This window comes from Canis lupus, chromosome 1, assembly GCF_011100685.1.
Source record: "Canis lupus familiaris isolate Mischka breed German Shepherd chromosome 1, alternate assembly UU_Cfam_GSD_1.0, whole genome shotgun sequence".
NCBI lineage: Eukaryota > Metazoa > Chordata > Mammalia > Carnivora > Canidae > Canis > Canis lupus.
Genome location: NC_049222.1, coordinates 96,590,013 through 96,733,754, shown reverse-complemented (window position 1 = coordinate 96,733,754; position 143,742 = coordinate 96,590,013). Strand labels below are relative to the sequence as shown.

The 143,742-nt window shown below is 49.4% G+C and overlaps 1 protein-coding gene across 4 annotated transcripts; it reads left to right on the top strand.

The window, feature by feature from the left end:
- Positions 1 to 35,044: 35,044 nt before the first annotated feature.
- On the top strand, positions 35,045 to 118,491 carry SYK (spleen associated tyrosine kinase). 4 transcript variants are annotated; one of them, XM_038527306.1, is made up of 14 exons: positions 35,045 to 35,166; positions 66,410 to 66,869; positions 68,825 to 68,985; positions 81,791 to 81,929; positions 85,467 to 85,548; positions 85,876 to 85,925; positions 87,646 to 87,714; positions 93,507 to 93,588; positions 94,897 to 95,074; positions 97,795 to 98,004; positions 98,986 to 99,175; positions 109,839 to 109,979; positions 110,643 to 110,755; positions 116,290 to 118,491. In XM_038527306.1, the coding sequence occupies exons 2-14, from the start codon at positions 66,456 to 66,458 to the stop codon at positions 116,360 to 116,362; spliced, it is 1,902 nt and encodes a 633-aa protein (XP_038383234.1). In that variant the 5' UTR covers positions 35,045 to 35,166; positions 66,410 to 66,455; the 3' UTR covers positions 116,363 to 118,491. The 4 variants fall into 4 exon arrangements, with proteins under 4 accessions (XP_038383234.1, XP_038383235.1, XP_038383233.1 ...); XM_038527305.1 differs by lacking the exon at positions 35,045 to 35,166 and adding an exon at positions 35,203 to 35,366 and having other exon boundaries at positions 116,290 to 116,551; XM_038527304.1 differs by lacking the exon at positions 35,045 to 35,166 and adding an exon at positions 35,520 to 35,727 and having other exon boundaries at positions 116,290 to 116,551.
- The last annotated feature ends 25,251 nt before the right edge of the window (positions 118,492 to 143,742 follow it).

Genomic DNA, 143,742 nt, shown 5'->3' with positions numbered 1-143,742 from the left:
CTGCTTATTTGCTTCTGTACTTACTTATCTGCTTAACTGGTTTTTTCAAAAGTCCTTAATGTTAAAAAGTTAAGGGAATTTCCTCAACCTGGTAAAGAACATTTACAAAATACTTACAGCAAATGTCATACTTAGTACTTAAAAGTTTTCCCCCTAAGATCAGGTGCCAGGCAAGGATGTTCTCTCTCATCACCCCTTTTCAACACTCTGCTAACAGTTCTAGCTAATGCAATATGACAAGAAAAGGAAATAAAAGGCATATTGATCTGGAAGGTAGGAATAAAATTGTCTTTGTTCACAGGTGACATGAGCGTCTATGTAGAAAATCTTTTAAAAACTCCCAGAACTAATAAGCAATTATCGAACGTTTACAGAATATAAGGTTAAGGTACAAATGTTAATTGCTTTCTTTTATATCATCAATGAACAATAGGAATTAGAAATTTAAAACACAGCACCTGGAAAGAAGAGCAAAACTGGAGGCACCAAGCTCCCTAATATTGAATTATATTACAAAGCCATAATAAGCAAACCAATATGTACTGACATAAAAAACAGACACACATGTCAATGGAACAGAATCGAGAGCCATCCACAGATAATACATGCATATAAGATCAATTAATTTATTAAAAGAAGCCAAGAGTATACAATGGAGAAACGAAATTCTCATCAATAAAAGGTGCAGAGAAAATTGGGCAGCTATATGCAAAAGAATGAAATTGTACCCTTGTCTTACACCATGCACGAAATGGATTAAAGACTTGAATGTAAGACCTCAAACTAGAAAACTTGGAAGAAAATATAGGGGGTAAGCTCCTTGACATCGGTCTTGGTGACAAATTTGTGATTTGACACCAAAAGTAAGGGCAACAAGAGCAAAAGTAAATAAGTGGACTGCATAAAACTAGAAGCTGTCTGCTCAGCAAAGGAAATAAATAATCAACAAAATGAAAAGAGAAAATATTTGCCAATCATGTAACTAATGAGGGGTTTATATCCAAATATATAAAGAACTCCTACAATTCAGTAGCAAAAAAAAAAAAAATCCATTGAAAATATGGGTAGATGATCTGAATAGACATTATTCCAGAGAAGACATCCAGGTGGCCAACAGGTACATGAAAAGGTGCTCAACATCACTCATCGTCAGGGACATGCAAATCACATCTGTCAGAATGGCTATTATCAAAAAGACAAGAAATAACACGTGTTGGCAAGAATGTCGGAGAAAAGGGAACCCTCGTGTACTGTTGGTGAGAATGTAACTGGGGCAGCCACTATGGAAAAATATATGGAGCCTCCTCAAAAATGTAAAAATAGAACTACTGTATAATCTAGCAATTTTACTGCTGGATATTTACTCAAAGAAAATGAAAATACTAACTCAAGAGATACATGTACTCCATGTTTTTTGCAGCGTTATTTGCAACAGCCAAGATGTGGAAAAAACTTAAGTGTTCAAAAAAAAAAAACTTAAGTGTTCAACACTGCATAAATAGATAAAGAAAAGGTGGTATATATGTATATATATACACAATGGAATATTATTCAACCACAAGAATGAGATCTTGCCATTTACGATAACGTGGATGGACCTCAGAGGGTATTGTGTGAAGTGAAATAAGTCAGACAGAGAAAGACAAATTTTGTGTGGTACTTTCCCCTGATGGCCCCAGTGGTCTCTCACAGAACACCTAAGCTTCTACAGCACTTGACAGCCATGAATTCATGACAATCTTCTCATTCTCCAGGGACAAATCTCCATCCCAAAGTCACCAAGAAGCTATGCCTCAGAGCTCTGACTTCACTGCAGCCGGCCAGCAGCTAGCTCAGCTTGTCTTTGTGGAGTTGGGTCTTTCAGACTTCTTGTGTTTGAGAGGTCATAGGATTTCCTGAGGGAAATTTCAAGCAGGATCTGGGGGTACAGAAGAGGTGCTCAGGAGAGAGGTTAGGGCTGAAGGCCACACTTAGAAGTCAAAACTGACATGCCCCAGTTGAAGTCATGGGGTGAACGAGCTCTGCTGAGGAGAGGGAGCATCGACTGAGGTCTGGATTCTGAATCACCCTCGCCTTTAGCATTATAATAGTGGCAATAGGAGAAAGGTCATGATCCACAAGAATCATGGAAACCAAGAATGAATTCTTTTCGCAGAAAATGCTCAATGATATCCAAAGGGTATTAGCGGTAAGTAGCTGAACTAATCTAATTCTTGGGATCTGATCTAAGCTGCCTTTGGTGTGATAACAGGTTTCTTGGAGATGGGTATCATACCCGTGCACAACTGGTATGGTCCACTTCACAAGCTTGGGTACAAATAGAAACATTTCTCAGTGATGTTTTCAATCACGTGTGTAGCATCCAGACTTTGCTATTAGCGAGGAATTTAGTAGTTCCCTTTTGGGCCTCCGTCCCTGCACCTTCTCCCTTTGTCCAAAATCCCAAGGTGAGATTGGGTTTGCACATTCTCAGTCCAAAGGGCAGAGGAGTCCACCTCCAATTCCAAGTCTGAGGGGAAGAACTAAACGTGCACCCCACCCACCGTCTCCACAGCTTCTGTCCCTGCAAATGGCTGGCTGTGTACAGACCTGCCACACTTGCTCATTGCTGTGGGGTCCTTGTGGCTTCCCATGCTTAGACCTCAAGGTTATGCTAAAAAGAAAAGCACAGGGACATCAGGGTGGTTGAGCCTCTGCCTCTGGCCCAAGATCCCCAGGGTCTTGGGATCGAGTCCCGCATCGGGCTCCCCGCAGGAAGCCTACTTCCCCCTCTGCCTGTGTCTCTGACTCTCTCTCTGTGTCTTTCATGAATAAGTAAATAAAAACTTTTAAAAAAAGAAAAGAAAACCACAGACTCAAAATCGAGTCATTCGTGTTAGTCCCAGGTCAGTAAACCGAGAGTTGATGTTTGACCAGCCTGCAGTTTGGAGCCTCCAGAACTGTGACTTTCAACCAGCCCAAGTGGAGTGGCCTGGTCAGCACAAAGGGCAATCCCTTCTGTTCTCCCTTGGAGGGTTCACCTCCCACTAAAACAATGTGTTCCTTGCTGGTAATCTCTCTCCCTCTGTGCCTTTCAAAACCTCTCCTTTTCTGCAGCCCCACAGAGCTCCCCTCTGCTTGCTGGATGGCATACTGCCTGATTCATGAATTGTGTCATAGACCTAATTAGATCTTCTAATTTGCTTGATTGAATTTAGGATGGGAAGCAAACTGCTGAGAGCATTCGGGGCCAGGAGAAATGCAGGCGTGGTGCTCCATGCACCCTTGGAGTCGGCTGTGGTTCTCACCACTTCCAGAGCTGGTGTTGTTCTCCCAATCTAGGGTTGCTGGGACAGTCTGGACTGACAGGAGCTCTGGGTTCGGTCCTCAGTTGGACCGTCAGATGTTGGAATCCCTCTTCTATTCCCAGTCTGTGCTCACCCCAGCAATGGGGTCTGCTGATTTTGTGCACAGAATTGCTGGGACCACCACTGGTACACACAGGGCCTGTTAGGCACCAGCCCAAGTTGACTTCTGAACCCCAGGCCTGGGTCTGTGTCAAACCCCACGGGGGGACTCTTGCTCTCCATCTATTTGGAATTGGTCCACAGTCCCTCCTCTGTGGGGTCCGCTGGTTCAGGTCTATCCTGGTCGCTGCTGCTATCCACAGTTTACTTCCTGCGTTACTGTGAGTTTCTGCTGGTGAGCATGAGGGGTAGAGCCTGATGGCTAATGGAGATCTCAGAGGCCAAAAGGCTGCAGAAATTGATGGGCAAGAGTCAAGCCTTCAAGAGCTGTCAAAGCGCTCCACACCCAGCTCAGAGACTCCTGTGTTGGCCATGGAATGGTTTGAATTGGCACTAGGTTACCCACCAACCTTCAGGAAACTTCTGTGTGGCAAGGTACCCTGTGAAACACCACCCAATCCCATGCCTGGGGCACGTCCTTCTTAGGGGATTCATCTGGCTTCAAGAAACTCAAAGGCTTAGCTAAAAGAAAAATAATAAATAAATGATTGGATAGAGGAATTAACGAATGAATAAAGAAATACATAAGTAAGATCCTTAAAACACAAAGAGTGAGGCATGCCTCCTTCTGGCACAGCTGCTTATTTTACATCTCAGAACTCTGGTTCTGGAAGCAATGTGTGAATATCTGCAAAAAATGGCACAATCTTACTAAATTTGTGTTTTGTCCTAAATAACTTGGCCTGGTAACTGTCAGGTTTGGGGCCCCCAAAGCTGAGGCCAGACAGTCTGAGCTGCACCCCATTTGCCGCTAGGTGTGTCTGGACAGATATATGGGTTTATTCCATTTGTGATCGCCACTTCTCAGGGGAATGACAATGCAGAATTCCGATGGCCATTATAAGGAGCATTCTGGATGAGCTAAGATTCTTTAAGAAGTGTACCGGAAAGCAAAATTTTCAAAATTCCAAAAACAGCTTCATGGAAAGTTTCTCTTCCAAAAGCTGGTTTAAAAAAAAAAAAATTAAAGAGGCACAACAGATCCCTGATAGGGAAGAAAGTAAAACCAATGTCTTTGTCAATGCTTCCCCATCCTCTACATTTTTTTTAAGCTTTTATTTATTTAATCAGGAGAGACAAGCAGAGGAAGAAGCAGGCACCCTGTGGGGATCCCAATGTACGACTCGATCTCAGGACCCCAGGATCACGACCTGAGCTGAAGGCAGACGCTCAACCGCTGAGCCACTCAGGCATCCCCCATCCTCTACATTTGAACACTCGTGTACTTACCTCTGTCTAAACTACCTTTAACAAACATAAACAACGGTCCAATGAGTTAATGACCTTGCTCACCCCCCCCCCCCAAGTCTACCTTTAAAGGAGGCTCCCATGAACCCCACCTGGAGTGGATGGGACTCCGGAAGATTCTCTAGTAAACTTCTATTTATTCCCTTAGACAGCCAAGACAAACCTAAAATTAAAATATATTTATATATTCCAACACAGTTGGTGGGTCATATCAGTCCTTTAATGTTTAGACCAGAAGCTAATTCTTGGAGGAACTGAAAACTTAGTGTCTTACGAATCATTATAAGACTAGATGCAGCCAGAAAGGCCCCTGGGAGTCCATTACCCCCGAAACCTCCCCCATTTAACTCAGAACACTTGTAAATTATGGGCCTTAGGAAACCAAAGTCCTTCTCTAAGGAGCTTGCGTTCTTTCCCTGTGACTTTGAGATAAAAATATGAAAAGTACGAACCCCAGGGAGGTAATCCTTATCAGAAGTAGAACAAAAGGAGGAAAGGTTATTTGAAATTTAGACAAACGAAAGACCCCATGGCTTCTCCGCAAATATTAATAGAAAAAATTTAGCCACCTCAGCAGGTGACCTTCACTTACTCCACTTGCCAGAAAACTAGCTGGGATCCAACTGTTCTTTTATAAACTGGAGAGTTTTGCATCGTCACAGTCTTCTTAATGCTAACATTTTTAAAACAATCAGTCTATGGTTTTTTGTGTGTTTATTGTAATGTGTGACATTTTCTACCTCCAGATGGTTATTACCAAAATTAATGTGTAAAAGAGCTCTATTTCACAGGCTTAAAGAAAATCCTGTGCTTATACAAGTTTGGTTTTCATAAAAATCCTCAAAAATAAAATAGGAATTTAATCCCAATGAATTTCAGGTTCATATGATCTAAGAAATATTTGGTATTAAAGCTAAGTTATGGTCCCTGGTTTCATTAAAATAGGCATCGAGAGTCATCAGTTTTGGATCTAATGCAGACACACCCCTTTTTGGTCTACCTGGTTTATTAGCCAAATGGGCTTATGTTATCTGTGTTGCAAAATTTGTCAGCCAAAAATTACCTTGGAGTGATGGCTGATTTTGTCTGATGTCTTCTGAAATTTTCATGAGTAATTCAAACATAATTTTTGGAAGCAAAAAAATCTACGTGGATGTAATGAGTTTTTAAGTGAACTTTTTTAGCAGTAATTATGTTTTGTGGCATGTGTACTTGAAGATAGTCTCTGGGATCTTTTCCGTAATCTGAAACTGTACAGCTTTGCTAAGTTAAATGATGGGAATTCATTGAGTGACTAGATCATTTCCAAGTAGAATAAAATAATGAAATGTCAATTCCTTGAGCTAGGATTCTCTACTTTGGGGTTCCTTATTATACAGAACCTAAAAATAAACTCAGGTCTATTAGTAAACATTTTTCATGCTTTATTGAAGGATTGTGCTATAAACAAGTATATGTTTCTAGAAATTATGAAGTGTATTTATACAGTTCCCAATCTAAAGAATTCTGGGTGCAGACATTTCACAATGGCTTACTACTTCATTTTCACTAGAATTCATTTCTGAGGATTAAGAATTCTAATTTCTTTATGTGGCTATAGCTACTAGAAATAATAAAGGAAACAACTCTGTATATAAGGAAAGTAGGATAGGTTTTGGGTAATAAGAGATATGAGAATTTTTATTAAAAAAGAAAATAATTTTGTCCTAAAGCACTGCTGGTTATTTAAAGAGAGAAGATATGGGAGAAAATTGAATGCAAAAAATAATAATAATAAGTTGTAGAAGGTTTGTGCAAAAGGAATCTTTGAAAGGACATCTTAATGTGTGATCAAGCTAGCTAAGATTAACATAAATCTATTTTTAATGAATTTATTTAAAAATTAATTTTAATATCAAAAGAATATTGGTACAAAATTAGAATTTGGTTTTCTCTGTTAAAAGAATAAAGTTCTCTTAGATTACTTGTTAGGTCTTGGTAAGAAATTGTAAACAAAAGTTTTTCTTTACCTAACTTAATCCACCTTGAAAAACAAAGATTCCTTTTTATGGCTATTTAACTTTCTGCCTTTGTCTGAAAAGTCTTTAATGGTCACCTTTGGTTAGATGGGTAACCAAGTAACGTGTCACAGTGACCTATGACCCTACGTGACCAAGTGTTTTAAAACCTTATTGATATTTTTGACAAACTTTCAAAAAACCAAATTCTGAATAAAGTCTTTTTTGACCTTTAGCTTTGAGTTTTTCTAGGGATTTCCTGCAACATCTCAAAGATTTGTTTTGGCTCCTTAGAAAAAGGAAGCTATTCAATGAGATCCGCTTACTTGATAGGCTAAATTACATGGAAAGCAGAGTCAAATAAGAAGAAATACTAAGCCTTCTTTATACTGTGCCTGTATAAATGTTCCAGGAACCATGCAAAATTTCTGGAAATCTGTTATGTTCTAATATAATAATAGCTTGTAATTCTAGTTAGTATCTTAAAATGTGCGTCCCCCCCAAAATAGCCGAATTTCCTCATCATTGGCCTCACAATGAACCTCAACAGATCTTGAACCATGGCCGTCTTGACATCTTTAGTCATTTGCATTGCTGTCCTCTGAAGCTTTCTCAGAAGCTCCCTGCAAATGTGTCTAATCTTCAGAGAAATTCATGGGAGGAAATCTGGCACATAGTCTAGAATACAGATATCTGACAACCGTCCAGCCAAATAACTGAGCTTGGAGGAGCCAAAACTGCTCTGAGGGTCCTTGAAGGGACTGTACCAGGTCCTCTGCACCCCACTCACCAGACAGCTGCTGGAATTCAGGGACTTCGGCCTTGAATCTGACAGCACTGGGACAAGGCTCCACCTGCTTCTACAAATGCCAGAGGTCCTCAAGGCAAATTGACAAGGAAGAGGAGTAGCAACATGGAGGTAGATGGCTTCCTCCCACGACACTAGGTCACAATGACAGGTTTTCCTCTTCTCTTTCCTCCCTTTACTCAGATGATGCCATTGTCTGCCTCCCCCCAACTTCACCTTTCAGACTACCGGAGGTGTCTAGAACCCCTCTGTCCCTAGGGGATGTGGTCTGTGGGGTCTGTCTGTCTGCAGGTGGCCATCCTCTCTTGCACATTCCACTGTCTACACGGCTGGCACATGGCCAGGCAATGCCTCTTGCACTGTCAAGCGGTGCCCCCAACTGCACAAGTGCAGCGTGACATCTCACTGGTCCATTCCCCTGGGTTTGCAGCACCGAGTTAGAAAAAAACCTACCAGAAGGCATGCATGACTCAGGATTCACTTCCTTTGGCCCTACTCCGCTGGTTAGAAATAAGACTGTGACCAGAAACCTCTCAAACAGATTGTAAGATGCATAGTCCAGATTGGCAGGACTACATGCCCAATAAAGACCCTCTGACCCTGGCCAGAACTGTCCTCGATAATAAAACAGCTCCTGGTTATCTTTCCACCAGCAAGGAGGTATCTGTGCTGTAGCCAACACTGCCTGCTGTGCCTGGATTAACACTCCTGGGAAAGCTGAATCTCGGTTATGTAAGATCACTGAGCAAGCCACCGAGCAAGCCACTGGACTTTAGAAAGTAGCTCCTTCAGCAAGGTCTTTCTTTGATGTGATTGTGATCAGTCTGGGTCTTGGGGACCAGGGCTCCAAAGCAACCCCAGACGTTGAGAATGTTCCTACTTGTAATAATCACAATAATCTCCCTGGTGCCTTATAGTCTCTCAAAAGCTTTAAGTGCATGTTCAGGACTTCTAGCCACCAAGCACATGATCCCCCCTACCCCCCGAGACGGCAACATCGGGAAAAGAACAGAGAGGACAACCGACCCAACAGTAGTGAACCTGAAGTCCAGAGCTGGGATTATCACAGAGAAGGAACAAAACATTGCATCCTGTGAACACCCCGCATGCCAGGAGCAGCAGAAGTGGCAAGGACTGCGGAGCAAAGCGGACAGTGGCGCTGATGCCTTCACATTGGTCACATCTCGGGTTAGCTGACAGTCTGATTCAAAGGGGGGATTCGTAAAAAGCCAACCCTGAGACCAGAATAGAGTCACTCATGGGGGCACCTGGGGGACTCAGTGGGTGAAACATCCGCCTTCTGCTCAGGTCATGATCTCACAGTCCTGGGATGGAGTCCTGCATCGGGCTCCCTGCTCAGCGGGGAGGCTGCTTCTCCCTCTGCTGTTCCCCTCTGCTCATTCTCTCTCTTTCAAATAAATAAATAAAATTTATATATATATATATATATATATATATATAGTCGCTCATGCCAGGGTCAGTTTAACCTCCCCCCCCAGCAATGTGACCTTTAGCCAGCCAATCTGGAATTACCTGGACAGCACTGGGAGGTGACCCACTGATAGATCCCTTCTAGTCCCCTTGGCAGGACCAGTTCGGGGGGAACCTTGCCCAAAACAATCTGTTCTGTACTAATTATTTCCTTCTTCCTGCCCCCTCTCTGCCTTTACAAACTTCATTCCTGCGCAGCCTGCTGGAGCTCCCCTCCCTGCCGAGACGGGTGCTGCCCGAATCATTCAAGCCACTTGGATGCTCAGGTTTACTTGGATGAATTCTGTGTGTCAGCGGTTATAACTCTCCTGGGCCACGTCTATGTGGTGGGCGTCCCACTAACGCACGACAGGGCATTCGTGGCCAGTGTTAGTCATCCACACAGTGCGGGCAGGTGCACGCCCCTCGGGGTCCGGTGCCTGGGACCCCGACAATCACTGCACATGCGTCTGTCTCCAGAGGTCCACTCGGGGTGCTCTCTCCACTCACGGCCCTGAGCGCGTCACCAGGTCCATGAAGCCACGTGAGGAGGGTGCGACCAGCCACTGCGGCTCTTAGGGAGGAGGGCAGTGGTCACAAGCCCACAGGCAACTTCTAGAATGAAACAGATTCTCCCCTGGACACTCCGGAAAGTAATGCCTCTTGCCCACACTTTGGTTTTAGCTTAGTGAGACCTATGTGGGATCCCTTAAACCTCAGAACTGTGCTCCTGTGAGCCACTAGGTTTGTGGGAATTTGCTGCAGCAGCTGGAGGAGATGAATAGCTCTCATCTTCACATGATCAAGAGGCCACGGAGGGGCTGTTTGCAGAGTGGAGGATGCTCTGAAGTCAAGTGACCATCGTCATCAGCGCCCACGGCTTCTGGTTTCCAACACGCGCACCCATGCTTACATTGAGGTGTTTGCAGTATCTTTTCTTTTTTTTTTTTTTAACTAAGTCTTGAAAACAATAGAATGGGTTTAGAGGTGAGGTCCCAAGATCACAGGTTTCAACTTCTTATCAAAAGCCAGAACTGGTATTTGCTTCAAGGGCTCCTGCGCTCCTGCTGGATCTGGCCCCACCACCCATCATGACGGCTGAGCCCCCAGGGAGGGCTACCACCTTGTTCTGAGAATATCTCGGGGAGAAGTCTTCAGCCAATCTGCTCCCTTCCTCCGCCCTCGTCTTTGTTATTCACATATTCCAGTGGACACAGAAGAAGCGTTTGCTCAGCTGAAATGGGGAAGTGCTGCATCCTAGGGGGTGGCAGGCAGCCTTGCTATTGCCATGACAATGTGGATGGTTCTACAAATACCAGTGGGGTGGTGGAGTAAGCGGTGCCCTCAGTCTGAAAGGGCTGCTTTCTACACTCACTTAATGTGGAAACTCCTCAGACTTTGGGGAGGCAGGAAATCAAGATGCAGCCTCTTACAAGAAGCATAGTTTGATGTGGGAAGCAAAGGCAGGAGAGGGATTATTAGAATCCCTTCCTCCCTACCGCCACTGACTGCCCTGGACACAGGCAGGTGGACCCTCCTCCAGGGACTCAGCTGCCTCAATGTGGACACTCTGCTGAGGGCGAAGGGAACCTTAGCCTGACCCCCAGGACCCTGTGAGTCTGCTCTAACACAAAAATTCCTTTAGAAATTCCCTTTATCTCTAAACCCCCCAAGATACATGTTGGCGATCATCCCCCAAGCACAGGACCCACCGATGTACACCTGAAGGGTCTCCTGACTCGGGTTTTATTAGATGGAACAAATGACTTTTCCCAACAATAGCTGGTCCTCTCAGGGTCCTGGAGACCTTGCTTCCAAATTCCTTAGAGACTCACACTCTCCCTTAACCCCCCTCCCAACTTGACCACTCCTCGTGACCCCAGGGCAGCCCTCTCTGCTCACGGGTCCTGTCCCCCTGCTTTAATAAAACCACCTTTTCACACCAAAAACCCCTCAAGGATTCTTTCTTGGCTGTCAGCTTCAAACCCTAACTTACATCCTACATCAGTTTACCTGAGAAATTAAGGGGCTTTTTTCCAATGTTTTGAATATAGAAGCACAATGGACAGCAATGAGCCCCTACCTGAGTTTAGAGCAAAATGTGGGGGAATATAAGGGAAAAATTGGTGGCGGGGGGGCATCCCTAGATGTTCTCGGGGGGGATTGTCATTGTTTTATTGGGATATTTAGGCTGAGCAGAGGGTGATCCATGAGGGGTGTAGGAGTGCTGCTCCATCGGTACAGGTAGAGCCCAGCCATTTCAGGGGATGACCCAGAGGGAGGAAAAGTCAGGAAGAAAGGGTATCTCAGTCAGAGAGAAATGTTTGGAGGGCTGAGAGTCCAGATACATAGTCAGGAGATGAAGGCAAATATTGAATCAGAGCAAAACAAGAAGAAAGACAAAGGGAGAGAGGATGAGATGCAGAAGGAGGAAGAAAACAAGAAACTGTCCCCCACGTCGAGTGCTGGCCCTCTCCCAGCAGGACGGACCAGAGAAGGGCAGTCTGATGGCACTAGGAGGGGCCTCACATGTGGGGTTAGGGCACAGCCAGGGTCTGGGAGGTCCTGGTTGCCCAGAACCAGTAAAGCAGCAGAGAGAGGAGACCTTACACCGGCACTCCTGCAGCCTCTGAGAGCGTGGCCTGCATGCCCAGTGCTCAGCTCACCCGTGTGTGGAGAAGCCAGGGTGACCCCAGCTGATCCCTGTCTCCTCAGCACTTGTGTGCATCAGAGGGACAAGCCTGGGGTCACCTCAAGGGACGGGGTGGTCACAGAGCACCCACAAACAGCATCCTTCCCTTGGAGACTTGGGAATTTTTTTTTCTACTCTCCCAAATTCCCTTCTTATGGGGGCCATTATTCTGTAAACCCGACAGCATCTCCCATTGGGAGCAGTGGACAAACAGCATTGGGACTTGGCCCCCAATCGGCCATGGGTGAGCTCTGGACCCACTTGTCATTTGTGGGACATTTACCGAGGAAGTAAAAGCTTGCTTTCATGGTTTTCCCCTATAGAATGGGAGTCATGGTGATTTAGAGGTGGTCTAAATGAGGGACACACTTAACCCCCCCTCCAGGACATAATAATGTGTGACCTGTAGACCAAGCTCCAAGAGGCTTAGCTATGGCACCATAATGAGTTTCCTATAGTTGCTGCAACAGACTGTCACATATCTAGTGACTTAAAACCACATGAAATGTCTCATCTTATAGTTCTGGAGGTTAGAAGTCAGACATGGGTCTCCCTAGTCAAAATCAAGGTATTGGCAGGGCTGTGCCCTTCTGAGGCCCGAAGGGGGAACCTGTTTCCAAGCCTTTCTGGATTCTGCAGGCTGCCTGCGTCCTGGCTCCTGGTCCCACATCAGGGACCTCTGCTCCTGCCTCTTCCTTCCCTTAAGAGGACCTTCCTCAGCCTCTGGGCTGATTCTGGGCCTGTCATAATCCCACACTGCTTCCAAGAATTCATGGGGACATTGTCGGGGCCATTATTCTGTCTTCAACGGGTATGCAAACAAAGTGCAAGCATCCTGAGGCTTGAGACAGCAGAAGCACAGGCCTGGGTGGGAAGAACTGACATGGGGTGGAAGGGGCAAGCCTCTGGTCCTACATGGGGGGCAGTGGGGGGCCCATGGGGGCATCTGGGGTGACATCAAAATGGACCAAACAAGAAATATGGTCTGAAACAGTGACTGGAAAACCAGTAGAGAAACAAGAATTTCTGCCAAATGTGGAAGGAAATGAAGCAAGCAAGTAGCAGATGAAAGAGAAAGAGGAAAGAAAGAAAGAAAGAAAGAAAGAAAGAAAGAAGAAGAAAGAGAGGAGAAGATAAGAAAGACAGAAAAGAAAGAAAAGAAAAGACAAAGAAAAGAGACAAGAAAGGAAGGAAAGAAAGGAAAGGAAAGGAAGGAAAGACTCCATCCGATAAGAAAAAACCCCCCTCCCCTCCCCCCCCCTCCCTCCCCTCCCAAACCTCCCCCGAAAGAAAAGAAAGAAAAAAAGAAAAGAAAAGAAAAGAAAGAAAAGAAAGAGGAGCTAAGACAGCTCAGGACTGGGGTTGAGTGGATGTATGAAGTGGGAAGGAACAGGATGGAGAGCCCAGGACACGGGGCAGACCTGCGGAAATAACCGCCCCCCCACCCACCCCCCACCCCGGGGTGGAATTAATGATTCTCTCTCTTCTCATGAAATCCCCTCCCCGCCTCCCTTGCCCTGGTGGTGTCTGTCTGTCTGCTGGTTTGCGCTTTCCTTTCGAGAAGCACCTTTTGGGCCACCCCTCCATCCACCCCCCACCCCACCCTGTTCCTTGCAAATCCCCCTTCTTTGGCCAGCAGGAAGCAAGGCTGCATCTCTTGGAAATCCAGGAGCCCTAGTGGGCGGGCCCAGGACGCCCTTGGGGGTGGGGGGTGTGGTCCCTGCACGACAGGTGGTCCAGGTGGGGGCTACCTGGCCGGGAAGGTGCACATGCTCCGACCATCGTCCGGGACCCGGAGATGGGGGGCGTCCGGTGCACTTTCCTGAAATCGGAGGCGCGAGCCCCGGGGGGCAGCTGGTGCTGGCACCTGCGCGCCTCCTGCTCTGGGGTGGCCCGGAGCACCGGCTCGGGAAGCAGCCCCGGAGGCCGTCCTTCAAAAACATTCTCTTTAGCATCGTCTGCATTGATTTGCTCTTTTAAAACCAGTGAGGTGCAGGTGTCTTCCCAGAGAAGGACATATAGGGGAACGCTGCCCGGGGTGCTCCTGGAAAGGGTGGAGCGTGAACAAGGGGAGCTCAGGAAGCTCTTCCGCCTTCCGGGGTGTTCACGTCACCGGACATGGTGGGGGGGGGCAGGTGCCGCGGGGGCCCTGGCACAGCAGCCCGTGTGCGCAGCCGGGCGGCCCCGCTCACCAACCTCAGTGATGCACATCGCAGACCCCGACCCTTATTATCAGGGGGACCACGGTTCAGAACCGACCTGTTAACTACCATCACCATCAACCACGTGCCCAGCCCAGGGCCGAAGAGTGGGCATAAGAGGGAACAGGCTTGTCAGCTCTGAATCCAAGCAGGAGAGACTCTTCCCTCCAGATACACCTGTGATGTGTGCCCCGCCCGGAAGGTGGGCCGCCCAGCCGAGAATGGGGAGCAGGTGCGGCAGCCGGGCCGCAGCAGCCAGGCCCTGCGCTACAAGCACACAAAAGTGCTTCCTGGATCCACCGTCTGACACTAACCACAGGGTCCTTGGGGCGGGATGGGGAGGGAGGGGTCCTGAGTGAAGTGACTTGGACCCCACACCCTAACCACTCAGCAGGGGGAAAACACTGGCTTCCAGCAGGGAGATCCAGAGATCTTGTTTCTCTTCCTTGGATTGTGATTTTTATTAGTGTTTCTTTAACTGACGGTAGCTCTCCTCCCAGACTGTAAGTCAGTGCCCATAAATCTTCTAACATCTTCAGAAAGGTCCCAGACACCTGTTGGATGTGGAGACCCACTGCTTGCCACCCTCCTTCCCAGGGCAGGTGGTTTCTGGCAGGTACAGGGCACCCAGCAGGGGTGTAACAGGGAAGGGAAGAGACCGGAAGGCAGCAGGTGAAGGGCATGACCAGGTTGGCATCATGTAGGTCCCTGGAGCTCCGCCCGACCCACATATGGAGCCCCCACCTCAGCCCGGCCGGGGACACGGGCATTTGTTCACCAACTGGCAGCGGGTCAGCTGGGAGGCACTGCCAGGCTGTGAATTTAGTACCAGACCACATGGATGTGGACAGAGGCCTTCTGAGGCTCAGGAGGGGATGCTGGGCAAAGAGGAAATGCAGGTAGAATTGGGACGAAGCTCACAGGCCAGACTCTGTGTTGGTGAGTCACCAAAAGCTTCTGCATGATCCCCGGGTCGTGGGATCGAGTCCTGCATCGGGCTCCTTGCGGGGGGTCTGTTCTCCCTCTGCCTATGTCTCTGCCTCTCCCTCTGTGTCTCTCATTAATAAATAAATAAAATCTTAAAAAAAAAAAAGGTTTTACACAACAGCCTATGATGTGCATAAATTCTTTAAATTGGATTTCGAGACATTAGCCATATCTAATGCTTGGCAATAGGGTGCCAGTGTGCTCTGTCATCCGACTACCGTCCACTCCAGTGAAGGCGACACTGCTTCAATCACAGGCATGTTAATAAGATCTATAAATAGCAGTGAGGGAAAGCACAAAACCTTCATCACTTCTTTTCATGCATGAAATAGAACAAGAGGTCTCTCTCTTTTTTTTTAAGTATTTTTCTAAGGCCTTCCAAGGAACGATGTTCAAACTGTGTCTCCTAATAAGACAAGATCTCATCCGAGTCTGCTAGCTGAGCCCTCTTGCAAATCCTCTCCAGATTCAGCCTTTTTCAGTGGAGACTGGTTTTTGCTGGAAGCGGCTAGATTTTGGCAGTTCCACCCAGGGAAGGCAGAGTGCAGGTATGAGCCTGCCCTGCCCTCTGCTGGACGCTCGGGCCAAGGTCAGGCAGGGAAAGTCATTGTCCCTGTTGATGAAAATCATTCAGGAACTTTGGGTGGAGAGTAGAGGGAGGCTGTTACAGTTGCACAGTCTCTCACCTTGAGAGGCAAACAGAGGAGCTCAGCGGTGCATTTGGAGCTGGAGGGACCATAAGACTTTCAAGGACAGCTCGGTTTCAGCTGGGCCTGTCCTAGTGGTGCCATCTTGGGCATGTTGGTCGACTGCTCTAAGCTTCAGCCTCCTAATCTTAGAAATGGGATAATCCATAAGAACATCCCAGGATTACAGAGGAAAATGTGTGCAAAGTGGTTTATTAGAGTGTTTAATAAGCGTTGGTTATCATTACTCCAACCTCCTTAAAAAGGCAGAAACTTGGAGCACTTGGCCAAGGGTCCCAAGATCATCTATCTGCTTAGGGACAGAGAAGGGGAAAGTCCAGGCCAGAACCTTCCACCCTCCCCCAATCTCCCGTCTTGGGCTCCAGTGAGCTCCCTGGGCTCTCTATTGCTGCCTCCACAGACACTTGGCCTTGACCGTCTGCCTGAGCAGCCGTGTCGCCCCAGCAAGGAGATGTTACCTCTCCTGGGCAGGGCAGTGGGCCAGTGGGTGCCACAGGCTCTGTTCTACAGCGACCCATGTGAAGCTAGCCCAATTCTTAGGGTGGGGAGACATTCCCATGCACCCTGCACAGTTGGTTTGGAGCAGAGGGGTCCAAGAGCAGGGACTATCAGCTGATGGAACTTACTGAACCATACAAATGTTCACTCGTTTACTTTATATTCATTTATTCACAATATTTATTAACAGCACTTGCCAAGCAAATCTTCTTGGCGCTCATGTTGATGGGGCTCCAGATGGCTTCTGCTACGCCCTCGCACACCTGCTGGGTGGACTGGTTCCCCTTTCATGTGGTTTGTCACAGCCTCAGGACTGTCTGAAACCCCCCAAGGCCTGACCAGAAGATCTGTAAAGTGAACGGTCCCTCTGTAAACAAGTGAAGCAGCTGAGAGTTCGTGTTGACTTAAACCATATGCCACCCAAGCCACATACGTGCTAGCATGGACCATCCAGGCAGGGTTGTGCTTTCAATAGATCCCATAGGCACAGTGAGCCCAGCGCCTCAAGCCCCCCCCCCCCCCCCGGCACCTGGGCATTGCACAAGGATGGATCTAAATCATCACTACTCGTGGTTTGGTTTGGAATTCCAGAAATAATCCCAGGTGGGCCACCTTCAGCCAAGTTTAATTTTTCTTGTCTCCAACTTCTCATCAGGCCATGAGAATGATAATTTTTACCTTGCAAAATAGTGGTAAGAAATAGAGACCATGAGTGTCAAGCCCCTGGTTGCCCACCTAGAATGGGCACTAAATAAGTGGTAGCCACCTGCTATCATTTCTCACCCACACAAAATAGACACATGGAGTGTGTAGCATAAGCTCATACACATATACACTGGTGCAGATAAAAACATCCATGAGAATTTCTAATTTTTTTTTAATAAAAGTTTTACTGACACTGGAGAAGAGGAGAGAATATGCACTCTTGAGATTTTAAAGGGTAAATATGTTTACTTAACCAAATGAAAAATTGAAAAGACACTGCTGTTGGGGCATGAAGACAGTGGCTTTCTCATCTCTTGAGGCAAGGGAAATATATTTTATGGAAAGGTGTAGGGATAACCACTATGTAAAAATGAGATTTAAACTTGTTTTAAGGAATAAAATCAATGTTTCCCCTCATTTGTCTTCTTTGGTATCCTGAGGAAATAAAAGAGAGATCTCATCTATGGGGATATATTTTAGGTTGGCTGACTTACATTGTTTGCAGCGTAGGACCTTATAAGCGCGCTGTAGAAATCCATTGCTCCTGACACACTTAGAAGTCATTGCCTCACCACCCCCAAAAGAAGGTGTTGTGCAGAAGCACCTGCTACTTTCGGATGGACAAGTGAAGGCAGAAGGGAGTTATGATGACTGCAACCTCATGCATGAGGTCACAGGGGCAGCCAGCCTATGATTTCAGGGGCCAGACTGTATGGTTCTAGCACTTCTCAGCTGTCTGACCTTGGGCAAGTTCCCCCATCAACCTCAGATGATGGTGCCTCAGTTTCCTCTACTGTAAAATGGAGATGATAACACCCCAACCTTATTTCAAGATTAAATCAGTTAAGACCTAGCACATCATTGCCATGGTTTTTGAAATAATGCTCTTGATTTTACTGATATTTTAAAGCCCCTTCAACTCAAAGTAGATGCCAATGCCTCGTGGAGAAGTTATTCTTGACAATACAATAACTCTCTCAATCAAGAACACAGAAAACATGTAGCTGACATCATGCTTAATGCTGACATAAGGAATGCTTTCCCCTAACTCTGGGAAGGAGATAAGAATGTTCATACTCACCAATTCTACACACTGTTGTATTAGAGGTTGTAAGTATTGCAATGAGAAAGAAAAAAAGGGAATAAAACATATTTCTAAAAAGCATAAAGATAGGAAAGGAAAAAATATAACTGCCTCTGCTTGCATGTGATGTAATTGTTTACGCCAAAAATCTTAAGGAATCTACAAAGCAATTACCATAACACACAGGTGAATTTACTAAGGTTTCAGGACACAGAGTAAATGTACAACTTGCAATTGTATACCTATATACCATTAACAAAAATTGGGCAATAAAACTCACAAGAACCTATATATTTTTATACTACTACTAAATGTTTTGAAATACATAAAGCTGTTCAGGACCCATTCACTGAAAACTATAAAACACTGCTGAAATTAAAGAGGCCTCAACTAATAGAGAGATATATACTATGTTCATGAATTGGGAGATTCAATATTGTTAAATTGTCATTTCTTCCCACATTGATCCATAGAGTCAATTCATTACCAATCAAAATCCATAGAGGAAAAAGTAAGCTAAATGTTTATATTCATTTGTTTTAAAGATTTTATTTATTTGTGTATTTATGCATTTATATATTTGCCAGAGAATGAGAGAGAGAGAGAGCACAAGCAGGCAGAGTAGCAGGCAGAGGAAGAGAGAGAAGCCGGATCCCAGATGAGAAGGGAGCCCAATGTGGGACTTGATCTCAGGACCCTGGCATCATGATCTGAGCCAAAGGCAGATGTTTAACCAACTGAGCCACCCAGGTGCCCCAAATGTTTACATTTATATGGAAATGAAAATGACCTAGAATAACTCAGACAATCTCAGAAAAAGAAGAAAATCAAAATGAAGAAGTTGCAGTCTATGCTTTCTCTTACTATTGTACAGTAAACATGTAGTATAGTATTTAAGGATAAATAGATCATTAAAATCAAATAAAAAGTCTAGATATATATGGTTAAGGGATTTTTGGCAAAGATATCAAAGCAATTGAAAGGGGAAAAAGAAAGCCCTTTCAAGAACTGATGCTGAAACAACTGGATCTTTGTATAGGAAAAAAAAAAAAAAAACCCACCTGAACTTCTATCTTACAGCATACACAAGAAGTATTTCCAGATGGATCAGAATTTGATTAAACCTAAAGCTATAAAGTTTCAAAAAAATCTAGGAGAATATCTCATGAGGTTACAGATTTCTTAGACCAAAGCCAGCACCAATCTTAGAATAAAAAACTGATTAATTTGACTTAACATTAACAAAGTCTGCTCTTTTAAAAGACAACAATAAGAAAAGAAAAAGAAAAAGAAAAAAAATTTGTCACATGTATGTCTGACAAAGGACTTCAATCCAGAATATATTTTAAAAAGTCTCACAAATCAATCATCTAAAGATGAGTGTGTTAATATTTTTAATGGGCTAAACATTGGACAAGCACCTTATAAAAAAATAAAAGAAAGGTTATAAAGCACCTAAAAGTATGTTCAATAATCATTGGTAATCAAAGTGACTAAAATCACAGCAAGATTCCATTACACCCCCACAGGAATGGTTTAAAGAAAGTCAGGTAATATCAACTGTTGGCAAGGATGGGAAGCAATTGGAACTCTGCATAAATCTTATACATGAAATGAAACAACTTTGAAACTTCATTGGAAGTTTCCTTTAAAGTTCAACAGACGCTATGATTTGGCAGTTTCCTCTAGATCCTAGAAAATTTACTCAAAATAAATATAAATGGAAGTCCACAAAAAAGACTGATACAAGAATGTTTGTAGCACCTTTATTCAGAATAGCCAAAAATTGGACACACAACTCAAATATCCATCAATAAAAAATTGGACAAATAAATATATATTTAATTTTAAAAAATGGAAAGCCAACATGGGTGAATTTTAGAACTTGACATTGGAGAAATGAGGCCAGATATACATGAGTATATAAATGTATGATTTTATTTAAATAAAGCTCAAGAACAAGGATAACTATTTGAGGTGACAGAAATCAGAATCATAATTGACTCTGGGCGAGGAAAGACTTGCTGCAATGTGGCAATTTCTTGGTGACGGAAATTCTCTATATCCTCACTGTGGTGGTGGTTGTCTATGTACATTTATATGTGTTTGTCAAAACGAATCAAAACAGGCACATGTGGTTTGTGTATTTATTATATGTGAATGATCCCTTGATTTTTAAAAATTTTTATTATTGAAATAAATATTACTAAAATAAATAAAAATTGACATAGAATGTTATATTCATCTCAGGTGCACAGTATAGGGATTTGATAATTCTACACATTACTCAAGGCTCACCACAGTAAGTGTAGTCATCATTTATCACCATACATTATTATGATATTGATTATAGTCTCTATGCTGTACTTATCTCTGTGACTTATTTATTTTATAACAGAGTTTATACCTCTTCATTACCTTCACCTACTTGGGGTCTTTCATGATTCCATACAAATTTTAGTATGATTTTTTTTTCTACTACTGTAAAAAATGCTATTGGTAGTTTGGTAGGGATTGCATGGAATCTGTAGATTTGTTTAGGTAGTATGTCCGTTTTTAATAAAGCTAATTCTTCCAATCCATGACAATGGGATATCTTTCAATTTGTTTGTGTAATCTTCAATTTTTTTTCATCAATGTCTTATGCTTTTCAAAGTATAGATCTTCACCTCCTTGGCTAAACTTTTTCCTAGGTATTTTATTCTTTCTTGGTGCAGTTGTGAATGGGATTTTCTTTTTCTTAACATCTCATTCTGCTACTTAGTGTATAGAAATGCAAAAGATTTCTGTATATTAATTTTGCATCGTACAGCTTTATTAAATTCATCTTTAGTTCTAATACTTTTTGGTGGAGTCTTTAGGGTTTTCTATATAGAGCATCACATCATCTGCAGATAATGACAATTTTACTTCTTCCTTACCAATTTGTATGTCTTTTCTTTTTCTTGTCTAATTGCTATGACTAGGACTTCTAGTACTATGTTGAATAAGAATGGAGAGAGTGGACATCCTTTTGTTCCTCATCTTAAAAAAGCTCTTAGTTTTTCAACTTTGAATATGATGTTAGCTGTTTGGCTTTTCATATACGGCCTTTATCATCTTAAGATATGCTCCCTCTAACTCAAATTTGTTGAGTTTTTTACATGAATAGATGTCATATTTGTCAAGTGCTTTTTCTGCATCTATTGAGATGATCATATGATTTTATCCTTTCTCTTGTTAATGTTGATATATCACATTGATTGATTTGTGAATACTGAACCATCCTTAACATTTCTCTAATAAATCTGACTTGATTGTGATGAAAAATCTTTTTAATTTTCAATTCAGTTTGCTAATATTTTGTTGAGGATTTTTGCATCAATAGTCATCATGGAGAGTGGCCTGTACTTTTTTGTTTGTTTAGTTTGGTTTTTGTTTTCTTTGCAGTTCTATGCCTGTTTTTAGTATCAGGGTAATGCTGCCTTTGCAGAATGAAGCAGAGGTTTTCCTTCTACCACTATTTTTTGGAATAGTTTGAGAAGGATAAATATTAATTCTTCTTTAACTATTTGGCAGAATTTACTTGTGAAGCCATCTGGTCCTGGACTTTTGTGTGTTGGGAATTTGTTGATTACCAATTTAATTTTGTTACTAATAATCCATCTGTTCAGATTTTTACTTTTACCTCATTCCATTTTATTTTTTATTTTTTTCTCACTCAGTTTTAGAACACTGTATGTTTCTAGGAATTTATCCATTTCTTCTATGTTGTCCAACTTGTTGGCATATAGTTTTTCCTAGTATTCTCATATAATCCTTCATATTTCCATGGTGCTCATTGTTATTTGTTCTCTTTCATTTTTTAAATTTTATTTATTTGGATTCTCTTTCTTTCTTGGTGAGTCTAGATGAAGGCTCATCAATTTTTTTTTTAAAGAACTAACTCTTGGCTTCATTGATGTGTTCCATTGGCTTTTTTAGTCTCTATTTCATTTATTTCTGCTCTAATCTTTATGATTTCCTTTCTCCTTCTAGTTTTGGGCTTTTTTCATATTTTCCTAACTCCTTTAGGTATAAGGTTAGGTTATGTATTGGACATTTTTCTTCGTCCTTGAGGCAGGCCTGTATCACTATGAACTTTTGTCTTAGAACCGCCTTTGCTGATTCCTCAAAATAGCTCTTTTTTTTCTGTGATTTTTGTCTTTTTCTCTCATTGAGGACATATTTTTCTGTCTCTTCATTTTGTCTCACTCTCTGTGTTTGTTTCTATGTATTAGATATATGTCAGTTACATCTCCCGATCCTAAAAGTAATGGTCTTGTGGAGCAGGGATCCTGTGGTTCCCAGTAGTGCGCACACACACGGTCACCAGAACTTACCCCATGGGAAATGCATGCACCCTCAGGCTATCATTGATGTGAGCATGCTGCTGGGTAAGGCTGGCCTTCAGCTGGCCTGGTTTCAATGAACTGATTCACTTGCTTGGGTGCACTGGGCAGGATTTGCCACCTCCACTGTTGAAAGGCCTGGTTGCAGCCATCATGGGCTCACTGATGGGTGAGCTCAACCTAGCTGCCTGCATCAGCTAGCCTGTGTGACCCCTGCAGGCACACTGAAGGGCAGGGCTTGCTCCTTGTGCATCCATCTAAAAGGCCTGGCTACAGAGGCACAGGTACTGGTGTGTGGGGCACACCCTCACTCCCCAGGGCAAGACTCCCTTTGGAAACACAGTGGTCCAGGCTGGAGCTGCCTGATGGGTGTGGTGGGGCAGGAGATGCTTTGGAGGAAGTCTGAGAACCAGGCAGGTTGGATGGGAGATCATGGGGGACTGCAGGGGAACCCGGGGTGGGCACATCATACTGGTGAGGTAGATGGAGAGTGTCAGTGCTGGCTCCTGCAAGTGTCCAGCTCTCCAGGCTGGGGGAGGGCAGGAAACATGCCGCCCACCAGCGCTTTTGTCCTGGAGAAATCTGCAGACCCTTGCCCCTCCAGCACACATGCGGAGATCGGTCAAGGAACCTGCTTCACATGTTCCCCGGGTGCTTTTCAGACTGTTGCTCTTGTGCTGTGTCTCAGGCCCAGGTATGTAGCGTGCCCACTTTCCAAGGGCAGGGACTCAGTTTCCCATCACTCTCTGGCTCTCCTCAAAGCTAAGCCCAGCTGGTTTTTACAGCTCCCAGAGTTAAACTTCATGGGTTTTCAAATCCAGACATTCTGAGGATTGTTCTTCCCAGTGCAGGTCCCCAGGGCTGGGGGTGCCTGGTAGGGGGCAGGACCCTTCTGTTATTCCGTGTTCATGATGTTCCCCGCTTGGGATTCATCTTGGGCTGGGGTTTTGGTTCCTGGCCAGGTCTCTGCCCTCCCACCCTTCGGGTGAGGCGTCCTCTCTAGCCCTAGCTACGGAAGCTCAGATCTGCCAGACTTCAGACTGTGTGTCCGTGGGACAGGTGAGCTCACAGTCCTCCTGCCCTGTCCTCTTGCCTCTCCTTCTAAGACACTGATTTCATAAACAGGTCAAGGCCAACCCAGTGAGATTAGAATTTTATAAGGCCTCAGTTTCCCGGGTCCAATAGTTTAAAAAATAATCAGATGAAGCTCCCCCTCCTTGTCAAAACCTTCCTATGGTTTGTCCTTGACTTTAAGACAAAACCAAAGCATTTGCTGTGATTTACACGATGGGCCTGATCTGGCATCTGGCCTGTGCACACTCATCTCCAGCCACTCACCCTCATGCCCACGCTATCCCAGACACCCTGGCTCAATGTCCCTGCACATCACCCCCCTCCACTCAGCACACGCTTGCCCCACGCTGTCCCTATTACTTGGTGAATTAATTCATACTGATGAGGCTTTGTTTTGAGCTGTAAAAATATATTACAGATGTTCTGAAAGCATCGTCTGCTTATTTCTGAAAACTGTTCTCTGGGTTGCCATGGACACACTTTCTGGTCCCCAGGACATCGAATAACAAAAGTGAGAGCAGGGCTCTAGTTGCAGAGAGACCTGAGTTTGAATCCTGGTTCTGCGACCTCCTGCCTGCATGACCTTGGGCATGACTCCTCTTCCTCCTCAGTGTCCTCATCTATGAAGCAGATATGCTCACTTCACAGGCCAGGCTGAAGGAAACAGTGCGTAGTACCTGTAAAGACTCCAGCAAAGCACCCAGACCTTTTATAAATGTCAGTTTAGTGTCTCTTAAAAGCTGAGGGCTGTGGTAGGTGCTCTAAGTTGAATGAAAAGGGAGAAATGCCCTGTCTCAAGTCAAAGAAGCTGCAGAAGTCGGTACATCTGTCAGAGAATAAGAAACTGAAGTCTAGAGGGGTGTGAATGAAACAAACTCAGTGTTCATTGATGTCAGGGAGCCTTACCCACGTTGTCTCATTCAGCTTCCACAACAGCAAAATGTAGCAGTATATTGTTCAGGACACTTTCAATTTTGATAGATAATAACCGTAACTCAAAATGGCTTAAGATGAAAAGAAGAAGAAGAGCAGGGTACACAGAAAGTGAGGGAGGGAGCAGGGGGGAGGGAAGGTGAGATAGAGGGGGAGAGGGAGAGGGAAGGGGGAGGGGGAGGGAGGGAGGAAGAAGGACCGTGGCTTCCACAGCTGGAACAGCAGGTAGGTAGGCTCTGACACAGCTGTCAGCCCCCCAGGTTAGATACCCTGAGAGATACCCCTTAGATACCCCTTCCTCGCCGGTTCTCCCAGCTGTGTTCTCCCTCCCTCCCATCTGCCAGCCCCCTTCCCCCCTACTTCAGGCACACTATCTCTGTGAGCCAGGATGAGGGGGTGGGGGGGGTGGCTGCATCCTTGAGGGCACAGCCCCACAGGAGGAGAGGAGAGGCCCTCGCTGTGGAGGAGGCATCTGGGCGGGACCTGAGCTACAGGCCTCCATGTGCCCGTCCCAGTGGAGGTCCTGATGAGCCCTGGACAAAGAACAAGCAAAGCCCAAAGTTAGCAGAGAACAGATACACGGAACAGCAGGGCAGACAGCATGGAAAGTGGGGGAAATCAGAGCCAGTGATCAACCTCTAGCTGGACTAAGAACAAAAGACAGAAAACAAGTAAATAAGGTCTTTCATTTGAAAGAGGAGATGTGACAACTGATGTCAAAGGAATGAAAAGGTTGGAAGAGGGTGACAGCAGTCTCCACACTGTGGCATCGTGACAGTGGAGGGTTAAGTCTGAGCCCCAGGAGGACACTACGGACAGAAGTCTCAGGAAGTGGAAGTGTCAATCAGCACAGGAAGGAACTCTGCAAAAATTGGAGTTCCCCCCAAAAGTGGCACAGAAACCCTAGGGCTTCTTGGGTTCTAGGCACAGCCCCTTGGAAGGAAAGTGTTAGATGCACCTGTGCCCCCTGCAGGGAGCAAACCCCTGGGGCAGAGTCAGGAAGGGGTGTCCCCAGCTAAGCCCAGGCCCGCCCCCCTCCCCCGGGGTAGGGGGAGCATTCTGAAGGCAGAGACAGGGCTCCAGGCGCCCCCTCCAGGCCTGGCACACTGGCGATTCGGTGATGGGCTGTGAATGCATCCCTGCTGGCTGTCCCCAAGGTCACGGACAGAGTGGCAGCTGCCCGGAATCTGCTTTCTTCAAGCCCAGTTTCCTGCACTGATAGAAAAACGGGAAACAATTTCAAATATAAGAGCACGTGCTCGCCCTGAAGGCTCAGCGGGCACAAGGAAGCTGGTGTGTGGTGTAACGGCCGCCGTTTCTAAGAAGTCTTTTTGGGGGGGATTTTCAGCATGTGTTTAGGTTGCAGACGTCTGGCTTCCATTTCCAGGCATCCGCAACCAAACAAGCTGGGCTGCTTCTGTCACTGCCTGAGGCTGACCTGAGGCAGGGACACCACCAGCTGCAGGGCCTCGCCCCTACTCTCAGGGCGAGAAGAACCCCGCGAGCCCGCGCCTGTCTGCCTCCTGCCACAGCCTGGGGACCACCTGCTTGTGGTCCTCGCTCTCCCCTCCGATGGCCACCAAGCGTGCCACCAGGTCCCCGATCCTCAGGAAGGGTCATACAAAACCTGTGATCCATCTTTTAAAATACTTTATTTAAATTTGATTTTCCAACATCTTGGGTATCAGCCAGGGTTCATCCTCCCACGACACACTTTTAAGTATTGTAAAGATAAACTCTGTGCTGTTGCTGCTCCATTAGATGCCCGCAGAAGGGATTTCATTTGGAATTCAGGAAGAACTCTCGAGTTACAGGGCTTTGGCGTCTCTAAGAGAGACAAGGAAGGGTTTCCTTCTATCATAATGAGCAGGACGCCTGTGCAAGGATCCCGGGTTGCTTAATCGCGCTTAAACGTAAGCAGGGCAACGTTTCATCTCTTTCTCTCATGTGGTTTTTCTGTATTAGAATCAAAGAAAATCAGATCCGGAAGAGAGCTTCCAACACAGGAGGTCAGCCTTCCTGCTTCAAAACCCGAGTACGAAGGCGATAGTGTCGGTGGTGAACACGGAGGGACGCCGAGTGGGCATGGGGCCCTGCTCGGGCGACGAGACAGGAGAAGGTGTGTGGAAAAGCCAGTGACATCCAGCCAAGCTCGCGGGGCAGGTCCCGGCGCCGGGCTGGTGACAGCCTTCAAGGACCATGAAGGTGGGTGAATGTTGATGAAGGATCGTGAGATGCTGGCGAAGGTCAAGGAACCTGCGGAGGGAGGCCTGACCATGGTCTGAGCCACATCTGTGCGACTTCTCTATGAATGAAATTATTCCAAAAGTTGGGACGCCTGGGTGGCTCAGCCTTCAGCTCTGCCTTCAGCTCAGGGCAAGATCCTGGGGTCCTGGAATCGAGTCCTGCATCGGGCCCCCCCGCAGGGAGCCTGCTTCTCCCTCTGCCTGTGTCTCTGCCTCTCTCTCTCTGTGTGTCTCTCATGAATAAATAAATAAAATCTTTAAAAGAAAAAAGAAATTATTCCCAAACTAAACATTTACTAAAAACAAAGGACAGATGGGTCACCTATCTGGCTGGCTCAATCCGTAGAACATGCGACTCTTGATCTTGGGGTTGTGGGTTCAAGCCCCACATTGGTGTAGAGATGACTTAAAAAGAAAACCTTAAAAAAAATAAAGGACAGATTGCCATGTATTTATAGATTTCTGAGTCAAATTTGTTGTCTGTACTGAGTAATAACACATTTTTCATCCTTGAGTGTATATGTAAATCCGTATCCTCAGTCAAGATTTCCAAAGGTTAAACAAACAAATGTCTTTCTCATTGTTGTCCGTGAGAAAAAAAAAAAAAAAAGGTTCGAAACATTTAAAAATCTTAATATACCTCAGAGGTCAGCACCCCAGCTCTGCAGGCAACCAGACAATAAAAATATGAGGTTTTGAGGGCCGCTTAGAATCTCTGGTCCACGGTCTCCTTCATTCAGGCTTTGTGTGTATTTTTAACAACAATTTAAAAATGTAAAAACCATTCTTGCCATGGGGAGAGCTGTTCTTGCCACAGGAGGCCACTGGCCAGACTCGGCCCGTAGCTGTGGATTGCCAATTCCCTGATGGCTACCGACAACATCTTTCATTTTTACGATTTATAAAAATATCTCAAAGGAAAAACAAAATGACAAGACCTTGTTAAAAAAAAAAAAAAAAAAACCACCTTTCAGTGAGCTGACAAAAGATCCCTAGATCTACAGGAATCTCCTTTCTTGGGGCAGGGCTTCTTCTGACCCTGGGCCTCTGAGTTTCAGGGCAGGAAGGCTGTGAGCTTGTGGGGTTTGTGCAGACAGCAAGAGGCTCACACCACCACTGGTCAAGGACCTTCATCCAGGCCTAGAGGGACCGGGGGCTCGCCAGGCTTTGAGGTTGGAGGGCCTGCCATCTCCCATCACACGTGGTGCTATGATTCTGAAGGTATTCACCTGCTGGCACTCACCTGAGCCTAGTAGCCAGCCGCCTCCCTGCCTGCCCTCCCCTGCTCTCCCCTGTCCTCCCCATGCCCTCTCTGACCCGTTCTGAACCTAGCACACTAGGAAAGACCTTCAGAGCTCTTGTTGTTGCTTCTCCACAGAGAAGCTCCTGAACATGGGGGATGCTGAGACCAGGTTGACAGCAGGGGACCATCCCCTCCCAACAGAACCATCATCCCTTGTCCCTGATCACTGATGGTGAGTTATTCCAAAGCTCAGGGTGCTTGGGATGAGTAGGAAGAGGGCAGGGTGAGGGCTGTGTTTGGGATGTCCCAACCCACACCTTACAGGGCACCAAAGCTGATGCCCTCCCCAGGAATGGGGCAAAGATGCAGGACAGGGACGCACCCCCTGCCTCCTGCTGCTCCAAGCTGCCCGTCTTCTGACTGTGACTTCAGGCACTATCCCTTCTAAGTCCTCAAGGGTCTAACTTCACTCCAAAATGCACTTTCTCTAACCCAGAAGCTAAGAGTAGATCTCGTGTTTACATGTCACCTTGCAGGCTGTGGTCCTCTTGACTGAAGAAGATCCACAGCAGTGAACTTTCAGTGCTTGGGTTCTATGTGGCAGGTACGTTTGTTTTATTTAACAGAAAGGTTGCTTTGGTCTCACTTCCTATCAAAGAGTCTCTATCATGTCAAACACTGAGAGGGGGAAAGTTAGTTAAATAAGTTACTTGAAGGGACGCCTGGGTGACTCAGTGGTTGAGCTTCTGCCTTCAGCTCAGGGTGTGATCCTGGGGTCCTGGGATTGAGTCCTGCATCTGGCTCCCCACAGGGAGCCTGCTTCTCCCTCTGCCTGTGTCTCTGCCTCTCTCTGTGTGTCTCTCATGAATAAATAAATAATACAAAATCTTAAAAAAAAAATAAGTTAGTCAAAAAGACAACCATTGGCCTCTGGATAACAAAGTCAACTAACATAAACACATTCTCTATCACAAATTATAGTGTAACAAACTTATAATAAATATACACGTGTCCAGCTGGATCTGTACAAAGACAACAGGGTATAGAGTGGTCTCTGCTTGTTTTTTTAGCTGCTCATCCTAAACAGAAACATTGGGAAGATTTAATGCTCAAAGTAGATCACCAGTAGAGAATTGTGATGTGTCTCCAGACTACCTGAAAGCCACGAACTGGACAACAATGCCCCTTCATCTCCCTCCTCTATCTCCTCAGATTCCAACAGAATTGGAGAATCTGTGCTTGGAGAATCCACACACATGTGTGTTTGCTCAGAATCTACTGCTAATAAGAGTGAAAATCCCATCATCTTGAGGGAGGCCTGCGGCTACTGAAGAAGAGTTTTTCAAATCCTGAGGACGCATTATGTATCATGAAGCAAAATTACAGAGCTAATCAATTAAAGCAGTACTGTCCTAGCATATTAGACAGATGATGGAAACAGAACAGAAAGGCTAGAAATAGACCCAAGTGTTTATGCAATTTGGAATTTGATAAATATGGTATTTGTCTTTCTCCATCTGAGGTGCATCCATGTTGTCACAAATGGCAAGATTTTGTGACTTTTTTATGGCTTAATAATGCTCCATTGTATATAGATCTCACGTGTTCTTTATCCAATCATTCATCGAAGCACACATAGGTTGTATCTCTATCTTGTGTACAGTAAATAATGCTGCAAAAAACACAGTGGTCCATAAATCTTTTCAGGTTAGCGTTTCCATGTTCTTTGGATAAATACCCAAAAGGGCAATTGCAAACTCCCAGGGCAGCTCTATTTTTAACTTTTTGAGGAACCTCCATACTGTTTCCCACAGGGTACATTCCCACCAGCAGTGCATGAGGGTTCCTTTTTCTCCATATCCTCACCAACACTTGTTGTTCCTCGTCCGTTTGATGATGGCCTTTCTAACAGGAATGAAGTGACATCTCATTGTGGTTTTGGTTTGCAATTCCCTCACGATGATGATGTGGGGCATCTTTTCACGTACATGTCAACCAACTGTACGAATGAAAACAATGAAGATTTTTCATTCTTAACTGAGTTTCAAGGTGGCAACCTCAACCTTGGATCAAACCTGAACATTAAAATCAACCAAGTTGCAAGCATTATCGATAGAGTAGTTGCATGGACAAGTGGGAAATGTCCATTCGTGGAAATGAAACATATTGTGAATCAGAAAACATCATTTCTGTTCTTTGTCTCTAAGCATATTTTTTCTGGGTACACTTAAAACAGATTATGACTCACAGGGTAGCACTATTTAATAGGACTACACACCAATTCACTTAATGTTTTACATTGGGAGACTACCCTAAAACAGCGATATATTGAGGAATCAGCATATCAAGTTCATTGCTTTATCAATATATCAAGTTCATTGCTTTATATTTAAGTACACTTAATTGCAGTTGAATTCCAATTAAGTAATTATATTTTTGAAGAGTAATCTTTTAGGCAAATACATGGTCACCTGTCGGGATAGTTGATCCTTGTTGATCTCCAGTGCTTAGATCATGCCTAGCAAGAATAGACACACAGCAACTGTTTGCTGATTTGAATTTCACTGAAAACAAGAAATTAGAGGCACACAGAGGAGCCACACACATCTAGGGAAATATCAGGACAGGAGCCCCTGCTTTCTTGCCCTGGCCAGTGTCATCAGCACTAGGTTTAAACCCATGTGATCTGTGTTCAAGTGCTATCCTTAGTCATTAAGTGACTTTTTATCTTTTTCTTTTTTTTTCTCAAAACCTCACTGACAGCAGAAAATGAAGGAAGCCCACCATTTGCAGCTCAAAGGTCACTTTTAAATCCCAATTGAATTGGTGAAGGAGATCCAGAGGAATGATGTTTCTCCTGCCATGTTCTGTAAAAGCGGTTCTGCTGATGGGTAGATATGACCCTTGGTGGGAAATTGCTGAGATTCAGCAGCGTTGACTTCTCAAAATTAACTTACTTCATAAGACAAGATAGTGAATTATTTCATTTTAAAAAGGTATCCTTCCTCCTTGAAACAGTTAAAATGGTGAAATGCTGTGTTGTGTATTTTTCTTTTAATTTAAAATAATCTGTATTAAAGTTCACCCATCCACCTAATACTATCCTAACTCTGGAGTTTACTCTTTTGTGAGCCAATAAAATTTTATGATTTCAAGAGCTAGAGCTGAAGAGTCTTTTATTTGCAACCTAAACCATCTTAACAGATCACACGCAACTTGCGTTTCTGAATTTGAAAGAGATGAAAAAATGTGGACCTTGCATTCTAAATATGAAAATGTATGATGTATACCCTGCACATTCTATACATCTATGGTTTAAAAATGTGGGTCAGGGCACCTGGGGGGCTCAGTCGGTTACATGTCTGCCTTCGGCTCAGGTCATGATCTCAGGGTCCTGGGATTGAGTCCCACATTGGGATCCCTGCTCAACAGGGAGTCTACTTCTCCCTCTCAAGCTCCCCCTGCTTATACTCCTTCTCTGTCAAATAAAGAAATACAATCTTTAAAAACTATGTGTGTGTCATTAAATTCTGGATAAAGGCACTGAAATCTTCACTGCCCAACTACCTAGAAAAAAGAAAAAAGAACCCTCCCTCCCCCTCCCATGGCTCCCCAAGAAAAAAGGGAGGGGTAGAACACAAAAGTGTAAAAGTTACCAAGAGTCACCAAACAAGAAAAGGAGAACCACTCTGTGAGACGAACTAGGCTCATATGAAAAACGGAAGTTGGAGAGTATCATGGTGAGGTCACACTCCCACCTCTCTGAAACCACATCTCATCAGTCTACAAAATCCTGACAGCTCTCACTCAAATCTTGATAGGATTGAAAGGAGTCATTACATATTCTTAGTTTTTGGAGTTGTTGACTACGGGGTAGCGAAAATGGCCGTGGTGCGGATGAGGTGAGAAAGAGAAGTGTTAGCACTCCAGCCCAGCTTTGTCACAAGTGTGAAGATGCCACGGCCCACAGAATTGGGGAACTGACCTGATGCCCAATGGTGCCTCCAAAGGACTAGGCTCTTCTTCCCTTTCCTTCTGCCAGCGAGAAGCAGACTTTCTGCATCCAACCCAGTGTCCTGTGGGTGGGGGTAGGGAGGTAGGGGGACCTCTCACTGATGCACCTCACCTTCAGCTAAGCCCATCCCCCTATGCTCAAAAGTTACAGAAAATTAGGCATGAAAGGAATATGAAACCTTCAAACTGTGGTCCTGAAAGAGAAAGGATCTGCCGTGAGGATCAAGGAACCATCACCCTCAGAGGAGGAGAACAAAAAGAAGTTCTGGAAAAACTGCCAAGCCAGGGAGGTGAAAGGAGCGAAGCAGTCACTATGCTCACAAGGATGAAGAATCAGAATGAAAAGACAAAGAATCAGAATGGTTTGGATTTCTTGACATCAACACTTAAAGCAAGAAACCCAGAGAATCTTGACTTAAAAATTGTAAAGAGAAATGGTTTCTGAGCTAGAATTCTTTACCATCCAAACCATTGAACTTGAGGGTAGAACCTTCTGGATAGATATGAAACTTTTCAAAGTTTCAGGAAAAGGGAGAGCGTGTTCCTCCAAAGTGTTGCAGTGAACTCCCAAGGAAGAGGAAGACACGGAACACAAGAAACACAGACTCCAAGATACAAGGAAAATGAGACGAAGCACAGAGAGGGAATGGAAGAGATGAATCCTTGAAAGACTGCAACCATGCAACCACAAGTTGACCAAAATTGTGCCCAAATTTCCAGCCCAAATTCCTATCACCTAGGTGATCCAAAGAAACCATAAGCTGAGAATTTACTTTTAATTGTCCAAACATTAGTTTTACCCTAGGCTTCTGACCAAAGCAAAGGCAAATTGTCTCCGAAAGAAAACGTCTCTTCCTAGACCTCAATGAAGGTCCATGAATGGTTTTTCCGAAGTGGCGAGAGGCTCACAGTGAGTGCAGCCAAGTTTACAAGGAAGTTTGACACCATGAGCCAGAACCAGTAGAAATAAACAAGGCCAACAGACAGGAGGTTTCAGATGTCAATGAACACAGCAACCCCAGGAAATAGAGTTACTGTTCTTTTTTTTTTTTTTTTAAGATTTTCTTTATTTATTCATGAGAGACACAGGGAGAGAGGCAGAGACACAGGCAGGGGGATAAGCAGGCTCCCTGTGGGGAGCCCGATGTGGGACTTGATCCTGGGACTCCAAGATCACACCGTGGGCCGAAGGCAGACGCTTCACCACTGAGGCACCCAGGCACCCCTAGAGTTACTATTCTTAAAGAAAAAAAAAAAAAGAATCTGCAAGGAACAGGAGACTTTAAAAAGTAGCAGTGTGGGGAGTCCCAGAGACCATCAGAGTACAGGGTTTCATGGGGGGGGGGGGGCTCCAGGACTCAGACAATAATGACAGCTAAGATTTACTGAGTGAAGGGTGAACAGCAAAGCCATTGGAGGGAGAAGACCATTGGGAGAAGGAAGAAACGCTGGCAGAAATGTATTGACTTTTTTTTTTTTTAATTTTTATTTTGAAGTTGTCTTTTTGAAAGTTTTTTTTTTCTAGGTATTTGTGTAATGACTTTAACATTATGTTTTTTTTTCCAAAATCATCATAAGCATGCTCAGTCACTTAAATGCCCCAAAGGTGAGAGGGACCACACAGCAGTGCAGGAAGGCATTGTGTAGGGACTGATCTAGAACCTCATCGCCATTGGCTGCCCCTAGGGAAACACGTCATCTTCATCATCTTCATTAACACCAGGTTTGCTCTTCTCATGCAGATTCAAAACAAATCCCATTTGTCCATTTCCAATGATATTACCCACTCTGGAAACCTCCTGTGTACATGTTTTGCAGCTTCTGTTTAGAGAATGCTGGCTATTTCATTGGCTGTTTGAAGCAAAATTTAAGTCCAATGCTTATCAAATAGAGCCATAATAAAAATCCCTCACTTGACTTAAAAATGAATAGAAGAGAATGTCCAGGTGGGAAAGACTGAGGGGCCGCGATGAGTGTCCATACTCCCTATCACCTCGTATTTCTCCATGGCAATTATAATCTAACACGCTATATATTTCACTTTGAATTTTGGGGCTCAGGGCACAGCCTTTTAAAACACTTACTGCTACCTGTTACCAAGAATCTGAGGATCTGGGCACTGTTTTATGGGAAAATTTTAAAGAGGGCTCCCTGATAGAAAAACGAGGAGAGGGGATAGGGCATTTTAGAAATATTTTTTAGAACTACAATAAATTTAAAAAAAAACTACAGTAAATATATTTTTTAAAGATGTTATTTATTTATTCATGAGAGAGGCAGAGACACAGGCAAAGAGAGGGAGAAGCAGGCTCCCCGGGGGACATGATCCCAGGAATACGGGATCAGGACCTGAGCCAAAGGCAGACATTCCACACTGAGCCACCCAGGTGCCCCAATACTACGGTAAATATTAAACTTAATTTATTTAGGTCCAGGCATAAGAACCGGTTGTGGGCTGAAGGGAGCAAGTTGAGCTCACTGTCAAGAACCTTGAAATCACCAGAGCCCTCAGAAAACACGGCGTGGGACAAGCCGGGCCCTTCCAGCAGAGCGCAGTGAAGTCCGATGTGCACCTAGAGCCTAACTCTAAAGGCAGGGTGCAGAGGGCCTTGGGGTCACAGGTCAGCAGGAGCGGCTTGGGTTGGTGACCAGGAGGGAGTCCGCCCCCCAGTGAGCAAGAGTCTCTTCCCACGCCAGGGCCCTGCGCGATGGGCGCGCCCTTTTAGCGCTGCCAGTGGTTCAAAGGACCAGGTGGCAGGTTGGCAAGGCGGCCAGAGGTTCCTGTTGCTGTCAGGGCCCCTTGTGTGTGGATGAAGACCCCTGGGGTGGGCCTTCTGGGCCTGGGAGGCAGGGCGCAGGGGGCTAGGGGCGCTCGGAGCCTGTCCTGGGCGCACGGGCAGCAGGCACGGCGTGGGGTCCCTGCAGGCACTCCGGGTGGGCCCGGGGCGCTGGGAGCACAGGGGCACGGGGGCGCACCGCAGGCTGGCGGGCGGGTGGGTGGGCCCCGGGCGCGGGGGCGCTGGGGGCACTCGGGCGGGCGCGGGGTCACTGGGGCGCACCGGCGGGCGGGGTAGGCGGGTCCGGGGCGCGGGGGCGCTGGGGGCACTGGGGCGGGCGCGGGGTCGCTGGGGCGCACGGGCGGGCGGGGAGAGGCGGGGGGGGGCGGGCCCCCGGCGCTGGGGCGCGGCGGCCGGGAGGAAGTGCGGGGCCTGCCCGGCGCGTTAAGGAAGTTGCCCAAAATGAGGAAGCGCCTCGCGCTGGCCGGCTGAGAAGACTCCAGCGGCGGGAGGAGCGAGGAGCAGCGGGCGGTCCCGTGCTGCGCCCCGAGCCGTCCGCGCCCGCGCCCCGCGCCCCGCGCCCCGCCCTCGGCTCACCTGGCACAGGTAGGTGTGGCGCGCGCCCTGGGCCGGGCAGCCGGGACGCGGAGCCCCGGGCAGCCGGGAGCAGGGGAAGGCGGGCGGGGCGACGCGCCTGTCGCCCCCCTGCCCGCCCCGAGTCCGGGTCTGTGCGGGGCCCTCGGCGGGGCAGGTGCGCTCAGGGCCTCGGGAGGGACAGGCTGATCGAGTCTCTGGAATCAGGACGGGTAGGTCCTCCACCGAGCACTCCCGGGGTCGGTGGGGTCGGGCCTGCCGGGCACGCGGGGCGGGGCGCCAGTGGGGCGGGCGGGGGGGGGGTGCGGAAGCCGCAGGTGCCGGCGGCGGGCGCGGATCCGGGGCGCAGGAGGCTCACCTTGTCCTTTGGCCATTTTATCGCTGCCCTGGGAAATTCCACCTTGTTGATGTGGGTGACTCCAGGTGCCAGTGCTCCTGGGCCTGCGGAGGGTTCAGCGCTTGCACGCCTTTTCCTACAGAAAGAGCAGTTGTGTAGAAACAAGAAACTTCCCGGGCCACCCCTAAAATGGAGCAGGATCGCTCGTTGAGACACGTTTTCACGGTACAGTGACAGTAAGTGCCGCCGAGAGCCCAGTGTGGTGCGATGCCGATGCCGGGTCAGTTGGAGTTGGGCAGCATAGCTCCCAAAGCATCAGCCCGCCTACCTAGCTGTACAGAGGCGATTCAGCTTTGGGTTTATTCGAATGTTCCAGAACTAGGAAGACCTAGTCTGGAGAAGTCACGGTTTGAGGCTTTTGATGTTGGAGACAGTGTTGCAGGTTATTTTCATCCGTTTGACTGAATGACCAAAGATTCCGTTGATCCCTAGCAACCCTTGAGCAGCAGGTGTTCTTTCCTTAAGCCCTGGAAGCGCTGTCAGTGGGTAGTTTAAAGGTTGGAGATGCCCCACATCGGAATTTTCTAGTTAAAAAAGAGTTCATCTTGTGATGACTTGGAATTCTTGGAAGGAATGGAAATGATTCTAGCATCTGAAGCCTTTTTTTTTTTTTTTTTTCAGTAAGAAGAAATTCATTGCCACTAGGAAGGCAGCATTTTAATTTCACGGAACTAAATTCATTGATCTGCTCTCTCCCCCCCCCCCCGCCCCCCCAAAAAAAAGTCCCTATTGTGCATGAATATATTTATCCTTGAGCTAACACCTTTAGAAAGGTGTAGAGTACTAGGGGTTTTAAACGAGAAATCTTCTCCATTAAAATTTTTTATCAAGTCATTTTGTTCCATCTCCATTATACTTTTGTTTTGTTACGTTTAGAGGAGATTTTGTAGTAAAATAGAAATGGATTTCTAGTCTCTGTATGTGGAGCGCTTTCATAGGTAGGATTTTATAAATAGGCTTAGTAACTAGAATGTTTTTAATGTTTTAAGCTAGGATAAAAAAATGAGGCGTATACTTTAGGTCTTAACCTCTGCTAAGGGAAGAACTTGACAAATAATCTTATTGTTAGATCTGTATTTAAGAAATAACTCACTTTCACCTTCTTTAGGCTCATATTTAATTTAATATCCTAAGCGCAAGTCTGACCTCTCAGTTTTATTTATTTTCCTTTTTAAAAAAATTTCTCTGCTTTTAAACCAAAGACTCCCTAGTACAGTATCTACTTTATGCAGCACATAGCACGTCCACAATTATTTTCCAAAACCCATGTGCTAAGATATGTTTTGGAATCCTGGATTTTTCACAATTTAGAGTTCAAATTGGGAAGCTAAATTTCAGCATTGAGAAAAACATTTCTCAGAATTTAGAGAGGTACGTGTCCACACTGTCGCCGTGTATTAGAGACTCTGGTACATGCTGGGCGGCCTCCCATACTCCCACCCGTTCATATGTCTGCACGGACACTGTGACTTGTCGCATTTAGTGGAATAAACACACTATAAATAGCTGTGTGTCCGTTTAGGGCAGATGTCACTGAGTGAGTTCCCTAAAACTTACCTCAAAACCTTATTTCTCAGGGGTTTTACGCATCAGGACGTTTGGAACCATATGAGACTCCTAGGGCCTTTTGTTTACTTTTGGAAATAAATCGCATTTCTCCTGTCCAGTAACTATACCTTCTGTGATTAAATGGGCAAATTGCCCCTTTTCAGGGAGCAAGACCTCATTGAAATTTCAATGATAACCATCACAATACAGATCCAAGTGAGAATAAATGATGTTATTTTTTAAGATTTTATTTATTTATTCACCAGAGACAGAGAGAGGGGCATGTGGGACTCCATCCCAGGACCCCAGGGTCATGCCCTGGGCCAAAGGCAGACGCTCCACCCCTGAGCCACCAGGGGCCCCAAGATGGATGATTTTAGAGCAAGAATGCAGGGAGGTTACTGCCATCCTTTGTGCCCACAGTATGTTTTTGGAAGAAGTAGTATTTCCTGTTCCCCCCACGGCAGGCTCGCCGTCTCTGTGTTATCTGTTCCTGAGGAATGGAAGAGCACTTTTTTACAATCCGAGCTAATTCTTCCTTTATCCTCACCCTGCCCCCTTGCTCCCCATTTGCAAAGTTTTAACATCTTCCATTGCTGGATCATTTTGGGTGCAAATGAGTAGAGAAAAAATTAGCCCTTGGGAGAGGACTTTTTTTAATGTTCATGCACTGAACTTTTTTTTTTTTTTTTTCTTTTAAAGCAACTGAAATCAAAAGGCAAAGTCCTTAGAAGAGCCTGGAATTAAATTGTCTGAATTAACTGTGTCTCATCTCTTGCTCTTCCACCTTGCGTTTCAATAAGTTGGTTCTTTTTCACTTGGAAAAAAAACAGGTTTTTGTTTTGCTTTTGACTAGGCAAAGATGAGTACACAAGGAGACAGAGCGGATTTGAAAGGAGAAGTTCATTCATTCATTCTGGTGTTCCATTAGCAGGCACGTTTCCTATGAGCTTATAGTTTCATCTGACAAAAAAACAAATTAGCTTGCATTCTTTGAAACCTGTTTGTCTTTATAAATGAATTATGTTAAGTTTTGCCCTTTGGATCTTGAAAAGTTGAATTAGCATCGTAAGTGCAGTCACATCTAGTTGAGGCCAACAAGACCAGTCCAGGGAAGAGTATTAGGGCTAACGAATCAGAAGTGGCTCGCTCTGCATCTGTCCATTTCTGGAAACCACCAGAAATGTTTTTTGGAGGCTGCCAGAGGCTGATGGTAGGAGGAGGAAGTGAGTATTGAGGGAGTATCAGTTAACACCCTGATTACTCAGGAGAGGGGGCCCTGACAGCTTTTATGATGGCTGGTATCTGGTGAGTAGTATCCCCTGTCCCGGGGTGCCTCCCTCTGACACAGGGGGTGCTTGGACCCTGGAGCTGAGGGGCCCTGGAAGGGTCACCACCTCCCAAGGCTGTGCTGGAGCACTGTAGGGGGCCCAGGGCCAGAGGGTTCTGGGCTTCTCCCCGATTGGCCCACGGTATGGGAGGCGTTGATCCCAGTGCAGGCTGAGCTGGCAGGAGGGTCACAAGGCCAGCGGCAGGGTAATGGAGGCGCAGGCCCAGGGACGGTGAGGACGATGAGTCGGGGGGAGTGAGGAAGGATGGCTGAGGGCCCAGTTTTGGGAAAAGCCACAACTTAGATATGGCCTGTTTATCTATGCTCTGTGTGGCTACAGAAAGCTTTGGAATTTCCAGCATGTGACCATCTGCTTTCCCACTACAGTTGTTTGCCTTAATTGATAAATCATCATTCCAATTTGGTCAGTCTGATAATTTCTTAGGGTGGGCTGTTTCTGGGATGCCTGGGTGGCTCAGTGGTTGAGCACCCACCTTCAGCTCAGGTCATGATCCCAAGGTCCTGGGATCGAGTCCCACATCGGGCTCCCCGCATGGAGCCTGCTTCTCCCTCTGCCTGTGTCTCCACCTCTCTCTCTGTGTATGTCTCATGAATAAAGAAATAAAATCTTAAAAAGAAAAAGACTGTTTCTGCTGACTTGTCATGGGGATGTTTTGCTGTGGCCAGAGTTAAATTTTACTTTTGCGAAATTCTAATTTATGCCAATACCTTCCCACCCTCTACAGCTGTTCCCCAAAGTGATCTTTTGACCCTTATAGCTATTTCTTCTAGAATTCTCCACCTTATTTCCTGATGATAGGCTCATTTGTTCTTGTTTTTGATGTATCGGTTTTAGACAGTGTCTGTCAACTTCCTGCTGTGAGAAGGGAGCCGGTGGCAGTGCCAGGCCACCGCCTCCACCCACCACAGTCCTGCTGTAACCCCCGGGGATGAGAAGCCCATTTGGTGTTTATGGTGATCGTAGTCACTGCGAAGGCAACGTGTGCAATATAGTTTCAGTGCGTTTCCTGGAGCCCTCTGTCACTTTTCCCGGGTAAACTCTTACTTTTGTGTCTTCTTGGTGACTCTCTGCCTGCGACAATGGTCTCCCCAGCTCTGCGACACAAAACTAACCTCCCCACTGGAGTCTGATCACTGCTCTGGTCTTCACTACACACACGTTCATGAGGGAAACCTGTCCTGTCCCGGGGAGACGGCTGACTGTCCACATTGTTTGCAAAGTGCCTGTCAGACCTCTGCTCCACCCTGTGGCGTCTTCACATACCGCTCACCAACCGCATTCACGTGCAGTTGAGCCATTAGAAATCCGCAGTAATAATTGTCGAAAATATTTCCTCAAAACTTTATATTTCTAGGATGTGTATGTACGGATGATCTGTATGTTCTAGATCATACATAGGAATTCCAGCGTGGGAATTTTAAATCAATCTCAGCCCCGCTTCTGTATTTGCTCTGACATGGGTGTTTTCTTATCCAATCGATGGGAATGTATAATTTCCCCGGGCACGGGGAGGGAGCCCGCAGTGCTTTTTTTTTCAGATGCTCTGGCCTGGATCCCTTGGTCCTGGAGCAGGTGCTGTTTGATTTTAAATGCTATCCCCAGAGAAGCTTTCCTTGCCCCAGTCACAAAATGCTGGACCAGATGAGGTTTCATGAGCAGATAGTGGCTGTGGGTGTGGAGGTGCAGGGAGTCCCTTGCAGGTGACTTGCAGGGGAGAGCACCTGTCAGCACACTCACACCTCCATGGCCATGGGTTGCATTGTCCTTGGGGCATCTGGGGGACCGGGGCTTCTGGAGTCCACTCTAGTGAAGTGGTTGGCAGCCTCCTGCTGCCTCTGTACAAGAGCCTCGGGTGAAGCCTGGGTGGAGGCACAATGCTGTGGTTATTTTCATCTTGATGCTAAGAATATTTGAATCGGTTGATTGCAATATGTCTTACTGAGTATCTTTATCAATGGTGTTTGAGAGTAAGGGCCTGAAGTTCCTTTGGGTTCAAGTCCTGTTCTGTTTTAAGCTTTGGTCTCTGTGAATGCACCAGTACAGGTAAGAATTCATTCATTCATTCATTCATTTTAAAAGATTTTATTTATTTATTCATGAGAGACACAGAGGGAGAGGCAAAGACACAGGCAGAGGGAGAAGCAGGCTCCATGCAGGGAGTCCAATGCAGGGCTGGATCCCAGGACCCCGGGGTCACAACCTGAGCTGAAGGCAGGTGCTCAACCACTGAGCCACCCAGGCGTCCCCACTGGGGAAGAATTCAGATGTGATGAACACCACTAACACTCTCCTTGACCGCTCTCTCTGCCCCAGCCCACCCTCTGGGTAGGGGGAGGGGAGGTGTCTTTTATTCTAGCCTTTGCTGCTGTGCGTGAGCATGTGTGTGTGTGTGTGTGTGTTTGCATGTTCTTAACACCAATATTGTTTTGCAACTTTCTTTTTCTAATCAACCACATCTCTGGGGCTGAGGAGGTCTTCCTATCACTGATCGTTGTGTTTTATTCCACAGACTAGAAAATACAATCATTTACCGACAGACATTTAGGGTCGCCCTCACCAAATTTTTGATATTAATACCACGCCTCTAACCAAGCAAGCTGACTGGCTACCTAATTTTTATAAAGAAAGTTGCAGTGAATGCACTTTTTCTTTCACTTTTTTCCCTCTTTTTGCCCTTTACATCGTTTCACAAGACCAGCATGTTACTCCTCATCTCCAGAAAGATCTTAGCCCTGTCCATCCTGTTACCAAGTCCATCTACAAGGGCTGTTATATTCCAGCAAGCAGGGGCTTCATTTACAGGGAATGTAGTTAATCCTTTATTTTTTTTAGTGATACCTTGGGCTTTTGTGGTTTTTCTTACTGGTCCCAGTGGGGGGACCATGACCCCCACTTGCTCCATGGCCTCTGTCTTCCCTTGGCATCAGCTCATCTGGTTGCCTTTCCTTTATGGGGTGAGCTTTCATGCTATGCTTGGTGTTTCTAGGGTGAATCCTGGTCTTTTTATTTTCAAGCAGCCCTAGGAGTTCATTTCCTGAGTCTGCATTTGTTCTGTGGCTCTCTCCTAAGCTGTCCCCCATGAGCTCGGAGGGGTGGGGTGTGCACGGGCAGGGGGAGCCAGGATCCAGGAATCAGGTGGCTGGCACAGAGGCTGTCTGCCCTTTGCAGACGTGGCCATGCCCTGCCTCTCCAGACACATGTCCTTCCTGCACAGGGCCTGCCGAGGAGCTGGGGAGCTGTGGGCTGCCCAGCTGCTCTGCTACCCTTCCCAGGGCGCTGGCACCCCCAGGGCACCGCACCTAAGGGCCCGCTTCCACCTCGCAGCCCACCCCTGCCACCTGCCTGCACATGGACCGTGATTTCCCTCTTCACGCTGAGCCCACCTTGCTTCATCCCCTGGCGTGGGCAGTAGTGTGCAGTCCCCTGGCACCCTGCCTTCTTCACTTCCCATCATGCTCATGGACTCTTAGCCTGCATTCCTGTTTTCACGCTCTTTCCTTCCTCTGTGTTTATGGCTGCTGCCCAGGCTGGGAGAGGAACTCCACCACTTCCTTCTCTGAGTAACCCCAATCAGCTGATGGTCATAGCTGCGTGAGGATGTGACAGCGGACGGTGGGAGGGGGTGGGTGGAGCTCGCGAGAACTGGCTGGGTGGCAGGCTGGGGGTGGCTTTGGCGTCCCCTGTTGCCCTGGGCACTGTGCCAGCCACCCTGGCACTTGAGCAGCAAGTGTGTCCACAGAGAGGGCCGCGGGATCCTGTCCACGCGGATGGTTAGGGCGGGGCGGACCCGAAGCAGGACTTGCTCAGAGGCACCTCTCAGGATGCCCAGGGTGTTAGGGTGGAAGGGACCTTGCAGAGCATCTAATTCACCTGTTGAGAAAGTGAAGTGACTTTTCCAAATGCTAAGGGGTGTTGCTGGGTTTCAGAGCCTCAGACTTGTGTGCCGCTCCTCCAGAGCAGTGATTCCTACCTACTGCCCTGATAAGGAGTGTAGATGGATCTGCCGTCGTGCCGTGTGGAAGGTGGCGCGTCCTGCAAGGGGACACAAGGAAGCCCAAGAAGGCAGAGCGAGGACAGGAGCTCTTTGTGCCGTGTCCTTACTATTGTCATAGCTTTGTGTTGGGACATTAAGTTCATTCAATAGGAACTGGGCAAAAAGTCTTGAATCGGTGAGAGGCTAGTAGGAGAACATCAGATGCTTTTATACATTTTATGTCCTTTCCACACACGTTAAGCCTACTTCCCAGGTCTCCATCAGAGTGAACTGGAGCTCCGGGGAAGCAGGCTCGGAAGGATGCACCGAGCTGCCGTCTGCATGTCCACAGGGCAGGCTGCCCCGTCAGGGGTAAGTCCTGTTCCCCACACGTGTTAGTGTCGCTGGGGCTGGGAGGGGCTGCTCGTGGAATAGAGCAGGGGAGAAGGAAAATATTCCAACTCAGTCGTGTTGTGTCCCATTGTGGAAACATTTGTGATGCAGGCGGGACTCTGGGATTCAGCCAGAGGAAGGCAGGTTGAGAGCTGGCAGGAAAGGATGCGCTCTAGAAGGAAGACAGAAAGCTATGGCCAAGGAACCACCGGTGTCTGCAAAGACGCATTAGCTGAAAAGCCAGCGCATCCTTCCAGCTTGTCTCTACTGAGAGAACTCTGGAAACCGTGTGGGTACCTGTTGATAGAGGAATGGTATTAGTTTGCTAGGGTTGCTGGACAAAGGACCAAGACCAAGGGGTTTAAATAACAGTTTTGGAGGCAGAAGGTCTGAGATCAGGTGTCAGCGGGGTTGGTTTTCTCGAGGCCTTTCTCTTTGGCTTGTGGATGACGTCTCCTCCCTGTGTCCTCACACCTTGCCTCTGTGTGTTAACTCCCCCCATTTTATGCAGACAGCAGTCCTATTAGATTAGGGCCTACGGTAATGGCCTCATGTGAACTTAATCACCTCTGTAAAAACTCTGCTTTCAAACATAATTGCATTCTGAGGTCCTGGCGGCTTAGGACTTCAGCACACGAATCTGTGGGACGTGATGGGTCGGCCATCACAGGTGGTGACATGAAGCCTGGCCCCTCCTCACGGTGGCCTTGCTCTGCTGCCATTAGGAGCACAAGGGAACTCTCCAGGCCTCACCATGAGAAGACCAAGGGACACAATGAAACAAAGGGTGGGTAAGGAGAAACAGGATCCCCAGGGTCTTAAGACATAGGTGTAGTGGATTATGGAGAATCAAGGTGGAATGTTAGTGCAAGGCAGGCAGGGCAGGCAGGGCACCTGCCATTAGTCAGGAAAGGGAGTATGGGGCGTTAATTAGGGGTCTTGGAAAAGCTTTACTTCTTATACCAGAATACGTTTCAGGCTGAGCAAAAAATAAAAATTAAAATATAACAGCAAGAGCCTAAAAGGGCTATAAGAAAAACTGGGGCAGGTTTTTAAACAATTATGGTGTGAAGAAGGCCTTTCTAAATATGATAGAAAATGTGAAACCAAGAAAAGGATTGATGAGTATTATTTCCTAAAATTTTTAGCAAATCTCTATACAGATGGAAAAAAAAAAATTCGTACACAAGTGGCAAAAACCGTATGAAAGGTATTTGTTTTCAGTGCCAGTGCTGAAAGACCAGTAGCTTTGACATGTAGTGAGTTCTTTCAAATCAATGAGAAAAATGAGCACAGCCCAATAGAAACCTCCGCCAAGGATACACACAAGCCGTTAAAAAGGACAAATGAGCCCAAAGTGCATGGATGTGCCCTTCCCCTCCAAAATGAGCGTTGATTTAAGGGTCTGCTCTGCGACAAGGTGTGGGGAAGAGAGACACTCACATAGGCACTGGCAGGGCCGTCAGGCATCGTCTTCTGAAATTTAAAACCCACATGTCCTTTGACTATGCAGTTTACTTTTTGGAACTTCTTACACATATAAATTCACGAAAATGAAGCAATATATATGCGTACAGTAATTCGTTGCAACAGTTCATTTTGTAATAGCAAAAAAAAAAAAAAAAAGAACAGGAAAGGAAAGGAAAGGCAAAAAGCAATACGTATCAGAAGGGGACTGTCTGAATAAACTGGTCTGTCCGTGCTTTGTGATCCCGTGTGGTGGTCTTCTTGAAAATGTGCAATCTTCATAGACCGACACATAAAGATGTCCAAGTCACCTCTTTACTCTGCAGACTCTTTACTCTTTGCTATTTAGGGTGATCATGATAAAAGAAGGTCTGAGTGGGATGAGGCTGGAGGAGAGCTAGAGCAAAACAGAGCATCAGCTGTGACTGGACATGGGTCTCCCCACGATGTAAGTGAGCCTCCAGGGGTTGGCCGGCTTCGGGAGGTGCTACCCAGGCTCGGCCTGCCCGCGGCTGCTCAGGCTGCCCACCCTGCACATTCGAACATGGTCAGGCAGGTGGCCTGCCTTCGGACATTCATGAGGGCTCCTGCCCCTTCCCCTGCCAGGTGCAGCAGCCTAGGTTGAGACCAGGTTAGCAGGACTTTAGAGCACACAGGCACCTCTTAAAGCCTAACAGAATTGCCGTCGAGTTTGAATTTAGGGGTGTGCTGGGTATAACAGCAGCCGTGTGCGCCTAGGACAGCAAAGACCCTGGTCCACCCCTGCGTGTGCGTGTGCATGTGCGTGAAGAAGAGAAAGAGCTCACCCATCTTCACACCGTGGACACTTCCTTCCTTTGCACTTGTATCACAAGGCCTGGATGTCGGGACCTGGGGAAGAAGGGATGTGAGCCCCGTCAGTGCGATCTCTGCATAAGCCATCAGACTTGTAGGAGGTACAAGCGGACAGAACGATTCCCTGAGAAAGAATGTGCGCCCTGGGCTGACAGAGAAACTGGCCTGTAGCATTTTCTACACCAGGGCATGGAACGATTTCCATCTCCAAGATGACTCCTTAGCATGACTCCAGGTCCCCTTACTTACTTGAGATGCTTTGTTCTCACGAGGACAGAAGCAGTTTCACTCCGGGGGAGCTGGGGCCATGGTTTCTTGGTGTCTGTGGCTTGGCTTTAGGGCCTCACCGTCTGCAGCGGATGATGACAAGGGGACTGCTATCGCAGTGGGCCATCTGGGGACAGTCTGTGACCGTGGCCTACCTGGTCCTGACTCTGCCCATCCACGTACCCCTGTGAGGCACAGCACTAGACTCCCGCCGGGAGCCCCCAGGCCTCATCCCACATGTCCAAGTTTATGCTTTGTAATACAACTTTCACCCATAAATGCCCAGTTCCCACAAGTGGTCCTAAAGCCCCTCTCTGGGGGCGGCACACTTGGTAGAGGCAGACCAGGCACATGGGGCTGGATGCCATCATCCACTGAAACTTCTTCTTCAGCTCTTGGCAGCTCATCTCCACAGCAAAGCTGGAAACGCCTGCTCTGGCTGCAGAATTTTGGGACTTGCAGATGCACCGTGCAGAGCACCTGCGGTCTGGCTTGCAAAGAAGCTGCCTGCAGAATGGTGGTGGCTCGGTGTAACGGGAAATGCAGGAGCTACATAGCCTCTGTTCACCTGGGGAGTAAAAGAAAAGGGGGGTCTTTTAGGGGCAAAATGATTTTTGAAGACAGTGGGAGGGTCACAGAAACAGGGTGGCCTTTACCCAACAGTTTCACTTTGACTCTGAAGCAATCCAGCTGTTCTCTGGGGATGCATTTGGAAAGCCTGCTGGGTTTTACCAGGCGGCATGTAGGGAATGTCAGTGGACAGGGACCCCCCCCTCTTCACCAGCTCATGGCCTCCCTCCTCCCCTGAAGCACTAAAGCACTTTGTGACATTATTTTGGTCCTTGTCATGCACTTTTAAAGCGTCCATTTGGAGACTGTAGACAGACATTTTTGTGTGTTCTGTGCTCCCAGCATGGCCGGCACCTGGCGCTCTCACTGCCCCCCTTATATTTCAGTGTATCACGTATGATTTTGATCCAGTGAATATTTGATATTTGGAGTAGGTATTTGATCTAAAATGTGTCTCTCCTTCATAAAAAGAAACCTAGAGCCCACGTTTGGCTTCAGAAGGAGAAGAGATGTCTGGAGGGGAGAGGTGTCTGGGCCACACAGCCCATTCCTCCAGGTATGAAATTGTAAGATGATCCCAACAGTCCCATCACACTGGTCCCAGGGGTGTGCGCACTGTTCCGCTGCTGACACCTGACCCGGTGGGGACAGAGGCCTTTCTCCAGTGTCCCCACCAAGGATCTAGAATCCTGTAATTCTGTACATCGTCACCAGCCACGTGCGGTCGTTTACATTTCAAGTACTTAAAGGGAAATAAATTTTTATTTTTATTTATATGTTTTTAAATATTTTATTTATTCATGAGAGACCTAGAGAGAGGGGCAGAGACACAGGCAGAGGGAGAAGCAGGCTCCCTGTTGGGGAGCCCGATGTGGGACTGGATCCCAGGACCCCGGGGTCATGCCCTGAGCTGAAGGCAGACTCTCAACCACTGAGCCAGCCAGGTGCCTGGAAATAAAATTTTAAAATCAGTCTTTGCCACACTTCAGGCCATACATTCAAGGGCAGTAGCCACACGTGACTCATCACTCCATGCAGAACAGAGTAGAACAGTCTTTCCATCATGACAGCACGGTCAAGCCCCACACTGTTCCTTCCCCAGGTCAGGGACACATGTTCGACCTCCAGCCCCCCCCAGGGCTGCCTGCGGAGAGTGGATTGTAACTCTTGCCACTTGTTCACATTTGGACCTGGACGCCTCCCATTTCCTTAAAGGGCTCTGACCACAAGGCGCCCACATCCTTCACATGAGACCCCGAGTCTCGTCCACAGGATCTGGCCTGGCCCTTTCATCTGCCGTAGTGACATTTCCTACTCAATATTACCCGACACACACATGCACACACACATCACACACATGTATAGTGCACACACCGTATGTGTGCACATTACCATGCATGCACACATCACACAGGGGCATACACACATACACACATCACACAAGCAGAACACATGCACGTGTGCATACACACACATCTACATACACACAGCACATCTGTCACACATGCAGGCGCACACTCAGACACATACACCCATTTAGTCTAGCTTAGCGACGGGTCAGTAATGAGTCACACAGAGACTGGTTTCCAGTGGTTGCCCTGGAGCCATCCAGTGGGAACACAGCCTTGGAGGACAGTTCTAGCCAACACGTCCTTGGGTTAAACACACTTGGTTCAGTGTAGTTTCTGGAAAAATAACCTAGTTTCTTATTCAAGAGGATTTTGAGGTAATGGAGAAAACCTTAGTACTTGTTCATTTCTCTAAAAAAAAAAAATCCAACTTAATTTTCTCAAAATATTTGGGATCCAAGGGATGCTTGTCTGGAGAGGGAACATGTACTGAGGCAGGATGAAGGAAATGCGTGTAGATCTCATGACACGTTGTACCCTGCCATGCAAGAAAGCTGGGTCTTTGTCTCCGGGAGTGTGGACAGTGTGCTCACGTGTGAGCTGAGAGGCGGGCGTCCTGGGGGACGGGGCCTGCAGGAGCCCATGAGGGCACAGGTGACCGTCCACCAGGTGCATGACCCTCCGCCAGGTGCTCCCGACCCTCTGGGCCAGTTTGTCCCTGTCCCCTGTGCCCCCGCCTCCCTCCGGGCAGCTTGCCTGTTTCTGGATTTCCTGTGCTGCTCATTGGGAAGGGAGATAAAGCAGCAGAGGAACAGCAGCTCTGAAGAGCTTGGGAATTCTAGAACTTTCTTTCATGCGTCAGCCTGTTGTCAGGATGCGGAGCACACGCACCCCGCCTCCTGTGCACCTGCCCGGGCCACCGCTTCTGAGGCCTGCAGGGCCAGGTGCCCTCACCTGAGGGCCTGCACTCGCTGGGCTACTGTGGCTGAGGACGTGGGCGAGGATCGATTGCGTGGGCAGAGGGTCCCTTAAAGCTGCCTGCACATCATCGCCACTGCTTCCCCAGCCTGGTTACTGCTCACCCCCCAGGGCAGTTCTGTCTGGGTTGGCCGGGAGCCCCAGAACCTTCCACCTAGAGCAGCAGTGCCCCCACCTGGCCAGGTAGGTCACCTGGAGAGCTTCCAGAACCCCCTTCTCCCTTCCGCACCCCCCCCCCAAGCTCTGAGCAATTTGGGGCTGAAGCTCCATCACCAGGCACCTTACACAGTGACTCACCCCGCTATCCTGAGCTGTAGTCAGGGTGGAGAAGCAGTGTTGCCATCTAGAACTTTCTTGGTTTTGTTAGGAGCTCAGGAAAGTAGACCTCTTTGGATTTCTGGATGAGGAATCCTGGGACGTCTACACCGCTGACATGCATCTGGAATGGGTCTGAAGCCCGTGTCTTCGGTGGGGGGGGACAGCCCTGCTCCAGCCTTCCGACCCTCGGTAGGCCATCGGAGCCTCCCCACCTTCCACAGCACTGTCATCCTGATGCTGGAATCACCCCCAGCCCCCCAGCCCCGAGGCCCCTGGACCATCTGGAACAGGCTCCCATCCTCCTCCGGCCTCGGGGGTGGCCAGGGAGAAGTTGAGTTTGCTCAACTAACAGGCTCCCTAACAGGCTCCTCCCCAACTACAGAGTCCAGGGGGAAAGTCCTCTGGTTTCTGAAAAGTAACTTTATTCCTTTTAAAGATTTTATGTATTTATTCATGAGAGACACAGAGAAAGAGGCAGAGACACAGGCAGAGAGAGAGAGAGAGAAGCAGGCTCCCTGTGGGGAGCCCCATGTGGGACTCGATTCCAGGACCCCGGGGTCATGCCCTGAGCTGAAGGCAGACGCTCAACCACTGAGCCACCCAGGTGTCCCTGAAGTGGCTTTAATTAAAGCTCTAGACATCTGTTCCACTCCTTCATGGAACTTCTCTGCCTCAGGAATGTTGATGTTGCATATTTGGCGTCTTCTCTGTCCCTCTAGTACTTCTGTGCGGAGCTCCGTGTGGATTTCCTTTCCATCCTTCGCAGCCTACGCCACCCTATTCCCCTTGCTCTCTGTGACTGCGCACCTGTCCCCCCTCCACTGTTTGAAATTGTCGCCTTTCCCGCCTGCCCCGACCTCTGACTTCTCTGACTCTTGCCTCCTCCCCGCCCCACCACCACCACTCACTTTTGTGTCTCCGGTTTGAGCTACTGTTTTAACCAAGCGATGATCCCAGTAGGCCCTTGGCTTCCATGGCTGTATGTGCGGCCATGACTTTATGGGCCTCCCACGTGTCTCTCCTATGGCTTCTCTCCTTTGATTCTGTCCGTGTCACTATGTCGACCAGGGGTAGGTTCCTCCTCTTGGAAAAATGAGTCATGTTTGGAAGTGGCCCAGGATGTGTGCCAGGCCCACAGAGTGTTTTCCTCATTCTCAGTAATGCTGAGAGAGAGAGAGAGGGAGGGAGGGAAAGAGAGAGAGAGGAGGAGGAGGAAAGGGGGAAGGGGGAGGAGGAGGAGGAGGGAGACAATTGGCTTCACATTTACTTCTTCCCAAGGAGGCTGCCAGCCATTCAGAATCTCCTCTCCACCCTCAAAAACTGGTTGGTACCCCACCGCTCCGTGGGCTTTGCCTGAGGTCTGCCCTGAGCCGTACTCATCTTCCCTGAGGGTCTTCATGCTCCCAGGGTGAGCCTCGGCTGCAGTGGGTCCTGCTCCCTGCACACTGTTGTTTGGGGTTAGAGGAGTCCACTAATTTTCTGGCATTTCTCTCTCCTGTTCTTGTTGTGAGTTTGTTTCAGAGAGGAGGCAGCCATGGCCTCTCTACTCTGCAACGGCAAAGTTATCTGATGTTTTGGTCTTTGTGTTACAGAGCACCTTAAAGCATTTGTCATTTTCATTGAACAACTAAGTTTCTGCAGGAACAGGGAAGAATGAATAGAAGACATGATCAAAATGACCACAGACGTTCATGTGGCACCCTCTGCCTCTGTCAGCCTCTCTGCTCTGAGTGGCCAGCCAGGGCTATTTCCTTGCCTGGCTGTGTGATCCATTCAGCACGTTGATTTATTGGTCACCTCCTGCCAGCCAGGAATAGTGCTAGGTGCTGGGACCATGGCAGTAGCCAAGATCCTTCCCTGTGCTCTCATCCTGTTTCTGGTCAGACTGAAAGAAAGAGCAGGAGCCCAGCCCCAGGCCTTGAGCAGACATGACCTCATTTGTTCCTCATGGCAACCATCTTTTGGGGGAAATTTTAAAAGTACAGAAAAGTGCAACCACACTCACAGTAAACAAATATTGACATTTCCCCCCCCCCTTTTTTTTGCCCTTATTTCTCCTAAAAGAACATTACAAATAAAGTGAAGGCTACTTCCTTTTTATGGTGAGTAATTTGCCCGAGGCCAGAGAGCTGGTGAGCAGCAGGACTGATGTTTCAAGCTCAGGTCCTCCCCGGGGGCAAAGGCTGTGCATTCTCTTGTTTACTTTAACAGGTGTCCTTTTAAATACACATTGGTGATGCCCTGTTCACTGTGTGGCTCGCCTGCAGCAAATATCAACACCTGTAACAGAGGACCAGACAGACGTGCTTCATGACTATTTTTTGGTATATGCATATAAAAGCTCTGTTTTTGAGGATGCCAGGAAATTGTGTAGAGCCAACAAATACAGTGGGATGGGGTTGTCAAGAGCTAACACTAATAAGATAGAAGTTTCGCACATAATAGCATCTATTTACCATCATATGAATTTTACAATAACTATACTTTCACATCTCTTTTGTGTACAAGTGACCATGGATGCTCTTGTGAACATTCTAGAAATCACTCAAAATGGGTGAAGGATGAGTCTAACACATTTAGCATCTGATATAAGGTAGTGTATACTCGATCCTCATTATCCGCAGGTACCGTTTGCAAATTCACCTACTTGCTGAAATGGTCTTGCGACTGCGTAGCCAGAGCTCTGGGCACTTCCGCGGCCCTTTGTGGAAACGCACAGAGCGTCAGAGCGTTGATTCGCCCCTGAGGTAGATGAGGCGCACTCTGCCTATGTGTCATTTTTGTGTCCATCGCGTCCCACGTTTTTAAAACTTTTCTGCTTTTTGCTGGTGACTTTGCAGTTTAAAACCACCCGTAACCATAGTGCTAATGTGCTGTGTGGTGCATAGGGCTTCGATATGCCTTCTGGAGAAAATACATGTGAGATGGGCTTCCTCTGGGCAGGCGTTGCGGTGTTGCTGGTCATGGGTTCAGTGTTAGTTAAGCAACGATAGATGTTAAATCACGTGTCTTTGAACAGAAACACACTTAGAACAAACCCGTGCATTGATTGGCTGATGGCAATATGTGACCACAGACTCCCAGGAACAAGCCTGTGTTTCCCCTAGAAGCAGTGGTTCCTTATTCACTAACTCAGTGTTCAGGGAAACGTTTTAGGACATAATTAGCACACGTAATGAGAATTGACTGTATTTTATTTTATTTTTTATATACAGCAGGGAAATGATTTTAATTTTTATATATTTTTTAAAGATTTTATTAATTTATTCATGAGACACACAGGGAGAGGCAGAGACACAGGCAGAGGGAGAAGTAGGCTCCCTGCAGCGCCCCCAATGTGGGACTAGACCCCTGGACCCTGGGATCACGCCCTGAGCCAAAGGCAGATATTCAACCACTGAGCTACCCAGGTGCCCCGGGAAATAATTTTCAAAACCAAGCTGGATTAGATGGGTTTTATAAGAGACATGATTTTGAAACAAATGAACTGTTTTACAAATACAGTGAAAATCCCTTAGTCATGCATTTCTTGTTCATTAATTGACAGATTTCTCCTGAGCTCCCACAACATGCCTGGCACCAGGCTCGTACCTGGGATATCAGTGAACAGGTGCAGAGGTCAGATCACAAACATCAGGATTAAAAGCAGTGTAGACAACTTGGTATTTCTGTTTAAATTTGTAACAAGCCCAATGAGTTCCCCAAACAAGAATATTCAAATTCTCACACAAATGTTTTTCTTATGAAAGAATAGTTTTTCATAGCCAGGATTTTTTAAAAGGATTTTACTTATTTATTTGAGAGACAGAGTACAAACAGGATAGGGAGGAGTGAAGGGAGAACGAGAAGCAGGCTCCCCACTGAGCAGAGGAGCCCCTGACGATTCAAGGACCCTGAGATCATGGCCTGAGCAGAAGGCAAATGCTTAACAGACTGAGCCACCCAGGCGCCCTCATAGCCAGTATTTCCAAGTAAATATTTTTCTAATAACCGGGGAGTGATTTTATGGCTGGTTTACTTCCAACTCCACAAGCTGGCAACTGGCGATGATATAGTAAATTGCACCTGTGGTGGGGCTGGGGGTGGGGAGGGGCTGTGGCTCATATTGTTCAGACCTGCAGGTCATCGGAGGTTATGTTTGTCACAGGCTAACTCAGGTGCGAGGCAGAAATCTTGGGGGCACATAAGGACAGCAGTGGGCTTTTTCCTTCAGTGCCTCTGTCCTGCCTCATACAGCTCAGGTGCGAGGAAACACGTCCATACCTAGAGCGTGCCCAGGTCCCCACCACCCACGACCCAGAGCTCCTTTTGAGTTCCTCCAGTGCACGCGCAATTTATAAACTAGGGGATAGGACAGGAGCTCGTAAATGGCCATTTTGGTGACTTTCTGGAGGCTGAACGTGGACTAATTTGAGAGAGAGAAACTCCTCCGGGTTGCAGCCTTAGGAAGGCCTCCGCTTGCTTGGTTTTTATCTCTAAAAGTCTCATTTTAAAGATACCTGGAAAATGTTTTACACGGGTATGGTAAGACACACCGACACGATTGGAGGAGGACGTTTTTATGCTCACAGATCCGTAGAAACAGGAGGTACCGTGTGCATGGCCACATAGGGAAATATCAGGGTTGTAGGGAGGCAGAGGGAAAGGGAGAAGGTGGGCAAGAGCCCTTGTTGTGGTTTCTGCAGGAAAGGTGAGGTGAGGCAAGCAGGCTTGAAACAGGCTCCTCTGAACAATTTCATTGGGTTCTCAAGTGTGAGGGCTGTCCACTGTGGCCTGGCACCTGGCCCTAGGGTGTGAGGACCCAGTCAAGCAGGGGATGGGGGATGGGTTGGCTCCTCATTTGTAGGAGAGGCCACTACTGTGTGCAGAAATTGTCCAACCATGCAAGGGCAGTCTCTCTCTGAGATCAGCAAGACCATCAAAACATCAGAAATACAGAAAATAACAAAAAGAATAAGAAAACGAGAAGAAAATGATATATACACGCCTCATGAGGTCATGAGGTTGTCATGGTGACAACGGAGAAAGCACCCCTCGTGACTGGTAGGGGGAGGAGAAGAATCATTGTGAAATGCACCCAGAGCCTTCTCCACAAGAGGCTCCTCTCCAAGGAGAAGATCTTGTCACCACTGTGTTCAGCTGAAGCAAAGGGATTCCTTGTACTCCACCTTGTATCACCTGAAGGACAAAACCCCACACACCTATAATTAATGAGGGTAAGGCTTTAGGTAAATTGATTGGAACATAGCGGGCAGGAAAGGGAGTAGGGGGTTTGGAGGAGGAGCAGCTACACCACCGGAGAAACACTTGGACAGGTCACAGCCTCCTGGCCTGGCTCACTGAGAGCCTGAGAGTTAATGGCAGGGTCCTGCAGGCCTCACCTCCCCACCAGTAGGGCATGGCATAACACTGGATGGAGCATACACTCCTCTGAGAAGGAGTAGTTGGGGAAACCCAAAGACAAGTGAAGACACAAAAATAAGACCGAAGAATGTGAAGTCTCACAAATGCAACATGAGAAAACATGAAATCCTAGTGGATCGTAAGGTAAATCCTCACATGAAGGACCTGTTCACCACTTCCTATTATCTGATTCAACACTGCCAGGGCTTCAACAGCAACAACAACAACAAAAAGCCAAACACGTCCAGGTTTCAAAAAACATTACAAGGCATGCTAAAAGGGAAGTGAAAATACAGTCATCACAAGGATCCAGAAAACTCACAGAAAGAAGAGAAAATCTTGAAAAAATCCAGAGAGGGATGGAGACCCTATGCACAGTGGAACAAGGATCAGAGTTATTTATGGAAGACTTCTCATTTTAAACTGTGGAAACCAGAACTGGTGCTGTGAAATATTTTAAGTGTTGAGGGAGAAGAAAACACAAGCACCAACCTAGAATCTTATATCTAGCTCAAGTATCCTTCAAATGTGAAAGAGAAATCAAGACTTTCTTGAACAAACACACACTTAGAAGATTCCCCACTAGTTGACTGGTCCTACGAAAAATATTACAAGAAGTTTTTCAGATAGAAGGGAGAGGATATAGATCCAAAATTTAGGTCTGCCTGAAGACAGGAGGAGCATCAAAGGAGGAAAAAGTCAATTAAAATATTTTACTTTTCTTATTTGAAACTGACCTAAAAGTCAGACCATTCATTTAAAGCAATAAAACCAACAGTATACTAGTGATTCACACAGGTGAATAAGTGGAAGGAGTGGAAGCATTGTCACAGTTGTTGGGAGGGAAGAATGGGAATGCTTTTATTTTCATTTTTTTAAAGTTTTTATCTATTTATTCATGAGAGACAGGCAGAGACACAGGCAGAGGGAGAAGCAGGCTCCTTGTGGGGAGCCCAATATGGGACTCAATCCCAGGACCACGGGATCACGACCTGAGCTGAAGGCACATGTTCAACCACTGAGCCACCCAGGCATCCTGAATGGGAGGTAACTGTACCATATATGAAGTGGATAGTGTTATTTGAAAGTTAGGTTTAAAAGTCAGATTTTAAATGTAAACTTTTAACTCCAGGGCAACCACTAAAAATTTTTAAAATTTATGCTGGGAAGATCTGCAGTGGAATCTCCTAAAATGATTAACATAAGAGAAAAGAGAAAAAGAGGAGAACAAAGAGACAACAAATGCAATGGATAAAAAAGTTACAAATGTGTTAGATATCAATCCAACTAAATCAACAATCACTTTCAACACAGATGGTCTAACTACGCCAGTTTAAAGTACAGAGTTTATAGGAGCGAACCAAAAACATGACCCAGGGCAGCCTGGGTGGCTCAGTGGTTTAGCACCATCTTCAGCTCACTGTGATCCTGGGGTCCCAGGATCAAGTCCCACGTTGGGCTCCCTGCATGGAGGCTGCTTCTCCTTCTGCCTGTGTCTCTGCCTCTCTCTCTCTCTCTCTCTCTCGCTCTCTCCCTCTGTCTCTCATGAATTAATAAATAAAAACTTAAAAAAAAAAAACATGACCCAACCATATGTTGTCTGCAAAAAAAAAACTATCTTAAATGTGAAGACACATATGGATTAGTGCTAAAGAAAGATAGTCCCTGCTAACACCAGTCAAAATAAAGATAGAATAGCTGTATTAATTTTAGCTAAAACAGACTTAAGAAAATGGAGGGCTATCAGGGATAAAGAGGAGTGTTACATAACCATAAAGGGATCAGTTATCCAAGAAGATATAGCAATCTTCAACATGTATGCACATAACAAAGAATATCAAAATGCAGAAGGCAAACACTGAAAAAACTCAAAGGAAAATGGGCCAATCTACTATTGTAATTGAAGATCTCCATCCCCTTCTATCAATAATTGATAGACTAAGTAGATAATCAACAGGGTACAGATGACCTGAGTAGCACCTTTAATCCCATTGACATTGACTTGACACTCATAAAGTATTCAATCCAACAGCAGAAAAATACACATTCTTCTCAAACTGACATGGAACATTTATCAACACAGAGCATGTGCTTGGAAAACATATGTAAACATTCTTAAATGAATAAAAAATAATATAAATTATGTTCTCAGAATATGGTGGAATTAGCCTAGAAATCAGTAATAGAAAGATAGCTGTAAAATCTCCAAATATTTTTAAATTATACAACAGACTTTTAATTACTTTGTGGGTCAAAGAAGAAGTGTGATGAGAAATGTGGAAGCATTTTTGAACAGAATAAAAATAAAAATTCAACCTAAAATTTGTGAAATTTAGCAAAAATAGTGCTTAGAAGGAAATTTACGAAGTGCAAAAATTAGATAAAGAGGAATATATATAACCCACAACCTATACTTCTATCTTAGAAAACTGTGAAACAAAAGTGCAAATAAAGACTAAAAGTAAGGAAAAAAAAGCAATAATTAAAATGAGAGCAGAAATCCTTAAAATTAAAGATGGTAAACAAAAGAGAAGAGACAGATTCACTAGTATCAGAAATAGGAGATATCACTACAGATTGATTACATGGACATCAAAAAGAAATAATGACCCACTAGTGTGGAAGAGTCTGTCCTCATCAATGTAATGACACACGTGACTAATTCCTGAATGACAGAAACTACCAGGACTCATAGAAGGGAAAATAGCCTGAAGAGTCCTGACTTTTCAGTTTAAGTCAATAATTTAATAACCTCCTCCCTGCCTGAAAAAAAAAAAAAAAACTGTGTTCATATGATTTCCTTGATGAATTATACCATACATTGAAGGAGGAAATTATACCAATTTTCAACAATTTTCTCTTCCAGAAAATAGAAGCAGAGGGACAGAGACCTCGATATGACTTGATGTTTAGGTTGATACAGATCCAGATGGAGAAAGAGAGAGAGAAATTCTTCAGATAGTGCACATGGACGGCTTAAGTGTATTTGTATGTTGACTTTCTTTCTCTGTCATCTGAGAACGTCTGGAGGCAATGACATCCCAGAGCAGTGAGCACACCTTGTGCCCAGATCTTGGTCTCTGATACCACTGTCAATCACAAGGGACAGAGAAATGAGAGAGTGTAGAAGTGGAGTAAGAAACATACTTGAGACACTTGCTGTATCTTTAGTGCCAGAAATAATGAAGTGCCCCCCAAAACCAAACCAAAACAAAAACCACAGTGATAGAGCCATTTTAAAAAAGGGCCCAGGAACCAGCTAGGAGGGTTCCTAGTGGGCGTACTGGGACAGTCAGCGCAACAGAATAAAGTAGTATTGGCTTAAAACCTAAAGTATAAAATAAATACCCTTGAGTCCACACCTACATAAATAAATGATTGAATAAATAAAACAGGAAGGGAAGAATAGATACATCTACTCTGCAGAAGAATCCTGAACAATTTATGTAGATACTCAAGAAGGTGGAACATACCTTCCCTGCATGTGGAGAACCTCTGCTGTGAGGTGACAGAAAAGGGACTCTATGTTTGGCCAGAAGGCCTCGCGGAGGTCCTGCTCGCACTCCCCTGAGGGCCTCGGAAGGCTGAGGCTAAGGAAGGGCTGGCCTCAAGCGCTGGCTCCACCACGACTCCTATGGTCCTGTTACCTGTGAGGTAACAGGCCTCCTGAGCCTGATGCCAGGCCCGATGAACCCGGGCACCACCGCCTTTAGGGATGCAGCCAAGCCAGCTGGTGCCCTGTGACCCAGTGCTGGTGAGCTTCCTGTTGCCATCCTGCCATCTGGGTCATCATCCACTGTCACTCTCACGGCTCTCACCGGCCAAGCCAGCACTAAAGGTGCATACCTGGCCTTTCGGTGGCTCGAGTTTGTCGTCTGTAAGATGGCAATGCTTCTTGTGTAGAGCTGTGGCTTCCGTAGGCCTGGGGTGCAGGTTGGCTTCTGTTACTTTTCCAAGCACATCCTTGTGCGTCTCTTGGCCGCACCAAAGTAAACCCCCACCAGGGGGGGTCTCTCAGTGTTGCACCTCTGGTGATGCTTCGGAGTGGAGTCCGGCCTCCCCCAGCTCTCGTTCCAAGTGTGGGAGATGGCACAGCCTGGAGTGTGACATTTAAAGCCATGCTCTTTGCACGGAGCATGTGTGTACAGATGTTTGGAAAGTACCTCCCATCTCAAACGGCGACCCTTGTAAAGTTGTGTCTCCCACTGGTACTGTGAGCGGCTGCCCCCAGGGGATCTGCGACGGGGCCTGAGAGAGCTCTGACTCCACACATGGGCTCTCCTGACTCGAAGACCACATCTGCTCAGCCTCGCCGGCCCCCTGCCGGGAATGGGCATCCTGATGAGATTTCTCTAGGATTCTTCTCCTATTTGATCCCGCCTTACAGGGGAATTGGATACTTATAATGTCTTTGGGCTTTTTCAAAAACATTTAAAGTACCCACGAAAATTTTGGTGTACCCTGCTTGGCACTTAGGTTCCTATAGTAACACAGGGGTCGTTGAGTAAGAACTCCCGGGGCGCTGCTTGTCCCCAGGCACGCAGTGCAACAGGCCCAGCAGTGTCCACTGGCACCCTCAGAGGTGAGTCTGTTCCAGTGGGACCCGGGTCCTGGGGGTTGGCTGCATCTGAATGCACTGTTAAAGGAAGCCTGTGGCATGGGGGATCTGCACTTCTGTTTTCCGGTTGGTTTTGTGTCGAGGCTGGAGGTGGAGGCCCACTTCCCTAATTACAGACACTGTGCAGCAGTGGTGTGAAGGCCTCTGGCTTGTAAGAGGCCGTGTCTTCTGCTCTGTCTCGTTTCCGCTCTTTTCCCTTTGAATGCTCCTCTCCATTTTTGTGGGTTCCCCCTGCCACACACCCTCCCACACACATACACTCCCCACTGGCCTGGACATCTGATTCCAGACCTGCGTTTGAATCCAGCAAAGGAATGTAGGTGGCACATGTGGGAGTCAAGCACACCCAGAGCCCCAGCCTCCCACCCTCCTGGGGTGTCTGCAGGAAGGGGGCCACTCGCAGGTTTCAGCAGGTCCACAGCTGCACCTGAGTTGCTCCCCGAGGCAGCCTGAGCTCTCCCACCGAGTGCATGCCTGTGCCATTCCAGTCCTTTCCCGCAGTTGTCAGGTGGCCAAACCATGCTTCTTCCCATCACATAACCTTTGCCACCTACTCAAGCACAGGGTATACTTAAGGTGTCACGGGTTTATGACATCCAAGAGCACCGGCCAAGGCTGCTGTGATGTGGGGCAAGCATGAGTCCCCCACAAATATCCTTCCACAGACTAGAAAAAGGTGATAGTGACTTCTAATATATATCAAGTGACTCTTTCTGTGGAGGTGTTAACCCAGTTTAGTGCATCCTTGCGTGTTTACATCGGGTGATTGGGTTTCTCCCGCTGCCTCAGGGTCCCTGTGTTTATGTGAACGAGGTGCAGGGATGGGAACCCCAAAAGTAGTGTCCAGAAGCTGAAAACCTCAGCCAGGGACCTCTGGATGGGACAGGAGAAGCTAAGTCTCTGTGGGATGACCGGGGCTTCCCCAGAGGGTCACCAGGAGGGTCACATGGAGCAGAACCAAGGAGAGTGTGGCTGTTTCACTGTCTGTCTGGCTTCCCTGTGTGGTTTGCCACGTGAAGAGGCCGCTGACAGCTGTCAGTCGTGATCAGTGTGCTCTCCTGCCTATTATTTCATTGTTTTTATTTTTCCTGCTTTCGGGACACAGTGGCTGGGTGTCCGGAGACCTGCTGGCTGCAACCCCACCCTCTCCGTGCTAAGCCTGCTGGGCCTGAGCCGGGGCGAGACCCCCACTTCCAGGGTTGAGTCTGGGCCAGGCCTCAGGACCACATATGGCCAGTTCAGGGTGTAGGTGAGTAGGAGCTCCCACTGAGAAGCTGAACCTGCAGCGACTTCCAGTAACACCAGAAGGCAGGAGAGGTATAGAGGTTCTCACAGTCTTGGGGTTAACGCTGGGCCCCTGGAGCAGACTCCTGCTCCCCGGAGCCACTTCTGGGGTGCAAAGAGTCTCTCTTTCCCACATGGCACCCAGAAAAAAAATCACTTGCACATAGTAGATGCTCAACAAACATAAAGAGTGAATAAATGATTTATATTTTAACGTTAAATTCACTTAGGGTGGGCTGGTCTCTTGCATGCAACCAAACATGTTGAGAGTTAACATTTATGTTGACGTCAGCACATAGTATCTGTGATTTGTGCTACTGGGTCGGGGAGGAAGCATCGCTTCGGCTTGGAAGCAAGGTTCTCTGTGGAGCCTGAAAATCTAGGTGTTGACTAAGATGCGTCAATCTTTCCTCCATGCGTCATTAGGAACTGAAGTTTGGAAGCATCAAAAAAGAACGCAGGTTGGAAGGTTTGGGCGGTATTTTCAGGTGTTGAAACTTCTCCCTCTCTTTTTAAATTTAGTAAAACACACATACACACACACACACAAACAAAAACAAAAAAAGCACTTTCTCCAGCCTTAGATTTACCTTTTGTTTCTGAAATGTGTGTCTTTGTACTCTGGGAAGCCGTGCTTTCCCACCAATGCAGAAGTGGGGCGCGGGGCGGAGACGGCATTGCAGGGCTCGGCCTGGGAGGCGGCGTCTGCAGCAGCGGCCAGCGGGCAGACCTCGGGACGCTGGGGCGCGGCCCCCCGGAGGGAGGGCGAGCCCCTATCGCTCAGGAAGCCGGTGGACACGGGACTGACTCAGGCGGGGCGCCGTGGGTTCTGTTTCTCCATGTGTGGCCACAGCGTCTGTGTCCACGTGTTATCTCCCCCGCCCCCCGCCCCCCGGAGATCCTGCTGCAGGAGGCAGCGCCCACCGCCCGCCCTCTGCGGACCGGCCCAGGGTGGTCCTCCTCTGGGGCCTCCTGGGGCGGGGGGGGGGGGGGGGGTTCCACACTGCACCTGCCGGGCCTGCTCGGGCCTGCTCACAAGTCCAGTAATCAGCCAGCCCCTGCCCCGCCCGCTCGGCAGCCCTATTGCCCCTGCAGGCTGGGCTCTTTCCTCTTTTTTATGTAAATGAATCAAACCCTCAGATGAGGGTATTTTTATATGCGTCCCACACTTAATTTTCTCAGCTGCAAGCAGTGGAGGGAATTCCCAGGCAAATTTTTATCGGGGTTGCTTTGCATTGAGGAGGGCAGGCTGTGTGGCTCTGAGTGTCCTAAGCCGAGGTACCTCGTCGCCCCTTCCTGATTCTGTTCCCCCGCCTGCCCGGCAGGACTCTGGCAGAAATTGTCTCCAGATATTTCCCCAGACTGCCATTCGCTTCTGCCACGGTCACCTCTGCGCATTATAGGAGGCTGTGGGGCTGGGGGATGTGGATCGGCCACGTTAGCATGCTGAGCGCCGTGGGAAACGTTCTCTGCAGGAAGTAAAAGGAGCCGCGCCTGTGTGGTAGAGAGCACAGCTTGGGCAGGAGCCACGCTTCAGTGGGTCTTAAGAAGCCCTGGTCTGGGCCCCCTGAAAACCCGGATGGATAGGGCTGAAGAGGAATGAAAGCACGGAGACCCGTGCGAAGGTTCACGGCCTGAAACAAACACGGATTCGGGGAACGGGTGTAGGACCGTGGTCTCGGCCCAGGCAGCGAGCGCATCTCCCTCCGCAGCGATGGGTCCTTGCAGGGGCAAGCGAGCAAACTCGGGCAGTCAGGCCTCATTATTTTCTTTTTAATTATTTTTTCATTGGAGTTTGATTTGCCAACATATAGTGTAACACCCAGTGCTCATCCCGTCAAGTGCCCCCCTCAGTGCCCGTCACCCAGTCACCCCAACGCCCCCGCCCACCTCCCCTTCCACTACCCTTCATTATTCACAGATTCCACAGTTAGGACTTCGCCTTCTCGCTGAGCTGTTTTCACAACTTCCAGCCAGTACTCCCCTCGTCTGCGTGGTTTGTGGACACGAGCCGAGCAGCGGAATGCAAGCCTCGTGACACACCGGCTCCCAGCTGAGGTCCGGCGAGGCAAGCCCCTGCCTCCTTGTTCGGGCTCAGGCTGTACACAAGTGTCCTCCTCGTGGTCGATTTACTACCATGATTGGTTGATTGATTGATGGATTGATTTTTCTTTCTTTCTTTTTTTTTTTTTTTTTTTTTGCACTTCTTGGCGCTTTCGGTTGGTGATTTTGTTGAGGATGGCTCCAGGCTTCGTGCCGTGCGCCATGCCGTGTTCCTAAGTGACCCAAGGGTCAGTTTCATTCTGGGTGAGTCAAGTAAGCCATGACATTGAGCAGTCAAGTGGTCAAGAGTAAAGATAATGGAACCAGAGTGTCTGGATTCAAAATTCAAACCCTGCTTTTGCCACCTGGCCTGGAGACCTGATGCAGTTAAGAAACCAGTGCTTTGTTTTCTGTTAATTAAATGGACATGATACCACCTGCATCTTCAGGTTTCAGATGGGGACCAGGACCTGCTACATAATAAATTCTCAAAAATGTTACTACTGTGAGGAGGAGGAGGAGGAAGAGGATTACTGAAGGATTACTCCAGATTTCTCTTCTGGCACCTTGACCGCCATGGGACTCTGCTCTTCCCGGTCCTTCCCTGTCCTTCGTTCACAGTGATGATGGCAGTGAATTACACCAGGGGACATTGGAACCTCCAATTCACCGCTGAGGATGCTAATGCAGTGGAAGGGACGTGTCAGGCCAAAACCGAGAGCACAGTGGTTTCCAATCAGGGCGCATGGTGGAGGAGGGCATTGCCCCAGGGAACATTTGGAGACATCTGGAGACAGTTTGAGGTTGTCACTGTGGGGGACTCGGGGGAGTGCTACTGGCATTAATCAGTGGAGGCCAGGCTGTCAGGACAAGACAGCTCCCACATCAGAATGACCTAGACGGAACATCGGGAAACCCTGGGCCAAGGTCATGTCGGGTGACGGATGCAAGGAACCAACAGAAGGAGTGTGGGGACATGCTTTGGCTGCTGTGCAAGGGCATCATGCATTAGCTAGAAGCCCAGCGGGAATTCTGGGGTGCCGAGGCCACCCACGGTCACGACTGTGGACGCCAGGAGCAGACCCAGGGGTGGCCTGCGCCCCTGCTTGTTGAGGTCTCCGCAGTGGTGGCATCAACTCTGGCTGCACTTTGAAGAGGGTCTCAGAAGAGTGACATGGAACTGTGTGGGCGAAGTGCCCAGAATGGTGAACGCTCTGGAAGCAACATCGGGGGGCAGGGGGAGGACACTGGAGTGCCAGCAGAGGGAAGATCATCTGGGGAGGCAGAAGGACCTGCATGTCCTGTCAGCAGATGGGGGGCTGGGCAGGAGGAAGAGAGGCCGGAGGTCGGGCACACAGGTCCCCCCCACGCGGGAGCAGTGATCCAGGAGGAGGCTGGCCTGTCCTCTGGGTTCTCTGGCCCTGGCTCGGTGCTGTCTGCCTGGTTAAGTGGCTGCATGGTGGGGGTCATGCGTTCACTGCAGAAACTCTAAAAGAAAGAGAGATGGGCATGCTTCCCTCTAACAGGCATTCTGAGAGCACCTAGGAAGCCCCGGAGTGCTGGGGGACCTGGGGAGCTCCCGTCTTAGAGTGGGAAGAGCTGGCTCCTGGGGAGGGCGATGATGGAAATAAACTGTTTTATGAGATAAAGATGAATGGGGGCATGTCGTCAGCTTACACCTCTCTGGGAGGTGGCCTGAGCGGAGACCACAGGCCTGAGGAGGGATGAGCAGTGGCCGGCAACAGGGAAGGTCTCTCCCCGTGAGGACAGGAAGGAAGGGTGGATGGCCAACACGGGCAAGGTGAGAAGCAGCTCGGGCCGAACCAAATAGGGTTTGGGATGGCACAGGGAGGTGACCTGCCCACATTCCCCCACCTGCTGTGTAGGGAGCAGACCATTTGGAGGGCAGGTGGCAGGAGGAACTGGTAAGACCCTGCAACATGTGCTACCAGGGTGATGATGGGAGATGCTGAGAAGCCGTGGCTGTGGGACGTATTTAGAGGAGAACTGAGGAGAGATCCCCGGAGGTCCCTGGTCCAGCCTCCAGCACAGAGCTCACTGCTTCCTAAAGAAATGGACACCCCGGGGAGTGAGCAGGCTGGCCCCCGCCTCCGTGGAGCTGTGCGCTGTTACAGGGAGGGCTCTGGAGACTCCAGGGTCTTGTTCTCAGCTACTATTTAAGGTCGGCTGTCATTTCCCCGGTTAGGGCCGGCCGAGGGACAGATGGGCCTGAGCAACCAAAGCCCCCTCAGGGGCCCTTGAAAGCTGAGTTGTGTGTTGGACGTGCAGGTGGAAATATCAGGGGCGTGGTGTTCAGGTCAGGAGCTCAGTGGGCGCAGGTGAGTGTGCAAGTGCTGGGCCTGCCAGTAGCAGGGGTGGTGGTGGGGGGCATGTGCAGGGGGAAGATGAGGCCGGAGACCCAGCCCCAGCACCCAATGGGTGCAGAGTAAGTGAAGGAAGGAGCCACGGAAGGGGGGGTCTGCAAAGGAGAGAGACGGTACCAGGGAAGCGCAGGGGCTGGGCTCCTTCCAGAGCTTCCGGAGGTCGAGCCAGGTGAGGCGAGTCAACAGGCAGCGCGGGGGGTCTTGGATGCAGGTCCAGCAAGGGGCATGGCAGCCACTTTGTTGATCCCTTGTTGGGGGCCACATTCTGATAGCACAATGCATTCTGCGTTTTGACCGAGCCCACATGACGTGCAGCACGGGTCGGGTCTGCAGGCAGATAAGCTGGATGTGCATGCGGGGAGTGGGGCCCTGAGAGCTCCACGGCATGGGCGGAGCCAAGTGCAGGGATGGTGTGCCCAGGGGCCTCTCTGACAGGGGGCAGTGGCCCAAGAGGGGAGACCAGTGCCATAGATGGGGGTGCCTCGAGCGAAAAAACACTGGAAGAGAAATACTGCTCCTTCCCAGAGAGGTCTTGTTGTTAATGGCACCCTCGGACGTACATGCGAGTGTAGACTGTGTAGACAGGATATAGCAAAGCAAACCTGGCTGAGACAGGAACTACTAGAACCCTGACGAGAAAAAACTTATGATTTTAGTCAAATGGAAAGAAAGAAAGAAAGAAAGAAAGAAAGAAAGAAAGAAAGAAAGAAAGAAAGAAAGGAAGAAAGGAAGGAAGGAAACCAGAAAATTGTTTATATCATTACATTATAATAAACCTGATTTTTTTTGGGTGGGGCTCACTCAGGAGAACGGATTTGCAGTATTGGCTGGAGAAAGTCATTACCTGTGTCTGGCAGGTATTCTCGTGTTTGATCACTGCTTGTCGGGAAATCTGTGTTGTGGAGACGCTGTTTCCACATGGCTGTGTGCATGTCTGTGGTGTGTGTTCTGTGCACGTCCAAGTGTAACACAGAGGGGTGTGCGCTTTCCTCCCTAGGTGTACAGACGGGGTTACCCAGGTAATATTCCATTGGTGACCAGCCCCTTTCGGTTAAAATGTAGGCTTCTTTGGATATTTTTTGGATAATGGCATATTCCGTTCTCATCTACAAGCACAACTGAGGGAACATGCCCTCCCGGTTACAGATGCAGCCGCTTCCTCCATGCCACTCTTCTGAAGAGCACACGTCCTTGTCGTGCGAGGAGCAGCTTCTCTGGGACAGGTGTCCTCATGAGATGCAGAACCCGCACTGGTTCTATAATATCAGCTACACACATGGTGCATGGTGGGTGCCAGGAAGTGGTCTGCAGAAGGACAGGGAAGGGACAGCCGGTCGCCCAAGGCCAGAGGCACCTGCGGAGAGGCTGTGCCTCTTCATCCTCGGGGTGTGGGCCTTGCAGTCCTGCCCCTGAAACCCCCCACCCCCCAACCCGCCCAGACGGACATGCATGGGCTGCGCTGCCAGCCATCCCAGTCTTACACAGTATGTGAACACAGCTAGTGCCTGGGCTGTCTGGCGAGGGCCTACCAGACGAGACCCACTCGAAGGCCAGCGTCCAGGTACAACAGTTGGGGAACATCTTCGCTGCCCATGACCAGCCATGCGTGTCTGTGATGGCTGTCTCCATCTCCCAAGGCCGCTGGGCCAGGCTCTCCTGGGGTCTGCGCTACGCACCTGCCGGCCAGCGGGCCAGTGCGCAGGCCGTCTTCCCATGGGACTTCCCTTTGTGATATGTCTCTTAGAATTCTCTGTCCCTACCAAGAAAAAAAAAGAGGTTAACCTGGTCACATTTGTCTACTGCTCTGTATTGGGGCTTGATACTAAGAGGGCGTGTTTGGAAATTGATTCTGTGCAAAAGATGGAAGGATGGGAAGGACCTGGTTCCACCGCCAGGTCCCAAGAGAGAAGAGCTTCCTGTCGGGAGGACCTGGCCTGGGTCAGCAGTTGAGCAACCTGACCTTGCTGCTCAGGTCCTGACCAATGTCCCATCTTCTCTTCTCTTCCTCTTCCTCTTCCTCTTCCTTTCTTTTTTCTTTTCTTTTCTTTTCTCTCTTTTTTTTTTTTTTTTTTGCCAGGAAGACCTCCACGTGTGCCCTCGGCCCCTGACGGGGAGGTGCAGGCATGGCGGGAAGCACGGCCGACAGCGCCAACCACCTGCCGTTCTTCTTCGGCAACATCACCCGGGAGGAAGCGGAGGACTACCTGGTCCAGGGCGGCATGAGCGACGGGCTGTACCTGCTGCGCCAGAGCCGCAACTACCTGGGCGGCTTCGCGCTGTCGGTGGCGCACGGGAGGAAGGCGCACCACTACACCATCGAGCGCGAGATGAACGGCACCTACGCCATCGCGGGCGGCAGGACGCACGGCAGCCCGGCCGAGCTGTGCCACTACCACTCCCAGGAGTCCGACGGCCTCGTCTGCCTCCTCAAGCAGCCCTTCCACCGGCCGCCCGGGGTGCAGCCCAAGACCGGCCCGTTCGAGGATCTGAAGGAGAGCCTCATCAGGGAGTACGTGAAGCAGACCTGGAACCTGCAGGTGCGCCTGGGGCTGCGAGAGACGGTCCCCCCTCCGGGGGGGTCACTTCAGAGAGGGCAGCCTGGCCGGTGGTGATGCGGGTCACCCAGTCACCCAGCTCACACGGGGGGACCTCCTGACAGGCATCCCAGGTGTCGGCTGCTTTTATGTACCTGAAGGGGGGCGCACAGTACGTGCTGATGGGCTCCTGATTCTGTAGCTTCTTCCTACCACATCTCCGTTAGAACATTCTGGGTGAGCGTGCACGTGGCTGCAGCAGCCTGTGGCTGGCTGACCGCCTGGTGTTCCCTCCCACGCCCTGGAGCGCACCTCCCTGGCACCCAGTGACTGGCACTTAGTGCCTCCAGGAACTTCCCTCAGCCCGTCATTTGCAGCCCCCGGGCACGATGACCCTCAGCACGGCGGCCAGCCCCAGGGAAGGCACAGGTATTGAATTAGCACAGACTGACAAGTCGTCCCCTGGAAGGGCCCCGGATGGTGAGGCAGCTCGGCTCACCGCTTGGACCTGTGTGTGCACATATTTCTCTCGCGCTTCCCTGTGTTGGTGGTGCTAATGCACGCGGGTGTGAGATGAGATAGGTGCTTGGAGGGTTCTACACAGTGACTGCTTTCCCTCCGTGAGTGGGGTCGACACGAATTCATGCTTGCAGGCAGGTTAGCAGGACTCTGGTCAGGAGTTGTCATTAGCATTTATTAGATATGCCTGAGACCATCTTTTTTACGTTTTTCGAAGTCAGACAGATCTGATTTATGGAGTTGTAACCTATGCACAGTGATGTTAAGCTTTTAGGGGTACAGTTCTATGATTTTTGACCAACACAGAGCCCCATGTAGGTCCCACCGCAATCAAGATGAGCTGCTCCCAGCCCAGCTCCCAGCAGCCTCCCTTTGATCCCACAGTGATTGTCTTTTCCAGAACGTTCTATAGGAAGGGACTCACAGGCCTGTAGCATTTTGGGCTGCCTTCTTCCCCTCCGAACGATGATGCATTTGCGACTCAGAGCCAAGTAGCATCCTGCTCCTTTCCCTTTGACTGGCTTTGTTCTGGCTGCTGCTCTGGGTCACACCTGTCACGATTTCTGTGTCTCGAGCCACCTGTAGCAGGACAGATTTTCCATCTCCAGCTCCTTCCTGTCCTCCCTCCTCCCTTCCCGCCCCTAGATTGGGTTCATTATAATGTTTACCTCCTCTTGTCCTCATCGTAACTTCCAATGATCCAACGTGAGGTCTTCATTCACAGCTGCGGGGGGTACCTCACTCTCTCCACTCCCTAAGCACGGTTGGGAAGGGAGGTCACCCAGCTGTCAGCCCCCTCCCCATGTGTTTTCCACATCATCCATGTCCTGTGGCGACATCTCCTGCAGTGTGAGGGCTTGGAGGAGGCCTTGGCGGGCAGCCAGGAAAGCCATGTGTCCTTTGTGGCACATGTCCTGGGGCTTCTGAGTGGTCAGAGGGGTGGGGCTCTGATGCAGAGCCATCAATTCATGCAGGACTGACATCCCTCTGGACCTCGGGGATGGTGTCAGATGGTTTCTAAAACCCTGTTTGGCTTAAAAAGGCCAACCTCCAGGGATGCCTGGGTGGCTCAGCGGTTTAGCGCCTGCCTTTGGCCCAGGGCGTGATCCTGGAGTCCCGGGATTGAGTCCCGCTTCGGGCTCCCTGCATGGAGCCTGCTTGTCCCTCTGCCTGTGTCTCTGCCTCTGTGTGTGTGTGTGTGTCTCATGAATGAATAATAAAATCTTAAAAAAAAAAAAAAAAACAGGGCCAACCTCCCAAAATCTACATTGTGACTTATACACTCGAAGGTACTTAAATCACATCTAAGAATCTTACTGGTTTTATTCAGAAAATGAATGAATTACCACTGTCAGGACTTGGGACAGATTTGAAATGATTTCTGTGTCTTTCTTTTTTTCATTTTTACCTAGTACCACTCTGCTTCCTTCTCGTGGCAGGGTCAGGCTCTGGAGCAGGCCATTATCAGCCAGAAACCTCAGCTGGAGAAGCTGATCGCCACCACGGCCCACGAAAAAATGCCCTGGTTCCACGGGAAGATCTCACGAGTTGAATCTGAGCAAATTGTCATGATAGGCTCCAAGACAAATGGAAAATTTTTGTAAGTATGGTGTGTTTTCCATTCAGCTCCTGTGGCCGGGCCCGCTCGGACAGCTGGGGCATCTCAGCTTCCCCATTGCTGGAGCCTGGGGAAGACGCGGGCCCACTGAAAAGACATTCCCAAAGCCATCCCTTATAACTTGGCATCCGTTTTGCCCAATCCTACCCCAAAGGAAACACTCTTCTTGGGTCCTGAGGGACAAAACATGGAAAGAAATGTTACTCCGCCACATATTTTGCTTTTCGTGGCAAATAGAGGATGTGTAATGATATCTGTGGCTGTCCCTCTGAAGTAAAAGCACTGTGGTGGCTCGTTCACTCACAGACCCCCACCCCGAGATCTCAGACCTGACTTCTCTGGTGTCACTTGAACTAAATGCCAGTCAGGTGGATACCAAAGAAAATTTGCTGAGGGTTTGAGTGGTTTCCTGTGATGGCTTTGATCACAGGCAGGTTTGTGGACTTCGGCCTTACAAATTCAGAAATGAGGTGTGCATCCCTAGCTGTGTTCGTTATTACCCTAGTGACTGATGGACCTCGGTGCTCGAGGTCCTGGGGACACAGGCCACCTCGGGGCGGGGCCAGCAGTGGAGGACGGTTTGCGACTGTCTTAGGCAGGTGCGGTGGTAAGCCAGCACGGGGGTACGGCTGGCAGGGGCACATTCACCTGGTGAATTCCACAGGTGCTAGCTGGGTGCCCCAGGGGATGGTCATCACATTCTTGTCTTGGACACTTATAAACAACACTTAGCTCCATGGTCAGGCATGTGGAGTCACACCAAGTAGACTGTAAACTCTTCTAAAAACAGGAGTGTTTTTTGCTGAGTACCATCCACAAAAAGAATGTCTATCAGGCTCTACTGTAATATCTTTTATTCGAAAAAAATTATCTTAAACACAATACTCTTCTTTTAAGAGTAAAACAAGAACAGAGTGGCCTGGGTTGGCACACAGTGGGAGCGGGGATGGCGATTTAGTGGGTGCAGTGGCAGGCTCCAGCAGAAATCCTGCAGGGGAGGCTTTTTTCCTTGTGTGGCACCTGTTCGCTTATTTTCCCCTGAGGTTCGGACTTTTACCATCTTCTAAGGAATAATTTCCAGCACAAATGTCATGAAACTGTCCACTTAGCATCCCGATGTGTGACGTCAGCCCCAAGCGGTGTAATCCAAAAAGTGAGCTGGTTCAGACACCTGCTCCCAGGCTTGCTGGGGAACTGCTGTGCTCAGAGACGCCTGCCCGCTCCCCACTCACACGGGGGGCCCTAGGACAGCCGAGGGCTCAGCCAGCTGCTGGTTCCTTCCCCGGCAGTGTTCTCACGCCTCATCCATGCTTCCCTGCAGAAGGTCTTTCCTGCCTACTTTCCAGTCATTGGAGCTGGCTTCCCCGTCTGTGACCCAGCATCCTCTAGAATCCACATTGCGGTGACTGCCAGCACCGTTCTGCATGTTAGAGATGGAGCCACACAACCGTCCACCTCCTGAGCCCAGCATCTTGGGAGAAATGGACACTGAACAATTGAACAGAAACCGTATAGTAGGTTAGAGCACAGAAGTAGAGGGATAGAGCGCTCTGGGATGGGCATATAGGGTTCTGTTTTATGCTGAGACAAGGGGCCTTGCTTCGAGCAGAGACCTGAAGGCAGTGGGGAGCTGCCGTCAAGGAAGCAGCATGTGCCCTGGGCGGGGCCGGGCCTCAGAGGGCCGGTGGGCACTAGAAGCATCAGTCGGTGCATCTTTGGGAAAGAGTTAGGGCAGTCAGCTGAACCCGTCTGGCTGGCCAGTGGGACCTGTCTGGCTGGCCAGTGCAGACGTGCAGGAGTAAGCACGCCTAGAGGCCACATGGTGCATGTTCATGCTTGAACCCAAGTGCGATGTGAGTTTTTCTGCAGATTTCAGGGCCTCTCTGCCTCCTCATATCTGAGCACAGGCACTGTGTGTAGGGCTTGTTGGAAGACAGTGGTGCTGTGGCTGCGAGGCCCTGCTTCATGGCTCTGCACTGTGCTCTGTGCACCTGGCTGTGGTCAGGGCCAGAGCTCTTCCCTGTAGACGTGCCCTTGGTGTGAGCACGGCTCCCCTGTGTCCTCTGGTGTTCCTGGCATGAGTTTCAATGAGAAGGAAGGCAAGATTTCAGGTGGGGATGGCCATGTGGGATGCTGTACTTGATGAACGGGCCTCGCGTCTACCCTGTTTCCCCATGTTTACCGTTCCTTTTTTGACCTCGTCTTGTGGCTTGATTTTCCCCACATGAGGCTGACCTCACTCTGCATTGTTGGTTTCCTACACTGGTCTATTCCCAGCCCTTCTAGGGCATAGTCTGGCTGCAGTTGGAGGCCTGCTGCATGCTCCCCACTGCCTCGCTCAGGGCACTTGTTTCCAGCATGACCCTGTCTGAGACTTGCCACAGCCAGCCTGCCCTCCCTGGGGCCTCCCAGAGCACCTGGCAAAATGAGAAGAACCAAGGAGGCTCTCAGATCCAGAAACAAAATCTAATTTTTGTGACTCTTAATACTGGACATCCACAAACTTGATTTAATGCATGTCAGCGTGTGGTGTATCATGTCTAGCTCTTTGCAGAATGCTAATAAATGCAGATCTTCCTCAACATATGTTGGGGTTATGTCCCGATAAACCCTTTGTAGGTGGAAAATATCATAAGTCCAAAATGCATTTAATACTCCTACCCTACTGAACAAACACCACAGCTGAGCCGAGCCTGCCGTAAATGTGCTCAGAACCCTTCACAGGAGCATGGAGTTGGGCTAAATCATCATACAAAGCAAATCTGATAGTCAAGTGTGGACTGTCTCATGCAATTTATGAAATGCTGTGTGGAAAATGATGCACAGAATGGTTATCAGTGTGTTGGTTGTTGCCTGGCAGCTATGGCTATCCATCCCAAGGTCACACAGAGGACCGTACCGCATACCACCAGCCCAGGAAAAGATCCACGTTCAAAATCCGAAGTATGGTTTCTCCTGAATTCCTATCACTTTCTCTCCATCGCCATAAAGCTGAAGAATCACAAATCGAACCGTCTTGATTTGGGGACTGTGTTTACAGGCTGGTTTGGGGTCTTGAACGAACACAGACTGTTGAGGCCAAAGGACACCCTTGGGCAACACTGAATGTTTGCAGTTTCCACTTAGATAACAACATGGACAGTCAAATGAGGGAGTGCAAGAGTTCGTCCTAGAACCTCTATTTTACATTATGGTTCAATGTGACAAGACCCCTCTCTTGGGAAAACACGCACACCTGTGACCCATAGAAGACACGGATGAAAAGTTAGCATGTTTTAAAAAGTGTGAGGCCTGCATGAGGCAGTGAATCTTCATAGGAACAGCTCAAGACACAGGATATAAATCCCAGAAACTCCTCACCTCCAGGTTGGGGCATATCTGGGGGATGCTGGCCACCTCAGGACCAGTCTTTTCTCCTCATGAATTGGTGCAATGGCAGAAGACTTGAGTCGGAAGGCACCTTACTGCTCATGGGTATAAGTCCTTGATTTTCTGAAGAGGAGCTTAGACACAAGGGAGTTTGCCTAGGGTTGTCAGGGAAGTAGGAGATGAGGGCCCAACCAAGGGCTCTGACAGATGGGTCTGGACTGAGACAAATGCCCAAACTACCAGCAGCTCCCTCCCCACCCCCAGTCCCCATGAAAAGCATGGCACCAGGGCATGTCTACAGGAAATGTCAACTTTCCTGTGTCCTGTCTCCTGTCCACACAACCTGCTGGGACCACTCAGGGGTTACTTTGGGAAAATAGGTGTTGGGGTCTTTGCACCATACTCGAAGAATAAAAGGTGTAGGCTTGAAGGCTCTTTACTGTAGAGATGGGCCATATGGGTCTACTGACCCTCTCGTGAAGTCATCTGTGGTGTTTCTAGAGATGATTATGCATCACTTGCTGCTATAGGCTGAACATTCTCCCCAAATTCAAATGGTAAACCCGAGCCAGTGTAGCAGCGCTTGGAGGTGGGCTTTTGAAGGTGGGTGGGGTTAGAGGAGGTCATGAGGTGGCCCATGAAGGGTTAGTGTCCTCTTAGGAAGAGGAGGATAGAGGGCCTGATGCGTACACATGCCAGGGCATGGCCCTATGAGTGCACAGCCAGACAGTAGCACCAACCAGCCAGGGAGCACGCTCTCACCAGACACTGAATCGACCACACCTTGACCTTAGACTTCTGGCCTCCAGAGCTGTGAGATGCCAGTGCTTAAGCTGGTGTTCTGACTAAGACACCTGTGCGTGTCTGGGGTCTGCCTGGCCAGACGTGCGGACAGAGATGCCCCACATTCCCCATCATGGGCCTGCAGATAGGGGTCAGGGCTCTGCCTTCCTGGTGACACCAGGGACCAGGAGGCTGCAGGCCCTCGGCTCTCTGAAACCCCCCACAACAACATGGTTTGCCGCTTTGAGAAATTAGTCACAGCTCGAGTATGACTGAAAAATGAATTTGTGAAAAAATGTAAACAACTTACTTTCCAAAAATGACGTATCCCCCACTCCCAAAGGAAGGACCCAGGATTGGTGGGGTCCAAAGCATACACAGTTTGGAGACCTGCTTTAAAAAAAAAATAAGAAAGAAAATTAGGTACAAAGTATATTTTTTAGAATTAGAAAAAATGCAATAAATGACAATCTTTTTAAGCTGGGAAATATAGCAAACATACAGAATTTAGAAAACACTAATGTAATTTTTGATCTAACCACCCAACACGTCTCCGTAGTACCTTTTATTTTCTACATTTTTCGACAGCGTAACATTTGACTGCCTCTTCCATGGACAAAAATGCAATAATGTTATTTCCTACATATGCAGAAAACATAGTCCTTCCTCTGAGTGGACAACTCATTAGTAGCAATGCAGGCACATCTGCAAGATCATTGTCAACCTCAGGGTAGGAAGTCGAAATGGAGGAAAGAGTGGTCTTCTCTGGTTGTGATTAAGTGTCTTTTACAAATCATAAGGAACCCAAGGCTGCGTGGTCACAGTGCTGAGCCCCTCCTGGGTGGGACGGGCGTGCAGAGGTGCTTCTCAGCACATGGTGCAGGCTGGGCAGTGTCAGCCCACGTGCATGTGCCCTTCCTTCATCATGTAAAGTGTCTGAGGATGCAAACAATCCCAAAGTTCCATATTCTGGAAAAGAAAAAAAGGTAGAACCGTCACTTCCTCAGGTTTGGTCCCCAGGTAAGTATTTGATTGTTTGTGGCTTAGAGTCCTTGCGGTTCTTAACAGAGTCAAGAGCCACTTCAGATGACCTTTACGGTACGCAGAAGGTGGCTCCCTGAATTAATGTTACAAAGAAAAGATAGTATTTCAGATTTGTCAAAGGACTTGTCACACCAGTCAGTCTCCAACACCACGTTCACCATGGCATCTCTTTCCTGATTTTAGATGTGCGCTATTGAAAGAGAGAAGCTGTGAAGGTTGTCATTCATTCATTCAACAAAATGATCGTGCATTCCGCCAGATAGGTGCCAGGCTCTGTAGAGGGGCAGTGGAGACCGCGAGAGACAGGACGGACGCCGGCCCCCAGCTCACCATGCTTGCAGGCGGGGGGCTGATGTCCGACTCGGAAAGATACACAGACTGCTGAGTGTGTGGTGCTCCATCCACCACGGTCACCCCGTGTAACCTACGCACACTGTTGACACTCAGTACGTTCTTGTGTTTCTGTGCACGTGTCCATTGTTCTTCAGCCCCCACTTCCTCTGAATGCCACTAGTGCAGGGATGGTGGCTGCTATTTCCACGGGTGGAACCCGAGTGCTCACTGCAGGGCCTCCCCGGAAGCCCTCGTTCTGAGGAAAGGGACATTTACGTGTGCCCTGAGCAGTGAGGAGAAGAGAGCTGGTGCAGGAGGGAAAAAAGTGCAGAGGGGGGCAGCAGGAGGTGTCCGTGCAGAGTCAGGGCCCAACAGCATGACCCGAGTGTGGCAGCCACACGGGACAGGAAGCCCCTCCTCATCTGAAGGGCGGCCTCTGAGCAAGTGCCAAGTAGGAGTGCAGCTTGCTCTCCGGACCTCGTTTCCAGCCCTCCTGGAACAGCAGCTTCCCCCCACGTGGCATGCTTTTACGTGCCTTGCATCTGAATTCCAGGTGCCCCCTGATGTTCCTCCCCTGTCCCTTCCAAGGAGAAACACTTTAATCAGAATCATCCCCACCTCTTTAGCCATTTCCAGGTAGAGCGTGATGCTTCCATTATGTCTCCCTTTCTCTTATCCCTTCCCTCCCCTCCCATGCCCTTCTCCATCATACTACACCCTTCCCAGCCTCCCTCTCCCTTACACATATGTGCACACATGCACATTCATGTCTCTCCCATTCATGGCTCCATGGGAGGTGCTGCAAGTGAAGCAGTGAACAACATGCATGGAGGGCCCTGTGAAGGTGCACAGCATTCTGGGGACTAGAAGTTTCAGTGACTGCGGCTGTCTAGAGCAAAGAGCTGCATCCAGCCAGAACGCAGGGTGTGCAGATCAGAGCCCTGTGGCCTTTGTCTCGTCCAGACCCAGCTTGGGGATACCAGACGGCGCACCTGTCACCCTTGAATATTAGTACCTTTCACCAGTGCTCTGCCCCCCTCCCACCTCCCCTGCCTCCACCCTGCATGGCAGGTGGTGGAGACCTCACCTTGCAAGTAGGTATTAATAATGTTTTTCAACGCAAGGACAACTTTTTGCCACTTGAGAAACAAGTATTCACAGTATGGTACATTTGTCAGACACCGGGATAGCGTGTAAGGGTACACGTTCGTGTGTCCTGAGAACAAGGAACAAATGTGACTCAGACTATTCAATTTACCTCCCTGAGCTGAGATCACTCAATAATAGGATGGAGAAGGAAGTTGACGTTTTACCTGAGTTGTTATGGAGACAGAGCAGATAACATGCGTCAAGCTAAGCCAGTGGCACTCGTGTCTGTGCTCCCTTCGACTGTGATTATTTTCTTTTGTCAGTTCTGGAAAATATTCAGCCATTTTTCCTCAAACATTAATCTCTTTCTTCCATTCATTCCTTTAGAGGCTCCTATTAAACACGTAGTAGACCTTAATTCATCCTATATATATTCAACCCATATATAGTCCCTTATTCTCTGCCGTCTTTTCTCCGCGTGCTGGACTGTGTGATAGCTTGGATTTGTCTTCTAGTTCACTAAATGTCACTCCATCTGTATCTCATCTGCTTTTCAACTCAACCACCATTTTTCCCCCACCAATGGCATTTTCTTTTTAATTTCTAGCCATTCAGTCTGTGGTGGTGGTGGTTTCTCAGATATTCCTGGGCACATTAGAGTATCTTCATGCCTGCTTGATGCCATTTTCTGTTTCCTTGAACATTTCCTACATCATCAGCTGATATTCCAGCGATTGATGATTACCCTACAAAAAGTCCTTGGGGGCATAAACCTGTCTCCTCCGCTCTTCCCTCCCTCCCCTCGTTTTCATAACTCATGCTTCCTTAGGTCTTCATGATCTTTGTGAGCTCATGTTTGATTGATATGCACCTGTGGGAATCCTGAGTGTCCTGTGTTGGGAAGGAGTCTTCCAGAGTCGAAGAGGGCTGCAGCAGTGGCAGCAGTGGCTGCTTCTCCTCCTCCTCCTCCTACTTCTTCTTCTTCCTCTTCTTCTTCCTGTTCTTTTCTCCCTCCCTCCGCCTTCTCTCCCCTCCCCCCTTCCTCCTCCTCTCTCCCCCCTTCCTTCTTCTCTTCTTCTTCTTCCTTCTTCGTCTTTTCTCTTCTTTTCTTCGGGAGCTTCTTTCTGTTTTCCCGTCTCCTTCTCCTGCTCCCCGGCTGCGTTCTTCGCTTCTCGCTGCTCGGCGCGGCGCTCTCTTCTCGTCCATCTACTTTGCTTCTTCGGACTTCGGCGGCGTCTCTTCCCTTCTCCGTATCCTCCCCTGCCCCTCCTCTCCTCCTCCTCCTCCTCCTCCTCCTCCTCCTCCTCCCCCCCCTCCCCTCCCCTTCTCCTTCTCCTTCTCCTTCTCCTCAGGGACTCAAGTTCTAAGGCCCACCTGCTGGCCCCATCCACCACAGCACAGATGCTGCTGTTTGCCCTTATGCCAAACTCACATTTTTATTGTTGTTCTTATTTACCACTCACTTTCTCCTGCTCAAGTCTCACCTTCCTTTTTGTGATATACTTAAATTCCAAAAGCAAAGTGTGGGTTGAGAAAAGCCCTAACCTTCGTTTGTTGATGAGTGAGGCTGTGTGTGGCTGGCCCAAGCCCCACGTGCCACAATGAACACCCAGGACTGTCTACACTCTCCAGTGCCCCCATCACTGGTCAGAAGGCAGCGGGCTGTTTGGCATGTGTGGTTCCGTGGGTCTAGGTCAGCGTCGAGACAATGCCTGTCTGCAGTAAAAGTTCAGGGGGGTTGTGCATTGACGGCAGTAGCAGCTCGTTGATCTGACCGAGGTCCCCGTGTAGCTGAACTAGGGGAGTGTGACCTAGTTGTGCCTCATGAACTAGAGTAGAAAGAGAGACAAGGGCCTCAGGTGGGGACCCATGTTCTGTGCCAATCCTGCTTTGCATGGAACATACACGTGCCTCCTCTTGCTATGGTGCAAGGCTGCGGTGCCCAGAAGGTGTGTATTCTTTGGTCTTTTGTGCATCAGTAGGGCTCCTGTGTTGGGCTCAGAAGGCCACTCATAGAACTCCCTCCCTGCTCTCCTGCTCTGCTCTCTAGAAGCCACTGTTCCCTGGATGGTTGGCTGAGAACTGGCCCGAGGCCCCACCCAGGACAGCGTCCACCCTGGACAGGAGCACAGGCCTTGTGGGAACCCTCCTGGTCTATCCATACAGCCCACCCCAGCCACAGTGGTTGTCATGAGTCATCCCAGCCCTCCTTCCCCTCCAGCCAGCCATGCTCTGTGCCACATGCTAACAACACACAGGAGATTGAGACTGATGGGTTGGCTGGGCTGTGCCCTGCTGTTGGGTTCTCTCCGCAGCAGACACAGCACAGTGGCCCAGGACCTGGGAAGTGGGGGAGGGGCTTGAGAGTCCTCACCTCCCTGCCAGGGCCTGGGCATCACCAGTACACGTTCTCTGACCTAGGAGACCATAGGAGGGTGGACAAGGGGTTCTGCTCCTCCAGGCTGTGGATAGCACGACTAACGCTGCTCCCCACACCACACCTGTGCTTTGCCATCTGTGAGGTGCACGGTGGTTCATCACAGAGCCTAAGACATCCACCCTAGAAAGCAGGGTGTCCGCCCCACCTGACTGAGGACAGTCACCAAGCCATGCAACATCGAGACAGCCTTAAGACCAGTTAGGACAACTTCGAAGCATAGCTATGGTTCAAAGCACTGAAACCCCACATTCTGTGATAGCAAAACATAAATGCATTGTGAGCTTGCTTCTTCCAAGAAACTCCCTGGGAGGAAACACACTAGGGCCTCCGTGAGCCTTCCTGAAGTTAGCTGACCCCAAGGGCAGGAGGAAGAAGAGAGGAGCTGGAAAATTATTAGCCTTTGCCCTTCCCTCTGTGGGGGTCTGTGTGACAAACCTGGTGGGCATGCTGGGCCAGAGGGAGCTTTCCAAGGAGCAGGAGGCGGCCAGCAGGAGGGGCCACTTCAGCTTCCAAAGCAGAGTATTCCAAGTGTGTTAGATGAAAATAGCCCAGCCCAGGAGCTGCCCGAAGCCAGCAGCCTCTTTACAGTTCCTGGCAGTTACTGTCACCAGGACTCTGGTCCTTGCCGCCTATAGAGGTAGGGCCTATGGGTTTCCCTTCTCTGCGACTGTTTCCTGTCAGCTGCCTCGGGGCTGCCAGGCAGCAGGTCTGCTGTCCCTGGAGTGCGCTCACCGGGTAGCTGTCGCTGCTGGCAACACGGGAGCTGACACGGCTGCCTGGCTGGAGCTCCCGGAGAGACGGACTCCCCTCCAGGACCTCTGCCCTGGGGGGCCGTGAAAGAGGCCTTTGCCAACACCACTTGTCCAGAAGCAGGACACGCTGTCTTTCTGCCTTGCTGCAGATCTGTTTTTATACCGTTTTTATCATGAAATCTAAAACACACGAAGGGAGCACTTGGGAAGCTCAGTTGGTTGGGAGTCTGCTTTCGGCTCAGGTCCCTGATCCCAGGGTCCTAGGATTGAGTCCCGCATTGGCTCTCTGCTCAGTGGGGAGCCTGCTTCTCCTTCTCCCTCTGCCGCTCCCTCTGCTTGTTCTATTTCTCTCCCAAATAAATAAATAAAATCTTCTAAAAAATAAAAAAAAAAAAAAACCACGAAGGAGTGCATCAGTCCTTGGTGCAGGCTCATGAATACTTACAAAGCAAATACCCGCAGAGAAGAGATATAAAGCACCAAATATCACAGGACACCCTCCCCACTCACACCTCCAGGGCACCACCACTTCCTGGATTCTCGTGCCCGGCGTACCCTTCCTTTTTCAATGCTTCTTTTTTGGTTTTATCACCTAGGACTTAGGTGTACATCTCTAGACAGACCATTTGCTCTTGCCTGTTTGGGAACTTGTGCATATAGAATCGTGGCCTGTGTTTTGTGTGCATGGGAGTCACCTGGGTTTTGTGTCACAGCTATTTGTTCTTACTGTTCTGTGACATTCCATCACATGAACACCCCAGGATTGACACACTCATTCTGCAGTCGGTGGACATTTAGGATGTGTGCAGTTTTTTGTTTTGTTTTTGGCAATCACAGTTAGAGCTGCTGGTAAACACACCAGCCTACTTTCTGGGCATGGGGGGCATAAATTTTTATATATTTAACAGATATGGAAAAGGGTGTAGATATAGAGGGGATTTCTGCCTCACGAGGATCGACAGGCATGATGTTGTTCATGGAGAATCCCAAACTGTCTCCCGAAATGGTCAGATTCACACTCCCACGGCAGCACAGAGGGCACTCATTGCCCTGCTCTCCGGCAACACTCAGTATTAGCATCCTTTTTAATTATTGCCAGGGTGAAGGGTGTGCCCAGGTATTTTCCATTGTGGTCTTCCTTGGCCTTTTTTTTTTTTCCAGATTTCTGATGAGGTCATTGCACGATCTCACCTGACAACCTGCCATCCTCTGTCTCAGTTCTTGATTGAAAAGATCAATCAAGGCATAAGGCAAGGTGTAATGGTGGAAATTGGGCACGAATTCAGAAAACCAGAGTTTGGATTCCTTTCCTTTTCTTGTTTCCAGGACCCTGAGGTCAAAGATGGGAAAGTCTGTAAATCAAGGAGAATGTTATCTTCGTGAGCATCATCTTCCCGCCGTCACCTGACGTACACGTTGGCTGAAATTCTTAATGCTTAGTGTTTGTTTTGTGTAGTTCCTCCAAACTGTCCTCTGCATTGGGCACTAACGCTTATGAAATGCACAAACTATGAACCGTCATCCCCCCTTCCCAGTATAAAATAGCTTCCTACAGAATAGCCTTAGCTCTCCTCCCATATGAAAACAGGTCTTACGTTTTCTATGTGGTGGCTTTTTATTTTGACAGCAAGCAGCCTCACCAACTGTGGGACTCGTGAAGACAGGTTCACACCTGGGGTGCTGGTGGCCTGGTTGGGTTGGGAGGAAAGGAGCATTTCTCAAGGTGCAGAAGGTTTCAGAGGTGGCCTCACGGAGGACACGGAGAGTCTGGGCAGCATCCCTCCACCTGCTCCAGCTGCCCGAGCAGTGAGCTGGGGACAGAACTGTCCCCTGGTGCACAGCCACGCATGACTCTATGAGACCGTTATTCTTAAAACAGCTCCAGCCCCACAGTGCCTGGCTCAGCCCTCTGGCTCAGGTGACCTTTGGAGATGAATCCATGGGCGAGGACGGTCCAAACACGTCTGTTTCCAAAGCCCGCCTTGGGGCTGTGACCTCTTGCAGCCCAGATGAGTTGAACCCTTCCTAAAAATGCAGTGCATTGGAGCATCTGCTACACATTTTGGGGTCTCCATGTTCTCAGGGCCAGAAAGGCTTTCTGGAAGCGTCCTGACTCACACTCTCTCAGAGCTGATGATTCTTGGGGGGCTCGAGATGCTGCAGGGAGTGGGGGGAGAGGAGACCAAGAAGCTGAACTGGGGGAGGGGCTGATGGCCAAGTCCTGCCTTTGTAGCCCCCACCTGGATCTGGCCCCCCAAACTCTCAGGCCTCCTCCTGGGCCATCTCCTCCCTGTGGGCGTGGAGGTCCCCTCCATGCACCGCAGCGGGCGAGCATGGGATCCTGGTCGGGCTGGCGGGTCTGTTCCCAGGGAAGGGGGTGGCACCCCAGAGAGCCTGCGGGGACCTGAGAGCAGAGCCTCGGGGTCACCAAAGCCCTGACTCGGCTCGCTCGTCCCCACCCACGGTGTATGGCACCTTCTCCCTGTGACATCATGTGGCAGCATCCTGTGGGACAATGTTCTAATTCCAACCCCACCCCACCCTGCGTGCAGTGGGACAATGGGAGGGAATGAAGGGCCTTGGGGTGGGGGGCCCACACCCCCTCCATCCATGGTCTGGAAGCTTCACGGTGCAGGGCTGACCAAGCACCCACACGCCACCCCTGGGCCAGCAGTGGGGAGCTGCGGCTTCTGGGAACGTGGCCGTCAGGGAAGGGAGGTGAATGCACAGACAGTCGGTGTCCTGTGGGTCTCCTGTGCTGGTGGCTCCAGGGGAACTGAGATTCACCTGCCAAGCCCAGGTTCCCCTGCTGCCCACCCATGGGTGAAGGCCATCCACCTCCACAGCACCTCTTGGTTGAGAGCCGCCCAGACAAGCGATGACCCACCCGTCGGGAGAGCCCCTGAGCACAGGTGGGAAGGGGGGCTGCGGCTGGCGGGGCAGGTCCAGCTGTGATGCACGGTCTCCTGTCTTCCAGGATCAGGGACAGAAATGACAATGGGTCTTATGCCCTGTGCCTGCTGCACGAGGGAAAGGTGTTGCACTACCGCATCGATAAGGACAAAACGGGGAAGCTGTCCATCCCTGATGGGAAGAAGTTCGACACACTCTGGCAGGTAGGAGCCACCCTCACAAAGGAGAAAGCCCACCGGGGAGGTGGGGGTCCCAGGCAGGGACCCAGCCAGGCTGAGCTCCTCTCAACCCGCAGGTGCCTAGAGGCCTCGGGCCAGGGGACGGGGGTGTCAGGGGGACGAGGCTATGGGAGGTCCAGGGCCACTGAGCCCTGGAGGAGCCCATGGAGGGCCATGCTCCCAGGTGAGCCAGGGGTCCTGGCTCGGGGGCTGGGAGCATCTCTCTCTGTCCAGGAGCCTCACCCACCTGCAGAGGGAACCTCTGCGAAATTAATGCAACTTAGAAAGTGGCTCAGCACTTTCTGCTCTTTTTTTTTTTTTAATTTTATTTATTCATGAGAAACACAGAGAGAGAGGCAGAGACACCGGCAGAGGGAGAAGCAGGCTCCATGGAGGGAGCCCGATGTGGGACTCAATCCCGGGTCTCCAGGATCACCCCTGGGCTGCAGGCAGATGCTTAACTGTTAAGCTGCCCAGGCGTCCCCACTTTCTGCTCTTGTTGAGAGATTTTTCAGCTCCGGTCTGAAAAGGGTTTGTTCTTGAACCAACTATTAACAAACTCCAAAACAGCTCCTAATAGGGGGAGGCACAGAGGGACAGAGGAGTGGAAGACTGACACTGTCCCACTTTCCCGTGGGCCAAGGCAAGCACATGCAGCTCATCTTCACTTACATCACAGCCATTATTGACGGTGGCCGTGGCCATGGCCATGGTGGTGGCTGGCCGTGGCTGTGCTGTGTGCACCATCTCAGCCACACTCCCTATAAATAGCTGGCCTGAGCGACAGCTACACAGAGCTTCTGCAGGTGAGGAACGTGATCGGGCTTGTGTATATAGGTTCACACCCAGCACCTCACATGTGCTCATGGTAGAAAAGGGCCCCACTCAAAATCCATCTGTTTAAGCATCGAGAGCAGGGATTCTCATTCGCTTGAAACACAGTGACCACCACCTGCTGCATTTTGGTTCTTGATGCTATAGTCAGAAAAAAAAAAATACCTCTTTTCTGCACACTGGGTATTATAACACTTGTTCATGTTAGTCATAACCCTGGCATTGACTTGTGCTGTGTGGCCCGTTAGCGTGTGGCTCGTTACTGACCGCAGGCCATGCTTTACCTTAGTGGCATCAATTTGAGCGAGTATGCGACCTGTCGGTACGAGTGCTCCGTGCAGGTCAGAGACGAGGAGGGGACGTTGCATGGTATGAATGTCCTCCCGAAGTCTGTCAGGTTCAAGAGTCATGGATGGTGTGTGCGCACGGGCCCTGGTCCACCTGCCACACGTGTGCTTACAAGCTCCGGCGCAGCAACCAGGACAGCCACTGGGCGTCTCCTGAATGACCCTGTCTTGGTGTGAATTCACACGCGGTGCCAACGTCTGCACGCTCCCTGCGGCGTTACCTGTCTCTCATTGTTGGAAACTTCCTGCCCAAGCCTCTCCCAGACTTACTGATTCCTCTGGCCTGTCATGATTGTCCAGCCATAAAACTAAATCCTTCCTGTTGTACATGTTCCAGCCCCAGGGTTTAAGGAAGAGCTTCCAGATGCCAGCACTACCTTCTGTTTTTATAAGCGTGACTTCCTTGTTTTGTTTTTTCTAGAGAGCACCATGAGGCAGCTTGTCCCTGGCCCTGCCCCAGGGGCCCGGGGCTATTCCCCTGCGAGTGGCTCCTGGCTGCCCTTGGTGGAATTCCTTACTTTGGAGAAGGAGTCAGCAAACCAGGAACTCAGTCTGGCTGCCTGGCCTGTTTTGGTGTAATTCCTGAAGAAGTGGTTTTTTTTTTTTTTTTTTTTTTTTTTTAATTTCAAACCATGGGTTTTTTAAAAATAAATAAGTAAAGGACTGTGCGACCAGGTATGAGGCCTGGAGAAACCCAAAATAGCGGCATTCGGCCCCTTCCACTGATGTCTGCCCGAGCAGGGAATCCTCACATGTATGCCCACCTCCCAGGCACCCCCATTCAGCACATTGTCAGAAAACAGAAGATACTTTTTAAATATTTTATTTCTTTATTCCTGAGAGACACACAGAGAGGCAGAGACACAGGCAGAGGGAGAAGCAGGCTCCCTGTGGGGAGTCCGATGTGGGACTTAATCCCAGGACCCCAGGATCATGACCTGAGCCACAGGCAAACACTCAACCGTGGAGCCACCCAGGTGCCCAAAAACAGAAGATATTAGAATGACACTGGAGAGCCAGGTGGGGCACCTCACAGCTCTAGGGACCTTGATACCTCCAGCCTGAGAACACGCGATTACACTCATCAGAGCAGGCAAGGCTTCCATGTCTTCTTCAGAAGCGTGTTAGGGCCAGTCACACTGCAGTGGCTGTTTAGACAGTAGATCCTACCACATTAAAAGACAACTTTAAAAAAAGACAATGCTTCCTGGAAGGATGAGATAGATTCATTCAGGGGAACCTGGCTGGCTCAGTCGACAGAGCATCTGACTCTTGGTCTTGGGGTCATGAGTTCAAGCCCACCTTGGGCATGGGACCTCCTTAAAAAAAAAGATACATACTTTTCTTTTCATTCAACAAAGATTCACCCAAGCACATAAGTTTTAAGAGGAGAAAAGATTCAGGGGCAGGATCCTTAACTGAAAAAGGAACCAATAAGCAGATAAGGAAGAGATACCAGATATGAAGCTTCCAGGTTGTCTGAAGAGGAAATGTCTAAGAAAATGGGAAATACCCAGACTGTGTTTTTATTGTGTAAGTTTGAAGAGGTATAAATACCTACTTGCCAGTCATTCATTTTTTAATGAACCAGTTGGACATCATGTGTCAATTTTCTGGGAGCCTTCAGCCAAGAACAGCCACGTTCTGCCCCTGGGTCCCAGCTCTGCTGTCTTCTCCCTCAGAGTGCCTCAGGAGTGGGCAATGTGTCTCATTCACCTTCCTTTGCCTTCGGTCCTGTCTGGAGGCTTAGAATGTTTGTTGAATGTCTATGTAAAGGAGTAAGTGTTAGCATGCAGAATTTGTTTTGATAACATCGCACAGATATAAGAGAAATAAACAAATAAATGGAACTTGCTACCAAAAAAGAAAAGAGGGAGGGATGAAGACATGGATGGAGGGATGGAGAGATAGATGGAGAGATGGATGGAGACATGGGTGGAGGGATGGGTGGAGGGATGGATAGAGAGATGGATGGATGGATGAATGGAGGAATGAATGGAAGGATGGATGGAGACATGGATTGAGGGATGGATGGAGACATAGATGGAGAGATGAATGGATGGATGGAGGGATGGATGGAGAGATGAGTGGATGAAAGAGGGATGTAGGGAGAGTGGGGCAAAGTCCAAAGGGGAGGTGGTATGAGGACTCCGGTCCAGGATGTGAGTCCAGGGAGGGAGAAGCATGAGGAGGGACCAGGACCACCTCCCAAGGAAGCATGTTGTATTGTTCAGGGTGTCCTTGAGTCACATTTAAGATCTTCAAGGAGAGTTGGCTACTCCAAGTAGGATTTCCCCACTTCTGCCTCTGCTGCTCATGGCTCTTCTCTCTTCTGTTTCAGCTAGTGGAGCATTACTCTTATAAACCAGATGGGCTTCTAAGAGTTCTCACAGTTCCATGCCAGAAAATTGGCGGGCAGCCAGGTGAGTCCCTGACCTTGGTGCCTCAATCGCTGGGGTCTTGACAGTAACCAGCCTAGCTTTACATTCAGCCTGTCCCAGATCCAGGTGGGATGAGACCTGGTTTTTATTGGTTGATAAAAGATGATGTTGGATCACTCCAGTTAATCAAGCTGGAGCTGATCGCACTTAGTTCCATGGTGCAGGTGAGGACGTGGAGTGAAGGAGGATGAGGAGCAATGGCTTCTTGGGCGAGGCTAGCTGATGGTCAGGCTAGGTGATCTGCAGCCGGGGAGGGAGCTGCTGGGTTTTGGGGCTTCAGCCATAACTGTCCACGTTCTTTCCACCCAGGAAACATCAACTTCGGAGCCCGTGCGCCCCTCCCTGGTGCCCATCCTGCGGTGAGTGTCACTAGAGCTGGCCCCGCAGTGCAGCTGTATGCTAGCTCAAGGAAAAGCACGGTTTAGGGCACAGGGTAGCTGTGACCGTTATTTCTGCCACACTTGATAAACTGGGACTGAGGAGCGTCAGCTAGAATCAACTTACTCTCAATTCCAGTCTAGCCAAGTTCATTTCTTCGTAGGTTAGACCCAACTACCCAGTATTATGCCTCCTGGCGGGTCTGGGAAATGATGTGCACGATCCAAGAGACCGTGCACCTGGTTGCTGGAGTGAGTCTGCTGTGCCAGATGTCCCACTGAGCTTGTCCGCCCGGCTCTCTTGGCTAAATCATTGTCAGCAGGAGACTTGATCTTTTGGGTGGCACGGGTTTGATGGTAGTTTAGGGTAAGAAGTGTGGGGTGGGGTTGGGATGCTGAGCAGCATCAGATGAGAGAAGCCTCTGGAGAAGGCTGAAACTCACCTCTCCCTCCGTGTCAGTAGGAGGCCAGAATGTGACCTATCCCAACACAGGCCCCCAGGGAGAGAATTCTGCTTCCACAAGCTGACACACAGATTTATACTCGGAGGAGGAATTGGGTCCTGCTCCTTCCTGGGGACCTCAGTGTAGACGGTTGGTGTCCCTGAATGCCATCTATAAAGCATGAAAATCCCCGCCGTGAGCTGTGTGCTCCACATCTCCCTAATTGCCAACTAACCCTTAAAAAACAAAATCTGCAGAAGCGGGATATATATTCTGCCCTCAGGAAGGACGATTGACAGCGCACAAGCTGCACCCACATGGAAGCAGAGAGGATCTCCGGGGGACAGCACCCATGCCCAGATGGGGGGAATTGGAATTTGCTAAAATACCAGTGAACTTTGGCACCAGCATCTAAACTATAGCACCTGTGTGGAGTCATCATTTTATTTTACCCTTTATGGGGCTTCTGGGCTGGGCAAGTCTACTGGCACATATAAGCTCCATGAGACAGATTTATTTTCCTCCAAGGTGGTTGAAGGCCTAGGGCCGGGACCTCTTTTTTTTTTTTTAAGATTTTATTTATTTATTCATGAGAGATACAGAGAAAGGCAGAGAGAGAGGCATAGGGAGGAGAAGCAGGCTCCATACAAGGAGCCCTATGTGAGACTCGATCCTGGAACTCCAGAATCACGCCTTAAGCCAAAGGCAGACGCTCAATCACTGAGCCACCCAGGCGTCTCAGGGTCGAGAACTCTTACCAGAGTATCAAGCCCAATATGCAGCCATGCATCACCCAGTAGCTTCAAGAAGTTAGATGTTTTGGAAAATCTTGTTATTGACTGTATATCAATACATATGGAAAAAAAGGCGCATGCGCTGTGTGTCCAAATCAATGAATTTCCCCAGATGCCATTGAACCAGGACCCATAAGGAGTCACAACATCAGACACAAAATGATGTTCAGGCTTGAGTTTGTGACTTAGTCATCTATACGAAACAGGCTGTCCAATGTGACAGCCCTAATTTTATAGCTTTCTATGGAAAACATAAACCAAATTATGTGTCCAGATCCTTCTCCTCAGGTGGTAGGCTTCTCCTGCCTGAAGCTTCCCTAAGGATCAAGTGTGGCCGGCAGTGAATCTCCCCAACAGAGTGTAGAGGGGGGTTGGCCATGTGATCATAAAGCGAGATGAAGTAGCGTATCACCTGTTTGCTTTTCTGAAACACTTACTCTTCCTCTTTGCCGTTATGGTTTCTAGACATGGTCGGCGGGTGGAATAATCTCAAGGATCAAATCCTACACCTTCCCAAAGCCTGGCCACAGAAAGGTGCTAAAGCATCCCCTGTTTGCTGTCCCTGATTGAGTGGTAGGACTGACCCATGCACGGCGCCTGCGCCCCAACCTGGCTGCCCTCCCGGCTGCCCTCCATGTGCGCTGCGCTGACCGTGTGTCCTGCTGCTACGCTCCCGCATCTGCCATGTGTGGCCCCTCCAGGCAGCCTGGCCCAGGCACTCGCTGTGCTTTCCATGTGGGTCCTTGTCCCTGCCGCCCATCCGCCGCCGCCGCCTGTGTGCTCTCTCTGCTAACTGTGCACGTGCAAGTCACTTGGGTTTGCATGGGAGGTGGGAGCTTCATGTGGGAGATCCTCCCCAGAGCAGGCCAAGTGACTTTCGCTGCCAGCATCGCAAGTTGCGGTGCACAATATAGCTGGTTACATAAACTACATACAATGGGAGGGGTGCTGGGGTTTTGTGGATGCTGCACAGGGGGGCACTGCAGGCTGTTTATTTTATTTTGTGGGTACCAGGGGCCACGACACCTGTGTTGTGCCTGTAGATTTAGAACATGGAGCTTTCTGTAGAACATGTATAAAGACAAATGTGGAATTCGAGGATTGGAAGCACCTCGTTTCTTAACGAGGCAGTTAGGTTAATCTGTGATGCATTTTTGTGTTTGGCCAGGTGATTGAACAGTAAGGGGAAAATGAAGGCTTTTTTTTTCAATTATTTTTATTTATAATGAATTATCTCCACATATATGAGTGTATATATAGATAATATGCATGGATTGCCTTTCTTTCCTGTTGTGCTTTTATCATTGGTGGTAGAAAGTCGATTCTCTTATTAATAATTCTTTGCATGTTCATACCAATTGGCATTTTTTCCAAACATATCCATTGCACAATTGGCATCAACTCAGTTGCCTAAAGTACTTGCTGAGAATAACATCCCTGAGATTTTATTTAGGAAGAGTTTTCCACGTGGCGAAACTCAAGGTCCTCCCAGTTTGACCACAGAGCAGACAAGAGGGTTTACCCTGACAGTGGAGGGCAAGGTCTCTGATAAGCCAGAGCGGAACAGTTGTCTAGTTGAACATCACGTGGCCAGGTGATGTGGACAGCTTTCAGGGAGCGTCAGCTAGGATGTGGCAGGGCTTTGGGGGAATTATTTCCAAAATCCAGTGCTAATTACAACAGATATGTGCTGATATAACATGAAATATTCTGCAAGAAATACAGAAACACACGGTAACGGTAGTTGCTGTGAGAGCACAAAACGGGGGTGTCAGGGAGACTCACATTCCTGTAAACCCCACTGTGCCTTTCTAAATTTGTACCTCTAGAATTTAATCAATTTTTTTTAAAAAAAGAATGAAATATTAGAGAGTAATAATCTGGTTAATACCACAAAAATACTTTTCTGGCCAAAAAAAAGGTTGTTGCCTATTTTTAAATTTATAACAACTTTGAAATATACATTGAATTTTCATAGATGCTGAGAATATCGGTCGAAGAAGGATTGCATGATGGATTTAATGTATTTTAATTGTCAATCAGAAATATTTTAGGGGAGCTGGTGTTTATGTTTTCGCAAATTAATTAAGCAGTCGCGAGAAAGGACTTGCAGGAATTGTGTCCGAGAGCCCATCTGTTCAGATAAGGTGCAAATGACTCTCTTGAGTGTGTTAATTTGATCACTATACATAGTTGTTTTTAATAATTCAGGCCCAAAAAGGACCCACCAGGACTTGAATTAATTCTAGTGTGTGGGTAGCTACTGAAAAGTATGTTTTGACTTGAAGAGGATTGTTAATTAGATATTAGAGACTTCATGATAAAAACTTAAGGGCAGGTCTATTTTAAAGTTTTCCTTAGATATTAGGAACACTTTGGTCCTTAAAAAAATATAAATGCAGTTAACTAAGGAATGTAAGTATGATTCACCCGCTCCCCTTCCCTGCAAACACTCACTAAAGACTGGACGTCCTTAGCTGCGTGAAGGCCTTCCCGATACTAGGATGGGAGCGTCCTTTCTTGCTTCGTGAAGGAAATTGGCCGAGTGTGAATAACAGCATCTTTATGGACCACACATCAACCTCCTATTTCGAAGGCGAGCTCCCTGTGATGCAACACAGCACTCACCTATAGCTCAGTGGTGGAAATGTGTTCCAGAATTTCAAATTAAAGCCCATTTTCATGCTCTAGTCCAACACCTACATGGATGATTGGGTTGTTTTAAGGCTTGTATTTAAATGCACAGTTCACTGGGTTCGAGTTGGAAGAGCAAAAGGAGGAAAACCGAGTTGCGAAGTCAACACCCAAGCAGTAGGGAAGACCCTGGAGAAAAATGTGTCGCCAGGTCATTATCATTCGCTTAATTAATTTGCGAATATATAACCTGCTGCCCTCTGCTCCTCCGGTTAGGAGATTGATGGTGGAGGTCGGGTGGTGGTTTTTGTGGTCCTGAAGCAAACTCGGTATCATTCTGTGCCCTTGGCCGAGGAGGGTCTGCACTGGACTGTGGGGCCTCGTCCCCATCCCCCATCCCCTGCCTTGGGACCACGGCCACTCCAGCAGAGACCAGAGTGGTGTATGGCACGACAACCCGTGTTCTGAGCCCACGGGCTCTCCGTCGCTACAGCTATGAGTCGGATGTGTCATCTTTGCTGCTACTCTGATTGCAAAAGGTCTGTCAAAAAGCCCAAGAGCGAAGGTCTAGAGATGGATATTAGGACACACCACGATGCTCCAAGATCTGGAAGCTGAGTTACCTGTTGGCTCCAGGGGAACATCTGGTTCACTTCTGAAGCCCCACTTAAAACATAGGCACCTGGGAAGGGTGGAGAAAAAAACAAAACAAAACATAGCCACCCAAAGGATATTTGTTGAACACATTTCCATTTGCAGTTAAGCCTGGCCAGGAAGAGGTCAGAGATCATAATTGTGGACCTAACTTGGTCCTTTTATTATTATTATTACTCTGTAATAACTTATTTTACCCCAATTTATAAAACTTGAGAAAAATCATAAATTGTTCTTTGGGAGGGAGAACACGAAGGTAGCCAGTGCCATCTAGTGGTGGCCTGTGGGTTTGACCATCAGCAAACATGGGAAAATGCACCTGCTCCCATCACATTCACACCTTATTCTCTCCACGGAAAAGGTCATGGTATCGACCGGGGCATAATAAATCATCAACTATAAAGCAGAAAGAATAACGACAAAGGATATAATAGACCAGCAACGTGTTTTTCATTAAACGAGAATTTCATTAAATGTTAACGCTCATCAGTACGCTTATAATTCAGCATCATTCTTTGCAAGTCTTTGAATTCTTTTCAACGGGGCACTCGATCCCAGAGGCTGTTTGGTGTCGTCCGACCACGCGGCACATCCATCCAACACGTTATGGCAGACGGAACTTGTGTTTTGCACCTTTACCTTCATCTTAACGTCACCGCCACCCTGTAATTAGGCACAACAGAAAATCTTCCATGTCTTGCAAAGAACATTCTCCTGAGAGTGCTGCCCAGGGAGGGGATCCAGGGGGCCCGAGGCAGAGAGTGGATGTGGTTAGTGAGGGACTTGTAGGACTCAGCCAGGCTGCGGGGGCTCGTAATGGCACAGGGTCTGCGTGGGCACCTTGGCTGGCAACGGGCTTGCCTGACCTTCCAAGGGAGACCTCACCCAGTTTCCTGATCCAGAGCCAAGGGTGAAGAGGGGTGAGCGCCACGCTGCCCATTGGCGTGTGCTTGACCCTGTCTAGGGCTCCAGGTTCAGTGTGTCTACTACTACCAGTTCTCACACACTCTTAATGCCCTGGTATCCTTGTCACTCTTTTGCACACTCCCACCTCTGTGCTGAGGTCCTTCCCCACAGGTTTCCCATGTCAGGTCATTGCATTCTGGCTTGATCTGTGCAGTCCTGCTGCTCTGGAGAACACTCACGCAGGGCAGGGCAGCAGCAGCCCCCAGATACCCTGTCCTGGGTGGGCAGGGGGCGGACCTCAAGGCCAGGAGGAGGGGTGCTGGTGGCCTCTCCTTGTCTATGACAGCCGGTCCTGGGGTCCTGAAGTCTCGTCTTTGGATCTCAGAGTTTCCTCCCTACAGAGATCAGAGACCTTGAAATGATTGTATATGTGAACCTAACAGAGGCTATTTAAAAAAAAAAAAAATGAATACTGTTTCCACCTTCTTGGAGTTTGATTGCAGCTGAGCAGAGGGTTGATGGGAAGCCTTGGGATCTCCATTCTCCCCGAGGACGGTCCTGTCGAGACGGGGTAATGATCTTATAAATGTAAAGTAGACTCACAGGACATACAGTTGCCCTATAATCACAGGCCAGTTTTTTAAAAGAGGCAGATCATCATTTGGGATCATTCACGCCTGTTTCCCTCCGGGAGGATGGAGACTGAAGGGATGACTCATTTTTTAAAATCATGCTGACGTATAATCCACATCTCCCAGTTTTAAGACATTATACCCATTCATTCATTCACATTCATTCATTCATTGAATGGAGGTGGGTGTTTGGAACACTTTTATGGAGCTCCAACGGCAGACAAGGCAAAGCTCAAGTGCGTGACCGTGCCCCTGGGATTTACACTGTTTTCGCTCCTAAGAGGGTGGAAGGAGCAAGGTGGGAACACCGAGAGAGGCAGAAAATGGGGAAGCGCCAACGTCCCTTAACTCAGGATAGCAGATGCCTGTAGGCCGGGCCCCTGGGCCTTAGTTCCATACACAGCGGCTCTGCGGCGCTCGGCCGATGGCCTGAAGAAGGGGGGCCAGGGTTTCGGAGACAGGTGGTGGCAGTGGCGCCCCATGACTCCGTCACTGTACTTCTGGTTCCTGGGCCTGTGATGTCAGGAAGGCAGACGAGGACTCCAAGTGTGCCTCGAGATGAGTGGAAGTGTGAGATCAAGCTTGATGTCTCTGTTTCTTTAAATTTCTCCAAAACCTGGTGGTATCTCATTTCTTCATGGCCAGTGTTTGGGCCCAGATAAGGTAATCGGGTTTGTGGAACTTCTACTCAATTATACCAAAAAAAAAAAAAAACAAAAAAAAACACCTTTTTTTTTGAGTTATGATTTTTTTTTCCACAAATCAAATTTAGCAGCACTACCCTTGTTTTATGTTGAGGTGGTAAAAGGTCACCCAAGAAGACTCAAGATAGAGACTTTCAAAGGGCAACGTTTATAGGGATGTAAGGAGTAGACTAACGGGGGCAGGGCGAGCATAACGGGAAGATACAGGCACAGGGAAGCAAAACAAACTTTCTCCCCCTTCACGGGGTCTGTGATTAGGATCATGAGCAGCAGCAGCAGGAGCAGCGCTGGGCTTGGGCTGGTGGCAGCCACTTCCGTGGGGGTCCCCTAGCTCACAGCAGGTGCCACCCTCCGGCATCCTCCCCACATAGCTGGGTCTCTGTGGGACGTAAAGTTCAGGCTGAAACCAGGACTGTATAGATGCTTTGGAGGCAGCAAGTGGACGGGGGAAGCAGCCGGTAGATATTCAGTGTTTTCTCCTTATGTAACTTCATAGGACAAAAAATTGAACACAAAGAGTTGATGGAAGAAAACGAATCCCAGGGAATCATTCGTAGGTAGGGACCTCTGAGCACGGACACTCTGAGACCTGGTAGCCCCTCGAACAATAGGGGCTCGTATAACCCCCGTGGAGTCCAGGCAGTGGCCTGAAGAATGAGATAAGCCATGGTCATTATTTTCTGTCTTTTTTCCTGATTCTTTCCTTTGTCTTCTGCACCTAAGTTGAAATGTGGTTATTTGAAAATGAGAGTAATCGTGCAGATGAATTACTGTGATGTGTCGTTGTGTGCTACAGGCTGCCTCGTCTACAGGGAGCCGGCCAGAAAGCTCCTTCAATCCTTACGAGCCGGACCGGGGGCCCTGGGCCACGGACAGAGGTGAGAAATGCACGGTCAGTGAGTCCCTGGCCACTAGCTACCCAGCGGTCCCAGGAGCCACAACGTGGGTGGCCACCTCACCCTGGCCCCATGACTTATCGGTGCTGCACTGGGGTGACGCAGCCCCAAGGTGATGCTGCTGTGTGGCAGCAGGGAGTGGAGGCCCCCCGTCTGTGCACAGCGGCCTGCTGGTGCCCAACATGCTCTCCAGAGCCTCACTCTTGGAGAACCGGCCTCCCTGGAAGGGAGCTTCATGCTGCTGCTTCACAGTAGCTCATCTCATCCCGCCGATGGTGTCCGGAGGCACAGCGCTAAGATTGTGTCCTTGCAGAGGGGGAGTGTGTTCACTACATGCCAGCAAAATGGGCAGGTGTGCATGGCTGGTCAGAACTGGAGCAGTGTCTGGGTGGCTGGGGGAATTTCAGCAACTCTAGGGCCAGGGATGGTGCATTTCAGGGAGAGCCACCCTCCATGAACCCTGTCGCCCTCTATAGAGCTTGCCATCAGAAGAGGCCGACTTGCCTCTGCAGGACCTCCTTGGGTTCTCTGAGTGACTCTGGGTGACTCCGGGTTACATTTTTTTGGTGATCTTGGTCTGTCTATTGATACAAAAATGACCTCCAAATGCAGTAGCTTAAAATGACAGCAGCCATTCAGTGGTCTCTGTAGGTCAGGACTTTGGGCCAGGCTGGGCGGTCGAGGAGGCTATGGTGAGGCCGGAGCACAGGGCCAGCCACATTCCCGACTCCACTTCGATAGGGTGTCTCCATCAGTCTCCCTGGAGGGGAGTGTTGGGGCAGCTGGACACCTTGCATGGTGTCTGAAGCTCAAGAGCCAGCTTTCCAGCTGACAGTGGGGAGGGGCGTGATCCTTTATAACCTGGCCTGAGTATGTCAAGAGTGTCACTTCCGATGTATTCTATTGGTTGATGCAGTTACAAAAGCCCCTGGGTGTGGGTGGGGATGGAGACGTAGGCTTCGTCCCCAATAGAAAGAATGTCGGAATGTTCAGACCGTTGAAAGCCGTCCATTAGGGAGGCTTCCTCCCTCTTGGCCCCTGGCATGAAAGACCCTTTCTCTATGCACATTCGTGCAAAAACGGGGTCTTATCCAGTGGGGACGGGGATTCTTGCTGCCCCCCTAACAACTGGGAGGGACCGTGCCTGAGTGCTCACTGACCACAGAACCATCCGGGCCGACCAAGGTCTGCAAAGGTGAGGTGTAGCCTGCAGGAGGCAGGAGCAGGAGACGGTGGGATTTTCAGTAGGGACCCAGCCCTAGGGTCGTGTGTTTCTTGACCGCACTGCAGACGCCCAGAGAGAGGCCTTGCCCATGGACACAGAAGTGTATGAAAGCCCGTATGCCGACCCTGAGGAGATCAGGCCCAAGGAGGTCTACCTGGACCGCAAACTGCTGACCCTGGAGGACAACGAACTGGGCTCTGGGAACTTCGGGACTGTGAAGAAGGGCTATTACCAGATGAAAAAGTAAGTCGTGGCTGCGCCGTCACACCGCACATTCTCCTGCAGCTGCAGTTCTAGAAACCAGCACATGATGTGCCCCTCCCATGCATTTAGTCCGAGACACAGGATCAACCCAATACGCCTGAGTCCTTCTGCGTCGACGTGTCTGGTACAACTGCCATGAAAGCATCCATTGTGTGTATCAACTTTGTGTAAATCAATGATATATATTAGTTTGTGTCTAGTAAGTGTAACTTTTTGAGCATTAGAAAGTGTAAACAAGCAAAATAAAATGAGAACATCGTATTCATCCCACCCAGATATTGCTACCATTAACTACCATTATAATTCCATTAATACCATTAATACCATTAACTACCATTAACTACCATTATAATACCATTAATACCATTAATACCATTAACTACGAGTAGCGTATATATATTATTTAGGTCTTTTCACCAACACACAGACACACATGTATTATTTAAGTAAAATGCAATTACTCGGTGACGACCACACGGCATTTTTGGTTATTTTATTTTATTTTTTAAATTGTGTCTCATTTCTCTTACCCAGAAAGTTGCTGATCACAGATATCATTAGTGTAATTATTTATTTGATTTTCCTTATGGTTTCAGAAAATAACACACAGCACACAATAATTAAAATTGCTGTGTCACTGAAATCTCTGTGCCTCATTTGCTCTTTAGAAGATGTCCTGCACAGAGCGTTCAGTAAAAGTGCTGGTCTATACAGTCCTCTGAAACAGACACTAACCCTGAATATGTATGTTTGAGTTAATATGTTATTGATATGAATACAATTGGGTTTAGTTGTTTGATACTATTTTGAATTTAAGACATACAGGTTTTTTTTTCTTGATTAGGTAAATATACATTACTCAAGTGTCAAGAATGTAGGCAAAATATGCACAGAAACTCTTGCTTTCAATCCCATTTTTTCTGGGTGCGTGTAATTGACTGATATGCTCATTTGAAAATCTATGCATGCATCCCACAGTCATTTGTGAAATGAATATAAATTACTCTGTATTAAGGCATAAATTTCTTCAATTAGCTTGTGACACTTAAATTCCTTGCTTAATTAAATACATATATTAACACAGACAGAACTGTGGATATGTAATTTCAACTATGTGTTTGGGGAAAGGAGAGGAGATGTTTTTAATTTTATTTTTAAAAAGATTTTATTTATTTATTTGAGAGAGAGAGAATGGGCTGTGGGAAAGGACAGAGAGAGGAGAAGCGGACCCTCCATTGAGCAGGGAGCCCAATGCGGGGCTTGATCCCAGGACCCTGGGATCATGACCTGAGCCAAAGGCAGATGTTTCACCAACTGAGCCACCCAGGTGCCCCAAGGAGATGTTTTTAATCATGAATATGTATTATAGTTTATTGAGTACTCGTTTTCCTCTGCTGAGATGACCTTATGGTTTTTCTCCTTTATTGTGTTTATGTGAAGTCAATGATTTTTAGATGTTCAAGCCACCTTGCATTCCTGGAATAAACTCATCTAGTTTGTGAATTAGATACTCTTTCTTTTTCATAAATTACTGAATTGAATTTACTAATATTTCTCTTTAAATATTTCCATTTATATTCACAAGAGACATCAGTAAATTATTCTCTTGGAAGTTTCTTTGTTTGGTCTTGGTGTCAGGGTAATAATGCTGGCCTCAAAATGATTTGGGAGGTTTCCTTCCTCTTTCCTTTTCTGGAAGAGATTATGGGTGTTTTCTTCTTCCTTAACTATTGGGAAGAATTGAAAGGTTTCTCTCATTCATTTTGACTCCTACCTCACATGGTATACAGAATCAGTTCCAGGTGGAATGATAGAAATATGGAAAGGTAAAATGAAACACTGCCTAGAGGGAGCATAGGGAGGTGGTTCCATGACTGAAGGAGGGTGACGGAGGTGCTCATGTAGGAGTTACAGCTTGCACTCAGTGTGGAAACACTGGTTAAACTCTACACTAAAGTGGTCTGTGTTTTTGTGAATGTATGTTAGACTTACTCCATTGTTCTCTTATTTTACCTGTTTTTCTTTTTTTGACAGTTCTGTTTTTATTCTCCCATTTCAGAGTTCAACAAAAGAGATATACTTCCTGCATGTGTGGGAATTCTATCATAGAGAAATGCATTTTTTTTTTCAAATGATACACAGTTAAGTTCCATTCATTTATTTAAGTCCCACTATATCAGAATATTTTTAGGAGGTCATCATGACCTATGTGATGTTTTTATGAGAAAGTGATAATTTTTTGCACGCTTGTTGAAGCTTCCTTAAATCTATCAATGCTCAGTTTTAAAAAGTGTTTTGTAAATTTTGAGCTCTAACAACATATGCTTTTTAAACTCTGCATCTGGAAATTAATTTTTAACATATATCAAAGGAATGTTATATTCACTTACATTACAGTTAATCTGAGATGGTACATCTGAAGATGCTGCAGGAATCCATGCATGTCACAGTTTGTGAGGTTTATTTGAAAGTCATTTACATATCTTGCAATATTGAGGCTCTGCTTGGTTGGGACATTCTTCAGCACCCCCTCATTATTTGTAAATCAATGCAGGATTCTCTCTTTGTCTATAAGAAGAGAGAACACAGTTGCAGGTATCTCCATTACATCATTTCTACCACAGCATTTATGCTTTGTAATTACCTGGAACTTAGCTGCTTTGAAAATTTTCTTATGAGGGTTATGATTTCTTATGCAGAGTCGTGAAAACAGTGGCTGTGAAGATTCTGAAGAATGAGGCTAATGACCCTGCTCTTAAAGATGAGTTGTTAGCAGAAGCGAACGTTATGCAGCAGCTTGACAACCCTTACATCGTGCGCATGATTGGGATCTGTGAAGCCGAGTCCTGGATGCTGGTCATGGAAATGGCAGAACTGGGTCCACTCAATAAATATTTACAGCAGAACAGGTATCTTTAAGTCCCCCAGAAGCTGATACTGTGATAGGGCAGAGCCCTCCTGCCCAGTGTACGTAATAGCTTTAATTTCTGTGGGAGGCTCTCTCTCCCCCCTTGCCTTCCTTGTGTTGGCCCAAACTCAGTGACCTTAAGGGTGGATGGAAGAGAGTCGTAGTCTTTGGATCAGATACTCTTTTAACCCTTATTGTGCTAAGGAAGACTCTAATCCCACAATTTAGTCTTCATTCTCCCTTGCTCACTCTGTATTGCCTGGTGATAGAATCAGCCTTAGAATATCTCGGTAATCAGTCTCCCCTCACTAGGCAGATCATGCCCACCTTAGTGAGAGAAATATTAAAATAAACATTTTGAAAGGGGTAACTAGTGACGTCTTACTCATCTGGCTGACCTCTACCTCTACATTCCCATGAGTAATTCCAAAAATAATCTGATGCTATTAATGGATTACAACCATTGGTAGGATATTCACGCTGTGCTCATCTATGGCCACTGTTGAGATGAAGGAACTCACATGGAATAAGTCACAATAATAACCACTGGTTACTTTGTCCAATTTGATACATCACGTGTGTACTCTACTTAGATTGTGTGTCTAATCTGCACAGAAGAGAGGTGCCATTAGTCCCACTTCACACATAAGAAACTGAGACTCAGAGCTGGTTTTGTTATCAGTCCGATATTGAAACGAGGATTCCAGCCAAATCCTAGCTGTCTGTGAGTCAGGTCTGTCCGTTCCATTACACTACTTTTCATGTAACTCAAAGCACACCTCGAAAATCGTACCAGTTGAATACCAGGTTAATGGTGCTTGGTTTTGAGCAGCTGTAAGTCAACAAGGTTGTTTGTCACCACTTGTTACTCTTAAGAAGAATAGGAAATGAGTGGATCCCTCTGCCTACACAAGGAGCATGATTGGTTGGTCCCAAATGGAGTACTGTTCACCACCACTAATGACACATCTGTAACTTTCAGGCACGTCAAGGATAAGAACATTATAGAGCTGGTTCATCAGGTTTCTATGGGAATGAAATATCTGGAGGAGAGCAATTTTGTGCACAGAGATCTGGCTGCAAGAAATGTATTGCTGGTTACTCAACATTATGCCAAGATTAGTGATTTCGGACTTTCCAAAGCACTCCGTGCTGATGAAAACTACTACAAGGTAGGAATAACTTAGCCAGTATGCCAAGCAGCAGGTGGTGAGAATCTGAAATGCAAGTGTTTGTGTTCTTTATTTGATTATGGAAAGGGTCTCAAGAAGCAATTTATCTATGAAAAATATGTAAAAAATATTCTTGTTAAGCTTTGATTATATTGTTTTTAAAAATGGTAATACTCTAAAATATCATGAACTGAGTTCACTCAGAATATTAGCTTTCAAACTATATTTCTGGGAACAAAAAAAATCAAGGTATTAATTGATAATTCATTAAAAAAAAAAACAAGAATAGAATTCCTTCCTTAAATTACTTTGGAAAAATGGGTTGAACAAGTTGATTCTTGTAGGATATCTCAGAGCTCCTCCCTGACCCCATAAATGAACTGATAGTAACTAAAGGAAGGCAAAAACTTAAGAAAGCCCCATATGAACTCAGTTACAGTGTATGTGAGTCTATGTGGATCAACTGGAAAATGTAATGGGAATGGAACCTAGAAAGTGGAAGAGGGAGCCAAGGACAGATTTCCAGCTCTCTAGGTCCCTGGGAATGTCCAACATCCTCAGGAATTGATGGCACACCTTGAAGTCTCACTTGTGAATGGCAGGATGGGGGGTGGGATTGACCTGAGCTCCACATTGTGGAGTTCCTGGTACCCCCACTCCCCAACTACTGGCTTCTCTCTGAGAGGGCCACCATGCATACGGCAGATGAGGACAGCAGACCTCAGCTTGGGGTCAGCATGAAGGTCAGACAGGAGCAGAGCTGTCTGGAAGTACTCCATTGTCCATAAAGAAGCTGGTCCCAGAGCACAGCCCCTTCAGTGATGAGCCAGGGTTAGAAAAAGCACCGAGTGAGCCATTTGCAGAGACGGCTGGGAACTGGAACAAAGGAACCAGCAGAGTGACAGCCACAAGCACATGCCAGAGAGAAGTAGGTTTTCCATCAGGGGGCACTTTGGAAACTTTCATCATGATAATTAAAGAGAGAAGAAAATCTAGGCACTGAAACAAAGACTCACAGAGGACATAGAGAAGTGGAGATAACAAATCATCCCCAAACTTAGTGCCTGAACACAATACCAAGTGTTAATTTATCCATAGTTCTGCAGTTTGGGTGTGGCTTGGTGGGAGGGCGCATCTCTGCTGCACACAGTGTCTCAGGGGCCGTCCCAGGAGGGTGGAAAGATTCATACCCGCTCTGCTCACTCACACAGCTAGAGCCTGATCTCACCTGGGCTGAGGCCTGGGACCTCCGCTGGGGTGGACCCATCCATTACTAGCTCACCAGCACATGGCCTGTCCATGCTGCCTTGGCTTCCTCCCAGCATGGCAGCGACCGTGGGTGGTCCTGAGAGTCAGTTACTCAAGAGGCAGGAAGTGAGGCCACCAGGCTCCTAAGGCTGGACCCATGAATTGGTTCAGAGTCACACCCACCTCATGCTACACAGGTCAGAGCATCCACAGCCCAGCCAAGATGCAAGGGAGGGGAAAGGACAGGCCCACCCCTGGTAAGGACAAAGGTTAACATGAGGGCCAGTATTTCAAACTGCCATAGATATTCAGCAGCACACTGTTGAAAACTAAACCAGTAAATCTCTGAAAACTAATGAAGAAGAGAAAGAGAATATTGAAGACACTAAAAAATAACAAGCCAAAAGATCTGGATCAAGATAGTGAGGTAGGAGACCTTGGCCTCCATCCCACCGAAAGATCAACAATTAGACAGCCATTCTTGAAGGAGACAGCTCTAGGAGAGTGTGGGAATCCACTTCAGAAGCTTCAGCAACACGGGGCAACAACAGACCTCAGAATAGCTGCACAAAGAGAAAGGAGAAGAGTGTCATTTTACCTGCACGACACCATCTCCAGGCTGGCATCGCTCAGTATCATGTGAGAACAGCCAGCTAGAAGGAGTTCCTCCCATGGGGAAAGGGAGAGTGGGGTGAGCTACCAGCCTCCCCAGCCTTTGGGGGCATGGCCTGAAGGACTTGCTTCCTGTCATCCCACCCAGACACCAACAAGGCTGAGGCCTTTTGGAGACAGCTGGGAGCCAAGAGGAATGCCCGGGCTACCCCTGTCGGCCACACAGTGGGAACAACCATGATTCCTGGCAACCTACTCTGCAGGGGCCCCCGGCAGCCTTCACTGCTGAGGACTTTTGGCTGTCATGGATGTCCCCAGCTTTTGTATCCCATAATGGGATCCCATTATGGGCCCCAACAGACTGTTCCACAGAGGACCCCAGATGCTTTCCGTGCTAAAGAAACTAACAGCAAGCACAGCCTTTGCAGACTCCTGGCAGATTTCTTTTTTCTTTTTCTTTTTTTAGAGTTTTACCCCACATATTTTCACATTCACAGAGAGCAGATGCCTGATCCCCTCCCTGCTCCCCAGCCCATCAAGGAATCCACATCAGCAGCCAGCTCTGTCTGCTGCAGCTGCATGGGTGCAAAACACCAACCCAGACCCCCACAGCTGACCTCCACCTCCATGCACACATTCATTGCTATCACCTGCATCTGTGCACATGCATGCTGCAAGCCCACGTCCACTCACTGGCCTCCCTGCTGTGCTTGTGTTTGGAATGAACCCGTGCAGCTGCAGGAGTGCACATGGACAGCCAACACCCTTAAGGCTTTTGTGGGCTCAGATCTGGCCTTGTTCCCTGTCACTGGGCTGCAGTGCTGGGCTCACCTGCAGTTAGCACCTGCATGCTGCAGCCCAGCTCCCATCACCAACCTCTACAGCCATGCATGTACTAATGGCAAGCCCCTGCAGCTGTGTAAGAGCTTTCCAATAGCCAGAGACCCCATAGCTGCTAGTACATCTACATTTGGCCCCAGCCCATACTGCTGGCCCAGCCCCACTACATATGTGTCCACAGCTGGCTGCCATCACTTCATGGGCACCTGCAGGTGGCCTCCACAGGTGAGTTTGTGCATAGAACTGACTCTGGCCACCATCACCACCTAGCCTGGTCCCTACCTGCTGGGTCTCAAGGTGGTGCTGGGGACCCCAACAACCAGTGCAGGCACTGCAGAACCACAGCTATCATTAAGGATCATGCAATTATTATTTTTGTGGACCTCAGAGACCTAAGTCAATAAGATCTCACACGGACCACAACTGGACCTATCACTCAACCTGCACTTGCCACCCCTGCGCCATGAGACCCAGAGTCAGAGCATACTTTAGTATGTTCCCACCTTTAGGTGAAAGTCTTTATTAAAGTCAGCCCATAAAGTCTGGAAGAGGTGACTGCTTCTTCAAATGTGCAGATACCTACTCAAGACTACAAGAATCATGAAGAATCAGGGAAACACAACACCATGAAAGCAACACAGTAAACTTCCAGTAACTGACCCCCAACTGACTCCAAAGAAATTGAGATGCCTAAATTGTCTGAAAAATTATTCATAATAGTCCTAAAAATATTCAGAGTGCTGCAAAGAACATAGGTTTAAAAATTTAAAGCAAAAATTGGGAAAATGATACAAGAACAAAATGAGAAGTTCAATAAAGAGATAGCATAAAAAAGAACCAAATGAAAATTTGGAGCTAGAAAATACAGTGATTGAACTGAAGAATTCAATGCAGAGTTTCAACTTCAGACTGGACCAAACAAAAGAAAGCATCAGTGAATTCACAGACAGGTCATTTGAAATCATCCAGTCAGAGGAACACAAAGCAAGAAAAAATGAAAGGGAGAAAGAAAGTCTACAGGACTTACAGGACACCATTAAGAGAAAAAAGTCACATATTATTAGAGTCCTTGGAGGAGAGGAGAGGGAGAAGGGGGCCAAAAGCTTATCTTGAAAAAAACTGTGGCTGAGAATTCCCAAATCTGGAGAGAAATTTGGACATCCAAGTTGATGAAGTTCATTGGTCCTCAAATAAACTCAGTTCAAATAGATCTTCTCCAAATATTATGCAGAAACCTTACAGGCCAGGAGGGATTGGGATGATGTATTCCAAGTGCTGAAAAGAAAGAATTGCCAACCAAGAATACTTTTATGCACCAAAGCTCTCCTTTAGCAATGAGTAAAATAAAGACTTCTTTTTTAAAGGATATATATATATATTTTTTTTTAGGATTTTATTTATTTATTCATGAGAGACACGGAGGGAGAGATGGGGGGGTGGTGGCAGAGGGAAAAGCAGGCTCCATGCAAGGAGCCTGATGCGGGACTCGATCCCGGGACTCCAGGATCACACCCTGGGCCAAAGGCAGGCGCTAAACCACTGAGCCACCCAGAGATACCCAAATAAAGACTTTCCTAGACAAAAGCAGAAGGAGTTCATCACCACTAGACCTGCCTTAGAAGAAACGCTGGAAGTATTTCAAGCTGAAATAAAAGAATGCTAATTAGTAACATGAAAACATATGAAAATATACAACACACTGGTAAAAGTAAGTATATAATCAAATTCAAAATACCCCAATACTGTAATATAGTTTTGTGTTAATCACTTAACTAGTGTAAAGATTAAAGGACAGAAGTATTAAAAATCACTATAGCTACAATAATTTGTAACTGATACATAGTATAAAAAGATAAAAATTGTGACATCAAAAATATAAAATATGGTGGGAAGGAATGAAAAGGTAGAGTTTTTTATACAATCAAAGTGAAGTTGTTATCACCTGAAAACAGACTGTTACATACGTAAGATATTTTATGTAAGCCTCGGGGTAATCACAAAGCAAAAAACCTGCAGTAGATACACACAAGATAGAAGAGAATCTAAGCACACTGCTATGGAAAACCATCAGACCACAAAGGAAGACCGCAAGAGAGGAATAGAAGAGCTAAGGAGCTACAAAACAGCTGGAAAACACATTTATAAGTTTTTATCTATTAATAGTTACTTTAATTGTACATGGATTAAATTCTCCAACCAAAAATAGTGAGTGTCAGAATAAATTAAAAAAAAAAAAGACCTAAACTACATGCTGCCTGTAAGAGACTCACTTCAGTTTTAAGGACACACATAAACTCTAGGTAAAGGGATAAAGAAAGATAGTCCATGAAAATGGAAACCAAAAAGTAACAGAAGTAGATGTATTTATAGACAAAACAGACTTAAGTAAAAAACTGTAACAAGAAACAAAGAAACTCACTATATAATAATGATGGAGTCAATTCATTAAGAGGACATAACAATTTTAAATATATATGTGCCCAACATTGGAGAACTTTCTTAGTATAACCTGAATAAACAAATACTAACATATATGAGAGAGAAATAGACAATAATGTAAGAATAGTAGGGATTTTCAGGACCCCACTTTTTAACTATAGAAAAGTCATCCAGACAGAAAATCAATAAGGAAACATTAGACTTGAACTATACTTTAGGTCAAATGGACCTTAACAAAATTCACAGGTGAATTCTATCTAACATTTAAAGGAGAATCAATGCCAGTCCTTCACAAACTCTTCCAAAAAATGGAAAAAGGAGGATGGTTCAACATCTGCAAAACAACAAATATGGTACTCTGCATTAAAAGAATGAAAGATGAAAATCATATGATCATCTCAGTAGACGCAGGGAAAGCATTAGACAAAATTCAGTATCTTTTCATGATGAATACTTTCAATAAAGTGGGTATAGAAGGAACATGCTCTAAGATCAGGAGCAAGACAAGGATGTCCACTCATAGTACTCCTATTCAACATGGTATTCACTGGAAGTTCTAGCCAGAGCATTTAGGCAAGAAAAATAAATAAAAGGCATCCATGGCTTAAATAAAATAACATTGTCTCTATTTGCAGTTGATATAATCTTACGTATAGAAAATACTAAAGACGCTACCCAAAAAATATTACAACTCATCAAGAAATTCGGTATAGTAGCAAGATACAAAACCAACTTGCAAAAATTTGCCACATTTCTTTGTATCCACAATGAACTGTCTGAAAAGAAATAAAGAAAAACTCATTTATGATTGCATCAAAGCAACAAAATACTCAGGAATAAATTTAAATGAGGAAGTGAAAGATCTACGCACCAAAAACTTTAAGACATTGGTGAAAGAAATTGAAGAAGACAAATAAAATGGAAAGATATCCTGTGTTCATAGAGCAAAAGAGTTAATATTGTTAAAGTGTCCATACTACTCAAAGCCACCTGTACATTCAATGCAAATTCCTATCAGAATTCCAATGGCATTTTTCTCATAAATAGAAAAAAAATTCTGAAATGCATATGAAACCATAAAAGACCCCCAAGTAACCAAAGCATTCTTGAGAAAGAACAAAGCTGGAGGCATCATGCCTTCTAACTTCAAACTACACCACAAAGCTATAGGGATCGAAGCAATATGGTACCAATGTAAAGAAAGAAATGAAAAATAATAATAAAAAATTAAAAATAAGAAAAAAAGAAAGAAAGAAATGTGGGCTGATGGAACAGAACCAAGAGCCCAGAAATAACCCTATGCATACATGGCCAACTAATATTTGATAGGAGAGCCAAGAATATTCAGTGAAGAAAAGACACTCACTTCAGTAATAAACGGTGCTGGTAAAACTGGATGTCCACATGCAAAAGAATGAAATTGGACCTCTATATTGTTCCACTCATAAAAATCAACTCAAAATGGATTAAGGACTTAAACATAGGACCTGAAGCCGTGAAACTCTGAGAAGAAAACATACAAAAAAGCCTCCTCGATATTGGTCTTGGCAATGATTTTTTTTTTAATTTGACACCAAAAGCAAAAGCAGCAAAAACAAAAATCAGTAAGTGGGATTATGTCACACTAAAGAGCTTCTGTACAGCAAAAGAAACAGAAGTGGAAAGGCAAGCTATGAAATGAGAAAAAAAATTGCAAACCAGCAAATAAGGGATAAATATCCAAAATATATTTTGTAAAACAATGGCAAAAAAGAAAACATCATATTTTAAAAGTCATAAAGGACTTGACTAGACATTTTCTATTCTCTTTCTATATTTCTGTAACCAAACAGGATATCCAAAGGCCAATATAAAGGAAATGCAATCATCACCAATCATCAGGAAATGCAAATCAGAACCACACCTGTCAGAATGGCTAGTATCAAAAAGACAAGAAATAACAAGTGTTGATGAGGATGTGGAGGAAAGAGAATCCTCATGAACTGTTGGTGGGAATGTAAACTGGTGCAGCCACTGTGGAAAACAGTATGGAGGTTCCTCAAAAAATTAAGAATAGAACTACCATATGATCCAGCAGTGTCACTTCTGCATATTTATCTGAAGGAAATGAAATCGCTATCTGGTAGAGCTATCTGCATTCTCATGTTTATTGCAACATTATGCACAGTAGCCAAGATATAGAAACAACCTAAATACCAAGCAACAGATGAATGGATAAAGATGGGATGGGGGGGTAGTGTATGTGTATGTATATTGGCTTAAAATGTAGGCATGGAAAAATGCTCAATATCACCGACACCAGGGAAATACAAATCAAAAACCACAATTAGATACCACCTCACACTGGTCAGAATGGCTAAAATAAACAACTCAGGAAACAACAGGTGTTGGTGAGGATGTAGAGAAAGGGGAGCCTCTTACATGTTGAGGGGAATGCAAGCTGGTGCAGCCTCTCTGGAAAACAGTATGGAGGGTCCTCAAGAAGTTAAAAATACGGCTACCCTGTGACCCAGCAATGGCACTTGTAGGTATTTACCCAAAGGATACATACACAGTGATCTGAAGGGGCACCTGCACCCCAATGTTTATAGCTGCAATGTCCACAATAGTGCACATATGGAAAGAGCCCAGATGTTTCATCGAGAGATGAATGGATAAGGAAGATGTGTGTGTACACATATACAGCCATCAAAAAGGATGAAATCTTTTCTTTTACAACAACATGGATGGAACTAGAGGGTATTATGTTAAGTGAAATAAGTCAGAGAAAGACAAATACCATATTATCTCACTCATATGTGGAATTTAAGAAACAAAACAGAGGATCATAGGGGGAGGGAGGGGAAAAATAAAGTCAGATGAAAACAGAGGGAGACAAACCATAAGAGACTGAGCTCTAGGAAACAAACTGAGGGTTGCTGGCAGGGAGATGGTTGGGGGGGATGGGGTAATGGGTGATGGGCATTAAGGAGTACATGTGATGTGATGAGCATGGGGTGTTATACGCAACTGATGAATCACTAAGTCTACCTCTGAAACTAATAATACATTATATGTTAACTGAATAGAATTTAAATAAATAATTTTTTTAAATGTAGGCAAATATATGGGATACCAATCATAAAAAAGGAAGGAGATGCTGCCATTTGCGACAACATGGATGGACCTCAAGGGCATTAGGCTCCGTGAAAAGTCAGACAGAAGGATCACTTCTGCATGACCTCACTTATATGTGCAAACTAAAAAGCCAAACTCTTATAAACAGTAGATTTATGTTGTCGGGGTCATGTCGGGGTCCAAGACATGAGAAGATGTTGGTCTCAGAACATAAACGTCTAGTTATCAGAGGAATAAATTCTGGGGGTCTCTGTGTCCTATGGTGACCATAGTCTACGGACTGTGTTATATACGTGGAAGCTGCTAAGAGAATACATCTTAAATGTTCTCACCAGAATGACGACAAACAACGGTCATTTTGTCAGATGAAGGATGTGCTACCTAACCTTATTGTGTGTAATCCTAACATTTTGCTATAGGTATGTGTCTCAGTCATCATACCGTATATGTTAGGAGCAGAGAGAATGCACATCACTGAAAAGATGGGGACTTGGGGGATTTCTTGAAGAAAACAACATGAAGTGGCACAGAATCCAGAGTAAAGAGTGTTAAAGAGAAAGGATACTGATACTGATCGAAGCAGATCTGTATGTGGCCCCATGACCTTGCACCACACCATGACCGTAAACACAAAGGCCCTCTGATCCCACAGGTCTTTGCCCTGCATGCGGCACAGACACACACTGTCAGTCACACTCATCCCAGCAAAAATCAGGAAACTACGTAATGTGCTCTCAGTAGGAGGCTGGTTAAGTTGTAGTAGATTTATAGGAAGCATGCAATCAATGCTTCTAAAAGTTGGCAACGTATATCCCTAGCTTTTCTACGTCCCAAAAGGTATATATTACCCCCCATACTTGGATATAGATTTTTCTGGAGGGATTCAGAAAAGATGATCAAATGCGGCCATCCCAATGGCTGAAGATGTGTATCACCTCAAAATTCAAATTAAAATGGAAATAGCACGCATGACTATATTGTTCATAACTTTTGAAAAATCAGAATCTAAAAATGATGCATTACATCATTGAGATAGAAGTGTAATCAGTGTGTCATTTAGAGACTTGCCTTGGTGCCTGTCCTCCCAGAGCAACGTCCCAGGGCTGCACCCCACTGACTTACTTACCATAGGGCAGGCCATCTCTCCTCCGCCTAAAGGGTGCTGGTTAGAATGTCGTCCATAGGACGGAGCAGGACTTTCGTGCACCGAACTCCAAACCCCGGAGGAAAGGGTTTTTGCTGGGCATAGCCTCAATCTCTTTACTACCACTTACTTTTTTAAAGTAGAAAGTTTAAAACATTCTTGGAGTGCTTGGCTATCTCAATTGGTGGAGCCTGTCACTCTTGATCTCAGGGTGGTGAGTTTGAGCCCCACATTGGGTGTAGAGATGACTTAAAAATAAAATCTCTAAAAATCTTTTTAGAAAAAGAAAAGTTTAAAACATTTTTTCCAGCGATACTAACAGCCTGTGACAAAATAATTAACATTAGCTTAAAATCATAGACAAATACATAGTAATAGTTAAATATACTTAGGAATAGTCTAGTATTTCTCGGAGCACAACCATGAAGGTAATATTCGGGCTTGACTCTTCAGTAGTTACAACAGGCTCCATGAAGCTATGAGTAGCCAAAAGAAGAGGTAAGAGAAAAAGACAAAAAAGTACAAGAAATACAGTCTGAATCTTTAAAAATACAATTGAAACTTAAAATTTAATTTTTTTAAGATTTAAATACATATTTTTAAGCTTCAGAACAAATACATACATGCACACGTGCACAGGGCATTCTGTGAGTCATTTTATTCCTGTTTTTTTTTTAATTGTGGTTAATATACATTAATTTCATTTGCTAACCTCAATTACACCGTCTTAACTATTTTTAAGGGTGCAGTTGGCTAATGTTAACTTCGTGGTAAGTTAAGTTGGATTAAGTGTTATTCCCTGTGTGTACGACCAGTCTCCAGAATTCTCTGACACTGTGTCCTCATTAGACAGCTACTCCCCGTTCCCCCTGTGAGCCCCCTCATCCCGGTCCTTGGCAGTCGTCTCTGTGAACCAGACCCATGTCGGGGCCTCAGGTGCCTGCTTTCGTGCACTATTTGTGCTGTAGGGACTTGACCAGCTTGTTTCACTGAGCGTGATGTCCTCAAGCTCCATCCACGGCACAATGTGTGTGTCGTTTAGAGACCTGCCTTGGTGTCTGTCCTCCCAGAGCGACCTCCAGGGTCAGGCACAGCATCCCCTTCCTGTTTAAGGCCCAATGATACCCTATCGCATGGATATTGACACTTTGTTCATCGGTTCCTCGGGCGATGGACACTCGGTGGCACACACCTGTTGCTGCTTTGAGCATGGGTGTCCGCAATTCTGGTGTCATGGAGAGCCTCTGTCTGCTTTGCTTTCAGGCCCAGACCCACGGGAAGTGGCCCGTGAAGTGGTACGCCCCGGAGTGCATCAACTACTACAAGTTCTCCAGCAAGAGTGACGTCTGGAGCTTCGGGGTGTTGATGTGGGAGGCGTTCTCCTATGGGCAGAAGCCCTATCGGGTGAGCCCCTGCTCTTTCACTTCCAGCCGTGTGGCCATCGGGACAGAGAAGCACCCGATTGTTGTTACGAGGTGCTGAAAAATCATAAAATTGTCAAATCTGGGCTCCCTGTCGGAGCCTTTCTCTGTCTGGTGACCCTGAGCGGTTAATATGACCTCAGTTTAATATAGACTGGAAAAATGTATATATTTGATATTAATTGCACAGTGTATTTCTTTTCATTGTCCATTACACCTGTAAATATGCATAAAATAGATCTAACTCAACATTCATTAGGGTAGAAATAGAGATATTTCATCCTGGCTAGTTCCAGGATTAAATTTATAGTTTAGTTAAATATTTTAGATTTTTAAAAATCAAAACATGCATGCCAAAAAGTGCACATGTGCTAGAATACAGCTTGATGAATTTTCACAAACGAGGTGTCCCCATGAAACCTGCCCCCAGGTGATGAAACACAACAGCACCCCAGGCACCTATGGCCTGTCCCCCAAGGGTAACCCCATCTGACCTCTAGGTCATGGGTTAGGTGCTCCCGCTTTTGTATTTTTTATACGTGAAATCATGCCCTCTGTTCTTTTGCTCTGTTGTGTTGTGTTGTGGTTGTTATGTTGTGTTGCTGAACGCTGCCTTTAACAAGCTCGGGTGTGTTCTGCATTTTAGGGCATGAAAGGAAGTGAAGTTTCAGCTATGCTGGAGAAAGGAGAGAGGATGGGGTGCCCCGCGGGGTGTCCAAGGGAGATGTACGAGCTGATGAAGCTGTGCTGGACATATGAGTGAGTACCCAGCATGCCCTGCAGTTCACGCCAAGGCCCTGGGGCAGATGGGAAGGCATGGAAAAGCAGCTCCGCCTCTGCCTTTTCATGAACCAGGGATGTGCTCTCTTCTAACCAAAGAGGGGTGGGGGGGCCTGCTCCCTGGACCATGCACTCGTATTCTTTGGTCCAAAAAATATGTTTAGACAATTAACTCTAATCCAGTGTATCAACATTTAAATGTGGATTTTTATCACCGGGGGGTGAGGGTGGTCAGCTCAAAAGGTGTCCATGGGAGTCTGGGCCAGTCCATGACCCACTTGTGGTGGTCGTGAACGGCAGGGGTCCTCAGCAAGGGGATGTCATACTTGCCCTATTCCTGACCAGCTGTCGAGGTGAGACCCTGGGTGTCTTCCAAGTCACGGGGGATCGGCCCAGGGAGCGCTGCCCCAGCGGTGACTCAGCCCTTGGAAGTGGTCCTCACAGTCTGCCAGGTGCCATCACACATCCTGCCAGGGGGGTCGGGGGGGGCGCCCATGGCCTGGGGTGGGCAGGTGTCGTGCAGGGAACCTCAGCAGGCCAGAGAAACACGTCACACACGAGAGTCGGGGATTCGTCCCGGCTGCCAATCAGGGAAGTGGCCTTGACCTTGCCTAACGGGCAGCCTGCAAGTAGACCGTAGGGAATCCTGGGCCCCGGTCCTTGTGCGTCTGACCCCGGTGTATGCCGGTGAGCCCCCCCCACCCCCACCCATAACTCTGAAATGTGGCAGGAGTGTGATCTAGAGGAGCCTGTGTGCATGCTGTGTCCTGGCTTCAGTGCCGCGGGGTCAGCTGTGCTGTCAGATACACAGGCCGGTGCAGCAGGAGCATCTGAAGGTTCCAGAATGTTCCAAGTGCTTTCAGATGCGGCCTGGGATTGATTCTGTGACTCCCCAAGGAGCACCCTCCTCCGCAGTTGGGAGTGGAGGTCATGAATGCCATCATGATCTAGAGATGACCCCAGGTCAGCCCCAGAGGGAGAGGGCACATGTCCCTCCATCTGCTGCAGACACTGTCCAGGGAAAGGGGGCCCCGTCAGAGCCACCGGAGACAGCGCAGGCTCACCCAGGCCTCCAACAGGCACCCTGTGCCCTGCTTGGCTTTGGAAAGACCCCCCTACATGCTCCCAGGGCTGTGAGGATTCCCTGGGGGCCGAGCCCCAGGTCGGGAACACGCTCACGAGCCTTCCCTCCATGGGCGCGGGCCAGCCTCTGACCTCAGCGACCCCTCTTTCCCAAGGACATGGGGTCAAGTGACCCCCGACAGCAGCGCAAGGCCGCGGGGCAGGTGTAAGCCAGGGAGGGCGCTTGCTAGAAGTGAGCGTTCACGGATGTGTTCTCCTGCCTGCCTGGGGCCTTCCCATGGGAAGTTTCACTTCCTGGGGAAGAAGATGCTTGAAATCATCCTGAAACACATTTTTTAAAACCCGAAATTAAAGTGGACTGTCAGGGAGATGGTTAAAATCAGCACTTCGGCATTTAATGCTAATACCGACACGGTTTGTCTGGCGTCCTTTGTGTCTGCCAGTGAGGAGGGGACGGGCCCCACGGGGTGGGGCGGCCAGGAGTGGGGGCACCTCTGCTCGGCTCCGGGGTGGGGGGCCCTGACCTGCCCCAGACCCTCAGTGCTCTGCACGCTCTGCTATGACTTGGGGCATCGGGACCAGGCCCCGCTCTGCCCGCCCATCCCTGCTGGACACATGCGGCCCCTTGCGCTGTCACCCCAGCATGGTCCACAGAGAGTGGACACACCAGCGACACAGGTCTCCTGGGTCCTCAGCAGGCCTCTGAGCCCTCAGAAGTCTTTCTTTCCCGGGGTAGGTGCCCACCAAGAGGTCTCAGTCACATCAGCGAGGCTGCAGGCCGGGGTGCCTTTCCGGTGGCTTCCACCCAGGCCTGCTCACTGAACCAGCCGTGGGATTCGAGTGTGGGCAGGTGGAGGGCAAGAGGACAGCCCGTGCCCAGGACTAGACACCACGGCTCCTTGGCAGGGTTTGATTGGTTTCCAGCACCTCTGTACTTGTGAAGGTTCGGGTTCTTCTGGTCGTGACCCGACATGGCGGGGGGATGGGGTGCTCAGAGCCTGGGTCTAAGTGTACGTAGTTAGATGTGCTCCTGGATGACAAAGCTCCACTTCCTTGGGCACGGCCCCCAGGGAGCCTCAGACCCCAGGAGATGGCCTGGCAGCAGGGCCCTCCCTGGGGATCTCGGGGGGATGCCCGTCCCGTCCCGGGCAGCCTGCAGCTCTGTTCCAGCCAGCCTGCCCTTTGGTTCTATGGTGTGTCCTGGAGCAACGGGGTGGGGGACAGAACCCACCTCCGGGCATCTCCCTTCCAGAGGAGAATAAGGCACTCAAGGCAGCACCTGCAGAGGTCACACGGAGGGCAAGGTGCACGGACAGAGCCAGGCAGGGAAGAGGGGCCCCCACGAAAACAGGGAGTGGCAGGGCTGGGGGCTTCAGTCATGTTCTACAGAGTCAGCGCCTGCCCTGTAATTAGGGATGCCAGGGGGGGAAAGCCCCTGTGAATCAGGAGAAGTTGGGTCTCTTTACCCTGAAAAATGGACTTCTGCCCAATGGAGAAAAGCATGGACACTGAGTGTCTCTGAGGTCAGGAATGATCTAGATGGGGCCCAACATGCTGCTTCAAGATCAGTAAACATGAGCAACGGGGTGACATTGCCTGGACCATCATGAGGCCTGCTCCTGCGTCCCTGCTCTGCTCAGTGCCAAGTCCATTCCCTCTGAGCACCTCATCCTCGGAGTACCTCATCCCTGAGCACCCCATCCCTGAGCATCCCCATCCTCTGAGCATCCCCATCCCTGAGCACCCCATCCCTGAGCATCCTGTCCTCTGAGCACCCTGTCCTCTGAGCACCCCATCCCTGAATGCCCCATCCCGAGTGCCCCCTCCCCTAAGAGCCCCAGTCTTGAATTCACTATCCCTGAGAGCCCCTCCCCTGAGCGCCCAGCATTCATGCATGCAAGCCACCATCCCTGCACCTGGGGCGGGGGTCAGCAAGCCTCACGGAACTGCCCCGCTAGAGCCTGCAGTTGGCGGGGGGGGGCGGCCAGGCAATAAGTGAGCTAAAGAATCCATGCGCTCTCAGAAGGTGATGGGTCCAATGGCATATCAGCGGTGAGGACAGGGCCCTGGAGGGTGTGGTTCACATGGGCTGGGGGTGGGGGTGTCCCAGGACACCTCCTGCGGGGAAGCACTTTCTCACACAAAGAGATGCAGCACCCGCCTGGCTCACAGAAGCACAGTGAGCTTCCAGAACCTGGTGGGTCACCAACATGAATACAAACAAACCCTATGTATTCTTCATGCTTTTTGAAGCTTTTTTTTGTTCTAAACATTCAACTAGATAGATGAGTTGGTTAACATATGATAGCTGCATAGACAGATGATGGATGGGCAGATTGGGAGCTGTTTAGACAGACATATACGTGCACACTTTGAGATTTATCACTGACACGTCCCATTGACCACCCTCCACGTACCCACCCAGCCCACCCGTTGACACTTTCTGGGTGAAGGTTACAGCCCTAGGCTGGCTGTGCTGGAGGATTGGGTGTGTGGGGCAAACATACCACACATTACCCCACTTCAGCCCCACTTAAGCCCATGATTACATATTTGATGGCCATAGAGCCACTGTCAGGAATCACGGGGACTGTCGTTAGAGGTCCACATGGGCCTGTGTTAGGGAGCAGTGTTCCACCTGAGGACCCCAGGATTGGGGGCGGGGGTGCAGGCAATGAGGAAAGAGGGGCCACTGGCACGAGGGCCCGAGCAAAGAAAGCCCCCCAAGGCCTGCGGAGGTGACACAGACAAGTGGGGACGGGCAGGAAGCGGGCACACATACAGGGCACTTGGCCACACTGACTGATGCTCAGTATCATCCCAGGGGCATCGAGGAGGGTCCTCCCCACCCTCAGGAAGCCTCACAGGGTGTCTCTGCTGAGGGCTGGCCTGTATCCCTACATTGGTTTGTGTGCTCAGTGCCTGGTTGCTGAGTGGCCAGAGACTTGGGAGCTCTGTACATCTGGTCCCCAGAGTGGGAGAGGGACACTGGGTTTTGCAAAGTTGATGGGGTGTGTTCTGTGTAAAAGGAGGGAGGCTGTCCGTCTGGGTCGACATGGGTCCCACCCAGGCTCCTGCACAGGGCATGGCCACCACCCCACCCTCCTTGATCACAGCTTGGTGGCCAGAGTCACAGCCCCCACCCTGAAGCCTGGGGTGGCCCGCATCCCCCGCCATGACCACAGACCCCTGACAAAGTCCTGCAGTTCATCCTGGATTTCGGGAGCTCCTGAAAGCTGTAGGTGAAACCATTTATTTTGATGCCATTTGACAAAACCCAGTTTGGTTCTGTAGAAACAGAGCTTCCTCCCAGTGGTAAGTGATTCTGGGTCCCCGTGAGCCTGGCCCCCTGGGCTGCCCTACCAGACCCGTGCTGGGCCTTCCACCTCTGGAAATCACAGTCTGAATGTGCATGCGGCACCTCGTGGAACCCCAAGTTCTGTTTCACTTACTGGGCAACTCTACCTACTAGCAGGAAAGCCCCAAATCCCATAATGTCAGCAAAATAGCTTCCACGCCTGAGTAGGTTCTCACAATTTTAAGACATACTTGCTTCCAGCCGGTCCCGTCATGGGGGAGCAAGCGGAGAAGTCCATACAAGCTCATTCAGAAGTTACGAATTGTTAGAAATGTTTGCACATCATTGCTTAGGTCGTGACCTGCCCCCAACAGTGACATAAAGTACCGCCTTGCTGTGCTGAGTGTTGTAATAGGGGGCCCACCTCTGCATCTGCCGTGGCAAGTTTTGAGATTTGTGGGTTTTTTTTTTAAGATTTTATTTATTTATTCATGAGAGACTCACAAAGAGAGGCAGAGACACAGGCAGAGGGAGAAGCAGGCTCCCTGTGGGGAGCTCGAAGTGGGACTCAATCCCAGGACCCCGGGATGATGACCTGAGCCAAAGGCAGATGCTCACCCACTGAGCCCCCAGGCATCCCAGGTTTTGAGTTTAATACAATCCCATATCAACAGCACGTTTTCAGAAGATACGGAGCTATCCTGTCAAGGTGAGGGGGGAGTTCAAATTGTGCCCATCCATTTTTAACAAGAGTCGGAGTCCAACTTGAAATACGGGCCTGGGGCCCACTGACCCAGTAGGTATGTTTAGGTGCTTTCTATTTTGCTGGATCAGCAGGAGAAAGTCTCCAAACTGGGCGGATCAGAGCTCCTAGCTTTGAGAGCAAAACATCTCCCAAGGTGAAGACCGAAGTGCATCACGTGGCGATCCCGTTGTGTGCAGGTTGGGCCCTGCAGATCGGGTGGGCCTGACTCTGTTCTGCGGGGGCTTCTGGTCGCCCGGTGTGGGGAGCAGGGCCAGCAGGTGCCTGCAGGGAGCATGGCCGTTGGCACCTGCTGCCCTCTTAGGGGCTGGGGGGCTGGATCCCAGAGCAGCGCAAACACCAGCGCTAATGCACCTCTTCCCTTTGCAGGGTGGATCGCAGGCCGGGGTTCGAAGCCGTGGAGCTGCGGCTGCGCAATTATTACTACGACGTGGTGAACTAACGGCCCCACACCCTCCGTGGCTGCCAGGGGTGAGGGGAGCCGTCACAGCACAGCCCGCCCAGCATACAGATTTTGAGAGCGGCCCCCTCTCTGTGCCGACAGGAGAGCCAGCCTTGTGCACAGCATGCCCCTTGACTGTTGCCCCCAGAGCCTGTCCTGGAACTCGCCCTCCCCCGACAGCCTGGGCAGACAGACAGACCCCAGGCCCCAGGGACCCGTGGACGGCTCTGTGTCCCCTGTGTGTGTGGTTGCCCTGGCAGGTTGGTTCCCTTCGGGCTGTGTGTCTGCCTCCTGACGTCCCGCTGCCTGGAGGTGTCCCGGGCACCCACGCCGCCTGCAGTGGACGGGACGGGAGCAGACGGGGGCTCGGCTGCCTCCAGAACGTGGCTCCAGCAGGTCTGAAGATGGAGTCCTGCCACAGGACAGCTTTCCTGGCGATGAAAGTGCTTTGAGGTTTTAAAAAAGAAAAAGAAAAAGAAAATTCAGGCTGGACCAGCAGGATTTCTAAGCGTGGGGCCAGTTCACGGGGAGTACAGGTGCGGGTCGCGCCTTCGCTCTGTGCCTCCAGAGACTCAAGACGCCCCTCCACGTGGAAGATGGGGCCGTCGGCGTGAGCTGACCTGGTGTGCCTCCCCGCTGAGGGCCTCTGCCCAGCCCACCCTCCCCGGTCGGGGCTCGCATGGAGGTGGTGGAGAGGGGCCGTCTGTCCCCTCAGGCCTGAGCAAGGACAGATGGCACCGTGCAGCGGGCTGTCCTCTCCTTGGGGAGGCCCCGGCTCCGTGTCCTGGAGAGACAGTGCCGCCAACCCCCCGACTCTCTCTGTGTTCATGGTGTGGGGGTGAAGGGGACAGCCCAGTGGCCACGGCCACCATGGATGAGTTTCCTAAGCTTGTTTCTATCCATCATAGAGCCACAGACCCGGCGCCTCACCACGAGCATGCCCGAGTGGACTTTGGGGCAAAGCCACATGCCTGGGAGTCCTGTGCTGGTCTTCTAGGGGGCGTGAGCCCTCGAGTAACGAGTGAGCTCATACGTGCCCTTGGCCCACGAACGCCAGTTTGAAAGAATCAGCCGTCGTCCTGAGGTCCCTGACCCCACAAACTTGGGCGGTCCTTGGACATCGTAATGTGCACGTCCATGCTGTGGGGAGACACCTGGTCCCTCCTCGCACCCCGGGGACCGGGGGGGGGAGAGGCAGAAGCTGGCACCCTTGCTGAGCCAGAAGGGGACCTGAGCCACTCATCAAACTGGTGGGAAGAAGCGTTTAGAACCCACCCAGACCTTTCGGGGTCATGCTCCCTGGCAGTTTAATCGTTTTGCTGAATAGGAAGCCCTGGCTGCCGAGCACGTACTCAAAACAGTGGCAACATACACTCGGAGTCCCTGAAGCTAAAAAGGTGAGTGACCGGATCTCTGCGGCCAGGCTGTATGTAGATTTGCTGGAGTCGTGCCCCGCGGAAGGGTTGGGACAAAGCACCGGTGACAGCCGAGCAAGAGGCCGTGTTCTGAATGGCTTCCTGCTGCCGCCGGGCCGTGTCTCTGGCCGAGGCCGCCCACGGGAGGCTCCGCGGTGTGAACGGGCGACGTCTGCGAGGTCAGGATCCTCACGGGGCGCTGGCCAGGGCTGGACCTCCCACGCTCACCGCCCACCCGACGGTTCTCTGCCCCCCACGCCCCCCGGCGCCCGGGCCACTGCCCACTCCTCGTTCAGCCAACGGATGCGCCACTCAGGCCAGAACCAATCAGTGCCGATGCCACAGACACCATGTCCCCACCGTGGGCCTGGAGGCTCCCGGAACACAGCGGTGATCCCTGCTGTGGTGACAGTCACAGGGACTGTTTCAGGGGCTGTCACGGGCCTTGGCTTTCCTGTTGGACGGCGGCTTCCCACTGACCCCAGCCCAGCGACCGCGGCTCTGCCTCGGTGTCCGTGCACGGGGGTGACCGCTGCGTCCTTGGGGCTCCCCCACTCCCTCCCACAGAGCACGCACCACCGTTTCGAAGAACCACATTTTTTTTAACTATGATTTTTTTTAAATAAAAGTTTTTAAAGTAGCTTTGTGATGATTTTCATGGGTGTTACTAGAATGCTGTAGGTCTCACCGTCAAATAAACAGTGTTAAACAGCATCATTAAATGCGAGGTGTGGTTTTTTTTTTTTGTTTATTTTTAGTGTTGGGTGCCCAGGTGAGTCCTAAAAAGCTGGATGCACACAGATCCCTGGGAGCAGGTCCGTGAGCTTCTGTTGTGCAAAGTCGTGCCGAGGAGGGCCCTGGCTGGCCGTCACCCCTGTTCCTGGGCGGGGTGGGAGGGTCTGCCCGAGGAGGGCCTCACAACCTGCCTCATACCCCCAGGGAAGGGGGGGCATGATGATCCCACAGATCCTGGCAAGTGCCAAAGCCCGGCTGGGGGTTGTGGGCTTTCCCGTTCTGTGTGAGGACAGCTTACAGGGCTCTGTGGGGAGTGGAGGAGTTCTAGATCACACCCCCCTCTCCAGCTGTTTTAAGGGGGTCACCCAGGCTCACTCACATACCACGGACACACAGCATGGAAATATACACACGACACACGTTCCTGCATGTCACAGGTGCACTCGCACATGCCACCGACACGCATAGCACAGGAGCCCACACACCACACGTGCTGGGCCTCACCCCCAGGGACCTCCTAAGTGCCAGCGTGAGGCAGGAGTCCTGCTGGGGGGGGGACAGGGGATGCGCTGCTGGCTGTTCTCACTTCTCCCGAAGTCCCGCTGCCTGGAGGTGTCCCGGGCGCCCATGCCGCCTGCAGTGGACAGGAGGGGAGCAGATGGGGGCTCGGCTGCCTCCAGAACGTGGCTCCAGCAGGTCTGAAGATGGAGTCCTGCCACGACAGCTTTCCTGGCGATGAAAGTGCTTTGAGGTTTTAAAAAAGAAAAAGAAAAAAAAAAATTCAGGCTGGACCAGCAGGATTTCTAAGCGGGCCAGTTCACAGGGAGTACAGGTGCGGGTCGCCTTGGGGCTGGGCCTGGGACCACAGGTCAAGGGTCGGTGCCTCTCTAGGCCCCCAGCCTCCCTTGGGGTCCCACTGATGGGCCTCCTGCCAACACAGGCAGAGGTTTGGAGTGGGCTGACCTCATACTCCCTCAGCAACCCTGACACCAGGACAGCAAGAGATGGGGTCAACACAGAACGCACCTGTTGCTCTGGAAGCCGTAGGGGTGCAGAGCAATACAGTCGGCTGGTCCCCAGCACCAGCCAGGGGTGGGTCCCCTGCACGCGGGGGAGGCTCACCCACCACCTTGTGCCGACACTCGTGAGTGCAGACGCAGAGACCAGGGGCCCAGCTCTGAAAATGTCGGGGGAGGCCTCACCTCATGGGGACCCGCGGGCCAGCGGGGTGGGAGCTCAGGAAGCCAGGGACCTTGACCTTGAGCCTTCGACACCAGGGAAGGGGCAGGAGCCACAGCCGGGATGCGAGGCAGCTGTGTGGCTGAGTGAGCTCGGGCCAGGGGGGCCTTGGGGCTCGCACCTGTCATGCCCAGGTCCGTAAACGCGCCCTCGGTTCAGGGAAGGCAGACGCCTTTTCAAAAGTAGGAATGGGTCCTGCTGTGCGTGTGCTGTCCTAGTAGGGATGGACGGTGCTGGCGGCTCCTGCGTTGTGCTTCTCCTGGGCACTGCTTGTGGCCGTGGGCGGCCAGGGACAGCGGGCCCTCCGGAGTCTCTGCATTTTCCCGGGTGATGTGAGCCAGACAGAGGCGGCGCCCCAGCCCTACTTCAGCCCCTTCCCCCTAGCGTGGCCCCCGAGGGGCCGACCCGCACCCGTGAGTCTGTGTGGTGCAGCCGGCACTTGCCCCAACGGAGCAGTTTGGGCAGCCAGGGTCACTCCTGCCCCGGGAAGGGCCCCGGGAGCCCGTAGCCCACTCGGACTGGAGGAGTAACCTAACAGACACCACCTCATGCATTCTCGCCAGCTCAATGTTTCCCCGGCTTCTCTGACCACAGCCCCGCACAGATCGGGGGACACAGGCCGTGGGTACGGAGGTAATTCTGTCCCGGGTGTCAGTGGGGGAGGCAGTTAGCTGTCCTAGGAGCTGAAGAACCAGCCCCGTCCTGATCTCAAATGTTGGTTGTTTACACACCGTATTCACTCTCTCTCTCTCTCTCTCTCTCTCACATCTACACACATGCACACCCCCCAGGACACATAACAATCAATCATGTCTTCAAATAAAAAAAAGAAGAAGAAGAAATGGTAGCATGTCGAGACACCTGGGCTGCCCAGGGCACATAACTTGGTGTTTCACTGCTTAAGAGCTCTTTCGTGGGCCACTTATGATTTTAGAGTTTTGCAGAATTAGCCTAAAGGAGGAAAAAATAAAAACCACTTTTCTGGAACAGCCGCCTCCCAATCCAGTAACATCCGCCCGGATGCCCTGCACACCCCGAGCGGATTCCACAGGTCTGTGCTTGTCTGACGACCGTCTGTCTCTCTGGCAGGTGGGGGTGGGGAAGGCTGCTGGTCCCTGCCCCCTTGCAGGGCGTCGGATGACTAGGTGACGCTCTCTGCCCACATGCCGCTCAGCCGGGGACGGTTCCAGGAGCTATTTGTTTAGCTAGGCGTTATTTGACCAAAGCCATGAGTCACAAGATGCTATGCCTGGCAGTCTTTGAGGTCTCGAGATGACTCAGTTTTCCATGTCATTAAACTGTGGAACAATGAATGGAAAATGCATATTGTTCATAAGCAGCTCTTCCTCGTTCATAAAAATAAAGAGCTAGTGTGTGGTACTGGTTCCAGGCAACATCACATATTTCTGTAAGCCGCTGAGGATGCCGCTGAGCACGCTGGGACCCGGCGACCCAGGGCTGCAAACCTTCCCCGCTCGGGCCTGGCTGCAGGGGAGGGGGACCTTCCCTCCCGGACACAGGGCAGAGGGGAGGAGGCCGCAGCCTCGCACACAGGGGACAGGGTGGGGGACCGTTTTGCTAAGTTGGGGCCTTTACCACGTGGCTGTGCCAGAAAGACAGTGATTTTCATAGAGGAGGCGAGCCACCTGCACCCAGGCCCTGATTTCCCATCACATGGCACCCCTGGAAATCCACAGACAGCGCCCACGTACGGGAGGGTCTGGTGGGGCAGACTTCTGGATGCTGGCCGTGCTCCCACAGCTGCCACCTGCGCAGGCCTCCAAGCTGCACGCTGTCATCCGGGCCGCCGTCACAGCCACGGGACCCGCACCGCCCCATAAGCAGGCTCCCCACCTTTCTCCCTGCAGAAAGAAGAAGCCAGATGCTCGCTCTTCAAGTTGGTACCATGTGGAGCACACACAGGGCAGGAGAGTCCAGGCAGAAAGCCACACACGCACACACACTCACACACACACTCACACACACACACACACAGCATCCACACCGACTCAGACTAGGAAGATTCCCCCAAAGGGAAGCCTTGCTGGTAACAGCAGCAGTGAACATGTAGCCATTTCGATGGACTTATGTCTGCCTCCTAAGCATTTACACATTTGTCCACTCGGGGACGGTCTCCCATTAAAAGGGGTAACACAACCCATCCCTTCACATTCTGCAGTGAGGTCCTCCCTGGAGGTGGCTGTTGTGATGGGCACCTGCCTCCCGCCTCCTTCCCTTCAGACTCCCTGCTTCTGCTGGTCGCTGTCTGCAAACCCCAGTTGGCCAGTGGGGCCCCCGTCCTTCTGCACTGCTCCCTCAGGACTGTGTGTATGTGGACGTGTGTGTACGAGCATGTGTGTGCTCATGTGTGTGGGCGAGTACATGCACACAAACGAGTGTGTGTGTGCGTGCGTGTATGAGACTGTGTTAAGCACTGTCTTTCTCTTCCTAAGCCTATGGTGGTCCATATTAGGACCCCTTTCAACGTGACCATCACTTTCTGCTGTGAACCCCCTTTGTCCCTGTGCCCCCAGGTCAGTCCAGCACATGCAGAACGGGGCATGCACCCCACCCTGCAGAGGTAACCCTCCCCCAGGCAGGTCTTCCTATGAAAGGGCTGCCTCCCCTGTGCCGCTCAGACACTGACCGCCCGCTCTGGCTCCAGGGACGGTGTGGGTGTGGGACGCAGAGGCCCAGACAGGGGGCCGTTCTCTGCACACCTGCAGGAATTGGACTTTCCCTACAAGGACCAGCCCTCCTGGCCCAGAGAAACCAGCTTAACTGGAAGAGCAGGCTTTACGACAAATACTGCATCCCCCACATGCTCCCCTGAGGCCACCGGGTCCCAGAGGCACTCCCTGCACTGCTGGCTGACAGGCAGGGATGCCTCCCAGGGCTGGACCTGAGCCCTAGGCCTCCAGTGGATCCTGGAAGCTTCACCGGGAGAGAAAGCAGCCACCCCCTCCTCGTCCACGGCACTTGAGAGTGGCCTTAGAATCTGTGGATGCCACAGTCTACACTCTCTCCACTCTCAGCTTCCGGAAAGCACCCAGCGGAGCGCTCGGGGGTCAGAAGCAGGGATGCCTACCTGATGCCCTTCAGCAGGTGGGCCAGGTTCTGACCACCGGCACACCTGCAAGCAGGGGGCTTTGTGCTCAAAACAGCACACAGGGTGTGAAGGCCCGAGCGTTGCCCACACATGCCAACCGTGAGCTGGTTTGAGACCCTGGACCCATGGATGCCGTGTGGTGGACTCTGTCACAGATCTTTCCTTTGTGCATTCCACAGCTGGCAGAGTGTTTTCAGGTTTATTTGAGGTCTGAAAACAACCAAGTTTTGAGACAGCTGTCATTATTAATTCCTCATTTTACAAATAAGAGGCCATGATTCAGAAAAGAGGCTGACCCAGATCTTTTATCTCACAGCCCTGGCTCTTAGGCCTGACCGCCCCGTAGAATCTTAAATGGAATCTTAAGAGTGCAGGCACCCAGGCTCTATTCCTAGAGCATGGCCTTGCTGGTCCAGGTGGGGCCCAGGCCATAGGCCTTGACGGTCTACACAGAGGCACCAAGAGGTAGGTGACTCCCCACCCTGCTTCTTGGGGCTCTGACCTGGGGCACACAGAGCCACCAGGGATATGGGGCAGGATGGTGAGGGTCACAGCCAGACCTGAGTTCCAGCAGGTTGGCTTCTCTGTTGGAAGCCAAGTGGTGCTGACCCAGCATTTTTATGCTGGGTCCTCGAGTGAGGCCCGCAGCAGTTCCACCACAGGTCAGCAATGAATAAGGGTCTTGGGTTCTCTTGACTGATAGAAATTGGACTAGAAATCGCTAGTTTTCACTGTTAAACCTCATCACTGTCGGTGACTTAGGTTCCAACATTTTGTGGAAGAACAGGGAAAGGTATAGCATGGAAAGCTCAAAGTCTGACAAAGAGGGGTAAACCCTCAGGGGAGAAGGCATCGGAACTACCGTCAGCCCAAGATGACATCAAGGAACCTCTGGGACCTGGGCCTTGCTCGGGAGAAGAATCCAGGAGACACCAGCCTCGAATGCCACAACCAGCACCCGTGCCCCTGGATGGTGTGGGGATGCCCGGCAGGGAACAAAGGCCACGGTAATTTGTACCTGAAGCCATGCTCTCACAAACATCTCCCAGAGCCCTCCACCAGTCCTGGGAGCCTCATGTGAAAGACTCCCCTGAGCAGGGACTGAGGATCTCCGACGGCTTCCCCAGAGGCCGGGGCAGGGGCAGGCCGCGGAGTCTGAAGCGCGCACAGGATGGCAGAGCCAGCTCTGAGAAAGCCCCTTCCACAGGAGCCACCAGAGCCGGCTGCAGGTACGCGCGGAGCTAAGGCAGGGCCCGGCCCCTGCGGAGACAGACAGTGTGCGCCTCCCCGACAGACGGCCCTGAGTGCGGCACGGCTGCAGGTTTGGCTCATGAGAATGGGAATTCTGGTAGATTCCATTCTTTGCAATTTCCACGGGAAAAGAAAAGCAGGAACACGGTGCACCTATGATTGTGTAACTTGTGTCGGGCCAGGTGTGTGGCCGCCAGGGGGCTCTCGATGCCAGGTGAGAACGTCCCTGCTCACACCCTGAGGGAACGTCCACAGTCACGAGGGCGGCTCTGCACGTGGCCACCGCATTCCTCCCGCACGTCCACAAGGACGCGTGCCACCTGCCCATCCTGAGCCAGGTGCTCAGGAAAGTGGGCGGTGGTCTGGCTGCACCCAGCAGCTGGCAGAAGCTGGAGATGCAGGAGGCCAGGTAGACGCGGCCCCAGGGCTCAGGCAGTCTCCTCCCCAAGGCCCAGTGGTCTGCACCCCAGGACCAGGCACTCTGCACCCCAGGGCCAGGTGCTCTGCACCCCAGGACTCAGGCACTCAGCACCCCAGGGCTGGGCAGTCTGCACCCCAGGGCCGGGCGGTCTGCACCCCATGGCCAGGTGATCCGCACCCCAGGGCCAGGCACTCTGCACCTCAGGGCTCAGGCACTCTGCACCCCAGGGCCGGGTGGTCTACACCTTAGAGCTCAGGTGCTCTGCACCTCAGGGATCAGGTGCTCTGCATCCAGGGCCGGGCAGTCTGTACCCCAGGGCCTAGGGGTCCACACCCCCAGCACATCTTTCCTTTTCAGAATCTTAGCAGTGCTGCCCCGGGAACCATGGAGGGGAAGGAGACAGCCATCTTGAGAGGTGGAAGATATAGTATCTTCCTCTGGGAAATCTTTTTTTTTTTCTTTTTTATATTTTTTTTTATTGGCGTTAAATTTGCCAACACATAGTATAACACCCAGTGCTCAGGCCGTCAAGTGCCCCTCTCAGTGCCCGTCACCCAGTCACCCCAACTCCCCACCCCCCTCCACTTCCACTACCCCTTGCTCATTTCCCAGAGTTAGGAGTCTCTCATGCTTTGTCTCCCTCTCTAATTTTTCCCACTCATTTTCTCTCCTTTCCCCTATAATCCCTTTCACTATTTCTTATATTCAGCTTATGAGTGAAACCATATGATAATTGTCCTTCTCCAATTGACTTATTTCACTCAGCATCACACCCTCCAGTTCCATCCGCGTAGATGTAAATGCGGGGTATTCATCCTTTCTGCTGCCTGAGTCATATTCCGTCGTACATACAGGCCACGTCTTCTTTATCCATCCATTGTCGGAAGACGTCATGGCTCCTTCCACGGTTTGTTTATAGCAGCAACGTCCTCCAGGAAATCTTATTTACACAACACGCCTGCATTATTAGGTCCTCTCCCAGGACCTCGGAGCAGCCCTTTCCAACCCTGAGCACTGAGATCTTTGTATTAGCTTCCTGGTGAATCGTCTCTGCCAACGGCCAACAGAAGAGTGAGAACCTGAGTATTATTAGAGAGACAGACAGACGGACAGGGAGAAAGAGAGGTGGTGAGGAGGGAGGAAGACAGGACAGGGGGGCAGGGCAAGGGTGGAATTGAGTGTCGGTGGCGGGCACGGAGGCAGATGGGAAATGCCCAAAACAAGGAACAGAAGTCACCTGCAGGGCCATGCCCACGCGCTAGTGTGAGTTCTGTCTGTGTCCCTACCCCGTCCTGTCCATTCCCCAAGGCTGAGCCCTGGTCCGTAGTCCTCATCAGGGTCTCAGAAGGCCCCTCCACCCACACACCGCCTCTCCAGCTCCCCCACCACCACCCCCTGTGGTTATCCCAGGGCCTAGAGGCTGGATCGCAGGTTCCCAGGGCCCTGGACTCGTCTGGTGCGTGAGGGCCCCTCACGGAGATGGGGCTGTGCGGGCCTGACTGCGTCGGCCCACCGGGGACAGCTCTGCTGCACACCTTCTTGTGCGTGCTCCCCATGCAAGTGGGCCCACGGCCCTCGCCGTCAGCGCCCGCTCCTACCCTCCCTCTCAGGGTCAGCCTCCCAGAGAACCACCTGCCTGGAGGTTCCTTCTGAAGACCCCAGTACCCACGGCACTTCACTCACATGCGCCCCGCGTGGCGGCGAATATGCACAGTGCCGGGCGCTCAGAGGCACATGCATTTAGATACTGAGAGCTGTTGCCCAACAGTTGGACACTGAGGGGGTCTGGTCTGTCCCCCTGACTGTCTCCCACACGTGGGGGCTTCCAGCAGCCTGAGCAAACTGAAGAAATGACCTTGTTCCTATAGAGCCCCCGAGCCTGGAGGGCGTCAGGGTTGGGGTCAGGGTCAGGGTCTGGGTCAGGGTCTGGGTCAGGGGGGTGGGGGTGGAGCACCAAGCTGCAAGGATCCTGCCCACCTCTGCATCCCAATGCCCAGTGCCAGGCAGCCTCAAGGCACCGTGCTGCGTGCTGGGGCGTGTGTCGGGGGCCAGGCAGGCCAGGACGCCTGTCCCTACCCTGCCACCCCGTCCCACTCCTGTCTCCTCACTTGCCCTCAGAACTGGCAGAGGCATCCCCACCTCTGCAGACCAGGGCTGCTGGCCACTGTAAGTGCTCCCTATGGGGGTCCCGGGTGGTCCCAGTACAGTCACCATATCCTGCATGTTCTGTTCCCCCTCCACGGGGGCTGATCTCTGCTCAGAAAGTCTGTGATCCAGCCCACCTCTGACATGATTCCACTTGTGTGAATAAATGCATTTTCACCAGGGGTTGTTGCTTATGACTGTCAGCTAGAAAGTTCTGGCAGGACTGGTTGGCCCTGCCCTCCAGGACACCCCGGGTGGGTCCCGGGTGCTCATGGCCAGAGAACTGGAGGCCCTTGAAGGCTTTGATCTTTCAACACTTGTGTTTCACAAGCTACAGACACCCTTTCACAGCCAGATGGCCCTGACTGGACCCCGGCGGGCACAATCCACCTTCAGCCAGCAGGGGACAGCGGTGCAGGTGCAGCCAACAGAGTGGAGGCAGGTGCCACAGTGACCTGGATGAGGAGGGGGGTCTGCTGGAATCCAGGATGCTTCCTCCTGCTTCCTTGGGTCTGGCCCACACACAAGGGCCCATTTAAAGACAGGACTAATTATCCAGGTGGAGGCCTGGACAAAAGAGTAATGACCAGATGGACAGCCAACTCCTCCCACGGCCATGTCCCCTGGTGTCGTCATGGTCTCTGCGTGGGTGTGTCCAGCCAGGTCCGTGGAGCAATTGTGCCCGGCCTGGTCAGTGTGCTCCACCTTTGCCCTCTGACCCGCAGGGCCCCAGAAACCGGAGATTGTTCATTCTCACCCCACCTGCAGGCCCTGGGGTGCAGCCCCCGCCCTGCAGCCAGCCCCTCCTACGTGATACGACCTGAAGGCACTGGAGGTCAAAGACCCTCTGCGTGTGTGAGACAGAGACAGAGAACTACAGAAGACGGGGTGTCCGGGTGGCTCAGTCAGTGAAGCATCTGCCTTCAGCTCAGGTCATGATCTCAGGGTCCCATCTGTGGCTTGTAGAATGGCGTTCCCACCTCATTGTAGGACACCATGCTCTCCCTGCCCTGGCAGGTAAACCAATTGGAATCCCTGCACCTGCGCCTGTGGGCACCCGGTGGGGGGGCGGCGGGATGGGATGCTGTCTGCAAAGACCGATGGGGGCACAAGGCAGGAAGGGAGCCCGAGTGGGACCCTCAGTCCCTCCACCCAGAGCCCGCCCATCCCTGCCCCCCCCCCCCAGCCAGCCTGTCCATCCAGGTTCAGGTGGCGGCTCTGCACAGTGACCACGCTCAGCGATGGCACCCGCCTGGCAGGTGGGTCCCTCTGAAGCCACCAGGGGACAACTTGGTTAGGCCAAGGGCTGGGGCCTTGCTATTGGGACCTAATGGGCTGGAGGAAGGAGCAGGGAAAAGTCACAGCCTCCAGGTGAGCCTTATTCCCGAGATCCTGGCGGGGAGGGGGCTTGCCTTCTGGGATGGAGCAGAGTGACCCTGAGTCCTGGAGCTGAGTCCCCCTGTGCCAGGCCATTCCCCAGGGTGGTGCCCGAGAGTGGGCAGCAGCCCCCCTGCAATGAGAAACCTTGGTCCCTGCAATGGGAGCTGCCTCTGCAGGGCTTCATTTCAGGGGCTGAGCCTCTTCCAGGAGGCGGAAGGCGAGGGAGACAAGGGGAAGGGGAAGGCTGGCTTGTCTGACCATGGCTTGTGGTGTCCCTCCCCGAGCGCCCACTGGGGGGCAGCCGACACCCGGGCAGCAGCCCTCCAGTCCTGGCCATGCATCCAGACTAGGCCTTACTTGCACACACGTGTGAAAGCCGCCAACTGGATCCCCTCCTGGAAATCACATGGCGACAGGGGTGAAGAGACCGTAGTCAGTGATTTATTTTCAAAGTAAGCAGCTGGCAGCTGGCTACTGGATTCGGGGAAGCAATTGCTAATCTTTGCCATTAGATGTTGGCCAGTAAAGGGGATTTGAAAGGTTTCTTTATCCCCTCTTGTTAAAGAGCGGCCCGGCACATGTTCACTCCTGCCAGCCGGTCCTGGCCATGTGCTCACTGTGAGTGCGGATGCTGCATGTTTGAGCCGGAAGAGCCCCTCGTCCAGGCCTGGTTGTTTCCTGCCTGGAGCCCCAAAGAAACCGAAAGACACATTCCATGTGCCTGGAGAAAGCCACCAGGACCTCAGAAATACTGGGGCACCTAATGGGACTTGAGCAGTCCAGGCCCTGACGAAGGGCACATCTGGAAGCACAGACTGTGACCCCGCGGTCAACACCATATGGAGGACCAGCCCTTTCTGAACGTGGGGCCTCAAGCAGGAGCATGAGGGGCTCCAGGTCCGATACACCCTGCTTTCCAGGGGAGGCAACTATGTTCCCCAAACCTGAGGCACCCTACAACAGGGGAATGGATGGATGGATGGATGGTCACAGTGGGCCTCACGAGCAGCGGCTGCCCGGGCCCTCTGCACCTGCCCCGAATCCCAGTGCCAGGCCAGCTCCTGCCTTCTCTGGATTCCCAGACAGAAAGCAAGGCCACGGCCGATCCACCCTGAACCCCCAGGAAAAGATTTGAGAAAGGTCGAGAAGAGTGGCTGTTGAAAAGCTATGTATTTCTGCATATCTGCTCGCCTCCTTGCAGCTAAGTAGCGGCAGTCAGGGGTGCACCACTGAGACACACAGCAGGGACAGAGCCCCCAAATGTGCCTTGTCTCCAGCCCCGCCTACCCTCCGGCGCCCCTCTGTGCCGCATTCCAAGCGACCCCCAACGAGAACTGAGTTCCAACCATTTCACTTCCCAGCAACATTCCCGGCCACAGGCAGGGAAACGCGGTTCGGAACCTCCGCTCGTGTTCGGTGTGGCACGAGAGTCTGCGGTTAGGGCTCGTGCACCGGGCTGAGGCCGGGGGCAGACCCGATTCACCTGCTCCCCCACGGAGGGGGTGGTCCAGACACACCTGCGCCCTAACTTCACAGCCTGTGTCACATGCTCGCATCAGCATTTCCGGACCATGTTCTGCTGAGCGGACAAGCGAACGTCCTGCAGCTCAATACTCGGAAACCTCTGTAGGTCGTGGTCCCCGCCCCCCTGCCCCGCCCCCAGAAGATCCAGAAAGCAGCCAACGTTCCTGCAGCGTGGAAACCCATGCAAGGTCCTGTTACCCTGAGTGTCCCGGGGTGTCTGGCCGGGAGTTGTCCTGCAAGCCTGCCCATGAGGGTGCCCCATGTGCCCGCCCTGGCTGCTCTCTCCTGTGTGGCCCTGCGCCCTCCCCTCCTTCCACGGCTGCCGTCCACTCCCTGACACTCCCTTGGCTCCGCAGGTCCTAGACTGCAGTGTCCCCTCCCATCTGCATGTTTGGTGGACATCGGGCTGCACATCTTGTGAGGGTAGAGTCGCTGGACGCAGGCAGTGAGCGGGCGCTGAGTGAGGGCCAGGCTCAGGCACCCCCCACTCGGTTGCCGGGTGTTCCTCCTTCTGGATGGCGAGGGTGGCTTTGCTCATCAGTACCCCTGCCAGGGGACCCGAGGGAGGGATGAGTGGCAGGACCCAGGCTCCCTGCGTCCTTTGCCAACCCCTGATGTTGGTTGGCTGGTTGGTTGCATGCAAATCATGCATGTCGGCATTTGAAGAGCCAGAGGAGACATTTCCATTCCTATGGGTGTCTGCACGTGTGCGTGTGTCTGTCCTCATATCTACAGACGTAAGTGTGAATGCGTGTGAATCTGCATGTGGTGCCCACCTGCTCTTGAATCCGGGGCACACAGACACAGTCCTGGCCTTGCCTCAGACACGGGAAACCTGGTGCCCCCAGGCGGCCTGCGTGTCCCTCAGTCCTGGCCAGGCCTGTCACGGCCTCCCCATGCCCCTTCCACTCTGGCCTGAGCCGTGGGGCCCAGGCGCCCGAAGACTGGGGTGCTGTGTCCCAACAAGTCATCAGGCTGGGCCCACCAGCGGGACAGCCCAGCAGAGGAGCTTCGTCTCCACCTGTCCCAGAGCCTGGCCTCCCTCCAGAGCCTGCCCTGCCGGTTCTCCTAGGCGATGCCCCTGGGGGGGCAGAAGGGGGGACACAACCAGCCTGCCCACTCCACCCTCAGGCTGCTGACTCCTCCACCATCTCTGCTTCCCCTGGGGAGCCCTGGGGAGGGGCCCCCCAGCTCCCACACGCAACGTGGCTCGGTGCTGTCAGTGACAGGACGCCCTCGCTCGGCCCACCCTCGCCGCAGTCCCTTCCATTTCTTGTAAACGGACTCTTCTGTCTCTGGAAACCTCAAAAGCTCCTCTTTACCTCTGGAATTCCAAAACAGGTATTTGTAAGATTGGTTCTGCTGTGTGTGAATTTGCCAGGCCTTCACAACAGGGCCACGCACCTCATTTGCAGGACTCCGTGCAAAATTCGACGTGAGACCCTCGTTCAAAAAAGCAGGACAACTGTGTATTTAAAGCTTCCAAAGTAGAAAACTTGCCTTTCCCCACCAGGCTTCCCCGACCTGTCACAGTGCATTTGTCATGGAATGCCAGCCCCGACGCAGAAAGACGAACATTTTAAAGGCCTAGCGTGAATCTCAGCTCTCACCCTTATAGTGTGCAGGGCCAGCCTCCACGGCACGTACAAAGAGCCACTGAAGGCGTGGTCTGCATTTCGCAGCTGGTCCGTGCACCCTTCCCAAGGCAGCAGAGACGCTCCCCCCCCACCCCATTCATGAGCGCCCCAAGCCGGGCACATCCCACCAGCGTGCGGCCTTCAGCTTGCCGAGAGGGAAGAAGGACTAAAGAAGAAAGTGCGATGGGTCTCTTCGCCCTTCCTGCTCTGATGACTTCAGAGGAAGCAGTCACTGACGCAGGGACCTCCAGGGTGAGGAAGGACAGGATGGTGTGTGTCTCGTTGTCTATGTCCGGTTCAAGGACAGAGTGTGGCTCCTAAGAGCTGCCAGCAGTCCACCTGCGCAACTGTCCGGGTGCCACGCGCCCCTGTACCTGCCTTGAGTCCCTCGGAGCGCCCCACACGCTGGGTCCACAGAGCGCTGTGTTTGCAAGGCCATGTGACACCCGGGGACACCAGTTCTGCACATTCTTCTGTTCTTGCGCGTGCTCCAGTATCCCAGGAACCTCACTCGTGAACACACACTCAACGATCACATTACTAAGGATCCCGAGATGCTGACCTCAGCGTATCTAACCAAGCGGGTCCCGCCTGAGAGCGTAGGGCCCACGTGCCCGCAGGCCACACAGCGGGAGGCCGGCCCTGCCGAGGACAGACGACGTTCTCACGAGCGCTCCTTTCTTCCTTACTCGATCCTTTCCATCCAGACTCTTCTTCTTCTCGAATCCTGGCAAATACACGATGAGACTTCCAGCTCTCCTCCCATGGCAGCTCTTCTCTCTGATGTTTGTTTCTTTGTCCTTAGGTCCCTATTTCTATGTCCTCGGTCTTGTTCTATGTCTACATCCTATGTCCTTATGTCTACGTCCTGTGTCCTTGTCCCATGTCTACATCCTATGTCTTTATGTCTATGTCCTATGTCGTTCCTTGTTCATGCAGCGAGAAGTCCTCAGCCAGCTCTGGAACGCATTATCCAGCTGGCGAGCCTAAGAACTGAGGTTCCGTTAATGGTTTATTCCCTCAAGTGCAAAGTTCTTTGGTTCCTTTTCATACCAACCTCTTCTTGGTTTGTGCATAGTGCGCAGTCGCCAATCCCTTTGAGATACTAAGTATAACTACCTGTTAGACTTCAACCTGCCATACTGCCTTTTCCATGGGTTGAATCTGGCTGCTGCTTTCTCACGGCAACCGTTTTTGCTCCAATGCTTGGCGGCCCTTGGTGCTCCACTCACCTGTTGGTTTGGGAATCCGTGATTGGCATGTCCCCTGGTTTTCTCGTTTGTGAAATACAGACCTCGGGGAGGTCAGCGGTTCTCCACTCTTTTTAGCTTTGGTAAATGTTGTCGAGGGGAAGCATATCTGTGGAAGCACTGTAAGTCAATGTGTAGGAGGGCAGGGCCGGTGCCAACCCTGGTGGCACGGTTGCTGGGCCCGTGACCCTGTCCCTGTGCAGCTAACAGATCAACAGATCCAATACTGTTCGATTCCTTGTGGGGAATCCCCAGACTTGAGTGTCCATGAAATCCCATCTTACACACTCATTCTGGCATTCTGATTCTAGAAAGGGACTCATACACCCTCGCACTCTGGATGGGAACAGAACTCCCGTCCATGGTTCCCAGATAAAGTCTCAGCAAAGGAGGTCACACATAGCAGTGGTGATGCATGTCACCGGGGGCCGAGTCACACATTTATTTTCCTTAAGTGGACCTCCTGATTGCAAAGGGATCGTTTCCAGAAAAGACTGGGCTAAGCTCCAGTCTTGGCCTCTGGATATAGCATCAACGTAGATGCTATAAATTAGTCAATTCTTGGCATTTTATTCATGAGAAGGATGAAACAGCCCTTTCTGCTGGACCCACAGCTGTTTTTTCTCAGCCACCGTGCAGAGCGAGCGCCAGGTGGGGTGGGATCATGGACCTGCCGTCCCGTTTCTGATCTAGAAATAAGTCAAAGCACCAATGTGCAAATACCTGCTATTCTTAAAATAGGTCTGTGTGTCTTGGTGGGTTTTTTTTTCTTTTCCTTTCCTTTAAGCTACTTGAGATTCGGCAGAGGGATGAGGAAGTGAGAGTTTTGAATTGGTTTGTCTTCTTTTATTGGGGGAGCATGGTTCTTTTTTAAGGGTTTCTGAGAGGGAAATTGAATTGCTTCCTCTTAAGAGGATCAGTTTTGCATGAACCAAACTACTACTACTTACTATTACTACCACCACTACTAATAATAGCAAATACTGGAATATAAACCTCAAAGAGTTTGCAGCAGGAAACCTGTTTCCTGGGCTCTGGTTGGCTTCCAGCTTTATTTCCCACCCCCAGGTCTCTCCTCCCTGAGCCGTGGGATCAGGGCTGCCCCTCATGCCTCTGTTTCCTCTCACATGCTGCTCTCTTTGTACGGTAACATACATTCTAGAAGAACCCTGGATCTTCCGCTTTAAGTGCCAAGATGCTCTTGGGGGTGCTCATTGCTCTGGACAATCTGGGGTCATCCTGTTGGAAATACCCCTTGTGTTGGGGACCTCAAAGCCATGACCCCACCTTGGGGGCAATCAGAGACACCACCTCAGTGTACGCCGGCCATCCCTGCCTGTCCCCAAGTGATATAGGAATGAGTTAGGGGCAGACAGGGCTAGGCAGGGAAAGAGAAGGGCTACCCATCCCAAGAAGACAAAGATAAGTCAGTAAAAACAGAAAAAAACAAACCTGGCTCCCTAGCTCCAAAATGTGAGGGAGTCTCCCCCTTTAATGGTTACTAAGTAATCACAGAAATATGTCATTAAGGGGTTATCAGCAGTCCCGGCTCACACCCAGATGGCCCAAGAATCTCAAGGCCATGGGCTCCCTGACTAGGCTCAGGGAAACCCTGGCTATAGCGAAATAGCATATGGGGAGAGACTAACCAGAGTGAAGGGAACACCTGGTCCTGGCCCTTGATATTTACCAGAACATCCTGTTTGTTATTATGATGGTTCCAAGGTCACCATGTTTGTTCTAAATGTAGACATGATATTTACAATCCACCCTGATATGGACAAGAAATTCACCAAGTTCCCTGGTCAGTTTCCTATAAAAGACAGACCCTAAAAGCCCCCAGTGGCAGCCCTGTCCGGCCCCTCTCACTTCTGAGAGCTTTCTCCGTATCTCTGCTCCGTAAACCTCTACGGCTCTGATCGCTCGCTGTCGCCCGTGAGACTCAGTCTTCGCCTCCGTGGGACGAGAACCGAGCTCTCCTGTATCACAAGCGCATCGCGTGCAGCCGCGGGAAGGAGGCACCGCCAAGAGCCCAGGCCGGAGAGAAGCAGGGCTGCGCAGAGGAAGGTGGTGTCTGGCCAAGGCCTCTCCGGCTCTGCTTTGCTTACCACCACCCCCCCCACCCCGACAGAGCCAGCCCTCGCTTTTTCCTATTTTTAAATCTAAGACACATTTCCCAAGCGCTCAGGTGGTTGGGGCTCGCTCGGTGCTGCTTATCCCACGCTGCAGCCCCGCAGAAGGCCACCGCCTGGCCACATGACCGCGCCCGGGTCACCCTCACCCTGACTTCTAACAGCGGGACACGGTCTCCCCTGACTTTCTGTGAGTGGAATCATGCAGCTTGCACCTCACTCTCGTCTCCCAGCTCCTCGGGTTCGGATGGCGCCCGCAGGATCCCCATCTGTTGTTGCCGGGCACTTGTAGGGCACCGTGTCCTCGCTGTCCCTGGGGCTCGCTCCGGTGGGCGGTGCATTCCTCTGATGGTGGCGCTCGTGTGTGGACTCCTCCGCCGGGCGACGGCTGGCAGTTTCAAGGGTACTTTCACATTGAAATGGCTAATATTGTCTCCAGAACGGAAGGAACCAGCCAATCCAGTCCCACAAGTGACCGGTTGTCAGTGCAGGAGGAGGATAAAGCCCGGGCGGCGCGCTCAGAGGCAGGCAGTCCCAGGAGGCTTTCACGGGGGAGAACTCCCATTCCGAGCCGGTGTATTCTTGGTCTGGTGCTAACAGAACCCTCTATTACTACTGCTGTCGAACGCACATTAGCCACATGCTATTATGTGGTATTCGCAGGCTCCAGGGCAGGTTATTCCCCCCCCACCCCAGCCCGAGAGAGCACCATTTTGTCAATTCACCCAGCAAACCCAAAAGTCAATGGATGTGTTTAACGAGGGAGGGAGTTCATGTTCGCGGGTTCACCTGGCCTCCAGCTGGAAATCTGGTTGAATTTCAGGACGTGATTCACTCCCGACTCCAAGGGCCATGCAGTCTCAGGGGCACGGCCAGGTCTGATCTATTCCCAGGATGTGCCCCATTCTCACGCAGGAGTCCCGCTGTCCTCTTGCGGGCGTGGGCTTGCTGTCCTCGGGTCAGTGCCCGTCTTGTCCAAGCCTCCTCCCGTCACTCACAACCACCGTGGCTCCTGTCTCTGCGATACCACTGTTTTTCTCTGCTGACCCCAAGCCAGAGTACAAAATGATCAACTCTAGAGAGCTATGTTTTCAGACTGAAAAATAACATGTTTGGAGTATGTTTCTGACTTCCAAGCCAACAGTGAGAGCTAAGGGGCAGGGTGGTGGTGCCGCAGGAGGATTGGAAAGCCTCTTTCCTTCTAAACCTAGCGGATGGAAGGCCTCCGAGGAAAAGCAGCAGAAGGATACCGGCTTTAGTCTAGCAACTGAAGCAGCGTCAGACCACCCACCACGTAAGAACGGAAGAATCTGGAGAAACCATTCAAGCTCCCATCATTAAAAGCATTATCAGAAGAGGAAGTAAATGGGGTGAAAGCGGAAACACAAGGATTGGGGGGGGGCAGTGCAGAAATCCTTTCTAGAGTGACATGCATTGTGACGTGTAGACCCATCAGAGAGGAGAAAACCAGCCAGGTTGCACTTTATCAATTAGATAGTGCACAGGATTGGAGCTTCATAAAAACACGAAATACATAAGGGGAATGAGGGGGGCAGAGTGCTGGCTGTACATTCGAAGGTGCTCCCCTTCCAGGTGGCAGAAGCGTCCCCAGCCCCAGCCTCCTGCAGGGAGAGCACGTGCTTGTATTACTAGGTGGCCTTTCCTTCCCCGCATCTCCTGTCCCTGCCTCTGCCTGCCAGACAGGTTCTCCAGGACTATGGTGACTGCAGAAGGAACTTACCAAAGAAGGAAGAGCCACAGGCAGACTCTGACTTCCCACTGGGAAGCCCACTTTCAGACAACAGCATCCACAGCCAAAGCTTTCCTCTGCAAGACAAGAGCATGTTAACCTGAAGAAATAAACACCTGAGGGACGCCTGGGTGGCTCAGTGGTTGAACGTCTGCCTTCGGCTCAGGCCATGATCCTGGGGTCCTGGGATCAAGTCCCACATCTGGCTCCCTGCAGGAGCTTGCTTTTCCCTCTGCCTGTGTCTTTGCCTCTCTCTGCATGTCTCTCATGAAGAAATAAATAAAATATTTTTTAAATAATAATAATCACTTGAAAGAGCCTGACATTCAAGGGTTCATGAAGACACTTAAGCTGCCCTCACACTGCTTACCCCATGGGAGATGCTCTCGGGGGTGCCCAAAACATGGTCCGCATTTTTCAATAATCCCGTGCAGTCTGAAATGTTTCCGAGCCCCCAGAACATGGGTGGGGCCCCGAGATTGAGCTATGGAAGGAAAGAAAAGTCCTGGTGATATTCATTTTATGTGTCACCTTGACCTCGTACAGGATGCCAGGATGAAATGTGATTCCAGGTGCATCTGCCAGGGTGTTTCAGGAAGAGATTAGCATTTGAATTAGTGGGCTCTGTAGAGCAGATCGTCCTCCCCAGTGTGGGTGGGCCACATCTAATCAGTTGAATGCCTGGAAAATAACAACAACAAAAAAGCAGAGGAAGGGCCAGTGCTTAGTGCCTGAGGGTCCTGGGTGGACACTGTCTTCTCTTGCCTCAGACCAGGACCTGCACCCCACAAGTGAAGCTCAATGGTGGTGACACTTTGCATGGGCACTGCTAGGTCTGGCACTGATAGGAACAGTGCACCTGCTTGACAACATTCTGGCAAAATCAGGCAGAAAGTTCATTAGCCACTTCTCTGGACTGACCCCCTCAAGGGCTAGCAGACAGTAGAAAGAAATTATGAATAATTCTGTCAGTATTATTAGCTACACTTGGAGAGAAACCCTAAGTTCAGTGGGGATGATATTTTCCCAAAATCTTTGCATCCAGCAGTTGTGGAGCTAGGTGGAACCTGAGGGGAAGTACCAAGTGGGGTTCACCTTGTACTCCTTCCACCAGGGATCTGGAACCCATAAATCTCCCAGCTCAGGCCAAGGGCCCTTAACAATGAAAGTGAAGCTTACAACCCACTAGGACTGAGCCACAGATGCCACTGTAGGTCTCAATGGGCTGTGCCTGAAACATGCTCAGCTCAGGGACACCCACCTCCTGGACCTATCTCATTGCATCTTTCCTGCCCAACAATGCTAACAAGATTTTTAACTGTGAAGTAAATACCCCAAGGGGAAGAAAATCCACTGCTTTCCCCTGTGTAAGACCCCCCCTCTTGCCATGACTACTCTACTGGGGCCTCCCAGGGTCCCTGGGAAGGATGGTCCCAGGCTTCTCAAGCCAAGGCACCAGTATCACCAGTACGATTAGCAGCAATGTCGAGAACTAGAAAGAAATTAAAATTCTCGGGCCTCTCCCAAACCTCCTGAGGCAGAAACTTTGGGGGTGAGCCTAGAAGTCTGGGCTTTAACAAGTGTTGGGGCAATTCTCATGGCTGCAAAGGTTTCACCTCCACAGCATCCTCTGTTCATATTCCCGAGATCTACACAAGTCCCTCTCTTCCTCGTGCTACAATAACCTAGCTACAGACCCCATCAGAAGCCACATCACACAGGTGCAATGGTCCTACTATCTGCATCCTGGAAGACACCCTCTATGGTTCCCAAAACAGTGCTGGACCACAATGTGCAGCGTGTTATGGGCTGAATTGTGTCCTCCAGAAATATACATGTTGAAGTCCTCACCCCCAGAATTTCAGACTGTAACTGTATTTGGACACAGGACATTTAATGGGATAATTAAAATTAAATGAGGCTCAATAAAATAGGCTCTAATCCATTATGACTGGTGTCCTTTAAGAAGAAGAGATGTGGACACAGAGAAACAGGCATGTGAAGACACCAGGAGAAGATAGCCTTCTGCAAGCCAGTGAGAGAGCCTGGCTCAGATGCTTCTCTCCAACCCTTAGAAGATACTGACCCTGCCAACCCCTCAATCTCAGACTTGCAGCCTCCAGAAGGGCCCGAAAATCAGTTCCTCTTGTTTTAGCTGCCCTTCTACAGTCCTTTGTCACAGGAGCCCTGGCAACATGCCACACAGCAAACACCCACTGGCCTTGTAACAGGGAACTCCCATGTGCAAAATACTCCACAAGAGGGAGCTTCCAAGTTAAATAATATCTGAAGAAAAGAGGGAGCAGAGTGTCCCTGACCACCACATATGATGAGGATTCCTGCCCGCTGTAATGAGCCTACAGGTCCCACACCTATGGCATAGAAGCACCTGTTACCCAACCCGTGAGCTGAGGGACAACTTAGGCATAATTGCGCCCACTTTGGACAATGAGTTCAACTGTATAATTAAATAAATTAAGAAGGCATGGCCCCCAGATCAGATAGCTTATCCTTAGATTCATGAATATATTTGCTGAGAACATTAAGATGTGATAGGGATGCATAATCCGAACTTTTGTTGGAAGCCATGTCACCACAACCAATTCATTAGGAAACCCAAAGTGCCAGCGAGACCTTGTAGGTCCCCTGCTGTAGCTTCATGAGGCCATGGGGAGGAAAGCTGTTGGGGCTGAGGGGTGGGGGAGCTTGCCAGAGGGCAGCTGACACCCCTAAAGTTTAGTTATCCACCCCAGAGTCCCATTCCACTGAAATTGGCCCATTCTGGTATTGCTGACTTGGAGAAAAGGATGCATTTTTCCACCTCGTTTACATGGGCCAAGGCCAGGTATTTGAAATCCAGCCTCTGGTATGGGGAGCTTGACTGACAAACTGCTATAGAGAAGCATATCCAGTGAGCACCCCATCCAAGGATGCATCAACTCATCACATTACCCTGAACTGTTTCCTGTTTGCAGAACACAGAAGACCAGCAGCCTCAGTGGCTCCCTACTTCTGAAACATAAAGCTGATTTTCAGAAAAAAATGAAAATAATTTAAACCAAATTATGTTGCTGACATCTAACTTGTAAACATATCTGAAACTTGCCAAAAATCAGAGCTAGCTGCCCCATGTGGATTAGAGTCCCAAGTGCATTTTCAGGGGGCTGCCCACGAGGATGTGCATCATCTATACACCTGTCTGGAGGCTCATCAGTACATGGTTTGGGCCACACACAGAGGATTGTGGGGTGAGGGGGTTCGCCAAAGATGAACCGCAAGAAGCACCCACTTTGCAGTGGGCATTAACTTTTAAACAGCAAACACCAGGAGTGGGGCACAGGTGGACGCCAGGTCAGCAGGTCTGCTTGCCTCTGCACTGGACGTGGTGTCATCCTGAGCAGAGTTGTCTCCAGCGTGTACTTACTCAAAGGGTAGCAGGCAAAGTCTCTGATAATCCAAGTACCCTCTTTAACAACTGCCCCAGTGCATGCCACCAAGCAGCTAGGAGACAGCTAAGAGGAGGGAGAGAAAGGGGCCCTTATCAAGCTGTGGACCTGATTCTCATGTCACCCATATACAGACAAGGAGCCAGACACTTAGGTTGCACACCTCCTCTGACGAGAGGAACTGCATGAGACATGAGTGATCTGACTTACATCCACCTGCCCCCAGCAGTAACCGATGTCATTTGCTTTTTTAGAGAAATGAGACTTTACTCTGGTAGCCAATCCCCAAGACCCTGTCCTCCTGTCATCCACTAGTCCTGTGATGAATCATGGCTGGTGTGTATATGGTGTGTGACATGCAAGGCCACTCAGGAAGGATGTACCAGCTTCCTCCCCGGTCTCTCAAACCTCCTGCTCTGGGCTGCTGGCCACCGTGTCAAGAAGACCCTCAAGCAGCCATGTGGAGAGGTCCATGGGGGAGGAACCGGGGATCCCGCCACTTCAGGAGGGCAGCCTCTGGCCCTGCTTGATCCTTCAGATGACTGCAGTCCCAGCCAACACCTGACCACAATGACAAGAGGGAAATTAGAACCAGCCACACTGCTCCCAAATTCCTGACCTGCAGACACTGTATGAGATCATAAATGACATTTGCATTTTATTCATTTATTTATAAAGATTTTATTTATTTATTTGAGGGAGAGAATAAGAGTGAGAGAGAGCACGAGCAGGGGGAGGAGCAGAGGGAGAGAGAAGCAGACTCTCCACTGAGCAGGGAGCCCAACCGAGCCACCAACTATTTATACCATTTACATTTTATTCCACTAAGTTTTGGGGTAACATTGGCACAGCAATACATCATTAATACACATCTAAACCTCTTTATTTCCAGATAAGCAATACAGTGATGTCAGGCATTGGCGAGATACCACCAGTAAAATTAAATGGTGAGCAAATAACATGCCCACCAGCTCGTTATCAAAGCACCGGACCCTGAGGGGCTTGGCAGTTCCAAGCTTGTGATGAGAAAGACCATCCATCAGGCTTCTTTCATCCATTAGTTCTCATGGTCTCATTGCCACCTCCTTCCTACACTATCCCCTTCTAGATGCTCAATTACTTGATTGCTCCTCCCCATGCTTGTCTTCTCCATAGCCTTTCTAATACTTTCATTGTATACATTGATTTATTTCCCTCACTGTCCCACCCGCTCCCATATACTCAGCACCTGAAACAGCGCCTGGCACATGGCAGCTGGTCAGTGAGTGCTGGTTGAGGGATTGAGGGAGGCGAGAGGTTGTCCAAAGTATTCAGATGAGAAAAAAAAACCAGCTCTTCCATGTGTTGGAGCAGAAAGGGGAGCAGAATGAAGGGGCTGTTTATGTTGCTCCATCTTGATACTGATCAAAACTTGCGGGGTTGGTGAAAAAGCTTGTACCTGTGCGCCATTTATCATGCACAAAGGATTCTAATAAACAAGGCTTTGTTTGACCTTCACGACATCTATGAGACAGAGCAAGCATAAGCTAGCTATTGTTGAAGAGCAAAGCATCCCAGACTCTACTAGCTGCAAACAGCATCTATTTAGCTCAGGGTTGAGCTGGTTGGCATCGAAGGCTGGGAGTGGCCGGGTGGTCACAGCACTTGCTCTCTCCTTTGTATCTGTGGAAAGCTGTGGGCCACTGGGCAGAGTGCTGGGGGGGCCCCATGAGCTGCCAGCCACGCACCTCAGCTCCTCTCCTAGCAGGCTGGCCCAGGCCGGCTCTCGGGCAATGATAATGGAGCAGAGGTGAACAAGGGGACCAGCCCTCCAGGGCCCGGCCTCCCAGATGGCTCCCTGTCGTGCTGTGGCACTGTGTGGACCAGAGCCAGCCACATGCCCCAACCCCCCTCCCCCGTGCAGTTTGCAGGGAGATGGGCTCTACCTCTCAGGGCCAGAGCTGAAAAGTCATACCAGCCAGGGCGTAGGTACAGCCAAGGGAGGGGCAGTTGGGGCCAACTTCACCATCGATCCCTCACATGCACATTTTACAGCAAAGAGAGGCTCAGAGAACACTGAGTGACTTGGGTCCCAGGGCTCAAACCGAGACGTGAGTTTACTGACCCCTAATCTCACTCTGCCCTTCCCAGCACAAGCCTGTCCCCCGCCCTTTCTTGGTCAAGCAGCTGAGGGCTAAGTATTTTCCCCTTCTTCACCTCTTCACCTCTACTTATGGCAGCGACTTGGATCCACTCAAATGTTGACCGACCACAGGCCGGGAGAGGCAGAGGGTGTTTCTCATTGAGCGAAAACATCCAGCTTTGATTTAAATGTTGTTGCCACACGAGCAGTATGGTGCTTCTGGCTCAAACATAATATAATTCTCCACCGCAGATGGTGCAGGCGGGCTTTTTGTTCTACTTCAGTGACGCTCAGTCGGCACTCTTACCACACCTCAGAACCGTGTAGGAGCTCCGGCTCTGGGTGCCAGGGAAAACTGCAAGGCCAGGCGGATAGGAAGATAGTGGGTGACAAATAGGAAGGCCCACAGTCCTCTCAGAGATCGTACAAATAGGAACAGAAAGAGCTACCTCAGTCTGGCCAACCCATGGTGTCATTCCATTGGAAATTTCTGGTGCACTTAACGTAGGCAGCAAACTGGACCCGAAGAGCAGGTGTTTCATATGGTGGGGAGGAAGATTGAGGCTGCCTTTCCCCTTTGTTGGCCAACTAGAAAGAGATTAAGATGTAATGCATCATGTTTACTAAAAATGGAAGTAAAAATCTCATGAACCAGTGTTTAGATCAAATAGTGAATTAAGGGGCACCTGGGTGGCTCAGCAGTTGAGCGTCTGCCTTCGGCTCAGGTCATGACCCCAGGGTCCTGGGATTGAGTCCCACATGGGGCTCCCCCCTACAGGGGACCTGCTTCTCCCTCTGCCTATGTCTCTGCCTCTCTCTGTGTGTCTCTCATGAATAAATAAATAAAATCTTTTTTTTAAATAGTGAATTAAGACACAAGAACAATTCAGCACAGTTTCCCCAACATTTTTCTCCCGTAGAAAATAGTATTACCTATTGGCACAGAGCAGGAGCTGGTGAGCTACAGCCTGTGGGCTGAATCCAGCTCTCTGCCTGCCGTTGTTGTTGTTTTTTCTTCTTTTTTTTTTTTTAAGATTTTATTTATTTATTCGTGAGAGAGAGAGAGAGAGAGGCACAGGCACAGGCAGAGGGAGAAGCAGGCTCCATGCAGGGAGCCCAACCTGGGACTCAATCCCGGGTCTTCAGGGTCACTCCCTGAGCTGAAGGCAGCACTAAACCGCTGAGGCACCCGGGCTGCCCCCATGCCTGCCGTTGTTAATTAAGGTTTATGCTCACTTTTTCTTTCTTTCTTTCTCTTTCCTTCTTTCTTTCTTTCTTTTTTTTCTATACACAGATGTTTATAGCAGCTTTATTTATAATTGTCAAAACTTAAAAACAATCAAGATGTCCTTCAGCAGGTGAATGGGTAAATAAACGTGGTATATATGAACAATGGAATATTACTCAGCACTAAAAACAAAGGGACTATCAAACCACAAATAAAATCTTTAAAATCTTTCTTTTTATTCTTTCTTTTTCTTTCTTTCTCTTTCTTTCTTTCTTTCTTTCTTTCTTTCTTTCTTTCTTTCTTTCTTTTTTTCTTTTCTTTCTCTCTTTCTTTTCAGATTTTATTTATTTATTCATGAGAGACACAGAGAGAGAGGCAGAGACACAGGCAGAGGGGGAAGCAGACTCTCTGTTGGGAGCCCAATGTGAGACTCGATCCCGGGACCCCAGGGTCATGACCTGAGCCGAAGGCAGATGCTCAACCGCTGAGCCTCCCAGGGCCCCTATGAGCACTTGTTCACTCACATTTCTCTGTGACCATTTTCATGCTGTAACTTCACGGGGCTGAGTAGCTGAAATGCAGAGCATTTGACCTTT

Coding starts and splice junctions, on each gene's coding strand:
- SYK (XM_038527306.1), top strand. CDS start 66,456: ATGGCGGGAAGCACGGCCGACAGCGCCAACCACCTGCCGTTCTTCTTC. Junction 85,549..85,875: donor GAAAATTGGCGGGCAGCCAG/GTGAGTCCCTGA, acceptor CTTTCCACCCAG/GAAACATCAACTTCGGAGCC. Junction 98,005..98,985: donor AAATATTTACAGCAGAACAG/GTATCTTTAAGT, acceptor TGTAACTTTCAG/GCACGTCAAGGATAAGAACA.